Source organism: Ptychodera flava, chromosome 14 (assembly GCF_041260155.1).
Source record: "Ptychodera flava strain L36383 chromosome 14, AS_Pfla_20210202, whole genome shotgun sequence".
In the NCBI taxonomy this organism is placed as follows: Eukaryota; Metazoa; Hemichordata; class Enteropneusta; family Ptychoderidae; genus Ptychodera; species Ptychodera flava.
The window spans coordinates 2261157-2405335 of record NC_091941.1 but is presented as its reverse complement, the minus strand read 5'-3'; the positions used below and the strand labels follow the sequence as shown (position 1 = coordinate 2405335).

The 144179-nt window shown below is 37.2% G+C and overlaps 3 protein-coding genes and 1 long non-coding RNA gene across 7 annotated transcripts; 2 read left to right on the top strand and 2 right to left on the bottom strand.

Annotated features, from left to right (window-relative positions):
* Positions 1-2039: 2039 nt before the first annotated feature.
* LOC139148931 (uncharacterized) lies at positions 2040-5514 on the bottom strand. The gene is made up of 2 exons (XR_011556039.1): positions 5061-5514; positions 2040-3893 (listed from the first exon to the last, which is right to left on the bottom strand). It is a non-coding gene; the product is annotated as an uncharacterized lncRNA (long non-coding RNA).
* An 8351-nt stretch (positions 5515-13865) lies between these two features.
* On the bottom strand, positions 13866-33918 carry LOC139150559 (uncharacterized). Its single transcript, XM_070722995.1, has 17 exons — positions 33738-33918; positions 32441-32601; positions 31625-31801; positions 29397-29614; positions 28872-29052; positions 28553-28654; positions 25759-25983; positions 24931-25041; positions 24300-24506; positions 23023-23197; positions 22076-22340; positions 20906-21045; positions 18686-18912; positions 17309-17448; positions 16732-16915; positions 16106-16258; positions 13866-14045 (listed from the first exon to the last, which is right to left on the bottom strand). The coding sequence occupies exons 1-17, from the start codon at positions 33916-33918 to the stop codon at positions 13866-13868; spliced, it is 3027 nt and encodes a 1008-aa protein (XP_070579096.1).
* A 26504-nt stretch (positions 33919-60422) lies between these two features.
* On the top strand, positions 60423-64824 carry LOC139148928 (ATP synthase subunit s, mitochondrial-like). The gene is made up of 4 exons (XM_070720384.1): positions 60423-60874; positions 61939-62147; positions 62684-62846; positions 63549-64824. Exons 1-4 carry the CDS (start codon positions 60648-60650, stop codon positions 63733-63735), a joined length of 786 nt encoding a protein of 261 aa, XP_070576485.1. The 5' UTR covers positions 60423-60647; the 3' UTR covers positions 63736-64824.
* Positions 64825-66625: 1801 nt separating this feature from the next.
* LOC139148926 (ubiquitin carboxyl-terminal hydrolase 34-like) lies at positions 66626-142445 on the top strand. 4 transcript variants are annotated; one of them, XM_070720381.1, is made up of 78 exons: positions 66626-66857; positions 68079-68166; positions 69828-70158; positions 72338-72388; positions 73456-73605; positions 75149-75216; positions 75949-76141; positions 77272-77330; positions 77629-77707; positions 77995-78213; positions 78508-78649; positions 84608-84849; positions 85495-86126; positions 86724-86935; positions 87570-87697; positions 88547-88674; positions 94164-94253; positions 94920-95015; positions 95552-95634; positions 96238-96392; positions 97143-97253; positions 97817-97916; positions 98593-98755; positions 99566-99689; positions 99960-100247; positions 100675-100869; positions 101243-101353; positions 101744-101893; positions 102163-102225; positions 102663-102740; positions 103132-103218; positions 103691-103891; positions 104763-104883; positions 105837-105890; positions 106134-106258; positions 107017-107163; positions 108163-108344; positions 108806-108926; positions 109644-109827; positions 110154-110317; positions 113264-113479; positions 115692-115748; positions 115911-115988; positions 116405-116499; positions 117043-117206; positions 117661-117887; positions 118273-118326; positions 118617-118718; positions 119272-119412; positions 119803-119916; positions 120325-120405; positions 120554-120636; positions 121061-121142; positions 121558-121644; positions 122062-122136; positions 122713-122907; positions 123215-123319; positions 124162-124206; positions 124585-124689; positions 125945-126092; positions 126559-126656; positions 127182-127263; positions 127509-127594; positions 130378-130461; positions 130923-131029; positions 132055-132232; positions 132868-133025; positions 133522-133600; positions 134038-134164; positions 134442-134549; positions 134857-134961; positions 135318-135436; positions 135974-136097; positions 136637-136716; positions 137648-137785; positions 138349-138483; positions 138740-138896; positions 139377-142445. In XM_070720381.1, the coding sequence occupies exons 1-78, from the start codon at positions 66809-66811 to the stop codon at positions 139634-139636; spliced, it is 10443 nt and encodes a 3480-aa protein (XP_070576482.1). In that variant the 5' UTR covers positions 66626-66808; the 3' UTR covers positions 139637-142445. The 4 variants fall into 4 exon arrangements, with proteins under 4 accessions (XP_070576482.1, XP_070576481.1, XP_070576484.1 ...); XM_070720380.1 differs by having other exon boundaries at positions 134038-134179; XM_070720383.1 differs by lacking the exon at positions 102163-102225 and having other exon boundaries at positions 66630-66857; positions 134038-134179.
* Positions 142446-144179: the final 1734 nt, after the last annotated feature.

The window sequence follows — 144179 nt, the reverse complement described above, 5'->3', positions numbered from 1 at the left end:
TAATAAACACAAAACGTTAAACATCCCAATCAAATGTACTTGGAAGAGTATGCATGAGAATAGTTGCACCACTGTTTGACTGCTAGAAGAGACACACAGAACAGTGGACACATAGACAGTATTTCACATTAATCATCAGTAGCTTAGGTAATTGTAAAGTTGGCGATATGGTACATAGCTAGAGACCCCCATGCGTGATAACATTGCCAATTAAGTCAGTTTTATCCAAATGTTTTTGTCCACACTTATCTTCACTCTAGCACAAATTACAGAGTGGCAGTTGATTGTAACATTTTCACCACCATGGTTTGGCAAAATACCCATTGTTATCAATCGTAAGTGTGGACCTGTTTTACAAAGAATTAGGGGGGTTAGGTCGAGGCATTTTCATACAAAGAATTAGGGGTAATCTGTTTTAAGGTATTTTAGTGTCAAAGAAAATGAAAATTGGCAAAAGCAGAAGTCATGATTTGAAAGATTGAAAAATCCAATCTACTTGACACTTACTGAGCAGTGTCTCAACAATGTCGGCCGGTCTACCCGGCGATGACGTTCATTTCAGCAAGAACTACAGTTGTCTTTTTGTCGTTGTGTAATTAGTATCGTGGTATAAGATTACGGCAATAAACCAGTGGAAAGAGATAAGGCACTCATGTCGGCAGAGAAGCAGGCAAGCGACTGTTATGTTAAGGAATCATTTAGGTTTGGTATTTGTTATTCTTGTCTTTGAGAACTTGCCGCTCGCAAGCAATATTGTGAGGTACTAGTGTAGTTTTAGAAATAAAGTGTCTGATGTAAATTAGTAATTGAGTAAGGTATCATTTAATCTCATCGTCTACTTTCCGTTGAGCATAACTGCAAAGGTTAAAGGTTAACATTTAATGACCTATGGACTGCTTCGATTGCGCATGCCCTGCCAAAACTGCCCGTAATAAGATCGATATAAAACATAGGCCTTTGCTTTAAATGTGAGTTGTCCATAAAAATGAACACCATCGATAGTTCTTGCTTGAACCGTGCTAAACGATTCAATTTATCATATTACATTTTAAGTTTGCGAAATTTGTTTCATGTTGTATGTGAAATGGTTGGATGAAGTGGCCCTTACTTAGAGTCGTATGTAGAGGTATGCATGATGATGACGATATTGAAAGAGCGAACATGTTATTGAGGCAATTTAAATTTTGTTTATTTGCAACTCAATGTGGAAATCTATACTGTTGCAAATTGTGCAAACGTGCCATCATTACCGCTTCCCAGCAAGGTCAAAGGTCACAGTGCTGTGTAAATCGATTCTTGACACAACGATGGATTATTCCTGGTATTTTCTGTACCAGATACAGACAAATCAGCAGATTTACTCACTATAATACATTACTCTTCAGTGTTTCTCTACCATTCCCAAGTTGCTAACAAACATAAGATAAAATATACTGAACTACAAAGTTCTCCCGCGGGTAATTCTCGTTCTTCAACGCTGAGGACACTGGTAACGCACCAGGATGCACATAATAAAAGAAAAACCCCCGTTTCGCATCATTTGGTCAAAAAATAATATGTAGACAAATCGAAAAATTACCGACCCCAATGTTGAATCTTACGGGAATATTGATATATACAGACCTCATTGAACAAACCATTCCTAAGTTAAGGGAGGTTTCCATGAAAAGCTGTAGGACCGGGGAACCGGAAATGCGGGCTCTGGAAAGATGAGTACACTTTATTTCCTGACTCAAATGTAGAATTTTCAAAAAAAGCGATGATGCACAAATCTGTTGAATCGTAGACAACGATGTCGAGAAAATATTTCATTATAATTGTGCTTGCATTACTGTACTTTTAAAATAATATATGGTGACTTGTAAGTCACCATTGTTTGATTTTTACAGTTTGTGTCGGATCACTTGTAATCTTTGGTGTATATGGAAGTCTGTCGCTATTTTGATTTAGATTATTGCAAACTGTGTGCGATTGCTTTTAAACCAACTTCCGTGTTGTCAAACATAGCTATGGAGGCATGACTATACTGAAGTCCTTCACCGAGTTCGAAAATGGTACTTTGACCATCCTGTTTATTTATCTTACATAAAGTCAATTGCGTACTGTGAAACTAGCTAATCCTTTGAGACTTGAATGCAAATAAATACATTATTAATGCTCCAATTTTTCTGTCTTGGCCCTAGCAACCATTGAATGTGTATATGGGACAATGGTTTGGACTTTGTTGCGAGAAGTATATAGACTTATTACGATGGTATTACAAAATAATTGTCTTTTATTGTGTACACAGGAAATGAGTAACTACCAACTACTTGCATATCTATCTATCTATCTATCTATCTATCTATCTATCTATCTATCTACTCTCTATCTATGTCTGTCTGTCTGTCTGTCTGTCTGCCTGTCTTTTGATTTATCTATATACTGACCTAAGTCATACAATATACTTGTATTCAAACGGAGAGCTTAAAATAACTTTATATTTTCTTATAAAGGTTATAGTACATAAAGAACAAAGGTCAATTCCTGAATATTTATCTGGTACGTAGTCTCAAGGTAGAATGTGCCTCGGGGACAGATATTCGGACTCTCAAACTTTTCAATTCTTTCTTATATATCACTTGTGGGGCTCATTTTAAAGCTCTTTGCATAGGAAAATTTCTAGTATTTTAGATTTTCGAAAATCGAAACCTTATTTTTCTTCAAAGAGTTGATATAGGGATGGCGGCCATTTGAATTTCAAATATCCGTAAATCTTGGATAATTTGTTTCTCTGGTGCCAAAATTTGCGCGGTGACCCCAAGTTTGAGCAAAAGTTTAAGTCTTTCAATTTCGAGGAGAAAACTACTTTAAAAGCTGTATCCCTATTTGAGAGAGCAGTGTGTGCACTCACTCGATGTAGTATGCATTGACTTCGAAGAAACTTGAAACAATGGGCAGCGTATTGACGTGAAGAGGGTAAGATTATTACTATTGCACAACGAAAAGTGACAGAATTCACCGATACGATCATGTACACCCCTCTTACTATCCACAATATGCATAACTCAAAATTGCCACCCTCTTTTAGGGTTTTATGAACTGAACAGGCTATTAGGGCTAATCTTTTAGTACGTGACAAGGTTGTTAGGCCAGGATTGGGGGAAAAGGAAAATTAATAATCCCCATTGACCTTTATTTTTGATGAATTGATACCGCTTCATTGTATGAATAAAATTGACAGATATTACATGTAAAATAGTTTACATTTTAACATAAAACAGAACGAACAGTTTGCTATTGAAACGTCTCTGGCGTCGAAAGATGTTTGGTATGTTACACGGAAAGGTCGGACTTGTCTGCTTGCTGTAAATGCCATATTATCTATTCAATTATTTTCACCGATTTATTTATTTATCTATTGGTTGGAGGCAAAACTTGTTCTGTTTGGCCGTGAAAACGAAGATGAAATTCGCCATTAAAGTCACGGAGAGGTTTCTTGGGAATTAAAGTTGGACTACAAGTAACATGTAAAGAACGTTTGAAACAAGACTGCATCCTATGGTGATGGCAGTCGTCAACGTCACGTGATTATTCAACTTTCGTACAGTTGTGCGGCATCTCCTCTCACAGCAACTGCAAGGTGCCACGAGCGTTTCCTGTCCGTCCCCGTCGTCGATGTCGACACTGCCGACCAGGTACAGCAAGTACGCCAGAACAAAGTCCAGGAAGATGCAGAGGCCGCAAAAAGCGATGGCAGCTTCCCAAAGACCTTCCGACATAGAACTGCCGAGAAAAACGTGTTTGTTCACTGTGAGAGAAACCAACATGCAGACGTGTGACACTAGTAGTCCAAAATCCAAGATACTGATGGCGATCGTCTTTGTGGTAGCGTAGACATTGAAGGTACCATACTGTTGAAAAAAGAAACGTTTCATGCAATTAGGAAACCGATTTGGTGAAAAGCAATATCCAAAAATTATGAATTGGAATTCTGCATAAAATGTACACTGCATTTCATTGTTTCTATAATTACTGAGATTCTGTAAAACAATGTATGACACACTTCATTGAGAATTGACTTCTGGGAACGTTTCCACGATGCTGGTGATATTATCATATCTGTTCAAAATATTTTTTTTTATTTCGTTCCCTGTCCTGGTCCAAAACAGTCCGTGTAATGCCCTTCTGAGCGTAGTAGTGCATAGCTGCTTCCGGAAATTGGAGATAGAGTCATCCCTTTATGTCCATTAATTTCACAACGAAACAATTTATACCTTAAATTCAAAAATTCCAATACTCGAAGCTCCCTTAGTCTTACTTATACCCAGTTACTATAGTGAACTACAGTATCTGGGACCCTTTCCCTATATAATAGGTAAATTTTTAAGTCGCTAGTAGACGATAATATTCGCACCAATTTGAAGAGACCATCGCTTAACTAACATGAATTTAACCACTTACGTTCGATGTGATAAAATGCCGAATATGTACTGTGAGGGAAAACTGAGGTTTGAAACTACAAGCGATTGATCTGGACTTACAAGTTAGAAAAACGCTATACCTTGCAAACGTTACAACTTACATGAGGACAGTCGGAAAGTGGCCTTACTTTAATCGTCTGCAAATTTATAGCTATGTTTAATCTTAAGAAAATGGTGAACGCTTTCCATGCAACCCCGTACAAAAGAGTTAAGATCCCGCAATATACAGAATATAGACAACTACCCTCTTTATAATATAATCCGAGTTTTTGTATTCTTGGGATATCGACATAGGATAAAATCATCACGGTTATGCTGAGCGCTGTCTCAGAGAAAATCACGCATAGAAAAGTGGGAGACGGAATGCATTACACGTAACACTATAACCATGAAACCGATCAAAACTTCTACGCCGAAAATTGAAGTTCTGGTAAATTTGCCAAAATTTGATGGTCTATTTTCCGAATACTCTTCCCAAGCTCGTGGCATATCAGTTCCTATCTTAAGTTTGTACTTGTAAACTTTGCCTGAATAGTTTCCCAACCAGACGGTTGGTTGCATTGCAATCATCTTTTAATCTCACACAAAATTACACACCTTTCGCGCGGGTTCTCCCTCACATATCCATTCTCTTGACGGGTCGAGCCTTTCCAAAGAAAATTTCCCGCCACTCTCAGGTCCTACAAGAAAGTTATCAACACTCGACTTCAAGACGATAGTCTTCGGATCAAGGCAAAACAACTTGGCCAGAACGGAGCGTGTAAGACGACTTTCAGAAAGCCATATCTGTCCTTTTACTCTATAAGCACCGCTGCCCATCATCCCACTAACCGTTACACCACCGAGGTTCAAATGTTGATATTGCGATCTTGGCGCCACAGTCTCGATATCTTGTACTTGCAGTTCTGCCCGTGTAGGAGAAGTAGGTGACATTTCTGCTGTTGAGTGACGGCCATGTTCGGGCGAAACAGTTGCTGTTGCAGCCATCTGTTGTGAAAATACTAGGATATCAGTCGACAGCGTATATTTTTCAACGCAGACGGACACAGACAAACGTATTGTGTATTTCGAGTGTTGTTATAGTAACTGCACCGTCAAAACCTTTTGACCTTTGGACAGATGTATTGATCGGTGTTAATAAATATCTACCTGACGGCACTTCGATGATAACGTTGAAGGAATTGGAGAAAACGTCAGTAAGGCTGCGTTCAAAAAAATTCGTAGGGGGGTGGGCGGGCTGGAGGAATCGCGATTGAAATCTCATTTTTTTAGACCCCCCCTCAATACCATTAAAAATTGTCGAGTCCCCTGTCTATATGATAAAAAATATTCAAGCCCCCAAAATTATCATGTAGCCGCAAATTTATTAGGAATGCACGCAGAGTACAAATAAACATATATTGCGTAGGTCTGCACCCAGATGTTCGACACTATATCTCTTACCGGCAGGTTGTAGAGCCATATACCTACACATAGGGCAAATTCTTAGATTGATTCATTTTTAAATGCATCAGTTGACTTTTTGGATTTATCAGTTTAAGCCGACTTGAGTTTATCCAACTCTGGCCGGGTCAATGGCATCAGCTGAAAAGCACACAAAATGACAATCATGAGAGAATATGCAAATTATGAATTCCTGGCGACATTTTACCAATTGTGAAAACCTGAGCACAGTGACCTACCGAAAAAATATTTTTTTCAAAAGTACACGACATATACAACTTAGCTGGTACTTATAAATGTTTTACAAAATTGACAACATCGTAAGGTTGAAATACTTTTAATCTCAGAAATTTTGCATTATGGCAAATTTGGTAAAAAAAGTAATTCCATTTAGTCACACATTTTTTCATTTAAATTAGAGTCTTTACAAAGTTTAAAGGTTTACTTTTGTGTTATTTTACGGTGAGATGTGAAAATTTCATTCACTGCATCATAGACCCTGGAGCGAGACTGCTTGAACTGGCGATGAATGGTTTTATATATTAATGTTTAAGTGATTTGAGAAAAACTGACTTCATCTTAGATATAAGATCAAGCATGGTGACCCCATCTTTATTCTCTAATATTTTATTCTTCTCATATGTCAGAATTCAAAAATCCATGGTAGTTGTTCAGTCTCCTAGCCTTCTATGTGTTGCTCTGATCTTGTGTACATGTATGTTTCACTGTCAATTGAGTGTCCTATGATCCAAACTCTACTTGAACTACATCAGACATCAGAGCTATCACTGTCACTGCCGATATGCAGTGACAGTGACATTGCCCGTAGGCAGTAGCAGGGCAGTAGCTGTATTAACGTTCTATTTTGACGATATTCATGTTCAGTTTATACAACTGCGTTCAAGTTCTACTCCCTACAGCATATTGAACTGTCCAGTATTCAGCTTGCCAACACAGCCTACGTGTACCGTGTATTCGTATCATTGACAAATAACTTTCATTCTGAACTATAATTCAATTATCAGTTTAGACAGCAAGCGTTGTTGACAAACTGAATATTGTTTTTTCCCAGCATGCTGTAGAGAGACACCAAGAAACTGTATTTGATACATTGCATATAAATATTAAAGAAACTGTTGCAGTTCCTGTCCCATTACAAGGCCAACGTTTTTTTTACGAAAATTTAATGGCATTCATACATTTTTAGATTATTTTGAGATTAAAGACATAAAATGCGACAAAATGGTTTTAGATTTTGTTTAATTATTACTAACATTAGAGCCACTGGACGACATCAAAATGTTGGAAGCCAAAATATTTTCAAGTCCCCCCGTAGGCAGGGCAAAACTTTCAAGTCCCGATCGACTACCCCCAGGATTTTCGAATCTCCCCCTGAATTCATCCAGCCCCCCCCCCCCCACTTTTTGTGAACGCGGCCTAAACATCACAGGAGACAACCTGTGACATACTAGCGATTTCAAAGTTAAGGAATAATGCCATAGTTGGACCTTCTACCTGGTATAGAATGAATCTGGAACATGATATCATCGGCTATCATAGCTTTTAAGGATTCAAAGAATAAACTTTTAATTTGTGGTTAATAAAGAGTTGCCTATATCAGTGGAGGCTTGTCCGGTGTTATGTGTACTCGTCGAGGCAACGATTTATGGGCAAGGTCACAATCTGTGTCACCGTGCCATTAAAGACTGGAATTTCCCTTCTATCACCTGTATCTATAAATACTGTACACTGGCAACACTCGACAGCCATACATTTTGTCCATAAAACTAGAAAAAACCTGGTGTAATTACGTGTCTATTTTTTGTCGTTTGAATAGGAAAAATACAAAACTTATCAAGATTTAAAACATTTCTGAATCACACAGCATGTAAGCTATAGTAAAACAATCGGTAGCGCCAACTTTTGAAGGATAGAGCAAACGTTATGAAACAATAGGAATTACATAAATCATATATTGTTATGAACACAAAAATGGAATGACAAAGTTATAAAACAATAAAAATACTGTTGATGACGAAGTACTACCAGTTTGATCAAAACTGTTGTAGGCTATATGTGTCGTTTAGGTATGCTAACAATGTCTAGTCTCATACTTATCGATTTCCAACCAAGGGGTGTGGCGTTAGATTATTTGCACGTGACCAGTTCAACCATGTGTCACCCATAGAATGTTACTTCAAACACCTGGTACCAACACCACAGGTTCAAGATCAAAACCTACCACTAGAGGGCTCTCATCAGAAATCCTGTCCAAATTTAGTGATTTGTTTATTTATTTATTTATCCATATTTATACTGGTTGTCTCCCTCAGTCAATAGGACTGATTTCCAAGGAGGACCAGTGAAAGTTGAAAAAGTAAAAAGACAATAAAATAAAAATAAAAAATACACAAAAGCGAACAAGAATATTCAACACAACAAAACTGAAATTCAGCGAACTAATTCAAAACAACAAACGAAAGAATATGAATTGCAAACCCGAGTTACTCTCAAGGAATAAACAAAAGAAAACTAACAAAAGCGAATGATGTGCACGCTTGACATAATCAGACAAAGTGATGCTTTCTGAGTAAAGCCTTGAATTTGCTTGTAAACTGTTAAAATAGCGAATGGCAATGTATATATAAGATCACCGGATTTAGATTATTTCAATGGCGTCAAAATAAAATTGTGAGTATTTCTCGTTGAAAATTGATGGGGTTAGTTTGTAACCGTCAAATATGTTTTCTATATATATATCTTGAATATTATTCCCATGACGTGATTTCAAACACTGAAACATCATATCAATCACGACATCGACGCCGTGAGTCAATGGTACAGGGCAGGTAATAGTTGTGGTCCGGATTTATCGAAATGATAACAAGTTCGCTAAAAAAATCATTCAAATAATACGAGCAGCGTGCCCTGAAATGAAGCGATTGAAGTAAAGCTCTAAGAGTTTTATAGGCCCTGTCCAAAATAATATAACAACAGTAAATCAAAGGCAGAACTTAAGTGGTATATAACAGAATACTTGGGTTGGTATTGATCTTGGCACTAATACGGCATAACATTCCTAGGCGAGAAGGAACTTTATTGTGTAACCATGTTAGGTGATAATTCCCATTTAAAAAATCCATTTAAATAAACTCCATGGTATTTGAAGGAATTTACCCTCTCGATAACTTGGTCAAAAGTTTGATATCAGATGAGCCAGCTTGCTTAAATTTCTGATACGACCCAAGGCATTCACTGGGTTTTCTGTAAATTCAGTGTGAATTTTATTTCTGACCGCTTTTCTTTTATCAAAATACTTATTTCAAAAGCAAATACTTGCGTTTAACATCAAGTCAAGTTTCCAAATAGTAAGTTGATTGCAATTATAACCGGGCTGTATGAATTTCATTGCCATGGATAGTTCTACGTTTTAGAATAAAAGCTGTATTTAGTTCTGCAAGTAAGCTGAGTTTTAAGAGACCATCGATTCAAATATTTTTCTCCATTTACAAATAAGTAAAAGAAAATTAACAAAGTTATCATCATCTTGAGAAAAATTGAAAATTTTTTCACACAACAATGAAGTGCAATGTGTTTTTCTTTTATGTACTGGCGATTTCAAAAGTTTACTGACGATACATTCTGTAGCATGCCAGACAACTTTAGCACTTTGACAAAAATCTGTGTTCAAGGGCATCTATCTTCTTACAGACATTACAATCCATAGACGTTCTTTTGTTCCAGAAGTAGAGAAATTTATTACACGGAATTATCGGTGACAAAATGTCCAACTAAATTATACTAATTTCAACTTTTTTGTTCTGATAGAGATTTTGTTAGACTCCAACATAAATTGATTGAAATCCTCAAGAGAAACATGTATTCTGTGACACTATTTTTGGAAAGATTAACTTATAGGCCTACATTTGTTTACATGTATGTTTCTGTAACGGAACTTTGTCGCTCTTTCTGAACAATAAAAAAGTTATGATAAAAGTTATCACAAACTGATCCGTCGCTCGAGGGCGCTCTTTACTCTCCCCCTCTTCAGAAAGCGTCCTCGAGCGACGGATCTTTCAGTCTAAAGTTATCACCGCTTTTCTACTTTGCCGCGTCCGCAGGAAAGGATATCAATAATCTCACTAAAAGTATTCCCGAAGTAATTACAGCGGTAATGTTGGCATCAAGGACAATTTTACAATTGTCTATCGTGGACAGAAGATTGTTGATAAAATTATTAATTACACAGGTCCTCAAGCAGAACGTTGCGGGATACCTTAGAATATGTTTTCCTTTCCAGAAATAGATCCTTTACTTAAACTTACCGAGAGCGTTTGGAAAGATAATTCCCTAAACCACTCATAAGCAAAATCAGTTACACAAATGTGGTTTAACTTTTTGAACAGTAGTTGATGATTAACAGATTATCGGTGCGTTGTATTTGTAAAATTCCTATGTACAATATGTATTCTGTGTCTTTGATATCCTCCAAAATCTGATATTCAATTGTATTTTAAAATTTAACTCATAGGACATCCCAGGATGACAAATTTGTGTCTCCGGAATTCAACTCATTCTGGTCACATGTGCACTATGTTGTCTGAAGTCAATCAGTTCGGTTGTGTAAATTGTTTGCATCGCGTGAATCAAAAGAAGATCAATATAATTTAAAGCAAAGGTCTAAAACTCAAAGAACGTTTGCTGTTCAGTTTTCTTACATGTCTATTACCATTTGCGCAGTAAGTATAGCTGTCAAGACTGATACAAAATTGCAAATCACTTGACCACTGCTATTTAAATCGTCCTCTACGGTTTGGTCGGGAGTTAACTTCCCGTGTCGCGAAAAGAGCTGTAGTTGACGCAACCTCGACCACTGTAGTACTCATAGTATGCACGTTTAGAAAGGATTTTGATAATCCGAGATGGATTACGAAAATTTTGTAATTCAGTGGTAATTCATCGAAAAATCATGTTTCCGAATCCTCTAATTATTTATTCGCACACATTATACCATATAAACGGTTGGGTATTCATGGACGATATTCTTTTCAATATTGGTAAAATTACACCTGTCGTGTTCATGGTTACATATTCACACTTTTCATTATCTTCATGTACTTCGTTATATGTTCTTGTAGACTCTCATTATTGTTCTGTTTTGTACCCTGCTATTTACGTTTCTAAAACTACATTTGGTCTCGTCCATGATATATTTTCAGATAATAACAGCCAGGGCTCGAAATCAACTTTTTTCCCTGGTAGACCGATTGGGCTACCATTTTCTGAAGTTGGTAGCCCAGTGACAAGGTCTGGTAGCCCATGCATGAATGAAGAGGTTTTTTTGGTGAAGGATATTTTTATTTATATCTAGACAATGAACGATTTATTTTGCATGATTCTATCCAGTAAGTAAGTGAATGTTCTAGTGATTTGACATCAATACCTGCAGATCATAGCCTTAGGAGAACGATATATAGCATGAGCAGTGGACAACGGTGACGCCTCAAAGTTTGACGACCTATTCACACATTACGCATAGCTTATATGCAAATTTTGATGTTCGCAATGACAACTTTTCACTCAGCATTTGTAAACATAACATGGCTAAAAATAGATTGGCTATGAATTTCAGGATGACAAATTGGTACAGTCATGTTCCTAATACTTTCGTGGCCATTTTGACTATTTTCCCCACCATATCATGGGATGATCTCGTACACTTCGGAAAGCGAAATTTCCGGATGGCCAGACAGCTTTTTCTTAAAAAAATTTGCAGTTTGAATAATTTTGTGTTTAATTGTGATTGATAAATTGTGATTAAATAACTATGAAAATGAACTTTCATTGGCCATCATATCCCAAGCCTGTCATCCAAGTACTTCAATTCAGATAATGATATTTTATTGAAAGTTTGTCGCAACAAAGTCGACATGTCCTTTCTGTGTCCAGCTGGGTTGACTGTACTACCATGAGCGTTGGTCATCTCACAGCGATCAACATCATGTCACCCACTAAGTAATTTCATGCCCCAGGCTTTGGTAGTCCGTGTGGGCTACCATTTCATTCGTTTTGGTAGCCCCAGGGAAAAGTTGGTAGTCTGTGGACGCGGGACTACCGCTAATTTCAAGCCCTGACAGCAGTACATGTAAGAGTGGTGGACCGTCCACGTATGGAAGTGCGCCTCTCACGACAGTTGCCGAGCAAGAGTAAAAGTAGTGGTGTAATTTCAGCCGCTTGTGTATCGATACACGACGGTCGCTGTGTGATATGGATTAGAAAGAGTTGTTGCCACAAATCATTTACAAATATTGCAAAAAAGCAAAGGTGATAAAATGGCCCCATGCTGGACTCTAAAGATGCATTCAGGTGCTTGAGTAACCACAGGGAACTTAGTAATCTTGTTGTTGTTGTTGTTGTTGTTGTTGTTGTTGTTGTTGTTGTTGATGGTGGTGGTGATGATGATGATGACGATTATAAAAAATATTAAAAAACAATGTCTCATTCCTTGCTGTTGTTTGTCGATGTTGTAGATAATTGTAAAAGAAAACTGTAATCGTGATCAAAAAACGACGTAGGTCGCCCAACGTCACTCCCGTCCTATTATACAGGACGGGAGTGACGTTGGGCGACCTACGTCGTTTTTTGATCACGATTACAGTTTTCTTTTACAATTATCTACAATATCGACAAACGACAGCAAGGAATGAGACATTGTTTTTTAATATTTTTTATTATCGTCACCATCATCACCACCACCACCATCAACAACAACAACAACAACAACAACAACAACAACAACAACAACAACAAGAGTACTAAGTTCCCTGTGGAGTAACGCCACTTAATGCGCGAACTTGTGATCAGTTTGTGAACGGCCCTGCGTCAGTATCTGGAGTGTTGTTGACGACGACACGTCCATCAATTGTACACATTTGCTCCTACTTGAAAGTCACGCAATCTCAAGGCAAATTGAGTGAAATAAGTTGTTGTGTGCAACATTTTGGGCGCAACGGATAGTGATTGCAAAGTTTCCCATCACAGGATTACGGAACACGCCAACGTGTGTCGTAAAAACAAACTGAATTTTTTAACAAAAAGACTTATTTTGCCTACTGAATAATTTGTCTTATTCAGCCAAATGGAAATTGAAAGGATAATGTTAGCAAAAGTAAGGTTATGGTGTTTAGGAAAGTTGGTGGGATGAGAAATTATGAGTAAATATTTGACTAAGAAGACACTCGACAGCAATATTCCTCCGTACGCGTAGTTTTTAGGAGAGTCGGCTGAACCACTTACATAGAGGGATAACGCTTGCCGTAGAGAAATCTTTTGGAAAAATAATTGTGTCAAAAAGTATTATTAAACTGGATATTTAAGTATAGTACCAAACAGAAACTTCTAGATTTAAAAACTTTCTCTGAGAGCAAATCACGACCAGCTATTCTAAGCATGGGTGCCTTAATCTCAGGGCTCCTAATTCTGCAAATTCATCACGATAAAATCCAAATCATATCAACAAAAAGGCGGATCAAGCATATATTTTCTAGAGTCATTGTCTTTATTGCTCTTTCTTACATATTGACATTGATTCCGAAAGTTTGTCTCTGAACAAAACAAATCTTATTTTCGTTCTCATTAAAATAAGCAAAGCCGTTATGAAATAAATTGGCATTCTTCTGAAGATAAATATTCACAAATATTTTCATGGTGATGCATGACGATTCATATTGATCAAATGCAAATGTAGTATTCTTCAGTTCTGAAGATAATCGTCCATTTTTCACATCTGGAAAATGGGTTCACTTTTAGTTTCTACAATATTGCTACACATGCCATGAATATATGAAAATTGAGAGAAAATTTCTAAGAGTGCATATATTATCGATTGAGTTAGATCAATGATTAATTCTTATTCACTTTGGTGGTATGGCATCATGGAAGGTGTACTCTGAGACCGGGTTAAACTTCACCGAATGCTTGGGGACCAACATACTGCAGCGCCCTCGGTGTTCGCAGTAAGGGAGATGATGGCAATACGACCACAGCAACACGAAGGCCATATTTGACTTCATCAGTTGTTATAGGCTCTCCAGACTCTGAATCCATACAGGATATCAGGTCTGGTACACAGGCAGCCACCTTGAAATACAACATGGAGGGGAAAAACTTTCAGAATTTATGTTCGGTAAGTAGCTCTGTGTGCTCCTCAGCTAGGACATGCAGATATAAAAGGCTATTAAGCACCATTTTTCTTGCACATGCAACAAAAGGGAAAATCCTGGTTTTGGCTGCAATTGTATAATAAGTCTCCGCGGACAAAGTCCTGGGGGACTTGCTAGTGTGATTTTGGCTCCATCCGCCCATCCCTATTGTTTTTTGTGTGGCATACATAATTGTGCTAATTTGCATAATTAGTAAGTTTTAAAAAAGAACTATGATTCTTAAGAGCCTACCAAATTTGATGAAACTATGTACAGATGTTGGTCACACAGAGCTCTAATAGCACACTAAGACAGTAGTAAGTATTCTGTCAATTATTTGCCAATTTGCACATTTAATATATTTTCATAATTCCAGTAATATGTAAAGAAACACCGACTCAAATTTGATGAAACTTGGCACAGATGTTCATATACCAGGGCTGTAAATGTGTGCAGAGCCACTCAGTCGGATCATGTCAATTAATAGTAATTTGCATATTTGATGAAGTTTTGTAATTAGGGTGATATGTCAAAAAGTACTGACTCAAATTTAATGAAACTTGGTACAGATGTTGATATACCAAGCTGTAACAGTGTGCAAATGATCATGTCAATTAATTGCTAATTTGCATATTTGATGAATTTCTAAATTAAAGTTACATGTTTAGAAATTCTGCAGCAAATGTCATGAAACCTTCTACAGATGTTGATCTCTCAGTGCTCCAATAGCATGCAAAGATGTTCAGAAGTATCTTGTCAATTAATTGCTAATTGCATATTTAATGAATCTCAGTAATTAGGGGTCATATGCTAGATATATTGCAGCAAATTTGATGGAACTTGGTACAGATATTTAGCACACAGCACTCTAATAATGAACAAAGAGATTTAGCAATATCATGTCAATGAATTGCTAATTTGCATATTTAATGAACTTTCCTAATTAGTATGCTATGTCCAGAAATACTGGACCAAATTTGATGAAACATGGTACAGGTATTAATCTCCAAGTATTCTAATACTCTACTACTGCAGCAAATTTGATGGAATTTGGTACAGATATTTAGCACACAGCATTGTAATAATGAACAAAGACAGTATCATGTTCATTCATTGCTAATTTGCATATTTCATGAACTTTCATAATAAGTGTGATATGTGACGAAATACTGCTGCAAATTTGATGAAACTTGGTTCAGATGTTGATTTCAAAGTGTTGTTGTAGCATGCAAAGACATTAGCTGTATCATGGCAATTAATTGCTGATTTGCGTATTTAAAGAATTTTTGTAAGTTGGCTGATATATCAAGAAATACTTCTTCAAATTTGTTGAAACTTGGTATAGATGTTGAGCTCATGTTCCTTTAAATGTGTAGAAAGACCGTTATCAGTATCGTGTTCATTATTTTCTAATTTGCCTATTTAATGAATTTTCTAATTAGTGTGCCGAAATAGACTTTATCAGAATTGATGAAACATGGTTCAGATGTTGGATCTTCTAGTAGTCTCAGAGCATTTAGCAACATCCTGTTGATTAATTATTGATTAAATTATTTAATGACCTTTTGCAATTTGGGTGCCAGCTCAGATTGGCTTTACATTTTTACCATCATGGTATGGAACTCCATTCTTTTCTGTAGTAAAGTAATGCCTCTAAACAGGGAAACAATGTTTGTAATTAGTGGTCTATATCTTGCAGCTGAATGACTGCATTAAATCTGATGACACTTGCTGCAGATGTTGATCATCAAAGATTTAATGGTCAAGAAAGGCATTTAGCACTATCAATAGCTGATTATAGTAAGTCTCTTCTGGACTATAAGGTCTACTTATTTACAATCCAATCCAATATGGGCATCAGTCACAGACAGGGCTTTTCGTATCGACTTCAATTTAGTCACTTCCAGTGACAAATTCCCAATTACTGGACTATGTCATTGTCTATGACTTGTTCTGAATAAAAAATGCATAAAGTATATTATTTCACCAACTACTTACATTTGTAGTGTCATCATAGCTTTTAAACCATGCAACCAAAAATTCATTCTTGAATTCTACAGTGAGAGTGCTGCCCTGAAATTCTCCAAACCCTTCCACGGTTACTTTGCCTTTATCAAATCCTCCACTGGTTGTCCGGGCAATGTCTGATACCTGTCAATATATTTTGAAAAGAGTAACATAGATACGACAATATCAAACGTTTTATTCCCATCATGCTTAAGTGTGTGTATCTGATAAAAATTTTCCTTCCATTGGTTAAAACTAGTAACCAGCTAGAAAGACATACAGTGTTTTACAGGAAAAAATTGATGGTCAAATTCAGGACAGAGTCTGGGTCGTACTATGGTTCAGCATTCTGAAGATAAAGCAAATTGTCCAATAGAAATAAATACATCTCAACATCTCACTCACCAAATAGGATCTACAAACAGAATACATTTGCATTGTGTATTTGCTGAATAACTTTTCATAAACAGTGCATTGCTTGCTTATCAGAAGGGCAAAAGCAATTCTAGTTGACAACATGAATAAGATCAGGTTAAAATTTCAAACATACATATGGCAGGGGAATGGTAGATTCCAGGCTGTTGGCTCTAAGCGAAACACATTTTCTCATCTCCTACCTTTCCTTTGATAAGCAAATTTCCATTTTCCAATCTGAGAACAGCTTCAATTGGATCTTTCTTTTCTTTTCTTGCAGCCAATACAGCTCGTCCAAGTTTACAGGCTTGACTCAGGGAATACAGTACAGTGCTTGAAATCACATCTTCTTTGCTCAGAGGAGCACATGCCACGTAACCTTTGGAACTGTGTTGAAAAGTAAAAGCAGAAAGGTATAGTATGAAACAATTCTATCTGCAAGACAGCATCATAAAAATGTAACCTTTTTGATAATATAGATGAGATGGGATATAACATTTCCTCTTCCTGCTGGAAGTTGTCTTTGTACTTTTTATTACAGTGTCAGAAGATGACAAAATAGGCAAAAATCAGCCTGAAAAACTGCATTTTCAAATTTCATCTCATTATCATTATCATCATCCTCTATACAAATATAATTCTGGGACTTAATTGTTTAACCAAATATGAAAGCTTTCTAATGGGCAAATCATAATTAGAATTTATACAAAAAATTGAAATTTCCATTTGTATACTCATAGCAACTGCACATAAACTGTGGACATCCAAGCATGTACGTACCCCATTTCAATAGCAAAGTGGCGCAGTTGTTTTTCAATATGTTTCGGTGAATCAGCTTGTAAGACAACACATTTTCTTCCCTTCTCATCTGCGATGCAGCATGGAGTTGCTTCCCTGCCATAGATAAATGGTCCTGTCATCTTGTGTTTTCCAAGAGAAATACCGGTAAATCAATAAATGAACAACAACAACAAAAAAATAAAGCCACATATCGCAATTAAAAAAATTATTCTATGGAGGCATAGGGCATTTTTTCTTAACCATACATTTAATTGTTTTCTATCATTCTTTTCTTGGAACCAAATCATTCTTTTCTTGGAACCATAAATTGCATGTTTTCCTACGTCGCTTGCGTAAGGCTGTACACAATTGGTTTTTATTTGGGTGAAATGTATCAAAAATGCGTACATTGCCAACTGCATGTAAGTACCTATGAAATAGCTGTATACGCGATATCAAAAATCAGTTCGAAGTCGATGAATAAAGTGTTCAATAAATATCAGTAGTGACAATGTTTTTTCTTTGATGAGTTATTCTCTATCGACAGTATCCGATTCTTTACTTTTTCTGTCTGCAACTTCCGATGATGTCTTTGCTGCCTCAGCTCTATCATTTTTGCTCTGAAGTCAAATTCATCAAGTTTTTGGCCTTCCATGGTTATCACCATCAGAACATTTATGACATTCTCACTCAGACAACTACGTTTCAATGTTTTAATCCTGTTTTTTGATATTGAACCCACTTTCACATGGAATAGATGAGACTGGAATCAAAACTGCACTTATAGCCAACTGCAATATTCGGAAAAAGTTCACGATATTCAAAAAGAAGCATGCAGACCCCCATTATACTATTATTTCTAAGTTCGCGTAGCATTTGCTTAAATTGTTGATATTCGAAGTGGAGATCTTCAAGGTTTACAAGTACGAATCAGGAGCAATAGACAAAAGTACATTTTTGAAATAACGATGAACTCTATTGACCATGTTACATTGGTACAGCCTTGAAGGAAACAATTTACACGACGTGATTGACAAGATGTAGGACAAAATATTTCAAAATCATGAACATTTTTTGTCAGCAAATATTTTATTTTTAGTCCTGGATAAACTACGCATTGGAGGGAAACCACGTGTGCTCATGTCTTTTTTACCGAGGCTGTTTTTTTGTCAATGCTTATCGGATTACGCGGATGTCAATTTAGTTTGTGTACTTCAGAGAAATTGTGCGTGAAATACACAGGATTTTGTGTTAACAGAAGCTCTGCCTGGAATTCAAAATACTAAATATTTTAGAAGTATATAGATGAACATAGGCCATGAAGCTTTAATGAAGAGCCTTTTTAACTCTGTAAGAAGCAGACTCAAATGAACTTGCCTGAAACTCTGGAAAAGCTCTACCCATGCAATCGGCATCAATCACTGGCAAGTTTTGCAGAGCTCCGATGTACAGGGGCTCCATGCTGTTCATACCTCCAATCTCAGCACAGAGAATTCCTGTTATCTTCGTTTTGTGCTTTTCAACTTGCTCTGAACCTTCACTCTCTCTGGGAATGTAGCCATCAATGAATTTTACGCCATCACCTTCTTGTATTTCAAAACCATCTGAAGAAAAGTGGACCGGTGTCTAAGATGTACAGTTTTACTCGAATACAATGCCTATCACATCCAGAACATGCAGTGCAAGATGTGAGGTGCACGAATATTCCACAATGAAAAGGAATCATAACCCATACCCAAACAATACTCATAAATTATATATATTAAAGTCGACCTCACATCTTGCACTATTAATTAAAGATGCAGAACAATTATATCATCTGCAATGATATATTCTCCTTAGATCATGAGTTTTTGGGCACTCTTGATCCCTGTGTAGATTGTATAATACTTCTTAGTATCATCTCTGACTGGTGTGATATTGACAGCCTGTTTCTTTCAGCTTAGCCAATTTGTAGCTGGCTCTTACACAATCTTTACATGGAAGCACACTCTCATAAAAGTAATACCATATCTAAGATTAGAACTGACTAACTATAGCCCTCACAGTAGACTCACTGCTCCCCTCACAGTAGACTCACTGCTCCCCTCACAGATTCAACATTTCAATGTTTCTTGCCTGTACTTTTCATGTTATCAGAAGTGAGTAAAGTTTAAAGACAGGTGACTATTGTACTCTTAACACAGCTGACAAAAACTGCCAAACACGAGCCACAACATGAAGGGAGCAGTTCTGTCAGAATTTTAAGTCCATGACTTAGGTATATTGAGTATATTGATACTCCTAAATGTACACTCAGTACTTGCTAGATTTTAATGCTGCTGCATTTGCCTTTGAGATTTTTAAAGAACATGCACAACTTGTCAGTGATAATTTGGAGTATTATCCATATACCATATGTCAGAGTCATGCACATGCTGATATTATCTGTAGGATTAAAGGGACAAAGTCAGTCTTTTTCTACCTTTTCTGGATGACAAAAAACCATTAAATAAATACTTGGCGACCCAAACAGTGACCATAGATGGATTCAAGGATACCTAAAACTATCTTCTGTCTTTATGGTAACGTTCAAAGTTTGTCTGAGGGTCAGTGCGATTTGAACTAGCTGCCATGTTATACTCCGAAGAATGACACATGCTACTTTCCATTGTTGTATGTAATACAATACTAATGAAAGCTCTTACACCGGCAGTTCTGAAAAATATAATTTTTTGACAAAAATGACAAAACTAGGCCCAATATTTACTTAAAATTCTCCATCGTTTGGATATATGTTCATCAGGGTATCCCGAAACCTAAAATCCAATCCAAATCAAGACGTATTGGACATAAGTCATTCCTGATTTGCATACACAAATATGCAAATGTTATGCTGATTTGAACAGATATTGAATACATTGTACAATTGTCATATAAATAATTTTGTCATTAACGGAATTGTTTTTAAATTAATGAATAATCATAATCTTTCTGAGATGCCACCCATGCAGTTCTAGATAATCAAAACATTCCTCACACCAAAGTTGGTCCCATTTGGTGATTTATTTTTGAGTTATAAGCTTTACAATTTGGTCTACAGACAGACAGACAGACAGACACAGACAGACTGACAAAATGATGACATTGGCCCCCTTAGTGTGCCTCCAGAACACTTAGGGCAAAAAATGACGTAAAAAGTAAAATGCCAATATTTTGTGTAACACATCTCCATTGAGCTGCACTCAAAATACTGTACTTCACTCCTCAAACACCAAGATACTGAATAAATTAGTGACCATGCTTATATTGGACCTCGGTTTTAGATTAAATTTAATGAAACCATCCCGAAAATGAATTAATGGTCATGACCATTTATTCATTTTTGCGAAGGTTTCATGTATCGGGTCTAACCGGGGTCGAACATATGCATGGTCACCCATTCATTATCTTTAAACATGTCATACAATATAAGTAGTATCTCGTATCAAACAAAATTCATGAAAAATGGCCGACTTTGTCCCTTTAAGCCTTTCTATTTACATTTAATACTGCTGTGTAAAGTGCCTTTCATCATATTATAATATAACTGACAATTTACAATCTTGCAAACCTCACCATCACTCTCTAAATTGTACAGAAGATCTTGCAAACCGCAGATTGCCCCTAATGCTTCTGTATCATTGCATAACTTTTCAACCAAAACAAGCGGAGCTCCCATGCCTCCAATGATTACAATGAGTCCATCTTTGTTTATTCTATTAAAAATGAAAGTGAAAATTCACAGAAATGATTATCATGATGGTTAATCAAGAGCACAACTATTTATTATAAATGGAAAAATATAGTGCCAGTGTCCTTGTAGCTAGAGTAACTATAACCTTGGATGATATGGAAGATGTACATAGCGTACCAGCTACCGGTATAGCAAGTGCAGAGATCCTATGACAATATTCTTATGGTAGAAGAATTGTTTCAGATACCTCATACTTACAGACCTTCCCCCCATATATACACAGACATTCATCAATAGCCAGCATAGAAATTTACTGCCATCTAGCCCTATATGATTTCTTTGACTGTCTCTCAAACAACTCTGATACAGGCAGTAAGTACAAAATTTGAAATGTTAAAGACCTAATATTAGACAAGCAGTTCCTGAAATGATGCTTCGTTAATAATTTGATATTGCTATATGCATTTCTGTGTCAGTACATCTCTGTATGAACAACATGTATGGTAACGTATTATTAAGTGTCATCAATTTTGACATGTACTGGATGCGGAACAGTATTATGGAATATCAAAGCTGTCTGATTAGCGGTTCTGAAGAAAATTTTTAAAGATTTTTGAACAAAAATGATAACAATTGCATTCAAAATACAAACTCCCATACTTTTGCAGTTTGAACAAATCTGAGTAAAGTCATCCCCGGAAATCTGTATATATACAGGTATACCTAATATCGATGCTGCTGATCAGTGGTTATGGAGAAGATTTTTTCCCTAAAATGGCTGTTATGAGCTAATTTACATATTTTCAACAATATCACTAAGAAACGAAAAATATCATGGTGCATCTACACATCAAATATCAACTCTATAAGTACTGCAGTTCTTCAAAGATTTGATTGGACGTACATCCTCACAAACAGACATACATAATACATTCAGATATACATACAGACATACATGCATATGGACTGATGCCAGAGTTACCAATCTCAATAGCAGAGTTATATACTTCATCCCCTATTGAATAGGCTAACAAATATCATTCAGATGATACCTTTCTGGTGCAATTATTTTTATCTTCTTCCCAGCTTTTAAAAGCCGTTTATTTTTTAATTTTCCGATGTAGGGATTTCCTCTGCCGCCACAGCCTAGAATTCCAGCTCCAAAAGCGATACAATCCAGGTCCCATTCTGATAGAATCCATTCTCCTGTTTTTTCATCTATCAATGGTTCAGTACATTCAACTGTCTCCTCTCTGTCTCTTACAGTTGTTGTAATGGAGCAATCATCTGATCCAGAAGCAGTGTCTTCTTCTGCGGCTTATATAGTACACAAAGGAGGTTTACATCAAATATTACTACTGGTTACCATACATCAATCTCAGCCACATTCTTGCGTCATGCTAAGGGCAAAACTGCCCTCATTTTGTGCAATAAAAACTCTCGCCAGTTCAAAATTAATTTTGTTTTATTTTTATTCAAAACTGTTATTTTTAAGTATTATGTTAGGAGTCAGTTTGGTATCTGTTGAAATCAAATTAAACAGATACAATCTGATCCGTTATCAGCAGTTGTTTGTATATAATCTACAGTGGCTTATTTGCTATTGTATTTATATGTATTGGCACACATTTCTTTTCCAATGAAAGTTTCAAATTGAAGTAATGGTCTATCCAAATTTTTGGGTTTTTTTAGAGAATAGGAATTTTAGAAGATATCGGGGTAAGAGATGAGCTCACTGCTTAATTTCCAAAGAAAAGCAAAAGCTCCAGATCCTAGTTGCTTATGCATTAAAATTTGGCCCATGTAGACACAAATACATGCACATGCATTCAAGACTTTTATTTGTCCAAGGCAGTGATCATTGACAAGACACATCTAAACTCTTTAATAGCGCTAATCTAGAATATTTCCATGACTACAGTTGCCCAAAAACCACATAAACACAGTTTTGCTTTTTAAAAAACCAGGCAACAAAAATACTGATTCAGAAGTGACTTACTTGGCTGAAATTTTGTATCAAAGTTGTCCCTTGCTTGTTTCTCATCTTGAACAGATGGGAGTGGCAATTCTTCGGTAGGAATACCATGAGGCTTAACTGGACCAACGGCCTTGACTTTGTATCTGATAGCATTTCCAGTCTGGTAGGTACATAAAATCTCCTCTACAGCTTGTATCTGAAAATATTTGGTAGCCATATGAAACTTCAGTTTGATATATCCTCTTTTGTGCAGTAGTTAATTATTCTAAATCATTGAAAAGATATCTTGAAATGACCAATGACAAGGTTGCTGCAGTTGAATGAAGCTGGAAAAAATCCCAGGTTCTCAATTTTTGCCAGCACTTTGACTATGGTTTGCACTTTGATAATAGGAACTAGTGAATTGTCCACATGCTGTTCCAACTATATCGTGTTGAAATACGTTAGGGCTGCTGTTCAATAGTTGATAATGACTGGGGATGAACAAATCTTTGTTATGAATAATATGAACCTGCAGTACAGGGAATCTACAATATAAATAAATAGACAAACAAAAAATTGATAACCAAACAAACAAAATAACAAATAAATAAATAAATATGAGAGAAAACAATAAATTGAATGAGGTTTTAAATAATTGACTGAACAACACATGCAAGATATTCAAGATGTGATGTCAGTATCTCATTGGACAGTGGGCAGTGAAACGGACATCACATCTTGAATATGTTGCATGTGTCGTTCAGTTGATTATTTCAAATCTAATTCAATTTATTGTTTTCTATCATATTTATCTTTGTTTTTGTTTGCTTGTTTATTTGTTTGTTTTTTTATCCTGGCTCCCCCGTGCCTGCAGTATGCATATGTCCATCTATAATTCAAGAGCTAAAGGTCAACACTATGATGAGGGAAGTAACATTCATAGACTTTGAAATGGATCGAGGTCTGATAGGAAACATCTTAACAATCCCAGACTCTTTTGCATTAGATAATGAAATGCAATATGATTGGAAATTATAGGTTTTATGATTAATTAAATTTTGTGATCCACTCTACATATCTTAGAATGCTTATAAAAGAAAGCAGGGAAAGGATAAATGTCTACATGATTTGGAAACTGATTGCAGTAATTAAGTCATATAATGTAAGTGTGTCCATAGTGATATTACACCCTATAAACTGGTGTATTTGTGAATTTTTTAAAAATCAAATCCTTTTGGCCTCTGTACTATAAACATTAAAGAGCCAGACTGAGTCTGCAAAATTCTCTTTCTTGGATACAATTGTATTTTCTGTACCTCAAGTTTACTCTTGTCAACACCTGCCTTTTCAGCAGATTGTATTGCTTTCACTTTCACATCCCTGATCATTTTCTCTTTGGCCACTTTCAGTTCTTCTTCTGTTGCTTTCTGTCTGTGAATCTCACCAATAACTTCATCCATTCTGATAATGATGTCTGCCTCACCACTGACTTGACACAGTGCTGCACCAACTGCATTGGCAACCTATTCCAATATAATAAGTATACTGTGTAGAAATTTAATGCTCAGACTAAGATTCTGCTGGTGCATATTGTAAAGAAAACCACACAGCCAACTTCTAAATTTCATTTATGTACTTCAAAGGTGACAAGACTATAGCATTAATGTTGTGTGAAATCTGAGACACTTCTGCAATCATGCCAAGAAGGAAAATTGAAGGCCTGGAAAATTCTCAATCACTTTGTAATTTAAAACATAACAGATTTTATGGTAAGGAGATAGAACACTGGCCAATAAATTTGTGGGCTATTGGTAAATACCTTTCTTCCTCCAATCAATATTGCTTCTCATCCGATGCCGAAATTGAGCATACATATATAAGAAAAATATACATGGTTTGCAAATTGTTTATTAGGGGGAGCTAGCAAACGGCTCAGAATTGACTTACATCAAAGTGAGGTGGTTTTATCACTGTGGATGCACCCTTCAGCTGCTTTCCTTCTTGTATCAGAATACTGCCACCACCAACAAGAATCACAGGTTGATTTTCTGGGCTACCCTGTTCAAAAAAGGAATCACTTAAATAATAAGTACAAATAAAGGAATTAGAAAGGACAGTCCAGAAGAGTGATAGACACTCTGAGTTGCTCCATAAGCAACATTTACCATCTTTACACCCTATTTAGCAAATTTATATGGCATTTAGTGTAAGAAAGTGACAAAAGTGAGAATCCATCAACCTTTCAAACACGAGGTAATAATTAATGTAATGTGATGAAGGAGTTCAATCATTGCATTTCATGGCTATATTCATAGGACTGACAAGTCCAGCAGGAATTTCTTATAATTGTTTCAATCCATGAGTAAATTATTAATACAATAAACATGATAAGATATGAAAGCAGATTATTGTAAGTTATGTTTTAGTGAATTAGTAAATGAGTGTTACTTAATTAGCAAAAATGAACTCAGTTTGAACCGTAGTGTTTTATTTTGATCTTTGTTTGATTATGCTTTCCATCAATACCAGTGTTACTTTAGAACAAGGAGATAAAGATGTGCTTGTATCTTTGATTATCAAGTTAACTAGCTGAGACTAAAAACTTGGTCTTAAAATTTGCTTTTTAATTTCGCAAATGTTAGTGCACTCATCAAAGAAGGTCATCAAGTTATCCAGATGTGACTGTTATCTAAGTTTTGTGAAAATTTACTCCACATGAAACCAGTGTATAAATTTATAGAATATAACTCTCTCCTGATTGTCATTTGTACTCACTTTGATTTGGTCTACTGCTGATTCAACTATGCTATGTATTGTATCCACTGCTTGACTCACTAGTTTTTTGTCAAGGTCATGACCTCTGGTAGGGTCACCTAGATCTACCAACCCAGCTGCAACAGCAATATCTGTGGCTGTCAAGACTTTTTTACCGGTGGCTTCTCCAAAAACCATGCTCTGTGATGTGAGTTTGTAACCACAGCTCATTGGTCCAATGACAACCTGACATAAAATATTACAATGTAAGTATTGTTATGTTGGTAAGTAAGAATCTCCCTAATGACCAGTTAATTAGTCTGGAGCATTCTGAAGGTCATGTTTACTACAAGTGAAGATACAGTAATTAGCATATCAATAGAAAATCTTAGACTTTCTGGTGTTGCTGTGGATAACTTCTTTTCAGTTCGGGGCAGTACAGACTTTCACCAGACTATTTGGGATTTTTGTTGACTTCAAGACATTCACGCCAGATTTTTGCTCCGTGAAATTTCAGACCTACATCAAACCTGTAGTCAGAGAAGGACTTGCTTCCTCACTCATCACTCTCTGTCTTGATTCAACTCTCTGGAGACTGTAATTTAGGAGTTTTGTGCTATCCCAGCTCTTGACAATGTTTTCTAACTTTCCAGAGACTTAAGTAACTAGTTTTAATAGCTTTATTTTCAAGAAAATCGCTGGCTTCACCGCCTTTTGCTGTCGTTACAGTCTAAATTAGACTCAATATAATTAATCCAGAAACTGAGTTTTACAGAGATACACAGCTTAAGACTGACAGACCTGTAGCAGGATTTGACTGTAACAGGTCAGAATACTTGCAGCATATAATGACTGCATGAGCAGGTATGCTGCATGTTTGTCTCACCAGATCTGCAGCATATCTGGCAGAGCAGGTATGCCATAGGTCCGGCTTATCAGACATGCAGCATACCTGACGGAGCATTCATTAAAGTTCCATTAGCTGTATCTTCTGGCGATTTTCCCGTTAGTTTTGATTGAACATGGCTAATGTTGAATAGCCTGTAAAATAACAGAGAATCGCATATTATTTGGAAACATTACGTGCCCTACAACTACATAACATGTGATTTTACAACGAAAATTTCAATTTTTGTCCGGACAGAAATACAAACTCTGTTGACACGCGGATTGCAACGTAGGCATTCTTCTGCACCTGCGCGAGCCATTTACAGCAATTTCAAAATAAATATTCATTACTTATGCCCGGTACTTACGTCGTAGTCCATTGTCCGAGCACCTTGCGTAGCCAGATGTCTGGCAATCCACGATGCAATGTTGTTTTGATCCCGCAATAAACGTGAACTTGTACATTTCGCGTGATCGCGGCGTCACCATATCTGCGTTCTCCCCAGCACGCTGAGCATGCCAGACGTCAACAAACGAGCTCGGAAGGGCAGCACGTTTGAACAAAAATTAGCAGTTTTATGTGGCTATAACATCACTAATCATGTTTGTTTCTTCGTAAAACAACACTTTGCAACAAATATGAGCCTCAACATGGAATTTTCCGAGGTAAAATGGTCAAAAGTTACAAATAATGGCCTTTAATGATATGTTTTTTGCTGCGAAACACAATACAATTTAAATGCTGTGGATAAATAATGTGTATACACAATATGTATGTAAACTAATTCATAAACATAAGTTTCCACGTCATATAACTTCACTCATAGTTTATGCAACACATGAAGTTCAGTTTATTCAAAATAAGATGAAATTTGTCCTCTTTTTTAGAACTATCTGGTGTGGGAATCAGAAACCCATGCATATATATCCATGAAAATAGTATCAAATGACAAAAAAATGCAAATTCAACTGCAACAAAAATGAACAACCCTAGTCTGTTAGACCTTGTGCACTGCTAGTCGTCAGACCTGTTCCCAATTTGACAGATCAGAAATGCAGCAGGTCTAAGAGGTCAGTCATATGTTACAGGTCTGACACTGCAGGCCTCCTACAGGTACAACAGATCAGTCCTGTTGCAGGTACGACTGGTCAGACCTGAAGCTGGTCTGATCAAGCGGACTGCTGCAGGTGTGTGTCCATATCTGTGCAAATGACCTGTTAGCCAGACATGCACGGGCCATGCACCAGGTCTGGTGCAGACCTGGTGAACGTTAGTTGTGGATCTACTGAAATAATATGAGAAATTTACCAAAGTAATATATTTTATATTTCAATGAATTAATAATTTTCTTCTTTTGACTTTACACAATTACCGGTAAATATTGACAAAAATCAGTGAAGTCACCAATTGCAAGCATGAATGATGTGTGCAACAATTATCTTCACAAGATCTACATGTAGATGCAGTCTATCCAATATAACATATTTATTTTCAAAATTTTAAATATGATTTATAGCTCTATTCAGTGATTTTGGACACATGTATTTAAATAATTTCACTCTCTGGCACATAAATTGTTCAGTATAATCTCAATAGCTGTAAATTGTGAGCTAGCAAAGGAATACACAAATCTACATATTTATGAAGAAAGGTCATAGGTCAATAGTCCATTGCGGAAGAGAAATCACTGTAAACATGAGCAGCAGGGCCTCCGGGTGCTATTTTTCAGCTACATCCTCTGTACCTGAGTACTTGCAGTTGTATCATTATGTTTTGTGTACAAGAGTAGCAGTTCAATTATCTGAATGGTACTTTAGACTGTTGTTCGTACAACTGTGGAATTTACTTTGTGATTTTCCATATAAACCTATGAAGACAAAAAGAAGTGTTCCATTGACCTATTGCAATCATTTCAATTTAACACACCTGGTGCTCTGTTCCTGTATCCTCCCAGGTGACGTGTGATCCTCCTCCAAGCCAAAGTTTCAGAACATCTGGCATTGGAAAGTTTATTCGGACGTCTCCCACCTATAAAGTCAATAAACGAATGCAAAAATAAGTTTCATTGGTCTAAAAAATTTGCATTCATAAGTTTAAAAGTGGATACATACTGTAGATTTCTGCCGTGCAAACCAGCTGCTCCTTCCCATCCACTAGATAATGAGCTGCATATAGTTATTCCTCCCATCCTTCCAAATGTCAAAAATTCCTTGACTCAAAGTTTTCTTCACATCTTTGATATTACCTTAATTTTCGCTGAAGCCTGCCTAGGGAAACCACCCTTGATTAATCCAAACTCTGAACTGGTTCCACCAATATCAATAACAATGGCATCCCTAACTCCTGATAAAAATGCAGCTCCTCTCATACTATTGGTCGAACCAGATAGGAAGGTAGACAGAGGAAGCTTAACAACTTCATCAGTACTGAAAAATAAACATTGTATTCAAGAAAGAAAAAACATGAACCATGAGTTTCAAGGTTTTGGTGAATTTATGTGTTTGAGAGCTGATGACATGCAGTTCCCAAATATCATATCTGTTTCAAATTTAATTTCTGATGAAAACTGGAAAAAGGGTTTATGATACATGTTTGTATAGAATAAATATTATATAAAATACAAAGTAAAGCCAATTTTCCTTTTAATCATGAATTTTTATCCATACTCAATCCATATACTTACTACAAATTGTAAAAAAGCACAAAGCAAGAAATTTGGAACAAATCTATGTCTTAAGTTTCCTAATATAAAGCAAAAAGAAATTCCTACCTGATGGCCACACCATCATTTTGAGTCAAGAAAAATGGGCAGTTTAATTCAAGATTTCTTAAAGCTGCCTTAAATGCTGTTATAGTCTGCAGACAAAATGGTTTTAAGCTTTCATTCAAAATGGCTGCATTCTCTCTCTCCAATATGCCTAATTGACCCAATTTATGGGACAAGGTGAAGCTCAGCTCTGGATATTCTTTCTGAAGGATCTCTGCTGCCTGTCAGGGAAGACAAAACAAGAACATCATCAGCATTGCAAATATGTTCTGGTGATGATGATTTACGAGGCTGTAATCACCTGGGTTTTTTTTAATTTCATATCCATAAAAAGATAATCAGGATTTGCATTGTATTTGGAAAATTGTTAAGGAACAAGCAAAAACCAAAGAAACATGCCCTGATCCTCATGTAGCCTAGGGAGATAAGGATATTTGGCAAATATTCCGATAAGATCATTCAAAAAGTTCTATGGTAGGTATGGAGATTTTGTGGAGAAATACTTCAGTCACTCAAAAGATGAGTGATGTGACTTAATTCAATGATTCATTGAAGTGCAAAAAAATTTGACAATTTTGGACCCAGTATATCACTGTGGCAGGTGTGATATGCTTAGGCTATGCTAAATAAGGCCCATGCATGATTCTTACACTGTGTAGATTACTGCGATTATTTTTGGTTCAAAATGGTCCCAATTTCATATGTATAAAACAGTAGTAAATGTCTCACGGACCAGCTGGTAGTGCTTAAGCTTGCCTTGGATGGATGTAATTTCTGACCAGTTTTGAAGTTCTAATTACCTGTTGTGACAATATAGTATGAATTGGCTGCAAGAACTAGTTCCTAATTTGACATGCAATTAAAAATAACAAAAAGTAGTTCATGTTTAAGTAAAAACTTAAAAGAAAGAATAGTTCATCAAGAAACATGAAAAAAGCTCAAAAGATCTAATTTTAGAAGATATGCTAGTGTATATCCTATTTATATATTTTCTTGAAAAAGTTTTTTAATAAGTTCACTTTAAACAAAATTTCAAGTGCTTAATACAGAATTTCTTCTTCAGTTTGGTCATGACATAAAAATACTTTTTTAGCTACTATAGACTATAGTCTATAGAAGCTATTGGGATGGGTATCCATCCGGCGTCAGTCTGTATGTATGTATGTATGTATGTATGTATGTATGTATGTATGTATGTCCGTTTGTGAGGCGTCCATCCACTCAAATATCTTGAGAACCGCAGTACTTATTGATTTGATATTTGTTGTGTAGATGAAAAATATGATTTTGAGAAACTATTTTTTTTAATTTTTTGATATTGTTGAAAATAGGCAAATTAATGCCAAAAAAGGCGTTTTGGTAAAAAATCTTCTCATACTCTCATAACCACTGTTCAGACAGCTTTATTATTTGGTATACAGGTCCCTAGGATAACCCAACTTAGATTTGTTCAAATTGTGATGAAATATGCAAATCTGTATTTTTAAGGAATTTTTTTGTCATTTTTGGTCAAAACTTTATTTCATCAAAACGCTCGTCTGACAGCTTTGATGTTTCTACAGATGAACTAAATATGATATATTGAATACATGACAATCTGCAATTTTGTATTTTGGTGCAATTTTTGCCATTTTGATCAAAAATGTGTTTCTCAAAAACTACTTGTCTGATGTCTTTGATATTTGGTACACAGGTTTCTAGGGGTTGTCTTAGTGTGATACATTGAAATTTGATGAAATCTTTAATTTTTGTATTTTAAGGTCAATTTTTGCCATTTTTGGTCAAAATATATATTTCTCAAAAGTTGCTCATCAGATAGCTTTGATATTTGGTATATAGGTTCCTAGGCTTTATCTTAATGTAATATACTGAAATTATGATGAAATCGTCAATTTTTTATTTTTGCAGCTAATTTTGCCATTTTTGGTCATGCCATCCTAAAATGAGCTATCAAAGGTATCCACCTTTGTCACAAAAAGTTACTCTCTACATAACACAGCAGAGCTCTGTCAACTGTTGGGTCACTTGTTTTTTCAAAACCGCCGATCAGACAGCTTTAATATTTGGTTAACAGGTCACTAGGATGACCTTAGTGAGATAATTTCATACAGTCAGGAAATACTTAATTTTATATCCATGTCTATAGTAGCTTCAGGGACTTTGGCCCTATGTTTTTGGTCATGTGACCATGTGGGAACAGTACCATTTGGAGTGATACTGATTATTTATACCTTTAATTCTTGATTTGGATTGATTGGAGAAAAGACACCACAAACAACCAGCTGTGTGATGCCATCATCTTTGATTTGATTGACACATTGTCTCAGTTCATCTCCATCAAATGCTGTTATCTCTTTCCCATCATACTGGTATCCACCATTGAGGAAGTGATAAGAACCACAGATTGTCTGTCATGAAAAAATTGACCGTCATCAGCTCCTCTAATTTTCTGATCTTCAAGTTTTAATGTTTAGAATGCATTGTTTTATTACACCTTTTTCTGGTGATTTATTCCGTTGTACATTACATTCGTATTGGTTTTTACATTATCAAAATTGTACTTTGTTTGTTTTGTTATTATATGTTTACTACTCATGAATTTCTGGAAAAGGAGAAGCATCCCAAAATTATGACATAAATAAATAAATAAATAAATGAATAAATAAAAATAATGGACAAATAACTTAGCAATTCCCTTTAACCAATTTATTGATAAATTGTGTCATGTACGTAAAACAGAGCTATCAAATGTCTGTATATTGATGCTATTGTAATAACAGCTACCACAATGTGTTTTATGGTTTAAGATACCATTTTACCGTTTGAACTGTCATTTTGTCATTTGCATACAGAGAACAATATACCTATTGATATACTATAAAATGCTTCATCTTTCCTTGATGCCCTTTCTCGAAATCTGAGCAAGGTCATGTTCAAAGAATGTTTAAGTATCTATCGGGGAAACATTTTGTATTTCTTAAAACCAACAGAATACTTTTTGGAAGACATTGGAACATTTTTCTTTGATGAAAAGTTTTATTTATTACCTTGGTCAAATCTTCTGGAAAATCAGAAAATGGTGGTACGGCAGTAGAGGCAGGACCACAAAGTCTTATTACAGATACTTTAGTCAGGTTTTTCCTTTGGATCACAGCATCGATGAAATGTGTGGTACCAATGTTGACCTGTGACACTTGACCTTCAAGACCTGAAGGGGATGAAGTTGTGTGCAGTGAAAAAGGCAGTACGTTGATCAGCAATTTAATTCAATACGTTTCTGAAAAAGGAACTTTGAAGGTAATGGGTGAGATCACAGTCAAAAAAGAGTATTTGGTTTATATCGATTTATAATAATTACTGTCTGTTATCATTTTTTTGATATTTTATCATTATAGAATTCAGATATAGCTCTGTACTTTATTTTTGGGTCACTTTCCATTTATTTTATGATGGTTTTGTATTTATTTCAATAATAGTTATTCGTCATGATCTTGTAATTATACTTATTTTAGGATTTTTAAAAATTATTATTTCCTGATAATGTTCTGTTAATTTTATATATTTCTTCTCGTTTGTGGAGTATTTTTCATTATTTTTATTCTTTGAATTCTTCATGTTATAATGGTTTTGTAATGGTTTTATCCTGGAATAAAAGGACGAAATGTATTTTTCAGACTCAGTATACCCTAGACATCCCGTGATGCCAGTAGAAACAAACTCATGTGTTCAAGCATGTATGCAAATATTTCTATGTGTATTTTTGCACATGGTTTTGTTTGTACAGTGGTTCAATTGAATTCCTGGTTTAACATATTGTTCTATCATTATTTCTTTATTTCTCCAAGATCTTGTTATTATCAAATCATTATTTCTTCATTTTGTACGATTTAGGATATTTCATTATGAATTTCAAATTTTAAAATGACTTTGAGATTATTTTCTGATTACTTCCATATTTCACAGAGGTTTTGTAATTTGTCTAAACATAATTTCTTTATTCTCTAATGAGTTTTAATGATTTCAATATTATTTCTTATTTCTACCACTTGTTTAATTTACCGTAATTTCCATATTATATTATGATTTTGTGATTATTTTGTCAGTGGGTCCATATATCCCTATTTAACAATAATTTTCAACTTTCTTATCATTATTTGGTTTATGGATGATGGTTCCGCAAAAATTATTTTGTATGATTAGTTATTTCCAGATATGTATTTGCCTATTTATCTGGATCGATTTTTTAGTTGGCTGGGCATACTCAACTTCATTGATCATTTACAAAGTAAGACTTCACAGATTTCAGGTTGTAGGTTATAGTTTAATTAAACTTTCAACAGCTACCTGTTACATTGGCATCTTGTAAGGCACTGTGAATGGCACCGATAACACCACTGGTAATGTCTTCTGTTGTACATGTCTTGGAAAAACCAACAACAACATCACCTTGGACCACTGCTGCATCAGTATTGGTTCCTCCAACATCAACGCCGATGCAATATGATGTGACACCTTGTCTGATCATGATGTTACCTCTGTATTACTACAATGTGCAAAGCAGGTAACCAGTTGAGATGTACAGTTCATATGCACTTAATCTGTGATGAGATTACTGCAGTTGATATTCTGATGGTTTGACAATCACATGAAGTGTAATTCAATGGCAAAATCATAACTGCACGTATGATGTCTGCATTTGAACAGAGAATATCTACTGGTAATTTACATTTTCCAAGTCATGAATGTTAAAAGGCACAACTCTAAGACTTTTAGCATGTCAGATAAGTTAGTATGCAATTTTTAGGAAAGATCTTGTTCAAATGATGTGAAATTTCACCAAAGTAATTTGTATCAAAAAAAAAAAATTTCTACATCTCTTGAGATATGAGACAAGTCAAATGACCAGGTTTTTCCTGGCACAATCATATATTGAAAAAAAACTGCATATTCCAACCACTTAACAACTACAGTGGGAACTTAATATAAAATGGCGCACAAGCTTATGTGATGACCTCTCACTGTTACAAAATTACTTAATTCTGGCTTTTTGGTCCCAAAACACCCCCAAAAAGTCACTTTTTACATTCTGTTTTAGGCTTTAAATATTTGCAAGAAATCTCATATGATATTTTTAGGGTAAGGTATTTTTTAAGATAAATGATAGGTATTCTTGCCAAATATCCAGTAAAAACAACAAAAGTGTTATGACTAGCAGCTAAATATTGAGTTTTTATAAATTTATGAATGTTGGCAGGGAAATACTTTTTGGTCATGTGACACAAGATCTAAACATGTTTTGTACTTAATATGTTATAATTTAATAAAATCAATGACAATGCATGTTGAAAAGCTACCTCTTTCTTCAATTTGGGAATGGCTGGTACAGGGAAGTATGCCTTAACATACTTGAGAAACTATGATTGAGATGAGACACACAACAACTGGCATTTACAATCATGACGCGCTGGTATCCAGTATTAGATCAACATGACCTGCCCGTCGCATTTTGATTGGTCGAGCTGAACCGCGTGACTGACCACAAATACACAGTAATAGTTTGTTTACATGCCCGTGAATATGATAATAAGATTAACAACTCAAAGTATCGTAACTTTACAGCTCAAACGCAAATCATAATCAATCACAAAATAAAATGGAGCACTTGTAGGTCAAGTTGAGATACTTTTTTTCTGAAAATATCTACGGATTTGCCGATTTTTACAGCGCGCCTGACAGTGCGTCTCGTATTGCTCAGTTGTCCAGTTGTCGTTTGCTCCTGAAATTTTCGGAAATTTTCACGATTTTCTTGGGTTCGCTGATAATATAATGGAAATAACAGACTCCGCTCTGACCATTAACGTTTATTTGTGGGCGCGGGCTCGAGGAAAGCCAAATTAACGGGCTCGGCAAGCCTCGCCCGTTAATTTTTGGCTTTCCTCTTGCCCTTGCCCACAAATAAACGTTAACGGTCAGCGCGTCGCCCGTTATTTCTGTATTAGATCAAACATGAACTATTGCCTTTGAAATAGTAAAGACAACTACAGGGCTTTAAAGGCCTACAGTTCAGAATAATTTCATTCACACTTTAGAATCTTGATAATTGTATCAGTATATCATCTGATTTATTAGTCCCCCGGACAAAGTCAAAGAGACTTATGGTTTGGGCTCCGTCCATCCATCCGTCCACGCAGATATGTCAGACATGCCTGAGCCAATTCCTTTCAAACTTTGTACAAGAGAATACATTATGGCCTACATATGCACCCTTATTGTTTTGGTTGTGGAATGCATAATTAGTGCTAATTTGCATAATTTGTGCGTTGTAGCCTATACATGTGCGTTGCAAAGTATTGAATTTGCAACGCACATGTATAGTTAGGCTACAACGCACATGTATAGTTAGGCTGTATTGAATTTGCAACGCATAGTATAGTTAGGCTGCAACGCACATGTATAGTTAGGCTGTATTGAATTTTGCAGCATGTGTATAGTATTCTATAAAGGCTGTATTGAATTTTGCAGTGCATGTGTATAGTTTGGCTGTATTGAATTTGCAACCCATACTTTGTTCTTTTCATCAAATACTATCAACAACAACAATAACAACAACAACAACTTTACTGAGTCCAATTATATTTTATTTTCCTTCATTTTTAATGTTTAATCATCATCATCGTCACCATCTGATCATCATCATCGGAGACTGAATCCCTATGGTCCATGTGCGCGCGCGCTTCTTTTTGCATTTTCCCGCACAAAAATATTTAATCATTCGTTTAAACCGCAAAAGAGCTACATTTTATTCAGCGCACTGCAAAAAGTAACACTTGGATTCAGTTAACCCAGGGTACAATAAACCATAGGAACAATACAAATAATAGCGAAGAGTCTGATCAGTGTAAGTATTACGGCGCGTAATCAATGCCAATATTCGAACTCAACATTTTGGATTCGTACTCCTCATTTTGGATTCGTAAAATGGGGAGTACGAATCCAAAATGTTGAGTTCGAAAGTTGAAAATTGCGTTTACGAATCCAAAATGGGGAGTACGAATCCAAAATGGAGAGTTCGAATATTGGCCTTGATTACGCGCCATAGTAAGTACAGAGACGCTTGATATAGTAAACCATCAATTCAAAGCACGGGTGCTGGGAATCGCCCCGGAAATATTACCGATTTTATCAGCATTTGTGTGTATTCGGAAAATTTGCATTTTTCCCAAAAATTCCGCCGGGGGTGGGGGGGGGGCGGCAGCTGCCCCCCCCCCCCAGGCTACTGCTATGCCGTTGATGCAGTTCTGTAGCCAACAATCTTCCCAACCACCCAGGACCGCCGGGGGAAGTTTAGGGCTACAGAACTGCAGCAAGACAACATTGATGGATAAGCAGCAGCGCTTGAAGATTACAACATGAAACCAGAAGCGAGAGCGAGTATATCCTAATAATTTTGCACTTGAGGCCCATGAAGGTAACCTTCGCCCTCGACACATTGCTGGGATAAGGCGTTTAACATCACTATATGCACAAAGGCTTGGCCTCCGACTTCAATTCCTCCCCATTATCCCAGCACCGTGCTTCGAAAGATATAGGTGTAGTCTATACCGGCCGGGTTCATGTTCAACCCTGGTGTCGTAGAATCGGAGACAATTTCTATTACCATTTTGGAGCACACAGAGTGCAACCTCCTTGTTCGTAACATGATTGCCGTGCCGGGTTAGGTTACAGCATATAGCCCATAGTCAAAAGAAAGGATACGTACAATACTCGCAAATATACGATGGCTGAGAACTGATGAGCGAGTTTTACTGAATAATCTTGGTGTACAGTGAAACTTTTCTTACTTACGGGAATGCGGAAACTCAGAATGTTCTCACTTGCTGCACAAGCCGCTAAGCAAGGTTGTTCCGCGGTTGTTCAAAGTCGTTGGAAAGTGTTCTGTATTATATGCCCAGACTATCTCTTACGTAAGCAAAACCGCCTCAGGGGTGCACTTAAGCAAGGGGTATACAAAACGAAGACCGAAGATCGAAGACCGAACACCGAAGATCGAAGACCGAAGACCGAAGACCCCTGAATTTGGATTAAAGGCACGATGCACTCTAACCGGCAAGGACGGATCGAACGTTATATAGTATTTAGTACGCAGTAATTACGCTGTTTCAGACATGATACACACCAAATTACCATCACATCGGAGTCAAACCGAAACACTCGCCTGCGCGACTTGATAACGATGGCGGCTAACATTTCAAACACAATGCACGAAGTTCAACCGAAATTAAGCCAATACGGCGTAATATGGCCCTTAAATACCGGAGATATCACAGTTCTTGATTTGTACTTTTGACTTTGACAGATACGGCAAGCCGCTAGTATTGGTTTCGGATTGTAATTCTCAAATAGGCGCAACTATTTTAAGTTTTAATGTTTCACATAGCCATTTTGATATAATTGTGGATGAATAACTCTCACCTTGACCAATTGAAACAATCCCGACGAAATATGGACGATTATTACGAAAGATATGCCAGGGTCTTCGTTTTGTACATTTGCACTTGAAAACTGCCCAAAATTAGTAGGTTTTTCTTAAATTACTCCAAAAATATACGTCCAAATTTTGTTTCTGGCACGGAATTGACTTCCTCCCACTATTCGTCACAAAATAAACCAACCGACAATAAATGATCCGACAATAAATGATCCTTAAATACCGGAGATATCAAGGGTCTTCGTTTTGTACTGTTGACCTTACAGATACGGTAAGCCGATGGCATTCGTTTCGGATTCCGATTTTCAAATAAATGCAACTATTTTAGGTTTTAATGTTTCATATGGCCATTTTTGCTATAGTTGTGGATGAATAAATCTCTCCTTGACCAATTGAAACAATCCCGACGAAAATGGACGATTTTTACGAGAAATATGCTAGGGTCTTCGTTTTGTACATTTGGACTTGAAAAACGCCAAAAATTAGTAGGTTTTTCTTAAATTACTCCAAAAATATACGTCCAAATTTTGTTTTTGGTACGGAATTGACTTCCTCCCACTATTCTTCACAAAATAAACGAACACCGACAATGAATGGTCCTTAAATACCGGAGATATCAAGGGTCTTCGTTTTGTACTTTTGACTTTGACACTATACGGCTAATCGCTAGTATTCGTTTCGGATTCCGATTCTCAAATAAACGCAAATTATTGGATTTAATGTTCAATATTTCGATTTTGATATAGTTGTGGATGAATAACTCTCACCTTGACCAATTGAAACAATCCCGACGAAATATGGACGATTTTTACGAGAAATACGCTTCGTTTTGTACATTTGGACTTGAAAAACGCCAAAAATTAGTAGGTTTTTCTTAAATTACTCCAAAAATATACGTCCAAATTTTGTTTTTGGCAGGAATTGACTTCCTCCCACTATTCTTCACAAAATAAACCAATACCGACAATGAATGGTCCTTAAATACCGGAGATATCAAGGGTCTTCGTTTTGTACTTTTGACTTTGACAGCTACTGTAAGCCGCTAGTATTGGTTTCGGATTGTAATTCTCAAATAGGCGCAACTATTTTAAGTTTAAATGTTTCATATGGCCATTTTGCTATAGCTGTGAATGAATAACTCTCACCTTGACCAATTGAAACAATCCCGACGAAAAATAGACGATTATTACGAGAGATATGCCAGGGTCTTCGTTTTTGTACATTTGGACTTGAAAACCGCCCAAAATTAGTAGGTTTTTCTTAAAGTACTCCAAAAATATACGTCCAAATTTTGTTTTTGGCACGGAATTGACTTCCTCCCACTATTCTTCACAAAATAAACCAATACCGACAATGAAGGGTCCTTAAATACCGGAGATATCAAGGGTCTTCGTTTTGTACTTTTGACTTTGACAGATACGGTAAGCCGCTTGCGTTCGTTCGGATTCGATTCTTAAATAAACGCAACGATTTTAGGTTTTAATGTTTCATATGGCCATTTTTGATATAGTTGTGGATGAATAACTCTCTCCTTGACCAAATGAAATAATCCCGACGAAAAATGGACGATTTTTACGAGAAATACGCCAGGGTCTTCGTTTTGTACATTTGGACTTGAAAACCGCCCAAAATTAGTAGGTTTTTCTTAAATTACTCCAAAAATATACGTCCAAATTTTGTTTTTGGCACGGAATTGACTTCCTCCCACTATTCTTCACAAAATAAACCAATACCGACAATGAATGGTCCTTAAATACCGGAGATATCAAGGGTCTTCGTTTTGTACTTTTGACTTTGACAGATACGGTAAGCCGCTAGTATTGGTTTCGGATTGTAATTCTCAAATAGGCGCAACTATTTTAAGTTTAAATGTTTCATATGGCCATTTTTGCTATAGTTGTGGATGAATAACTCTCACCTTGACCAATTGAAACAATCCCGACGAAATATGGACGATTTTTACGAGAGATATGCCAGGGTCTTCGTTTTGTACATTTGGACTTGAAAAACGCCCAAAATTAGTAGGTTTTTCTTAAATTACTCCAAAAATATACGTCCAAATTTTGTTTTTGGTACGGAATTGACTTCCTTCCACTATTCTTCACAAAATAAACGAACACCGACAATGAAGGGTCCTTAAATACCGGAGATATCAAGGGTCTTCGTTTTGTACTTTTGACTTTGACAGATACGGCTAATCGCTAGTATTCGTTTCGGATTCCGATTCTCAAATAAACGCAAATTTTTTGGATTTAATGTTCAATATTTCGATTTTGATATAGTTGTGGATGAATAACTCTCACCTTGACCAATTGAAACAATCTCGACGAAATATGGACGATTTTTACGAGAAATACGCCAGGGTCTTCGTTTTGTACATTTGGACTTGAAAAACGCCAAAAATTAGTAGGTTTTTCTTAAATTACTCCAAAATATACGTCCAATTTTGTTTTTGGCATGGAATTGACTTCTTCCCACTATTCTTCACAAAATAAACCAATACCGACAATGAAGGGTCCTTAAATACCGGAGATATCAAGGGTCTTCGTTTTGTACTTTTGACTTTGACAGCTACTGTAAGCCGCTAGTATTGGTTTCGGATTGTAATTCTCAAATAGGCGCAACTATTTAAGTTTAAATGTTTCATATGGCCATTTTTGCTATAGTTGTGAATGAATAACTCTCACCTTGACCAATTGAAACAATCCCGACGAAAATGGACGATTATTACGAGAGATATGCCAGGGTCTTCGTTTTGTACATTTGGACTTGAAAACCGCCCAAAATTAGTAGGTTTTTCTTAAAGTACTCCAAAAATATACGTCCAAATTTTGTTTTTGGCACGGAATTGACTTCCTCCCACTATTCTTCACAAACTAAACAATACCGACAATGAATGGTCCTTAAATACCGGAGATATCAAGGGTCTTCGTTTTGTACTTTTGACGTTGACAGGTACGAAAGCATGACCTAGCGTTGATTACAGATTACGAATCTAAAATTCACTGAATTATATTTGTTTTATTTGTTGTGAGGCATTTTTACTACATTTATAATTATAAATGCATAAATGAATATCGAAGAGTTAAATAAATTATTTATTTATATTAATTAACATACATACATACATACATACATACATACATACGTACATACATACATACATACATACATACATACATACATACATACATACATACATACATACATACATACATACAGACATACAGACATGCAGACAGATAGATAGAGAGGTAGATAGATAGATAGATAGATAGATAGATAGATAGATTATATATATATATATATATATAGAGAGAGAGAGAGAGAGAGAGAGAGAGAGAGAGAGAGAGAGAGAGAGAGAGAGAGAGAGAGATAAAACAAGCTTAATGCACTTTGAAAGTTTTTTTTTATTAAAACAAAATGAACTGTCAATTTTACGCTGACCTTACATAGTCCTTTGTAATGGTAAAACATCAAATTTGTAGCAATTCGAACTTCAAGATACTACTGTATTGTGATCGGTATTATCTTACGAAGATAAACAATTGCTTAGAACAATTACAGCGAGGGTCATCGGTTTGTGATACTGTTGAAACATTTTTACACAAGGTACATGTGAACATGTGCTTAATAAGTAATAGCATGGGTAGTACGACAGACCCTAACTTGGTGATGTGCATTTTAATAGCCATCCTGACATCGCCGTATAAGTAACTGTGATTCTCCTTATCGCTAACAACAAATGCCAATTTGATGCGTGTTGAGACTGAGTAAAATAGTACGTTTTACATTGAAGTGCGAAACAATATACCTTTATCTGTGAGATGATTATCTATGTTCAATATTGAAGCTTACAAACACTTGCTTAGTCACTGAACTTCTCATTTGTAGCACTACAACCGTTATGAACGATCGTCCGGGTCTTGCACAGCGCCTGAAACATTTAGCACAAAAACAAGTGTCTGGATATCAAATTTTGGGTAACCAAACTGTCCCAAAAAAATCGTCAGCCCAAAACTTTGTCACTTTCAAATTTCAGAGCAAATTTTACTAAATTTTATGTAATTTCAGCGTTGTATATCTTGTATGGGGTTTTACACACAAAATAAAATCAAACACGATTGGTACTAATTTGTAATAATTGGATGGTGAAGTAATGTCTATTTGATCTGTAAATGTAAGCTCATCTACTTTTTAGCTACGCTGTCAGCGACGCGGAGTTTATCAAATTGGTTGATTTTCCGTCGTCGTCCGTCATCCGTCAACAATTGCCTTCTCCACGGAAACCGCAAGTCCGATTGCTTTGAAATTTTATATGCAACTCACTTGGGGTTACTTCACTTAAGTTTGTTCAAATCGTAGTGAAATTTGCGTATTTGTATTTTAGGGGCATTTTTTCCTGTTTTTGGTAAAACAATCTTCTTCTCTGAAACCACTTGTCCGATTGCTTTGCAATTTGATATGCAGTTTACTTAGGGTGACTTCAGTCAGATTTGTTCAAATCGTGGTGAAATTTGCATATTTGTATTTTAAGGCAATTTTTGTCGTTTTTGGTAAAAAAATATTTAAAAATCTTCTTCTTCAAAACTACCTGTCAGTTAGCTTTGCTATTTCCCTACGGATGATCTACTTCAGATTTGTTCAAATTGTGCAAAAATATTCAAATTTGCATTTTTTTAGGTAAAAAATTGTGTTTCTCAAAAAGTACTGGTTTGATAGCTTTGAAATTTGGTATAGAGGTTCCTACAGATCAACTAATTTCTGATGAAATCTGTAATTTTGTATTTTTCATGCCAATTTTGCCATTTTTGGTCCAAAGATTTGTTTCTCAAAAACTGCAAAGATTTGTTTCTCAAAAACTGCAAGTCGATATCTTTGATATTTGGTATACAGTTTCCAAGGGGCTATTGTAATATATGATATATTGAAATTATGGTGAAATCTGCAATGTTTATTTTTGGGGCAATCTTTACCATTTTTGGTCAGAAAATTTTATTCTCAAAAAACTACTCGTTAGATAGCTTTTGTTGACATGTTCTTAGGGATGATCTGATGAGATATATTCAAATTATGATGAAATTGTGTATTTTTGCAGCTATTTTAGCCACTTTTTCCGGCTCCTGAATTGAGCTATCAAAGATTTCCACCTTCTTCATCAACATGTGTCAAAAATAGTTTATTCTCTACATAAACACAGCGTAGCTATATCTTCCGTTAGGTTGCTTGTCTTTTTAAGTGACAAATGCATTTGTTTTTATGAGAAATTTGTAATATTGCATCATTCCGCTATAGGGCACGTACAATTTTTGAGAAATTTGAAAAATATGAAAATCCCATTATCTCAAATTAGTTCCAATCGTGTTATCACACAAAAACAATCGTCGTCCTACCTAACCAAATTTTCGGAGACATGTTACAAGAAACACATAGTTGTTTAGGTCACGTACTTGGCAATAACAATACAAAAAACGAATTTGTGTAACCACTCAAGCCATTTTAATATATCCACAATACCATGCTAAAGTAAACATTAGTCAATTTTGATGCATGAAACAAATTCCAGTACGACCATTCGATTTATCCACTATGTGCTACTTAAAGAGGCACTCCCACTTGGTAACATTTTTAAAACATATTTTTAATGCCAATGGTCGATATTTGACGTGGCGACTGCGCGCGGATCGCGAGATATCGATAAAAACATGTCCTCAAAAAAGTAAAAGTTTGAATTCCGGTGGCCCACCTAAATTCAGCTTCCGAACATCGAACGTTCGGCACTGGGGCCATTATCAACTAAGCTATGGAGTACGAGTCTACGCTGACGCTGCTGTATGCCACAGTACACTCGCGTCGGTGATCGGTCATGCCCCATGGGGAAAGCCGAGTCTTACTGACTCGGAGAAAAGACGGAAAACAAAAGTTTGCTGATTCCGCCAGAATTCGCATAGGTGACTAGCACATACGTGCGGTTGATACATAGCGGTCGCCGCGTGGTATGCACGCATACCACGCGCGGCGGCCGCTATGTATCGAACCACGCGTAACTGTGTGGCAGACGACAAAATGTAGTCATCAGAGGCGGCTAACTAATATTTTACAGGTAAAAACTGATATCTATGTGATATTGGGTAAAAATATAATAGAACTGACCGAGAATAATGAAAAAGACAAAAACTAAGGAGAAGTTTTAAAAAAACCTGGCATATCTCTCGTAAAAATCGTCCATATTTCGTAGGGATATTTCAGTTGGTCAAGGAGAGAGTTATTCATCCACAAACGATATATCAAAAATGGCCATATGAAACATTAAAACCTAAAATAGTTACGTTTATTTGAGAATCGGAATCAGAAACGAATGCCATCGGCTTACCGTATCTGTAAGGTCAAAAGTACACTGTAAAGTTAAGTGTTAAAGGATAGAACACCAATTAAACGCCTTTTTGTAACACTTTTTGAACGCTCCTAGACGTTCAGAAATTTAACACTACGTGTTCAACCAACGTTCAATTTTTTAACACACGTGTGCAGATTTTGAACGCTACGTGTTCATCAGACATTATATTGAACACCACAGTGTTCCATATCTGAACACACGTTGCACATAAAATGTGTTCAAAAAATTGAACGCATTAACGCGTTCAAGGGCTGTAACACTTTTTGAACGCATGGACGCCGTTCAACGATAAGTGTGTTAAAGGCTAGAACACATAATGCGCGCTTGTTGAACACCTTTAATTTTGGGCGTTCAGGGGGTGTTCAAGCCTTGAAATAACATTACAGACCACTGATATACAGTAAAATTATTTTATTCTAAAAATACACAAAACAATTCTAGAGTAAAATACAATAATTTACTGTAAAGTGGGCAAATAAACATTGCCAATTTGTATGTAAAGTTTGTCATAGGAAACTACCAACGGTGTTAACACCCTCCTATCAAAAGCAAAAGCAATAAAAATCCCCATGAACACTGTAGATCGTTTTAAAAAATATGAACAAAGTAATGACAAAACAGGTTTTACTTAAATATTGTGGATAACGTTTTTAGGTTCATACTTGTTTAAAATGTACAAAAAATCATCTGAAAAAGCTCAAAATTTGGCTTACTTATTGTGTTGAAAACACATATATGTATGGAATGCATACTTCATTGTTGTAAGATGGTTTCTTAAAGACATTTCCTCTTGTATAGACAATTGTAAATTTTGAAGAAAAAAAAGTTAGTCAAGGCTTCTCTAGTGCACATGGTATATAGTTGTTCACATTAAAGTAAACACAACATGTCAAGTTGTCAAAGTGTCACAGTAAGGCACAACATGCAGAAAGTGGGGAAAATTGGTCCTTGGCAGGGTAAAACCTTTTTCCTTGTCCAACAAAGTCCTTCATAAACAAAAAGGTTTGTTTGTTTGTAATATCTTTAAATAAACAATGAAATAAATCGGTGACATTTCAAAAATCTACTTCTCAGAAATTCAAAACATATTTGTAAACACCTTTCAAATTCTGGTGTACCTTGCTATTAATTTTTATACAATGTTTTTACCAAAAATGTAAAATTCACCCTTAAAATAAAAAAATGTAAATTTCATCATAACGTATATATATCACATCCTGGTAATCCCTCATATCTTAAAAATGTCTGAAATGTCTTTAAATTCTCAAAATACAAAGTTCCAAATTTCTGCATAATTTGAACAATCTGAAAAAGGCTATCAGTAGAGATCTATGTCTCAAATATCAAAGCTGTTCAATTAGTAGTTTTGAAGAAGATTTTTAAAAATTCTTAGACCAAAAATGACGAAAATTGCCATTAAATATACAAATTTGAATATTTTATTACAACTAGCAAAAATTTGACTACGGTCATTCTTAGGGACATGTTTACCAAATATTGAAGACGTTAGTAAAAGAGAAGAAGATTTTTGCCAAAAATAGCAAAATTAGCACAAAAATATAAATTTTCATAGTTCATCATAATTTGAACATATGTGATTAGGGTAATCCCTGGGGACCTGTAATCCAAATATTAAAGAATTCATACAGGCTGTTTGAAGAAAAACTTTGGGAATACAAATTTGAGGGCAATACTACACATCCACCTATTTAGCTGACGGCAAAGCTAAAAAACAGTTGCTAAGAACAAGAGACGTGTTGAGCTACAATACAAAATTCTCTTAGGTTTGGTAGCATGCTATGATCAACTAAATGTTAAAAGGGCATAAGCTTCCAAAGACGTGAAGTCTCCTTTATCAGATGCAAGGGGGATGAAAAATTGAAGCAGAAAGTGACAGAAAATTCAGAGTGAAAATTTCAGAAAATTCAGTAATTCTGTCAGAGTGGATATTTTATTACTCTGAATTTTCTGTCGCTTTCAGCTATTATTTTTCATTCCACCCTTGCATCTGATAAAGGAGACTACACGTCTGTGAAAGCTTATCCTCCGGCAACATTTAGTTGATCATAGCATGCTACCAAAGCTTAGATTAATTCAGAAAAAATTCAGAAACTTATCAAAATTCAGTTACTGACCCTCGGAAGTTTAAATCTACATTACAGATGAACTGAAGGTTCTCAAGCTTGTTTCCCGACAGCTACCTGTACACTTATCTTCTTCATTATCTGTACCGCCAGCTTCTGTAACAACTCTTCGATTTTCAGTTATATCCAACTTTTTACATCCTGAAAAAATGCAACAATAGGTAATATGGCGAGATGAGACTTTAAATGAAAGACAAGGAGCTGATTAGGTTAAGGAAAAGGGGAGACTTTCATACATAGTGCCTCTTTCAATACTGTTACAAAATATTGGCTTCTTCTTGTCATCAACTGATTAAAATAAAAAAGCCAATCTCTCCTATGCTGAAACAATACATTGTATACTCTACAATGTTTAATTGATTTTTTACATGCGATTGTCTCTACTAAAAGACATGTGTCAGCTGTGATTACGCAGCGGTACTATGCAAGGCGTATCGATCGCGCTCAGGTCAAGGGTTATCGCTACAGTTGTGTTGCAATGACCCTTGACCCGAGTGAGATCGATCGATACGCCATGGCCAAAGTACCACTGCGTATTCACAGCTTGTTGTTGGTATACCAGCCACTAAAAGAAAAAAGGTTTCTTCACGGTTAAGCCATCTCAAAGTACAATACGTTTAATTTCGAAGGATATTAATACAGATGCTTCAAAATCTAATACCTTTAACTATTTTGGAGAGAAAACTTACCCTTTCTTGTCTTGCTTCAGCACGATCCCGACTTCCGGGTGCGCTTACAAGAAAAATGTCGCAACTTCCGTTTTGATGCATCATGGGATAGGAAAAAGCACCAAACTTGAACACCAAGTGTTTAGAAATAGAACGCCTCTTGCACGCCGATGTTAAAATTAAACCGTTCATGATGGTTTTCTGATTTTCTTTTCAAATTTTCAAAATTCAACACGTAATAAACGTATAAAATTATTTTGTATACTTTCTTTTTTAGAAAAAACATGCTTTCAGCAATTTTAGACCGGAAATATTTTTTCATTTAGTGGAAATTCGTTACACACCAAAATCCGTGTACGTTTGCCGGACAGCGAGGCAGTATTAAATTTAATATAGCCATTGTAAAGTAAAAAAACCCAAAAGATTGGTAATTGTTTCACAGTATTGTAAAATTTCTGTGATGCTGAGTTTTTGAACACTTGAAGGAGATGGTTGTTAACACTACGTGTTCAGGTTTAGAACACCATTGTTAATAATATGAACACTAGTGTTAACAATATGAACACTAGCCGTTCAAATTTGAACACCGACACGTACGTTTTGAACAGGTAAAGACGCGTCTAGCGTCCGCTATTTTTACAGTGTACAAAACGAAGACCCTTGATATCTTCGGTATTTAAGGATCATTCATTGTCGGTATTGGTTTATTTTGTGACGAATAGTGGGAGGAAGTCAATTCCGTGCCAAAAACAAAATTTGGACGTATATTTTTGGAGTAATTTAAGAAAAACCTACTAATTTGGGCGGTTTTCAAGTGCAAATGTACAAAACGAAGACCCTGGCATATCTTTCGTAATATAAAATCGTCCATATTTCGTCGGGATTGTTTCAATTGGTCAAGGTGAGAGTTATTCATCCACAATTATATCAAAAATGGCTATATGAAACATTAAAACTTAAAATAGTTGCGCCTATTTGAGAATTACAATCCGAAACCAATACTAGCGGCTTGCCGTATCTGTCAAAGTCAAAAGTACAAATCAAAGAACTGTGATATCTCCGGTATTTAAGGGCCATATTTCGCCGTATTGGCTTAATTTCGGTTGAACTTCGTGTATTGTGTTTGAAATGTTAGCCGCCATCGTTATCAAGTCGCGCAGGCGAGTGTTTCAGTTTGACTCCGATGTGATGGTAATTTGGCGTGTATCATGTCTGAAACAGCGTTATTACTGCGTACTAAATACTATAACGTTCGATCCGTCCTTGCCGGTTAGAGTGCATCATGCCTTTAATCCAAATCAGGGGTCTTCGGTCTTCGGTCTTCGATCTTCGGTGTTCGGTCTTCGATCTTCGGTCTTCGTTTTGTATACCCCCCTTAAGCAATAACCCCCGCCGCAGGAGGGTATACACGAGATTTTGGTACAATGCGCGACATATAGCACGAGCCGATAGGCGAGTGCTATATGGAGCGAATTGTACCAAAATCGAGTGTATACCCGACTGCGAAGGGGGTTATTGCTATTATATTATATCAACTTGCGTGTATTTGTTGTCTTACTTGGGTATTTTCATCACTCTAAGCGCCAAATGCAGAAAACGGACGTCTGAGAGATCGAACGTCGGAAATTCTGCGCCCGAGACCGAGCATTTTTATAAGTTTGGATTCCGTACAGGCACACAGTATCCTACGATAAATACGCATTACGTCCATATCGACATTGCATTTTACAACACGAACGATACTTGTCAAAAAATACCTGCTGCACTCACACAGAAAATGGGTCAAGAGTTCAAATCAAAAGAAAAAAGTAACAATTTTTTCATAAATTTACATAAGAACAATAGTCCTGGCTTTTTTGGCATACTAAAAATAGATTTGTCTCATTCTGTACCGCATACCGTCGCGACATTCAGTGGTGGCACAGTGAAGTTACAGGATCTATTTTTGATGGATAATTTGGACGTTAATTGTACCAGAAAACAAGCAGTTTTAAAATAATCCAGACTTGCGATGACTGCAACTATGATGAACAGTATTTTAGCATCGGTGGGAATGAGCTCTCGTCCAATCAGAATGGCGCATGATAGCATGATATAATATAATATTTGATTTCGGGGGGGGGGGGAGGGAATGGGTATGGCGCAAACTTTTTCCACACCACTGTGGCAGCAATGTTTTCTATTGTCTGTCCTGCATCAATTTTTTGCACATGTGGAAGCAATGTCATTTTTTTTCGTGATTACCAGTTTTTTAATATGCGGTTCTTGAGTTGAAGACACATGTGGAAGCAATGTCACTGGTTATCAACTGCACTTCTAAAAATAACGAGTATTCTACGTGAGTACAGGACAGACGACATTAGATTAGAGGACAGAGATTGTGTAAAACAAAGGATTGTCTCTATCTTTATTGGAATTTAACTGGAAAAAGCTACCAGAACATCTTGTGCTAATGTTCCTTGTGATGTCTATAGAAACGAGTCATACTTTTCATATGAACATTGTCTTGTTTGTCTTTACTGTGTTTTCATTCTCAGGAAAAACTTGTTTATTTTTATTTACTAAATAGTAATGTATCCTGTTTAAAAGTAAATATATATCCTGAAAGTGTGGCATTTGTTTAGTTTGTTGTTACTTTATTTGCGTTCACAGTAGAGACTTGTTTATTTTCTTCAAATATTTACTAAATAATAATATATCCTGTTTAAAATTAGTGTAATGAATCCTATCATGTTGTTTTACATTTTCACTATACTGAGCAAGTCAATCGAAAATATCTCTATGTAACTTTTGATCCATGACAATGTTTATTTGCAAGATAAACCATGAAATATGTTTGCCAGGACATAGCATACAACAAAAGCCTTTTGTGGAACGAGTTTTGACCCAACTTTTCTTGTGTGTTTATACCACGAATACTGGCAAAAGACATTGGACTTCTTCATGTATTTTGAAAATGTTAGCGGCGCACCTCCAGAGAATGGGAGAATGAGGAATTCAGATTCCCTAAACCTTGCGACAATTTTTTTTTCCTTGGGTCTGCTATGATCAATTTTTTCTCGAGACATTGCTCGATCAATTATTTTTTATTGCTTCTTCACCTGCCGACAATGTTTCCCCCAACCCCCTAGAAATCAAATGATCCACCCCTCATCCAAAATGTAACGATATCCAAGGTTCCTATAGTACGCCCAGCATGATGTCGGAAACTTATAATACTTAAGTAAGCAGGTCAAACCATTTCATATTAGGATTTCTGAGTGTTCCTGCTCTTTGTTTTTTGGGTTGTTGTGATATTGCAGCTGGTTTTACTCCAATTAAAAAAAAATACAACTGCCTGCAAAGATCAACTCTCAATTCCCCCGGCCAGGCCATGCCAGCATTGATTTAGCCTAGAATCCTATTCGTCCGCTTTCCTCCGTACCTCCGACCCGGAGGTACGGAGGCAAGCGGGCGAATAGGATTCTAGGCTAGCATTGACTTAATGGATCATGGTTTTGACAAAGCACTCGCACTCAATAGATTCGAATGAAATATTTCGATGGACAGGTAAGGAACGAGCATGTGCACAATTAACGGCAGGGGGGCTGGAAGAGAAAATATGTGGTGCATATATTTTTTACAGGCCCCCCTAACACCAGCAAAAATTTTAGTGGCCCCCCATCACCGGCAACAAAATTTTTGTGCGCCCCCCTCCCCAAAAAGAAAGATTACATAGGTACAAAGTTGTACACATATATATAATCCTTATAACTTTTAATATATGCTTTAGTGAAAACAACATTCTTGCATTCTTGAAATAAATAATAAACAAATAAATATATAAATAATAAACAAACAAAATAACATATGTTCAAGCTTTACTACTTGTAACACCTACAGCTACTTTTCAGTATTGTGTTATGCTATTTTAATCTCAAAGAATGATGAAATTACCAAATACCTTATAAACAATCTACAAGTTCATTCAGTGCTGTTATAACCAGTTTCAATAATAACCAGTTTCAACCTAGCCTCTGTATCATTACCAACCATTATTATTGTTGACAAATGAAGTCAATTTTCAATAATAATATTGCTCATTTTACACATAACAACTGCATTGTGAGGTTTAAGACTTGGTATTTCATCATCTACAAGAAGTTTAACAAGGAACTCCAGCTTCAACAAGGAACAAAAATTCTGAAAAATATTCTCTGCCTGTCATGGTGTAAAATATTTTGGTGGCCCATCCCTTACCTTCCCTGGAATTTCCATTGCCCACCCCAAGAACACTCATTTTTTTTCGTGGCCCCCCCCCCCCTATTTTCTCTTCTGCGCCGCCAATTGTGCTCGGTCCCTAATCAAGTCACGTTACTTCAAATGAAGTATTTCGATGGACTGGTAATCAAGTCACGTTAACATAAAATGTTAATAGCAAAATGTCACAAAACACACAGACATTACAACACATCAGGTAAGATTTTATATAAATGTTTTGTCTCTTCACCCCTTCGTTCCCCGTTCACATAACCTAATATGCAATAGTTTGCCCCGGTGTATCAGCGTGTCAGTTCTCTCCATTCCACTCAAGTCTTCATATGTGTAATAATATATTATAGTATTACGTGTGCCGCATGTTAGAAATGGATCATTGCATAACATAATCGAAGTATCTCACCAGATCGGTATGTCATAAGGACAGTTAAGCATAAGTATTTCATTTATAGTTTGAATCATATCATTCCCGCTCTGCAGTATTGCATAGATGTACTGCAGTATTCCAAAGACGAAATTTTGTCAGGCATTCTACCTACAACACCATTCTACGACGAGACATTCGCTCGAAGTTTACACTATGGTATTAAAGGAAGTTTCCTTTGTAGGTTATCTTGGCATACCGCATGCAAGACACTTAGATATTTTCCTTGGTAAAACACTACATTTCCGAGTAGGTAACACCTACGCCAACTGTAAAACAAACTCCTACGAAGAACAGTAATGTCCAATGCTAGTCTTTGTGAATACCTCGGCACGATTGGGTGGTGTGAGTCAGTTGAAAAATCGCACAATGGGTCATGTCCATCGTGCTAAGCACAAACACATCCTAGTTAAGAGTGACCATTCCCAACATTTAAAAACATCAGTTAACAAAAAATAATATATAACAAGTACTCAGGCATGTACCGCTTGGTTACTCGCGCAATGATAGCTTGATCATGAGGTCCAATATATATATATATAACACGATTGGAACTAATTTGGGATATAATCTTTATATTTTTCATATTTCTCAAAAGTGTTAGGTGCCCTATAGATGAATGTTGCGATATTACAATTTACTCATAAGAACAAGTGTGTAGCAGATAATACATTTGCAGATTAAATCGACATGTCTTCACCATCCAATTATCCCAAATTAGGTCCAATCGTGTTACATATTTTGTAATTTTGTAATTTTATTACTTCAAGTCAATGCATCCATAAATGGATTTTCATGCATTGAATAAAATACATGGACATATACAGAATAAAAATAAATAAATAAATAACTCAATAAAAAACCAGTAGTTAAAAGTTATAAAACTACACATCAAAAGATAAGCATAAAAAGTTAGTGAGCACCGTGTATTCAATTAAAACAAGCAGGAAGTTGACATGCAAATCGGTCAAGAAATGGCTCAGAAAAGAATAGACAGGCACAGTAAAGTAGTTTAAATTATAGTATTGGCAATGATGGATGAACGATATTTGAATGAGCGACTGTGGGCTTTGGAAACATGATATTTACTTCTGGTGTTATACTGGTGAATTGTTGAATTTTTTGTGAGAAGGTCAGACAAGTAGACAGGAACTTTTTTGTTGATACATTTGTGAACTAGATTTTTTAAGTGTTGGTCGTGCCTTTCCTGGATAGTTGGCCAGTTGAGTGAATTTCTGTAAGATGTAACATGGTCTGACTTTTTGAGTCCACACTGAACGTACGCTAGTCGATGTTTGAAACCACAAATGATAATTCTTACTTTTCTTCAAATGTTACGAATGTTTCCCTCAAGAAGAACAAAGGTGAAACAAGAAGTCGGAAATCAGCAGATTTTTTGTTTTTGTATAAAGCAGTCAGTTCGATTCGTTTTTGTCATATCTACGATCATACATTATAACTCGTAATCGCATCATGTGTGTGGTGCCAACGGCAAAATCACAGGATAGCTATTGAAGATAACCTTTTCGCGCGATAAGTTCATACAATATCATTATCCCGTCGTATATAAACGGCAAATCTTACGAATCCATAGCAAATTCTGGCTAATTTCAGGTGTTTGAATTTCAATGTTCTACATGCGCTAGTGACTTTGTGTTGAACATGTTTTGACATGATTTATGAATCGAAACAGAATAGTGAAATTTGGACATGCAGCCTTGTTTCGATTATTTGATTTGATCCAACCTAGTTTTATTACTTTTAATCATCCCATCAGAAACTTAACCTTCTCAGAAGCATGGTACCACCATGATTTGGTCCAAACCCATTTTTACCAATGGTGATTGTGGACCTGTTTACATGGAATCGGGGTGAACAGGTTAATCAAATGTGTGCGCAAAGCGCCACTTTTGTCGGAGCTGTCTTCGTGGGTCATTAAAAACGTGTTGTTTCTGCGTGTACTTCTTAGTAAGCGGTCAACAGGCCAAGGATTAAGTACAGAAAAGGTCTGGCACGTGGACAGCCATGGATCTAGAACGGCTTTCATGGGTTATGATAATGCATCCAGGCTTATCTTGAATCAGGAATGGGTTACAGATATACCAGTCAGCCACATCCAAATTTTTCCTCAAACATAAGAGGCTGGTTACTAAGTGGTGGGAAGTAAAGCTTAAGTCTTTGCAGAATACGACACCATAACGAGCTCCGTTGTTCTTATGTTAATATACTGACCATAATTCAGGACGTCAAGCTGTCGGAAAATTTGCTTTATCAACCCTATTATTTTTTCTATTGAGAGACAATGTGTTACATTCGGATAACAATTTTTTCGATTGAAATCAGAGAATGGCCGTGGATTGATATGTGAGCAAATTTCATTAAATCATCAGACTCAGTTAACTTGATCATATTCGGGTCAGTCACAATCAGGGTGCTCTAGACAGATTTCGACACGCTCTAATATAAAAAAATGTTGAGCAAAATTTAATACAATATTGTCCTTAATATGAAACAACCAGTAGAACCAAACAGGCCCCATCGAAAAAGTGGAGTTTTTTAATGATTTTGAGCTGAGTAGTGAAAAAAGTACCCTAAAAATGGGTCAAAATGGGCGTTACGCTGTTTCATCTGAAAAAGCACATTTTTTAAACTCACTTTTTGAAACTGTTAGATTAATTTTTTGATTATTCAGAATATTTAAAGTATTACATAGCATTTCTTCTTTCTTTTGCAAGTTATTTCATCTTAATACATGGATTTGAATGGAAATGGCGTTATAACAAGTGAATTTGGTGTGTCGTTAAGCTTTTATATTTTGACAACAGCATTGATTTATCTCTCTATTATCACTTGGAAAACATTACCCTAGAATGTTTCCTAAAACATCTATTTGATTGGAAGACCAACTATGTTTAGTTGGTACTAAATGTCGATAGGGTCAATGTATTGATTATGAATGACAAATCATGAAAGTTGCCCACATTTTTTGTCCCAAAATTTTGTAGTGTCCGTGACACCCTCATAACTTTCAGCCATATTCAGATAGTAGAGATCTGATGTCATTAGCCAAAGTGGCCCTGTTTGCCTTCCTTATGTGTTATAAAAATATAACCCATTACCACTTGTATTGTTTCAGTATATCAAAAAGGGGCCAAATGTAGTGTCCGTGACACCAAATCCATACATTACTTGTTACTTTGATTTAAGCTGGTAATTCTATTGTTTACCAGTTGAAGTTACATTTTTATAAGAGAGTGACTTAGTTTTTGAGTAAGACATCAAATGATATATATTAAACCAGTGAAAGATGTTTTTTCTACCTTTTAAGATTGTAATGTTAAAAAACTGTCCTATGAAACAACGGTAAAGGGGGTTAAAAAAGGAACAGAAATAGTATTATCAGTTATTTCCCAATATAACTTTAAGATAGAAATGTTATTTATAGTGAAATTAAGGCATAACACTTAACAAACTAATTTACTTTCCTATTAAACCACTTACCATTTGCAACTGGCTTCATGTCACGGACACTACACCCAACAAGTGGTTAACCATTTTTACTGCATTTACATTTAAATTCACCTGACATCTGAAGTAAACTTCATAGACCATAATAAATCCTTTTAAAAACAAAAGAAAATGTGTTTTTGAATTATATAAGGGGGGAAAGTGGTTGCAAATCTGACTATTTATGATGCTGCTGCAGTAGTGTTGGCTCCAGTACAGATCTCTGTCAACAGTGATGCATATAAGGGGAGGGTTTATGTCTCTTCAAATTATTTTTCTGTTTTAACCCTTTGTTTGCATTATAAGGCTGTATTATTAGTGTTTGATGAAATTTCAATCGTGTGTTGTTTGTTAAGGGAAAGCTATGGCGATATATAAGGGGAGTAAGTGGTTGCACATTTGACTATTTATCATGGTGCTGCAGTAGAGTTGGCTCCGTTACGGATCTATGTCAACAGTGATGTATATAAGGGGAGGGTTTATATCCCTTAAAATTATTTTTCTGTTTAAGCCTTTGTTTGCATTATAAGGCTGTATTATAAGTGTTTGATGAAATTTCAATCGTGTGTTGGCTGTTAAGGGAAAGCTATGGTGAGACATAGTCGGATCTATCATGTGGTGTCTATTGAATGCTGTGATCCTGAAATCTGTTTCGAAACCCAAGTGTGTGGTTTCTCCTCAGTCGCAAAGTTCTGTCTTTCCTAAGTTGTTGTGTCAGATATTTTGATTTTTTTATGCTTGTTGATGTTAATGTTTTCACGTGTTATTGGCTTCAAATGATGACATCAATATTTCTATATTGTTATCTTTTGTTGAGATTATTGTTAACGTTTTGTCTCTTTTTGTGAACTTTGTTTTGACAAGTGTGTCTTTTCTATTCATGTTTCTTTTTGTGGGTTATTATTGGGTGGTTTGGGAAAAGGATTTTTCATGTTTCGTCCTTTTCAAGTTCCTGCCAGTATTTTGCAAGACTTTCTTTCAAGTCTTTGGGCTATTCAACAGTGAATTCTACCGCCAAACATGTGGCTGTTTAATGGGCTGAAATGCTGGAGATTGCCATGATTGCATTTCATAAACTGGAAATGGAAATCATCTCTGAATACCAAAATGTGATTCACTTTTGAAAAAGATTCAGAAATGACATTTTCATAATTTTTACTGGAACACAAAACCAACTGGCAGAGTTTACCCATAGAATAAACAAAATGTACCTAACATTTAAATTTACTGTGAAGAAATCACTAGAAAATAAATATAATTTCTCGACGTCAAAATTTTGAAGGGCCCAAGGCACAACCAAGAAAATATTTTGGATATTAAAACCCACACAAAACTAATTGGAACATTCCAATACCTGCACAGAGAACCATGTTACCCAAATCAAATTTTAAAGGACTAATTGAAGGTGAAATTCTGAGATACTTCATTACATGCAATGACCCAAACGATTTCAAGGAGATAGTTGATTTCTTTACAAGCAAAGTAATTTACAGAGAATACACGGAAAAAGAAATAACTAGAATTACCACAGAATCAAACACAGGAATTGAACTCAACAAAAAGTACAAGAAAAATAAAGAAGGTAACAACATATAGGCCATATATTAAAACAAAATACTTGAAAGAAAGTCTTGCAAAATATGAGAGGAACTTGAAAAGGACAAAACATTAAAAACCCTTTCCCTGAACCCCAAACAACAGCCTACAAAAGAAACAAAAACATAAAAGACACACTTGTAAAAAACAAAATTCACAAAAAAATCTCAACACAAGATAAAAATATGGAAATATTGGCTTTATTTTTTGAAGCCAATAACACATGAAAACGACAACAAGAACAAGCATATAAAAATCAAAATATCTGACACAACAACTTAGGAAAGACAGGACTTTGCGACTGAGGAGAAACCACACACTTGGGTTTTGAAACATTGATTTCAGGATCACAGCATTCAAAAGACACCACATGCTAGATCCGACTATGTCTTGCCATAGCTTTCCCTAAACAAACAACACACGACTGAAAGTTTATCAAACACAAATAATACAACCTTATAATGCAAACAAGGGGATAAAACAGAAAAATAACATTACAGGACATAAATCCTCCCCTTACATACATCACTATTGACAAAATCAATAATGGAGCACACACTACTGCAGTACCACCATAAACAGTCAGATGTGCAACCTCTTTCCCCCTTGTACACAATAGATGCTGACCAAATACTTAAAAAACTCCAGTCACCTACAAATATCACTATGAGTGGCAAGAGAGTATTATATTATACTCTTCATGACTTTAATTAGACTTCTGATATAGAGAATTTGTGTTTAATATTGTCTGTTAAAACTGATAAAGAAGTTGCCCCTTTAAGTATTCAAATGTGTAGTGTCCGTGACGCTACTGAAATACAGATCACAATAATATGTTGGAAACCAAATGTTCAGTAAATCATTTATTGTTCACTTTATAGTGTTACTAGGACAGTTTTGCATTGTATAGCATTTTCTACATACCAGTTATCATTGTCTACATACCAGTTATCTCAAGAATTTTCGCATTCAGTGTTGTATTTCTGATAAAATTTTCTGGTTATTGAAAAATACCAGTACTACAAATATTCTTTATGTCAAACTTCCTTAATAATATTTTTTTGATTTGTTTGTAATCAATTCTTGTCATAATTTTACTATTTTTACAGGTTTACTGGTTATAATAAACAATAGTTTGTTTCACACACATATTCCTGAATGTGTAGTGTCCGTGACGCTTTTACCATTCTACAAAAATGACTAGAAAACTAACAAAAAATAAGCAAAATTTTGCTGCAAATACTATTAATGTTTTCTAAAGACTTCAACAATTGCAGTAAAAAATAACTTAAATGTACCGAAGGGCAAATCTGTAAACTAGAGGAATCATAAGCTCACGGGGAGAAAAAAATGAAAAATTCTTATTTTTTCGTAACAAATCATTTTGCCGGAAAGCATGCAAAGCTGCATGGGTAAAATCCTGATACATTTACCTTATTTTCTACAACAGATGTATATATTTTCTGGTTAAACTTTTAAAAAGAATATTTGTACAAATGTTGTATAGTCTACTATGTTATTTCTCCATCTACTCATTAAATCTTTTGTAGTGTCCGTGACGGTGTGTTAACACAATAAAGAACTGGTTGCCATGGAGATATTGAGAAAGTTTGGTTCACAACTTTTCAAGCAAATATGTACCAAACCTTAAGCTTTGTGAATTTAGTAAATTTAGATATGTGTCTACAAGATGAAATTTTGACAAAAGTGAAACACTCTAGAGCACCCTGATTGTGACTGAGCCGATTACTTTTGACCAAACTTCATTATGGGACGGTGCATTTTTGCGCCAAATTCTTGAAATAACACTTTTTTGCGGTATCGTACCGATTAGGCCAACCTTATTTTTAATCAATGACTGGAAATGGAAATAACGAATTGGGTAAAATGCCATAGAATTTGCGAGGTATAGTGACGTTGACGACAAGTCAAGTCTAGTCAGTGTTTCGGAAACCAAACAGAGTGAAAATTATAATTAAGAGTGAAACTATTAACGAACATCTCTACTTTGGTCAACAGACATGATTGGATTAAGCGTTCATTAATGTAAAGCTAATTATGTTTTGCTTGAGCCCTCTATCATTTTCGTCAAACTACACCGCGATTCATATATTAATGAATGCTATATATTATTGAAAAAATAAAGAAAGAAATATAAAGAAATAAAGAAAGTCCATCGACTGTATGGAGGTAATAGAAGGTAGTACCTGATAATAGCAGATTCACACGCGATGACTGTACATGAAATACTCCATTGAACTAACGAAATTAAAGTAACAATTGGAGGCAGAAATAAAAGACCACGATTAAACACAAACAAACAGTAACACAACAACGTAAACTCATTAAGTCGTGACAAATGAATCATGGCATAAACTCTACACTGAGTCACTGTTAGAATCACTCTTGCACACAGTGCTGAGATGCTGATCTGAAACCAGGTGTTTGCTATCTTTCTATCGTACAAGAACTTATAATCTGTGACAATGTTAACCTCGCCACGCGTACGATGAATGAATCTTCTATCGATCTCATCGATACGATTTTAAAACCACACTCCTTCAACCTATTGGGTGACTAAATTCAAACTTTATTTGAATGATCTTAGGCGCCGTACAAAATCCCAACTTGTTTTGAATTTTCAGATTATTTCACCATTTGAAGTTTTCACTGACAATGCATTGTGATTTCCTCTGTGGTTCTTTATGTCCATTTGAGCCCCGATGAAAATTACTCTTCCCAGTAACTCGGCCGCTAGCATTGTTATAAAAGTGTGAATGCAGTTTCCCAATTTCATGAGATACCTTCTTCTGAGTGTTGCCTGCCCGATCCCCGGCCATATTATATTGCATAGTGGACCACTCATGCGTTATGCAACATCAGCCTATAATTCCGCTGAACAGCATGAAAATTCCTAGGAATTTTGTTATTTCCTGACACTTTCCTCTTCCTCGTCTTCATTTTAAGAGGGTGATCTGAATTACAAGCTTAAGTAATTTTAATTTACATCAGAGCCTTCTTTCACACAGGTTCGGTGCAAGCGTTTTTTCGAAAACTATTCTAAAGCTACTGTTCCGACCCTAGGTTTCGCGATAAAATGGCAAAATAATCTCTTTCTTGTCAACAGAACTGACGGAAAAATGCTGACTCAGCAGTTTTTCCTCATATTTTTGGGTAAATATATGAGAGTTTAGTTGTGCATCTTTATCGCTTGTCAGCAACTCATTGATGTCTTCAAATACCTAGAAGGCATTTGTCAAGAAATATTTAGAAATCTACGCCGAAAGAAACATCTCAAAAGATTTGATGAGAAAAACAATTTTCTTATCATACTTCTTCTCTACCCAAAGCTGCTAAAATATTTGCTATTTCAGAGAAAATTACAACATTTTCAATTTCTGTAGTCATCCATGTAACTTTCATTTGTTCAGAGAAAAAAGCTAATCATAAACAACATATAAATAGACCGAATGTGCGCCAAAGTGAGATTGCCGATGAGGCATACATTATATCGTGTCTTCTAGGGGGTCATCTGAAATCAAAGACTTGTAACTTAGAGGGCTCGAATCGTGTGAGGGCGCAGTAACCTGAGTGCGTTTGATGTTTTGCTCGACGAACTCGACTAACTCTTCCCTTGATCGCGATATCTGAACTGTTCATTTATATATTTAGCTACTGTAGCTCTCAAAGGTAAACAGTGTTTGCCACGGACTTCCGGTATCCTTCTCCATTTTGCATTTTGATGATGCTCAAAACCACTTCTTGACACGAGCATGATGTTTTGGACTTTGCTTCGAAAAGTCGGCTCCTTTAGCAGGGTGAAACCATTTGACCTTGTTCGTGGGGTCAGCATCATCAAACGGTCATACGGCACCGTTCACAGGACTGAGTGTGCCCTATTTGGTAATACCCGCGTGCTGAATGCATCAAAATTTTCTCCAAACCCCACAAAGTTTCATCGTAGGCATTTATTTGGTATTCTAAACGCTATATTCAACAGGTTAGTATATACGGTAGTGTTAGACTATTTTTGAGCAGATCTGTCAAGCTATACCCCTGCTGCATGCTGCGACTCTGTAGACCATGGTGGAGGTAGCCCACATTCTTATACATAGTATACCGGGCAATTTTGGGTGGTAGGGAAAGGCCCACCTTTCCAACCACCAATATTCAAATATAAGGGAAAATTGCTAAGCTACAACCAACTCTAACGATAAACTTAATGCTAAACCCGTGTCAAACCCTTGTCAAAATCTGAGTTGTTTTGATTTACTTTTCTGTGAGAGATTTTGCTATATTAGATCGATTTCACGAATGGTGCATTCAACGGTCACTACATCAACGATAGAATATATTAATTCATAAGAGAGTTTATCTGTATAACCGATGGAGTTAAACTGACTGTTGTGATTACTTTCACAGATATAAATGTATTGTGGCATTACAATTATCTACATAAACAATTTTCCTTTCATCTCTATTTTTGTAAAATCATGTTTAACATATGTGTGACAATATTTGATGATGCGAATAGCTGCAACAAATAGGCAGTCAATAGGTCTCAAGTTATTTTTTGTGACTGTACAGTTGTACTCATTATCATTGGCACAAGCTCAGTGCTCAACAGATTTTCCTTCAGGACGGTTGCTGAAATTGTGTTCTTTAGTCAGTGGCCTTCTTGGAAGTTGTGCATCAAATAATGCAAGGATGTTGCCCTCCTAAAATTCCGATCCCCTTGGCCTTTTCGAGCTGGGGTGTAAAGTGACGATGAAGCCATATACATGCTAATAGGCTGTATGAACTCTGTGAGGTCTGTGGACACCTACTGAACTCATTTCACTTCATTTCTTCTTTGTAGGAACCTTAGCTCCTACAATTGTCAAAGTTGTAATGGAGACAGGGATGTGCATATAATTATTCTTATCACTTTCAGATGCTTTTACCTGCATATAAAATTTTAGAAAAAGGAAAAACTATTGGAATCATGTCTATAGAAGGCAGTTCAAGCTGTGAGTCACACCTCCAGGTATTGTGGATTGCTCACAATTCCATGTTTCTTCACAGAGTTGATTATGGTCGTATCAGTGAGGTAGGACCTGACAGAGCTGCAGCAGAATGGCTTCTCAGATGTGGTGCCCATGTCAAATTCAAAGATTTTAACAAGTGGAATGTGGACTACAATGTATTGCCAACAGGACCACCAAGAAAATACAAGATAGAAGCAGTTGATGCTACTGATTCCAGCATTATGCACATTGGTTTCCCTCACTTTAGTAGGTATATAAGTCAGCTGTCTTCACTGACTGGTCAGTTATATGAAACTCCTAAATCAAAATTCTTTATGTACCATAAGTTATGTACTCTAACAGTTAGAGGCTAATACAGTATGTAAATGATTGTTCAGTACACGAAAATTGTATTTGTAAGGTAGTACGCATTTTGAAATTGAAAGACATAAAGTTTCGCCCAAACATTCCTCAATGAAACTTTCAACCATTCTCTTGGCAAGTCAAGAATAAAAATCAGTTGTTAGTCTGTTTGTTGGTTAATTCTTAGTATAGGTACGTTTGTATCTTGTTAAGGGTATCTCAGAACACTACAGGTGACAGATAAAAAACTTTGAATTTCTCATTTCATACAAATAATAATTTGATTGCATAAATGAACAACGTTTCCTCCAAAATTTTGAGAATACAACATTTTTACCATGACAAAATTATCAAGTCATCAGACAGAGCAAATTTAAACAGTTGCACATAATCTTCTCAGACATCTTGGATCACGTAAACAAACACTATTTTGTTTCCAGAGGATTTAGACTGCCTGCGTTCTTTGAAACTTCATCACTGCACATACCTGACAGATGAGTGTATGTCTGCTTTGCACTATCTTAAAGACACTCTGGAAGACCTTCAAGTGAGCAGTTGTGGTGATATCTCAGACAAAGGATTGATAGCTCTTCATCAGTTAAAGTAAGACTTCAACATACTGTATTACATTAAGGTAGTACATGCATCAAAATTGAAAAACCTAAATTTTGTCCAAACTTTTCGCAAGGGAACTTTAAATCATTCTTTAACAAAATCAAGAATAAAAGTGACGGTCAACATGCAAAATTTGGCACTAGAGAAACAAATTTTCCATAATTTATCAACTATTGAAATTCAAATGTGGCTGCCAACCCTGTGGTAAGTCTATGGGGTAAACAGTAAATGCTCGATTTTCAAAAAATGAGCTTGTGAAAACTTTATTTCAGGAGTGTTAAAAGAGCCCCCACTAATAGTAGACCAAAACAGTATTTTAAAAATTTGAGAGTCTGAAAATCTGCCACCAAGGTGGATTTTACCCTACTGCTTCTGTGATAGAAAAAGTTACAATAGTGGTCTGCTGAAGTTTAAACTATGTCTTCATGTTTTCCACCCAGTTAATGAAAAATGTTTGCCGGGAAACTTGGATAAAGCTGGCTATGGCCAAAGGATGGATGAAAACAGCACATAATGTATTACAAAATTAGGCATTCATTTTGAAATTGTGCTGTCATATTACCAAAAGTGATCTACATTAACTTAGTTTTACACTGAACTATTGTTAACAGGAATCATGTAGATATAAACAAATTTCAACTTACTAAGTTTGCTGATAATAAGTTTTTTCCATGTCATGTATTTCTGCAGGAAGCTGAAGACTTTATTTCTGTGTGATTTGCCTGCTGTCAAAGACATGGATGTCACAATAGATACATTAAGGATGGCCTTACCACAATGTGAAATCACATATCTCTCACTTGAGGGACTCAAAGATCTGAAGAAGTTAAAAGACTTGAAGGAGATCAATGTTGATGACTTCAAAGGCCTTAAGTAATGTGAAATGAGAGACATGCAAATGTAACGCTTTATCATCAGCATGTATGTTTGGTTAAACCATATTCTGTGGTGTTGTTTTGGCAAAGTTTCTCCAGCACAAATGATATTGAGAATATGGTGTCAGGGAATTCTGTTGTTTGCTGGAGCAGAGTGACTTCTTTGCACAGGCAGTAGCTTTTGTACTGAATTGAAGACAAGGTGACACCGAGTCCCTCCATGGAGGAACTGTGGGAGATGGTATATTTACTTATGTGATACTCCTTCAAATCATTGATATCACTTGAAGTCGTTGCATCTGTAGGGCCATATTTCTTTTGTTTTTGTCAGTTTATGATTCATTGAATAAAAGATAGCGTACAAAAAAGATAGAGAACAAAAAAATGCAGTCTTTAAATGTCTGTGGTCCCACAATAATTTGCTGTCAGTGTTATTTTGCATAGTGATTGTACAACATTGATGAGAGTATATTCAGTCACTGACCACCAGAGAAGAGGTTTTGTATGATTGGAAAAGAATCAACACAGCTGTTGAAGTCAGTGAAATACAGGAGATCATTACAAAATTAATCATAACAGCCGGTGTTGTAACAAGGGCAGTTAAACCCAGGAGCTCATACTTCAAATCTTTATTACGAAAAACAGGAATGTTTTGGCAACTCACAGGTTGCCTTCTTGAGGGTAGTAATGTATGACGGAGTTTACATTGCAAGTTTCAAAGCTTGCACAGCCTTTGTTGTCAGCATAGTGAATAAAGCTGAATATTCACTAAAGCTAATAATGCAAGCTTTGCTTTAAAGTTCTTAAGTTTTAACTTCTGTTTCCCAAAGAAGACAACCTGTAAGTTACCTAACGTTGGTGTTTTGTTAATGATGTTATCTTAGTTTGAGCTCCCAGTTGCAGCCACCATTTTTATTACACCTACTTTTAGTTATCATCAATTGTACTGAATGTATACAACTTGTTTTCAGATGTGGTTTGTGACCAGGTCACAAATTATAAACAATCATAGTCTACATCCATTGTTTGTGATGTGCTCACAATTACACTTTTCACGCAAGAAATAAAGTTTAAACCACAAATTATTTCAATTGTTAGTTGGTATTCTGCTTTGGTTGATAGAAATAATGCTTTTTGAAATGGCGAAAATAAAAAGGGTATGATACCTCCAAAGAAAGAAAACAGAATCTCTGCAGCCTCCAAAACCCCAATGCACATTTATTCTATGTAAAAATAATCAGTTTGCAAAATTTTTCTTTGAATTAATCACTTTCTTTCATATACCAGGGTATACAGTATGTACACACAATGGAGTTACAAATGATAGGAAATATGTTGATGCTCCATCACAGCATATCTCTCATTCAAAAATACAATTAGCCTACTAAATAAGTGGAACAGATTTACTGTTGGAATGGGTCATTTCTACAGCTACAGCTATTATGCCATGCCTGGTACAGGGTGACTGAAATCTATCATTGATGGAAGACCTGCATTTGCATATTCATCTTTGTGCTGTTGTACCTTTAGAAATAAGGGGGACTCTGTGTGCCGTCCAATAAATGAACCAGGGGCAGCCAACCAAGATTTTTCTAGAAATTGTATCCAAAGGTGTTTTCAGTGTTTTTAAGTGTAATTATAGCATTAACGGCCTGTGTCAGGAGTCCGGATTGTCTTGCCAGGAAATTGATTCACTAGATTGAAATTTCAACAGAAAACACCTCCATAATCTTACAGACTAGAACAAGCTTGATCCCTGGTATCTAGTCCCCTACCTTTAAAAAACTTTTTTTGGGGGGAAGTAAACACTTTACAACTGCCCTCCGACCATAATTTGAAAAAGCTTGCCCTTCTGCACACAATTTTTCCCATCCCCCTTCCCACTGACAAAATGCTCCAGCCCCTCCCCCCACCAAAACTCTCCAGTGCCATTGTCTTCACATAACAAAAATTCCCCACTCCCCTCACTTCACAGGCTCACAACATATGATTTATACCTTCCAACTGAAATGTGTCATAGAATATAAATCCCTGCTGAACCGATATGAAAAAGTTACCCTCTTCCTTGCCAACTGATAGGTTAAGATATTAAAATGCCCTCCTGCAACAGAACTGCTTTTGAACACCTTCGTACACAAACAGCATCATTGGATGCCCCTGATTAGCTTTCTGCCTTTATTAATATTTGTTTTCTTTAAAAAATGGCAAAAATAAGTACTGCAAATCATAATTATACAGTAATGACACTGTTCACACCAAAACTTTGTAGAATAAAGTGCACGGACTATACTGGACAACAAAACCAGACATTGCAACATTCAGTCTTGCTACACAACTTTGCCTAGAGGGGAACTGGAAAATGTGATGTTGCGGAGCATGCTGAAGGTAAGATAGGTGCCAGACGGTACCTTTTGACAGATATTTTCTTTCACGCTAGATAGCTTGCAACCGTTTCGTTTGTTGCAGTCAAGCTATTTGCAGGTGATTTTTCCATTGATTTTAATGTTTACTAGTCCCCCGGCCCCTCTCTTTTGGACCCCCCTCCAGGATATGAAATGGTCCGCCCTTAACTCTGCTCGACCATTCATTTGTTCGCTGCTTCAGTGATGTAAAGGAAGCGTCAGCTGATCGACCCTTGAATACCCTCAATCAATCTTAACTTTGCTGTATCATGTACCCTGCCTCTTCCTATCCTCCCCCCCCCGGGATCCCTTCCTATCCTCCCCCCCGGGATCCCTCCTCTTTCTTTCATAATGCCCTCTTGTGTTGTAGTGCCAGTGTTCGATCTGTACAGCGCCCTCAATCGAAGACTGCAGATTTTCCGAGAATTTCCTTTTATGGCACAAGCCAATCAGACTGCCCATTGCAGAAGATCGGAACAGCCGAATGCCTAAACGAAGTTATTTCCAAAATGGCGGGTGTTATACCTCCAAAACACTTCATCACTGAGAAACCTAGCATAAGCACTGTGCCGTGACAGATGGAATTGTGAAACAGTATACGCAAAACAGACAACGTTGAAGTGGAACCAGGAGACATTTTCTTTGTACAGGGTGCTGGAGGAGGGACTGTATCATGGATATTTGTGATGCATGCGTAGATTTTCATCAGCTGCTCCAATCATGTGAGTAGGAATCTTTCACACAAAAGTACAAACGTTTGCATGTCTCTTCCGTGCTATAAACCGGTGACTCCTGTCTCAGAAAGATGTCTCTTATTAAATTGGGAAACGTGCAAGCTTCCTTGTTTAGTTAAATCACATGTTTAACTTTGCGCTTTCTATGTTGATCGTGTTTGTGTTGACTATAGTGCGTTCGCAAAGTGATTGCACTTTGCAATGTGCTGTGCGACTCGACAGCATGGCACCGCAAATGCATCCCGAGTGAAGTCAGACAAGTTGTGGTAATGTGGGGCTTTGCAAATGTAATTCCTGTTTCTCTTCGATACAATGTAGGGTCAGTTTGCATGTTTGAGTCTCATAGTTATGAATTCAAAACTTTGAACACAAATGGTAATAGTGATATCGGTGTGTACTACTGTGCACAGTGTAAAAGTGGGTGTGCTCCTCATCTCAACACGTTCATCATGTGGTGAGCATGCAACCTGAGATGCACCATGGAGTTAGAACGGTCTCACTCTTGCCTCCATGTGTACACCGCTGCCTTCTCAGGGATATGGAACCTGGCATATGGGCCCTGGCGTGGCATGAGTGGCTCGTAGGCTATTTTACAATGTATTGATATCGTGTCCTGATAAACCAGCCTCAGGAACAAGGGGAAAAAACATAATGTAATTGCATCGATAAAATGTATTTCCAAGGAATTCGCATTTGAAAGATCTCCCATCCTGAAAATGATGTTTACAAGTTGAACTGCAAACCTTTGATTGTGTGCCAATGAAACATTGTTGTAGTTTACAATTACCATAATGAATTTACTGCGGGAAGTCTCAAGTTCAAATGAAGTAGCTGATCAAATTATTGCCCTCAGGTTCCACATGACATGATGAGTCAACAGAACAATACCCATCGGGTTGTCTGAAATAGACATTTTGAAACAAAAATTTCTCATACTATTGCTGTTTCTAACTTGAGTTTCTCATGCTTTTGTTGTGCATAAACTATAAAGAAATCTGCAAAATTCAACTTGAAAAAGAAGAAGAATATGTATGAAATAATTTCAGGTGTGGACTCTTCATAAAGGACTAATTTAAGTGTTTGGTTTAAGTCCTGCATTAAAGGGTAATGAAGTAGCCAGACTTTCTTACTCAAAATATTGCAACTTGTCATACTTTTTGACCTTGTGTTCACGTTTTCCTTCTCTTTGTCTGATTCCTTTTCACCCAGCTGATGATGAAAACAGGAAGGAGAATCATCAACTTAGCAAGAAGGAGATTATCATGCTCCTTCTGTTTATCCAAAGTTGGCCACAGAGGTAAGAGCGTGCTGTCAAGCGCCATTTGTGCTGAGTGCATTTTCACATTCTGTCCAGTCGACACAGTAATCTAAGTAACACATACAAGTGTGAGATGTGTGCCAAACACTGCCCTCCTTGATTTCCTGAACAGAGATCATGGTTTCCCACCAATCCATTTCCGGTAAATATTACCTTCAGCCCAATTCATTTATTTCATTATTTAACAATTATTTATTTATTACATTGAAGCATGAAAATATTAAGGAAGACAGCTTTCATTTTACCATAATTATAAGGTTATTCACAAAATGCTGGGATTTATGTCCACGAACATGGCACAACAGAGGTATTGCCTCAGCCATGTAGTGTCAAAGACATTACCAAATTGTACGATGTACTCAGACATAAATCCCAGCATTTTGTGAATAATCTTATTATTACACACCTTTTTCAGTTAAATTTACAAGAAAAGTTGAAGATGTTGCATTTTCAGAATACACTGCATCACGTAATTGCATGCAGACTGGGGATGCTCTCCACTTATTGGTTGTCAGTGCATTCAAACACTCAGTGCAGTGCACATTAAGAAATTATAGTTCAGTAAGATTAATTCACATAAATTCAAAGGTTTTTGGAAGCCTGTCTTGTTTTTCTAGTGCTTACTTATTAATTGTTGTGAGGTTGAAGGTCAAATAGCTTCCAATAACACCTAAAGTTATTTGTCTGCGTGTCAGTATTATTGTACTCCGTATGGATTGATACTGAAACTCGATGTGCGATTTGACCTCCTTAGGTTACAGAGTTAGGTGTATAATGATAAAAGTTATATGACTAGACTTGATATATCATGGAGATTCTAAAATGGGAGGATGTGAAAGTATGCAACTGCAAGTTTCTCCAAACATTAGCCAAGCCAAACACTTCCTGAAATACTACAGATTGAACCATTTTTTACAAACTATAGGTTTTGCCTTGAAGGTTTTATGTGATGTACAGTAATGAATAAAGATCTGAGTTGATGAGAAGGAAATACCTTTAATAAAGAGATAAAACAAGTTGTTATATCAAAATGTTGGTTATTTGAAAAGGATATCACCAAAAATTTAAGGATAATGGGCCTGACATAATCATTGGGAACAGTTTTAAGTCTTTTTCTCTCCAACGCATTAACACAAATTTCTCATGTTTTTGAATGAGAGTCCATTTCCACGAATGATATTGTTATTGAAAATTCAATTGCAAATTTTTGTGTTGAATTTGAAAATATGAAAATGGTGATATATTGTAAAACATTGGGAAGGATGCATGTAAAATTGAAAAGATGAAGAATGAACAAAACATCTGTCATTGTTTATTCAGTGGAATGAGTGATCAGTTAACTGACAATGAACATTCCAGTTACATTGTGTCAACCATTCAATTTATCTGCTTCCTTGCATAAGATGATTTCCTGAGCTATGCAAAGCATGTAAGAGTTTCCCAGTACACGTGTTTGATAGCTGTAATTTGAAAAGGAAGTTTTACATCTGATAATGTACCTATAGAACAAGCTTCATGATATTTTAAGTATATATGCACTAGCAAGATGTCTCACAGTTTTAGGATAAATCCTTCTTTTATTCCTTAAAGTGCAAAGGCAGACATTTTCATTTCTTTTTCACAACTTTTTCAATTTGCAGACAATGTAGCTGCTGTTTCAGAGATATAAGGAACTTTGACAGAGCAAATAATCTTGTGCAATTGATGCTAAGGTTCGCCATTGATGCTGTAGCTTCCATAACAGACAGTGAGGGTGACAAAGATGTCGCCGACAAAGATGGAGATAAGGGAGAAGAGAGTGAAAAAGAGAAGAAGGAGGAAAAAAGTTCAAAGAAAGAGCAAGTTGATGTAGAAACAGAGTCATGGACAATGGATGAAAAGGAAAAACTTTTACACTGTATATCCAAAGTGTTTCAGTTAAATTTCTTCTTGTACACAGCTCATAAACAGAATTTCCATGCAGGCATGGAGGTAAGTTCCAAATGCAAAACGTCAAATTCTGAGACACTCTCACTCAAATTATGGGCAACTGGTGCAAAGAATGTAAAGGCCATTGTGTCATATTGCAAAATTAACAGCTCTTATTGTTACTGTAGAGGTTCAGACATAAAACAGGCCGTCTTTGTTTAAGTGATATTTTTAGCCTTCAGTCTGTTGTTGTTAATGTAACAATATTCCATTCATTGCCTGAAACGTTTATTCAAAAATTAACAAAGCAAACAAAAAAACAACAATACCTTGAGGCAGCTTATAGCCATGTCTGTTTGAAGAGATACACCTCAGGCTCAGAACATTGCACTGGTAATGATCAAAGTGTACACGATGTGGTTTGTCTCATATGTCAAGACTTCAAGTAATGGGATCTACAAAATTACATTATAGCTATTTTGTTCACATTCGCAATCCAACTGAAATTTTGGCCGACGTAAAATGAATGCCCTTTTGGGAATAGATTTGGGCCGCTTCTGCACTTATCCACACTTACCCGTACCAGAATTTTGGCCAATGTAAATTGACTCTCCTTTGAGACCTCTGACCTGTCAAAGTTCAAATGGCGGATTTGAATAATGGAACACTGTTTCTAATGTTCATAATTTTTCTGCGTTTTTTACGCTCAAGAAGGGCAAATATGACCACCACTTGACATTTTAATCATCTGTGAGATCTCCACTATTTATTGGATGAGCGTGGGGTATATATACGACGGTGGTGGAGAAATAACCAGTGCAAGGCTTTTTTGACATTGTTTTTAACCAATGCGTCTCTTATGTGCACTGTGAATCGAATGACATGGTCTCACTTATGGAGCAAAATTGGTGGGAAGATATAGTCCTGCGTACATGGGATAATAAAGACTGGATTGAAAACTTGTTAGGTGTAAACTTTAGTTTCAGACACTTTTTGTTTGTGTAAATAGGATGACTAGATCAACTTTGATCCATGGCAGAGGCCTGGTCAACTGGGACCAGGGCTGATGTAACGTGTCCACACACGTGAATTTGTGATGCTCCCCCTTCTTGCGGGGACCAAACTACGTCGGCCCTAGGCTGATGCAGTGTGTCCACATTAGTTATTTACATTGTCTCAGGCCTAGCAGCGGTGCTACACTGATGCAAAGTGGTCAATCTGAACAACACAACTGTCTGTTTTACATTTAACCAGTGGTAAATTGAACCAATAGATATTTGTTGCAGACAAGCACAGCCATCCACTGATGGTTGCAAAGTCTGCTGAAAATGCTTTAGCTTTTTATGAATTTCAAAAAAAAGTTGAATCGTAGAAAGAACAGTCAAGTTCAGATAAAATATCTTTCATGACTTTACAGTTATTATTCTAGCGACAGTGTCATCTCAGCAAAAATGACATTGCTCAGATTATCCAGATAAGGCATTGTTGATAATAAAAACATGTTCATGGCAAACGATACATTCTGCAGGTGACCTCAAATCCCCCTTTCCCTCCAATAAATGAAGTTTGGAAGTGGAAAAAACAACCCAGATGATCATGTAGAAATTATAATTTGAACTCTCCTAGATATGATAACTTTTTGAAAAATGGTTTTTGGAAGGTTACACTGCAGACAGGCAATAAACCTTTCACAACAAAATCTAAAAGATATAGAATACAGCACACATACACTGTTTCTATCATGTGACTTTGGTTTATGGTAGTGCACATTTGGGCAAAACAATCAAAATAAGGCTAAACCCCCTTCCTCAGTTTCTTTTGTAATGCACATGTTTGAATTATCGACAGCTCTGAAGCAAAAGGGATGGGAAGAGCAAGCTGTATTGAATTATGAAAATGTTTTAGTTGTTAGGAAAACGCTCATATTTCTTTCAGTGATTTCATCCATAGCTCAACATCCAGATGTGAATATAACTGACTTTGCCAAACCTGATCCCATGTTCAGACAGTTTAGTTAAACACCTGATCTTTTCCTTTACTGTCTAGAGAAATCTTCGTAGAAAAGGAATTTATTGATTTGCAAAATAACAGTGGATGATTAGTGTTTTGCAGTTCAGTTCACTAGAGATTGTATAACTTTCCAAAAAAATAAAAAAATCGGCGTTTTGCCTTCCAACATGAAAAGTATTACTCTCAAAATGGAAATCAAGTATACCAGGTTTATGTGTGGTTTGCATTTCAGGATATTTCCACCCATGAAGCAGAGGCACTTGGCAATTACTGTGATATCAATGTAAGTAAAATAGTCTACTAATGGACCACAACCTACTGTGTCTGCATTTTTACTTGCATGTCTCCTAATAAGAGGTTATTTTACAGCTCAGAAACAACATGTGAGTTTGAATCCTCACATTTATCACTCGAGGCAATATGGAAAGGGGCTGTTAATTTTTGTGATATTTCTGAGTTATTCTTTTAATTAGTACAATATTTACCCATTAAAGTCTCTTTATATTTTATATGTAAGTGGATAAACAATGCAGAGGGTAGCAAGTATATTTGACTGTTGAAAAAAATCCTGTTTGCCATAACATGCAGGTATTGATAAGTCAAGGGACAGGATATGGATTTGCATACCAAAGTAGAATAGCTCATAAGTCCAAACTTTTTGGGAGCTTTTAAGTCACTTGACCAAAGATAATAACACACTCAATCAGTCCTGTAAAAATTCTGTGCCAGTGGTGAGGCAGAAGTAATTTTTGAGGATGTTGAACATTTTAATAACCAAAGGGAAACCATTTCCCAAAGTTTTATAACAAACAATATATTGCAATATGTTTTCAAATGAAAAATGGATTTTTGACCCTACAAACTCATGCATTGGTTTGTTGTTAATGATTCTGCAAACAAAACACTACTGAAACATGTAGAAATCTGTGGTGTTGTTGTGTAATTTCTTCTACTGTTTGTTTTTGGTGAACACTGGGTATGAGACGATGTTGGAATTTGCTGACGAAGAATGCTGGAGATACAAACATGCAGAGGAAGCAATGATAATAATGTATTAGAGTCTTACCACTGACCTTGTTTGGACAACAGGCAGTGGAGGCATGGAACTGAAATTATTACCTGTGTAGAAATTATGTCCGTGACATGATTCTTTGACCAGTGTTTCTGTTAAAATGCATTTTGCAGTCTCAAGAGACTTCATGAAATTACGGTGCCATTGCTACCTGTTTGTATAGCTGTTTCATTGTTTAAACGCAATAGAAGAAAATTCATTTATATAATCAGATATTTGCCAGCATTTGGGTTTGGAAGTACAACTCAGCAGGATTATTTGTATGATTTTGTTTTCAGGACATGGAAGTGCCGTTATATCTGCTGCGCAATGTGTGCTTCTTCTGTGATAGCAATGGTCTTGCTGCAATTCAGATGTGTTTTGATCAAGCTTCTCCAGAAACACTGCCGTTCAATGTTGCCCATGCACTCATCACTGTGGTGGCAAATGTGAGTCACTTGTGACATTTTCATGAAATTTACAGACCTATAATATAACCAAGGTATTTTGAAGTACCACATGGCAGTAAATTTATCCTTGTTTATCAGGGATGCCAAGAATGGCAAGCAGGAAGTAGGACAACAAACTATATCAGGTCTGACAGTAATCCAACTTTGATAACTTGTGTCCAGCATTATTTTGCGTAGCTTGACAATGATTGTTTTGACAGAAATTCAATTAAATGTTTCACATGCCTTATTTGCCCATAAGATTGCTGTCTGCTTACAAATACATGGTTGCTATATCCCGTTCAAGATGTTATTATGGTTGAAAGACTCTTAAAATTACTTTCATCTCAGTAACACACCATCGAAGTTTGACCACCACACTGCCAAAGAGTCTGGCTGGCTGCTACATAAGTATGTCAGTCTGTATGAGACTAAACTCATTCAGACAATATGACAGCATCTACCTGCAGCTCAGTTGAAAAATATATTTAATACTTCGATTTATAATACTGTACTCTGTTGGTCAAGTTCACTTGTGTTCAGTTATATTTTCCACATACCCTAAAACTATGAAAATTGAATCTTGATGATTTAAATTTTAATTTTGTAGTACAGAAGGACATAGCTACTACAACTGATGAACTCTGCCTAGATGGCATACTGATTTTAAATGAAACTTAACTTTGGGTAGATTAAGGTTCTTTTGTTCTTTGCTTCACTGTAGACTGAATTCAGATGTTTGAATGTAATTCCCTAGGTACAAATGAGATAAATATTGTATTACTCATCCATGGTCTAGTGTGACTCTCAAGGTGAAATCTGTCATCTACCAACAGCTCTGTCAGCTGCCATGGTGAAGTGAACAGATTTTGTCACCAGCTTTACCAGTCAACATGTTACCACAAAGATGTTGTATTTCTCATGTTACGTTTTTGTAACACATAATGTCATCATTTACCTTAAAACCAAGATTATGGTTTTGCCTTTGATAACAAAATATTGTGAGAAGGAAACCACAAACATCTCGTCTCCACTGTCTCAGACTCTCCACTGTCTCAGACTGAAATGTTCAAACCAAAAACTTTCACAGGAAATTCACCATATTTTATCAATGAGTAAACCTTATTACACAATGCAATATCACGGTGCATTGCTTTTCCTTGCAATCATCGTAATTTTTTCAAAGATTTACTTCATAAGAATACCACTTTAATAAATATTTGATATGACCGAGGCATTTTTGTCACGATATCACATGAAGTAGTCAAATTAGGCAGCTGTAATTGTATGAATAATAACCAAATATGTTTCAATGGTCATGCTTACAAAACTCATTTGGTCAAATTTCAAAATTGACCTCTCAGAATTGGCAGAGTGAGAAATATATCTGTTCAATTCATCTTCACTACAAGTGAATTTGATATGCATTCATAAAAACTAGAGATGCTGTCACACTTTACTGAACATCAAGTAGATTTAAATCGTTCTTGTCAGCATTTGTAGACCTGGAATCAATAAAAGTTGGTAATTTTTCCTCTTACAGCTCCGTATATGGCTTCATGTCCACGCAACAATGCAGTATGTGTCTCCATTACGTAGCAAAGTGATCCAGTAAGTGTAGAATTCTCTGTCAATTACAATTCCCATGTGAGCTTGTTAAACAGTCAATTATCATTAGGTGACTTTCAAAGCCTTTGATAATTAAGTCTTTTTTTCACTCTCATTATTTTTAACAACTGTGTATTTTGTCGGTTACTTACTTGTCTGTCCCACATCTTTTTGGCTTGCATGTAGACTAGAAAACAAGCTAGATATTGTTTTGTTGTGATAAATGATAAATATTAAGTAAATAGAGATACTGCAATGATATGTCTCTTATGAAATCTCCTGGTTGAAGTTTCTCATAAGGTAAACAGCATGCCATCCTAAGAGAAATGTTCAAGATAAATTATGTGATACATTCGCTGATCTTTGAACAGACTCTTTCACAGAATATTTTTGATACACTTCAAATTGTAATTTATAGTATTTGTAATACAGCACCATATGGTTGCTTTCAACTGGAACTAGATTCACATGTATTCATGTTCATTCATGTACAGTCATTGGCAAATGCCATAATTCTGAAGCAGAGTGCATTGTTACCGTACACAAATGTATGTCATCATATACATGCAATCTTCTAAAGCGGTAATATTGGACTAGATAAATATTGTTACAAAGAGGAGCTTTCGCTGGCTGTAACTGTGTCATAGCAAAAATACAGTAAGTAAGAAAGAAACCCATTTAGTTTGCTGATGAATGCATCAATGAATATCTTCTGATTCTGTTCCACCTATACAGGTACCTGTGCACTTTATCTGATAAAGACCTGCGTATGACCAATGCACGGAACATGGCAGACATGATGTGGAATGCCATCAAGGAGCCATTGGATACGCCACTGTGGTTTGATAGGGAGAGTTTAGAACTAGCTTTCAAGTACTTCATATCATCAACATTGACTATGAGACTGGCAGGACTCAGTCAGATTACTGTAAGTGTCAGTTGATATCATCTATCTACCTGAATCACACGGTGTCAAGAATCCTTTAGAAGTTCAATCTTCCACACTCATGTCAGTGCTTAACTTCTTCATTCAGATTTGACAGAAAACTGACAAACTGTTTTGCAAAACAAAGACTGTACCTCAGAGATAGCAATGCGGACTCTCAATGATACAATGTTATTTTGGCCTGCCACTTGTGAAGCTCATTTTGAAGCTTATGGGCTAAGTAAAATTTTACCAGCTTAGTTTTGTGAAAATCTGGAATATTATTTTCCCCGTAGAGATAACTTAGAAATGGCGGCCCTTTTGAATTTCAAATATCATTAAATATTTGGTAATCTGTTTCTCTAGTACCAAAATTTGTATAGTGACCTCCCTCTACCTTCTTTACTCTTGCTTTTGAAAGAGATCTTCTGAAAGTTTACTTGAGGAAATTTGAGCAATCATTTAAGCTTGTTAATTTCAAGTTGCAAATTATCTTAAAATAAGTTTTCTTCAAACCTAGATATTGCCAACTCTGTGATTTGTATCATGAAATCATTATTTACATGGTCATGTGACAGTCAATTTGAATAACCTCTCAAACATCTTTTTTTCTTGCCCTTGGAAAACACAAAGTGAGCAGGATTTTTCAACTGTTATTCATATGCTGTCTACAAACAGCAAAGCAATTGTACTCCAATTATTATTTTGCAATTGCCTAGTGCCCAACTTGTCAACACAGAATCATGTATTGTCAAGTGGTATCTACATGTCAATATCCCTGTCCAAATAAGGAATTATTGTCAGTGCACTGTTGTCAAGGCCAATTCTTTGTACTCCAATGTACTTCAGGGAGATGAAACACGTATGTTTCTTTGAACTAAAAAAAATGATAAGGCTATAAGCATTTATGACTGTCACTTAAAAGAAAACAATGATTTCATTTAGACAATTTTATGCATGTCTGTACATGTAGTTCTATGCTATGCTTGCAGTTATCTTATTTCACATTGCAAGTCTTTTAATGTAATAATCCACTGGTACAATTGTCTCTCTGTTATATCTCTCTTTGTTTGAACACGATGTAAACATTTAATGAAATACTGACATAGAAAATCTTTTCTGGATTGTTTCAGAACCAGCTACATATGTTTAATGAAGTGTGTAACAATGAATCCCTTGTTGATATTGACAAGTAAGTTATCGTCTTTGATCATTCTTTGTTTTATCATATCAACAGGGAAGATAAACGTTACTTTCACTATGTTGCTCGAAATAATCTATGAATAGAAGTGGAGATCCAGAGTTCTTTATTTAAATAAACAGGACTTTCTTTTGGTCTGAGTAGATATTGGTTGAATAGGAAAGTGATAAAAAAAAGGTACAAGCGCCTGAAAGGTCTTTGAACAGAGAATATGGAAATCAATTGCTAAAAAATTGTGCCAAACACCTTTTTTAAAAAGTTCAGCATTCAATTTTAATTTCCTTTTCAGTGTTGGTGCTCAGCTAGCTCAATGGCTGCTGGAGAAAAAAATAGTTGAACATATATTTGGACCCAACTTACACGTTGAGGTGAGTAGTGCTCTACAAAAATTATTTTTGTTTGGTATCAAGGCCACAAATTATTGTATTCCTGATGTTACACATATTTTCAGATCATATACATAAAGATTCCTGTTCAGACATCAATGACATATCATGTATAATGTTAGTAAATGTCTTTTTTATCCATGAAGCTATTGAAAAGGCACTGGTGCATCCTATTTAAAAGTATTAACGGGATTGAATGCAGAAATGTTGTCAGCCAGCTTTTCAATATACCAGTACAAACAGAATTGTTCTGTCATTTTACTTTACAGATTCTAAAGCAGTGTCAAGTGATTCTCAACTTTCTAGCTGCAGAGGGGTACTTAACAACTGAACACATAGACTGTATATGGGCTGCTGCTCAGCTCAAACATTCTAGTCGATATGTCCATGATTTACTGCCACAACTCATAAAGCATTTAGAGCCAATTCCGCTGAGATACATGTTGAAGTTGGTATCTACGCTCCATCCATCGACTCATACAGAGCAGGTAAGTTATTGTACAACATCTATAAAAGTTACATAATACATATGCTCACCAAGGATAGCCATCCATGTGCAAAACCATGCAGCCACATTTGTGATATACATAATACATATGTGGTATAGAAATACATAAATTACATGAAGATTCAACCCACAAAAGAATGATGTTAAAACTATAAGAAATGTCTGTTGCAGTGTGAATATGAAGTAGCAAAATATCACTTAAATTTTTTTAGTGTGTTGACAACCACAAAGTGGCATTTCCCTGATTTCAAACTCTTCATGTCATTTTATGTAGACATTATACATGGCATCTGTGCTGACTAAGTACCTGTGGACAAATGCCTTGTCAACTCAGGCTGTAAGTGCCACACAGCAAGTCAGCCATGAGAAACACTCCACACCATTGAAGTCATGTGCAGAATCTCCCCTGGAAAGAGGTAGGTAGCAAGATTTACTGTCACAAGAAGAATCACGAGATTTATTTTGCACAGTTATTGTCAGTACCTTTCTCAGTTGTTCTAAGTCATTAGGAAGAGAAGACTGTGAATAGGGACATTTGTTAAAGTCCAAATATTTGTCATCCAGCTGTTTATCTCTCTGATATATCAGTGTTCCTTAACCCTTTCCTGCCAAGTCGGTGAAAATCCGCTTGAAATTCGGTGTAGCTAGAATCTGAGCAGCCACGGCCGTTATCCTGCCAAGGCGGTGGAAATCGGGCTACTTTTTGGTACCCCCTTTCCTGCCTAGTCGACGGAACTACGTGTAGCAAACCCTTGCTCGCGCTAGGGGTCGTTCGAGGACAGGTTTTGGGCGAGGAACGGCGTTTGCTCTCGAAATGGGTTCACAGAGAGTCCAACGACAGGGAAAGGTGCGGAAGCTACCCAGCCAGTCCCCCACCCCGGTGGGGGACTGGTTTTTTTTTTTGGGGGACGAGTAGCGTACTTGGCAGGTTAGCACGTTGACGTATTCTAGCGGAGTTTGGGGTAACTTGGCTCTGAGGCACTACATAGATTGCGGCCGAAATTGACCGTCTCGGCAACGCTAATCTGTAAGGCAACCGCCTAAGACCGCCTCAGCTGGCGGTGCAATTTTTTGCCAATGGTGCGAGACGAAAATCACGGACTTGGTCCTGATTGATGGGAAGTGCGGACGGATTTGACGGACTCGGCTTTCTCTAAGGCAACCGCCTAAGACCGCCTCAGCTGGCGGTGCAATTTTTTGCCAATGGTGCGAGACGAAAATCACGGACTTGGTCCTGATTGACGGGAAGTGCGGACGGATTTGACGGACTCGGCTTGATTAGTCCCTGACATGGAACTGATCCGAACGGACTTGAGCGACATTTGTGAAGGGTAACCACCGCTTTTAACCGACTTGTTACCTTCTCGAAAAGACTACCCACTCAGATGTCGGACGTTGTCGGCTGCACTTGGCTCTAGACGTTCAAGCCGTGCAACGAAACACACCGCCTCAGCCTTGCCATTCAGGAACATGGCCTCAAAATTTGATACCATTGTTCACCGACTTGGCGGCTGCGGTTAGGTGCGTGAACCGTTGTTCACCGACTTGTTACGCCTATGTTGTCCCTGTGAAGTTCGGCTAACGGCCGAGTCTAACGGGAGTTGGCAGACCTGTGTTTGGTTTATACCGTAGTATGACCGACTCAGGTAGAGGTACCTGTCGGTATATTCCGAGTTTTACGCACTCGGGCGTCAATGACGGGTCGTCATCACCGCTGATGACGTAGACGTGCTGGCCACGTTATTTGAAGGAGCCATGTTTGCCCAACGGACGAGGCCGAGACAGCCGTTGACAATTTTGGCATCCTTCATCTTTGACCGCCTTAGTTGGGTAAGCCGCTCGGCAGGCGACGGTTATGACCTAAACAAGCCGCTGAAGCACTGTTCGTTGCCGTACAAGAACGAGACGGCCAGTCCATTACTGCTTAATGGGCGATCTGTCGGGTTGGCTTGTCACCGACTTGGATGACAATACGCCCTGCGCAGGCGTACTAAGAAGGGACATGAGGTTAAAGATACGGGTTTCCCACCCGTACTAAACATGGGCTTGGGCCAACGTCCTTGGGTGGCAGGTGCGCATGCCACGTACCTAGCTGGACGGAATGTCAAGTTGAGATGCTAATGACATTGACTATGTTATGCTAAGTGCTCGAGGGATTTGCATCGCAAATGAGTATTATTAGCATATCAAATGGTGCGGACAGGCAATTTACATGACGGGTAGGAATGTCAGCGCCGGTTGGTGGACTGATTGCCGTAGGTCCATTATAATAACAGGTGGTTGCATATATTAACACCCCTGCGTCCAATCATGTCCAGGGCTTTGTTTCCCTGTGGCTTTAAAAGGGAGGGACCTGCTAGTCTGTCGACACTGTTCCAGACATGAGCTTGACGGACCGCAAAAGTTTTCTGAAGGCGAGCAGACGACTGAAGCTCAAAGATGCAGAGTCTCCGGGCGGTAGTGGTAGCGATCGTTGTGATGTCCCTAGTAAACGTTCTAAGAAGTCGGGCAAGAAACGCTCCCGTAAGGCGAAGCCATCTCCGGCTGAAAAACCCAGTGGTAAGCGTAAACGTAAGACCGATCGTTCTGCCGATGAGGATGATGACGGGTCACCGGTCGCCAGTGGTTCTCACCCGGCTGCTCCGGGAGAGACTACTTCACCTGCAGAGACTACATCTGCTCTTGTGGGAGATACTTCACCTGCACAGACTACGTCTGCTGCTGCTAGTGAGACAGTGAGTAACGAGACGGCTGATGCCATTGATTCTCCCCCGGCTGCTCCGGGAGAGACACCACCTGTTGCTACTATGAGCCCTCATCCTGCGTCAGGAGAGGTTCCTGTGCCCAGTGCGAAAGAGCTTGAGTCCTCGTCATCAGCAGAGGCTGCCGAGCCCGCTCCTGCCATAGTTTCGTGTGCTGCGATGTCCCCGCCGAAAAAAAATAGTGCGGAGGGTCGTTATCAGGATAGCCCACCTGATTTTGAGCCAGATATGATCCTTGATGCCGCTACGGGCGAGTTCAGGCCCAGACGGCCAGACGACGGTGATATCACCGCTGAGTCCGACTCGGAGGTTGACGAGGATGCGGCAGAGGACGATGACTTTTATGACAGGCAGTATGTAGGTGAGGCAAGCTCTGACGACGATGATGACGTTGCTGCTGTGTTGGCGGAGGACGACACCCCTCCTGTCTGGCGTATGTCGGAGACTACCGATGCTAATATATTTGAGGAGACCGATTTTGACCATGAGAGAGGACCGACTTTCACCTTGCCCAGCCACGCCCGTGAGCTCGATTACTTTTTTAAGTTTATTCCAGCTACACTGATCAGATTGGCCAAGGACGAGACTAATAAATACGCCAAATTCCACCAGCGACATATCGCTAGGAAAATAGATAAATACTGGCGTAACGCTGACTACCGAGAGGTGCAGGCGTTCATTGGCGTCTTAGTCTGTATGGGTATCGACCGTAAATCATCAGTGGAGGATTATTGGTCTAGCGATCCCTTTCTGAGAAACCAGGGTATTTCTACTGTGATTACCCGCAGTCGCTTTCAGCAGCTTATGCGATACTTTCATCTGGCAGACCCAGAGAACGATCCACGTCGTGATCCTGATGAGGCACGCCGCCGACGTCGGTGTCAGGAGGATCCCCTGTATAAAATCAATCCATGGATGGAGCCCATAGTTGACCGGTGCGTAAATAATTATAAGATGGGTAGAGAGATCTCCATCGACGAGGGCATGGTGCGATTTAAGGGCCGTTCTAAATTTAAGCAGAGATTACCGCATAAGCCTGATCGAGACGGTTTCAAGATATGGCAGCTGTGCGACTCCACCACTGCATACATAGCTAACTTTGCACCGTACCTAGGTGTGAAATATCGGGATCGGACTGATGGGAGACGGCAGGAGCGAGGTGTGGTGAAAAGAATTACGATGGAGCTGGTCCAGCCATTCTGTGGATATAATCACAGCCTATTCTGTGATAGCCTGTTTAGCACGGTCGTTACTGCTAGAGAGCTGATGGAGACCGGGATCTACATGGTCGGGAGTTTTAACCGCCGTAATCGTCGCACCATGCCCCCTCAATTAATTCCGCCGGGTAAGAGGAAGCGCCTTCCTCTGTCTGTTGGGGATATGAAAGCCACGACCAGAACGGACTCTCGTCTTAACATCACTGCTTATCAGGATAGTAACGCTCAGGTGCTGATCTTGAATACGGTCTATCCACCCTTGGAGTGCGTGCCAGTGGGGGAGGGAGACGAGCGGCGACAAGTGCCTCTGTCGCTGTATAATTATCGCCGGTACATGGGAGGCGTCGACCGAGCCAACCAGAAGCGCAAGTACTTTCACACTGGGCGCAAGAACCACAGATGGTGGACATATCTGGCATGTTACCTGATTGATGTTGCCCTGGTAAATGCATATATATGCTTCAAGCATGTACACCCTGATAGTAAGCTGACCCATAAGATGTTTCATCTGCGTGTCGGGAAACAACTCATTGGCGGTTATTGTGGGCGATCGCAGCCCAGTGTGAGAGAGGTCGAGGCCACTGTTTCTCTTGCCTCGTACATCAATCCACAAAATCAGCCGATGCACGTTGTCAGCCGTTTGGAGGGGCGGCAGAAATGCTGTAAAGTATGTAGCAGAGAGGGTAAGACACTGCGAGCGGACGACTGTCTGAGACGTCCAAAGGATGTAGTCTGTGCGGGGTTCATCTTCACGAGGGCGAGTGTTTTGCGGCTTTTCATCATCGCATGATGCTACGAGGTAAGAGGAGCATTGGCGTGCAGACCTCTACTCACACAGCCCCGACGACACCCATCAGCAAGAGAACCCGACGTAAATAACGGACAGGGGACAGCTTCGCCTAACAGTGGCTTGACTGTATTCTTAACACGGACCATGATCACATTTTGAGCACGGTTGTGCCGTTTGTTTGTGCTTTACGATCCCGCTGATTGTAAATTGAAACACGGATTATTTTGTACAATCCCCCGATTGTAATCTTTGTAACACGGACCATGCACTCGGACGTCGAGACAGACTCTGAGATTTATTATTCGGCATAATGTAAATTATTCCCGAATAAAATACTATCTATGGATCGCATATTTTCGTTTGTTTTGTTTAGACGGATTATTTTGTACAATTCCCCCTATTATAATTTTTGAAACACGGATCTGCCACCCCGATTGTAATTTTGAAACACGGACCATGCACTCGGACGTCGAGACAGACTCCGAGATTTATTGTTCGGCATAATGTAAATTATTCCCGAATAAAATACTATCTATGGATCGCATATTTTCGTTTGTTTTGTTTTTACCCCCACTTTCGTTTTTGGCAGATCCGTAAGGACGCTATAGTAATGGATGAACGTGCGTTGTATCACGTGGGAGGGGCACAGCCCAACGGAGGCTGTGCTCGTGCGACGTAGACGTTGTACCAACCATCTGTCGTTGGGGTTAGTGCATAGAGCAGTTGCACTGTCCAGAGCTAAGGTGGTACAAAACTGCACCTTAGTAACAACTGCACAACTAACCTGTTAGGAAACGGTAACACTAACGAGCTAAGTGTTCACTGAACTGGCCAAACTACGTACACGCCTTCCTTCAATGGCGGAACTATGTCGTTGACACTACGTCAAAGCAGACTGCAATGTGCGACTCTTCCAAGTCGTTCAAAGTACGTGGCCAAGTGACACAACCCAGGGGAAACAGGACAGGTTTGAGGGTGCTGCCGCACCCATAGCACTAACCCCTGGGTCTTCTACTAACCCACGAGAGAGGTGACGTTTCCCCGGTGTGGCCGTGCGTGCCGGCGAACGAGCTTTACTTCCGCGAAAGTAAGCTAGAAAAGGGCATAAAAGTGCACGTCCCCCGGGGCAAACAACGCCCGTGACCTCGTCATTTTCTGGACACAACCTCATCAGCGGTTGCCCCTCTATACAGGCATGCAAAAATTTTTGAAGTCTAACACGTATATGGTCGGTAATCGTACCCCGAAAATGCGGTATTTTCCCGCCAAATGCCTGGCAGGAAAGCGTGCAGGAGAGCCTATCTTCTGTAGACACGGAAAAGGGGGCCGGTTTTGACCGACTTGGCAGGATAACGGACAGGGGCGCTCGGCAGGAAAAGTTAAACCATCATATGCATAAGTAGCTACACAATCTTGAGTTCTTTATGACAGAAATCGTTTAATTATACTGTATTTGGCTGGTTTGATAATAACAAGGAATTCAAGGAAGAACTACATCACAGAACGTTATCACTATTGCAAATCATAATGTGATGACATACTGATAATACTGAATACCATTTTTGTTTGGAATAGCAGTTGTGTGTTTTTCTACCATATCTGCAGGTGAAGTGATAGCTCCCGGTCGTCAGAGTTTAAGCAGCAGTGAGAACAGCATGAGTGCTGAAGTCAGTGACATTGAACATGAAGAAGTGGAACCCCATCAGTGTGGCCCCCATCAGCATCACCACCATCACCATCATCATCATATCCATCGGCACCATCATCAACGCCAGCGTCATGGACGCCATCACCGTGGGAAACGTGGCAGTGGCAGAAGGGGTAGAAATCAACCAGGTCACCAACAGGTAAGCATGACTTCCTTGTCTCAGTGGAATCTAATATGAATCTTGAAGACCATTCAGACTCAACCATGTATATTTCACAGGCTTTGTAAAGGTTAGTTGTTAGGCAATCAGTTCAAATCAGAAATGTCATTTATATCACAGCAGTAAATTGTTCCTAGTGCCATAGAAAATACTGTATCTCATCTATTCTCATAAAATTTAGAGTTGAAACTAAAAGACCAAACAAAGTGTTTGTTTCATTTAGTGGTGCCAGATTTCTCAGTTAAAAGTAAGAATTAACCCTTTGAGTGCCAAATTAACCCTTTTAGTACAAAGTCAACTTTTATTGCCTTGATGGAATATATCGCCAACAACTTTTTCAGATGTAGACAATTTTTTTCAGACTTTTCCCAAAATTTTGGTCAATAATTGTAGCAAAGGAAAAGTTGTGGCCATTTGGTCCATAACTACAAAAATAAAATACAGCAAGTTCATAAAAATTGGTCAAATGTTACACTGAAATTTTGGTATTAAAAATGACAGCACTCAAAGGGTTAAACAAATCTGTGTCCTGATATTCAAAAATTAGACCTTCCCGAGGTTCAAAAGTGTGATAGTAGTACTAGGTTGGGATTGAAACGTACAACATCAAAGAAAACATTTCAGGATTCGAGTGGGGAAAATGAAGATGACATTGAAGAGGAAAGCAGGGAGACAAGCGGGAGTGAGGAAGGAAGTGAAGTGAGTCAACGGAGCGAGAACAGCAGTGGAGGGGAAGAAGAAGAGGAGGAAGAATCAGAAACTGATTATGAACATCAAAGTGATATCAGTGATGCTGATGAATGTAGTGAAGGTAGTGTCCATAGTGATGAAGCCGAACAGGGAGAAATCTGTGACCCTGCATCACTGAGTTTTATCAGTGATGAAGAGAGTGAGTACACAGAGAAACATGACTCTGCGCATCAAACTACCACTTCAAGTCTGGAAGAACCTCATGTTTTGCAAGACAGCAGGACTTCTGATGTTGAGATGGAAATGAGTGACACTAAAAAGAGTGGGAGCAAGAAAGTTAAGTCGAGTGTGAGGACTTGTGATGATGAGGGTAGGACTAGTCAGAAAAGAGAGGAGGGTACAGGTGGCTGCCAGCTTTCACAGGACTCACAGCAGTCACATGAATCTATGCCGCCTCTGGAAGATTCCGGAGAGACACAGGAATTTTACGGAAGTAGTGTGGAAACAGAAGTGTATGACTGCAGGGGACTATTAACCCATCGTCACCACCGTCGTTCTATGAGAAGGTATAAATTTGGTCAAAATTTGTTAATGTTCTTTTTTAGCTATAGTGTGTCCATACCCTATTCACAAAATGCAGTGTTGTGTATGTTAATTTTTACCGTTGTAATAACATTGAAGGTCAAATCTTTTCACTTTCAAGCCTGCCCAGATTACACAGCATCTAAGGATTTGCTCGCTTTTAAAACTGTAGTTAGAATATTATACATGCACAGTGTCTTAGAAAAGGCAAGTAAACTGACACATGTTCTCAAAGTTTTGAAGTCAAAAAGCTGTGATCCTTTTCAGTATACTCTAATTTTAAACCATATTGTCAGGTGATTGCGGAAATATTAGCTTTGTTTCCAAACCAATTACCTACATGTAGATATCCTAGCCTTAGTAAAACAATTGTAGTGCATCTGCTGTTTGATTTCAAATACCAAACTGTTAAGAACATGAAACACTGGGACATCACCAGCTACATGAATCATGTGGCAAAAATGCATGTTACAACTTTCTGTATCACATTTTGGTGTGACCTTGATAACAATGGTACAGTGCTGAAGAGATTGATAGAACCTTGCTTTTAGTAAACAGACTTATCATCTGTATGTATGTAGCAATGTGATGGATGAAGTGCTAAGCACAGAAGACATCAGTTGCAGTAGTTCCCAAGCCAGCGCCAAGTCTGAGAAAAACATGGCTGACTTTGATGGTGAGGAATCCCTCTGTGAAGAAGAGCTTGCTCAGTTGAGTGCACGACAGAGGGCACAGTTGACTTCGCAAGTACAACATCAGTTAGCCAAGGTGGCTATGTATAGAAGGTCACAAGGTAAAGACTGGGCACTTTCAAAAATCCCAGAAACTGAATTAACTCTTATCCTGCCAGTTCTGTCACTACCCCTTTTGCCAAGTCAGTAAAAAGTGGTTATTGAGCCATAACCATAAAGCATATTCATCTACTTGGCATGTGTGTTACAGCAGATGATGTCAGTAAAATTCATATTTCCTTTGGTATCTTTGTTTTCAGAGGCCTTTAAATATTCAAATCCTTGTCAAAATTCTACATATGGGACATGCCACACTTCACTTATTTTAACCAACTGCACCTGATGGTTACATGTGAACTTGGCAGGATAAGAATAAATCAAATACATTTTACCATCAAAAAAGAGAAGTTACAAATGTTTTAACCGCCAGTGGTCTGGTATTGTGCAGACAATCTTGTTATAAAGTTGCACCTGTATGCTGTTGAATATATTTTCAAAGTGTTCTTGCAGTAACATTTGCAGAAGTGTAAATGATAAAGTGAAAGTCATTTTGATACCTGTGTCAATTTTCTCATTTTCCACATGAATGATTACTGAATCAGTACACAGTTTTTGTCACAAAATGCCAGTGTACATCTCGGGCATTCATCATGAATGTGTGTAATCTAATAGACTGTTTGATTCCCTGTCTTGTAGGCGTGGGTGTAGCAGAACATAAAGTTCCACAAGAACATCAATCATTACAGCATTATGACTTTGATTTTGAAGATGTTTGTAAGAAAGGCAACACACTCCTTTGGGATCTGGTACAGGATGAAAATGCCGTGAGTGTTATCTGTTACTATGCTATACACCATGTTACCATGATAATTTCCACTGTGATATCAACAATCCATGACGACAGCTGTTGTTACTCTCATTCAATTTAACCACCACTGGATCATTCCAGTGTGGTGTCAACAAGACTTTCTCACACCCTCTGCTTTGCTACATAATCCTTCCATTCCCTATCTTCCTCTTATAATTGTGTCCATTATTTTGTGTCCAAAACAGTCTGGCTAAGCCAGCCACAAACCAAATGGGAGAGATACCTCTCCTCACTGTCAACACCAGCTTGCTGAATGTGGCTGTTTTAAAATCAGGGCTGGAGAGGGCCTCATTGTGTAGCTACGCAGGGGCTGTGTAGCTTAGAGAGTCCTAGTATCTACATCCCGGAGTCATAATGTCAACCACCATTATGTGAAAAGTACTATTATATCAACAACACTGACATCAACCTTTGCAGAGGTCAACAACTATTAATGACTCCAATATCAATTACAGACATATCAGTACGCTATAGTATCAAAAAGACAATGATAACGGCAATGGTGTCAACCAACCTCTCTGTGTTATCAACATGTCATCATAATGTAGTATCAACCGTTTTATGTAACAGGATCAGTTAAGTGAAAGTTTTAATGAGATAATGTATCTGCCGAACCTTCTTGATTCATAACTCAGAAAACTGTATCATAGAATTAAATTGATTTATAGCTCGGAAAACCTTGTCTTAGAATCAAGAAAATCTTTTAATATGTTCCTTCCTGTTGCAAGCACCCAAGTAATATGCTGAAACCCTAAACCAAATAGTAGTAGTATTGTCTGATCATATTTCTTCCCTTTCCCTCCAGTCACTTCTTGGTGAAGGCCTGGCGTCAGAAGCTGAGAAATTACTCTGCCAATTGGTGTGCTGGTTTACAGATAGACAGATTAGAATGAAATTCATAGAAGGCTGTCTACACAACGTTGAAAACAATAGGTGAGATGGACATGCTTCATTTGCTAATTTTGTCATGTTTTCTTCTTAGTCAGGTCCTGTCAAGGTCAAATGACATCACCGCTGTCCAGTACGTTGTTCATGATGATTACATAGGGCATATTGCAGTGTTCTCCCCAGAAATTTCTGAAACAGGGTCGGCTAATTTGCATAACAATGACTATGTAAATTTTATGTTAATTGTGCAATACACATGTCACTCCATAGCATCAGAAAAAATCCCACAATAAAAGGATAAAGTAAAATCTTATATGCACTTTAATTAAGCACTCTATATATTAGGCCTAAATCCATATTTCATTCAAAGTCTTCCAGTTCTCTCTAGAATAACATTCAAAATCAGACGTTTTATGTGATCCTCTGTTACTACATGTTTGTCTGTAGCCAGATTGCTAAAACCATGGACGTCTTTTTTAAACGTCCATGGCAAAACAGCGGGCAAAACAGTTACACGGACAAGTTCATACGGGACTGAATATTGAACTTACAATTCAGCGTCAGCAGAGCATGCCTGCAGAGAAATACATGTATGTTGACTTTAAAACTCAATTCATAATAAAGAGAAGCCCGAAAATATTGATACCGGGTATTTTCAAGAACAAGATTTGAAATTGCATCGACTTCTACTTCGACAAACGTACGAAACTTCGACAACTGCGCGGCGTCGGCCGCCATGCATTGTGTGGAGCACGCTTGAACACACGCGACCTTTGAACCTATACTGTATACCCTAACCATAGCTTCTGTATTCAGATGATCACACGAATGATTATTTTAGCTCATGCAGTTCCTTTTTATTTCATTTCATGGTGCCTTGAATATTGTAAAACGGGTCATGGGTTTTGAAACTGGATCAAGTGCAATTGTTTCTCAAAGTCAATCGAACGAATCCATGCAAGTTACGAATGCGTGACACGAGGTGACACACATGGCTTCAATGTCATGTTGACGTACACAGATCTCGAAATGGCTAACTCGGACACGCAACGATCTGACTACGCGGCAGTACCATACATTTTTGCATCTGATGTTTGTCTCAACCAATCGTACGATTTCAGCCACTTCTGATCGAAATCACTTTCCTGACCTTCGGATCCTTACCAGTGCGAGACATTGGTGGCAACGACAGTTCAACCAGTTGCCTATGCTTTAGCTTTGATTTAAAATTTAAGTGCCCGCTGGCAAAGATGCAACACCGAGCCTTTCGTTGAGTATAATCCATGTCCGTTGTATGAAGTGGCCGTTGTCTGTACGATCGGCTGCGTAACACATTTCATGCTTTTTGAATTTAAGTTTCATCCGTCTTAGCCGATGTTTATTTGCAATACGGCCGGCCCATTTATTAGTACTTTGTGCCCTGTGGGCACAAGGTACTAATGTGATGGCACGGCCCAATACGGCCAACATAGTGGGCCGTATGCTGTGGACGCAGGTATCTCAGAAACGCTTCAGTAACTTTTTCTGAAATTTGGTCTGGTGGTCACTTGGGCATGTATCTCAAACGGTCTTTTTTCTTTTTTTGATTGAATCATTTTAAAGTCACTTTTTTAGCTTTTTTCTGAAAACCACTATTTTCACTTTTTCCTCAAAACCACTGATTTGATTATTGTGATGTTTGGCATGGGTGTTCGTATAGTTGAAATACCGTCAGAAATGTTCAAAATTTGGTGATACATGCCTTACATTATTTTTAAACAATATTTTTATCCATTTTATTTTATATTTACTTGATTTTGCCTCACTTTCGCTAAAGCTACCGTCTGCGCATGCGCACAACTGTAGGACAAAATCTGAGTTGAAGAATCGAAACGGACGCCATCTTGTTTCTCGATATGGGCACATTTTTTACATTGTGAACGTTTCACTGTGTATTTCAACATGTTCTATAGTTATGAAGTTGACAGTGATGCACTTTTGCAGCTGTCGTGTATTTTTTGGTACGAAAGGCGCCTTTGATCGACTGAAGAATGATGGCCTCCGTAGGTGATAAACACCGGTACTGGCAGGCATATCAGTTCTACTGAGGAAGTAATCCACTGGCCCGTATAGGTCAGGGGCTCACTTAGGGGAGAACCACTTGATTTCTGGGGGGGGGGGGTATGGAGGATTTCGAGGAAAAAAAATTGTCACCAGGTGAAATAAAAGAAAAAAATTAAGCCTGTAATGGCTTGAGAAAAAAATATTCTCATAACAGACAGAAATAAAAAAGGAATTGTCACAATGCTGTTGAAATGAGCAAAATTTTGGAAACTTCATTCTCATGTATTCTTTGCTGGCATGCTGCCAAAGGCACGCAAATGTTTTTACCACAAGTAATTCTTATGTGTTTTTTTTCCAGCACTTATGATATAAGCATTCACTACTGTACACCTCGGTGCACTTGATGTTTTCCTTCCCTTTTCTGACCCAAGAAATCATGTTTCAGGATTTCTGTTGCAATATCTCAATGGTATAGGCAATATCTAGATGGGACTATTTGACTTCTCTAAATCGTGAAAATTTAAAACACAAGATAGGAGTCAATAAACTAGTGTTAAAACCAATAAATTATTCTCTCAATATAAATATGTTAGAAAGATTACAAGTTGACAATGAAAATTGAGGAACAACAAATATAATGAAATACAATGTGTGAGCCTTGTTTCTCTGACCACAAAAGATAACATCTCCCCTGAGAACTTAAAAGGAATTGACTGTTTTAAAGAAAAGCAGGTATAGTGCTGATCACAGTTGATTTGCCAAAAAGTGTTCTATAATTTAAAGTTATATATATAATAGACTTTCCATTTGTTTGTCATATGTTGGAATGTAAAATGAATAAATAAAAACATCCTGTGATATGTGAAACACTGGCTTAAATTTGAAAATTGCACTGCTACTCCATTTGATAAAAAAATTGATGTAGGTCTGACTGTAGAAATAAAAAAATGCTGTCTCTCTAACAAAAAAAGTTCCCATACCCACTTCCTGCATACCCCCCCGAAATCAAATGGGTCTCCCCTTAATATGCGCATGCGCACATAACAAGTTAGCGTTGTTTTTCAAGGACTGCCATCATGTTTGTCGGTCAGTTGCGGATTTTGACGTTTTAAAGGTTTTAGCGTATATTTGATTGCTGTCATGTATTTTTTGGCACGAACCTCTCCTTCGATAGACTGAAGAATGATGGCCTCCGTACTCCCCAGTACCGGCGAATCCATGCTTTTAATAGCGAGGCAATCCCACCGGCGGCCCGTACTAATAGCTGGGTGAGAGCTAGGGAATGCTCTGTCCTTCTACCTCCGGCCTCCATGTCATAAAACTAGCGTCTTTTTATGTTGATATACTGTCCTTTCGACACAGCGATAACTTTTAGTTTTCTGTTGCTTATTTTGGGTAATTTCGACAGTTGTGCATTGATTTTGACATCATCTTTTACTTAATAACCGTCGATGTCGGCAACTCTCTCGCTAGCCCTGCGTACGATGCTGTGTGTTAGGAACGCACACAGGGAATGCACTGCGTACACTGCGTACGTACGCAGGGCTAGCGAGAGAGTTGCCGACATCGACGGTTATTTACGAAAAGTGAATAAAAGACTGGCATTTTTGGAAGCGATCGAGTAGCTGAGGTGGGCAGGGATACGACTTGGGCCCAAGAACGCTGAATTTCGGCAGTAATTTGGCTTTTTACGTCAAGTCCCAAAGTGGATTTGAAGTCACCGACCCTACGTACGGGTCTTTGCAGGGCTGTGGTGAGCGGGGCGAATAGCTGTAGCGGAACACAAAGCATCGTACGCAGGGCTATTCCAACATGGTAATTTGGCATGATCATCAGATCATACATGATCCGAGATTGCACTTTAGCAAGGTCACGATAACTAATGTTGTTTGTTTCACTGTCGTTTAATACCTATATTTCCACTAAAAGACCATTAGAATTTCCTCCTGGCTACTTTGAAATCGTGCACTGGCATGCATGTAGTTGTCAACATCACTATGCTTTAATGTACAGTAGACTCTCATACTATGAATATATCGACTGTCACTGCATGTGTGCAAATCACTCCATATCATATCAAAAAATGTAGTATTGCGACGTTTGAGCTGCCAGAAGCCAGAATTTACAGTTTACGAGAAAGATATCTTACATGTAAACTCAGTTCTACTATGAACAAAATGCAAGCTATGTTGTATAACTATCGTGAATCGCATAATATTTTGTACCTATCACCGTGTCAGAAAATCAGAAGGAAACAACCAGTCAGACAAACTGTGGTCAGGATGATACTGTCCAATTTTAATATTTGTCTCTCGGCACACACCAGATACTCATGACTGTAAAACAACATTTCCATATAATTGTATATTCAGTTTTTATATTTAGTTTGCTTTTCACCATATTGTATGTCCTTCCCTGCACCACATAATTCAAAATTAAATATTGTTTTTGGCCTATACATACTTGAGGGGTAAGCTTATTTAGTCTCATACATTAAAGATGCACTGTTGACCTACAGAGTCCAAACTTTTTATCATTGTATTGTAGATAGGTGTACACTCCAAATACTAAGTACAAGTGTGGTGAGTGTAACAAGCAAATGTTTTTTAGTCAATGGTTCATATCAAGGTTGTTGATACTTAGAATCCACACTTGAACTTATGCTGGACCGGTAACCAACCAGTTCAAATGACTTTCATTTATGTCAAAACAATTTGACTTTTTGCCAAATTTCACATTTATGGCAATTAATAAACAGTAAGGAGGTACAAAGGACGTCGGTGCCCCCGGGCCCCATGTTCTCCTCACAGACAAGCGCGACTTTGGGTGCTTTGCACCCGATAACGCTGCCTCATTGTGTATCACCTAAAGCACATGAAAGGAGGACAGTCTAACCATTTCACTCAATTTGGCGATGGAATAAACCTTTTAATCATCTGGCATGTCGTGTTATCGCCACATTAGAACCGTTTCACACTTGATACGCTCGCTGAATAAAAGTGACAAAATCGCCGCCGAGAAACAATAGGTCTTCTGCCACATTCAAAGAGTATCAGCGGACATGAAACAGGATCGGCATGAAAAATAAAGGGTCGGGCGAAAAAATAAAGGATCGGGCGAAAAAAATAAAGGATCGGGGCCGATCCTGTTAAATGGCCTGGGGAGAACACTGTATTGTGTAAAGACATGCTCAGATATCTTGTGTAGTGCTGATTGTTTTCAAGAAGGCATTTCTTAAGTTCTGCTTTTCTTTCAACATTCAATTTTACCATTTTAGTATTCTTGTTGTTTAAGGGGATATAGATTCCTGTTTTTTAGCTTTTTCCATGAATTTTGTTCCGATATTAAAAGTAGTTTGTGTCGTTTGACTTCTTGAAACATGCTCAAGTACTGGTGAGCTGTGCACAACTTCAACTCTGCTTGTAGCCAGATAAGATTAAACATCAAGTTGTCATATGCTTCATCAAGATAATGTCCTTTTTCAACTGCAGATCAGTAGTGGTTTGTCTACGTCTGCTACCCAAACTGTTTGGATCCTTTCAACAGTACAGGAATACCTATGATACTCATTGGATTACCATGTAAGTAGATCTGTAAAATTTGACTCTTCAAATAAGGAACTTGAACATGTGAAAAAAAACAAATGACAAGTATGGTTGGGCAGATCTATTCACTTGTGTATTGGTCATTGAAAAATTAGAGAAGTAGAAAGGTGTTTTGCCATCAACATTTCCTCTATTAACTATAGTGTGTCTACTTCAACTTAATGAATATACCATTAAAACTTTTATTTTAGTTTTAAAAACATATTTCAAAATTGTACCAAGTTAAGTAGATGGTTTTCTAGTGATTGTTGTCACTGTGCTTAAATTAGGTCCTGACTTTCGTTTTGTCAAATTATTCTGTGTTTATGATGAAAACTTATTTTGTTGAATCAGTACTTAGAAATTGATTTACATCTCTTTTATGAAAAGAAGAGACAAGTTTATTTGCTTGGCTTTGTTAGTATGTATTTAAGAAAATACAACCCTCTTGCATTGTTTTGATCACCAAAATGTTTAAAAACTTATTGTAAAGCATTGATAAATCATGGTAAAGTTGCAAATTTTGTGAGTTAACCACCACAACTTGTTATCCTTGCTGTATCACAGCTTTTCTTCTCTCAGTGTATCTCTTTGATGAGTTTCTTTGCCCTTTTACGACTAAGTTTACATCACATTTGAAATTTTGGTCATTTTATCTTGCAGCTGGGCTGACAAGGAACTTCGTATGATGGAGCATTTCTTCAATAATCTGATGTTTTACACTGACACCAGGAAGAGACTTAATTATGATACAGAATTGTAAGTAAAGAATGGAAATTTTACTCTATAATTATCACTGGAAAAAATTGTGTATTTCCAAAAAAATCTCTATAAAAAGACCTATTCACTCTTTATATGCATAATTTTATCATGTCAATGAACTTCATTTGTCAAAAAATGCAGCATATATTGATTCTTCACTAAGTATTTGCAAAGATTGCAGTACTGAATTAAAGACAGTATGAAGGTGACAGTATTTACATCAGCATTTGATTCTGTGTTGTCTGTTTTGTAGTACGCGGAGTGAAAAAAACCAGCTCTGACATTTGAGGTTGTTTCCCCATTGTTGTTAGAGTGTCCACACTCTATGAATTCCAAGTATGTCTCATGCTAACTCCAGGAATCATCTTGCCTTCAGAATGAATAGGCCTTCATTGTTATCTGATAATACACAGTATACTGTGCCAGGGAAATTGTGACAGTAGACAGTATGTTGCATTCGTTGGTAACATACATGTAGACCAACCTTGTAAAAATATTTCAACATTTCTCTCATTTCTCTCATTTCTTATCAGGTACACCCACACAATAGAAGTGCAAGCAAGATTACAATTTCTGACGTGTGTATTTTCAACCCTTGGTTCACCAGATGATTTTAGTAAGTAATGTTTGCTAAATGATGTGTACATCAAAATACTCCCCATGCTTACTTTTGTCTTCAGATTCACCACAATGTCTTTTTCTTTGCACTTCCACAATAATAATCTGGTCAGTGATGTACAATATTGGTTTAAAGTCACATTGTATGTCAGATGTGTAAGTGAGAAAAGTCTTGATCATATCAAGTGATATTAGGAATTGGCAGAACTGTTAAAAATCTGATTACCGTCAGGCAGGTGTAACAGATAAAAAAATGGTAATGTAATCAAGCTCATTGATCTTTTCAAGTTGCATTAAGGATGAGCAAAACCATCAAAATCTAATTACCCACAGGCAGGTATAACACAAAGAGAATGGTAACGTAATCAAGTTCATTAATCTGTGGTCAGTCATAATCACAGGTTACTCTGTTGGTCAACTAGGCTACTGTTATGGAAAGTACACTGGTCAAGTCTGAAACTTATTATTACCCTTGACCTTGACAAAGTTGATTTATTCGCTCCTGTAAAACAAATGATTATACCAAGGTCATAACATGAGAATGTTGTCCATTGTATTCACGTCATAGATGTACATGTAATGAATACCGTATCTTTGCCAGGGTTGACAATGGAGCAGGTTGACACACTGTGGTCCTGTCTGGTCACAGACTCGGAATGCAGTGATGAAGCACTCAACTGGTTTCTGAATCAAGCTAGGAACAAGGACCAACATGCTATGGGTCTTGAAACATTCAAACATATCTTCTATGAAAAGGTAAGAATACCAAAGTATTATTCCGTGGAGAAAATCAGATTTTGATTAAATCTCTTGCAATATCAATTAATTGACGGAATTCAAAGTATGTGATTGAATGTTTTAATATAAACTTAATGGTTGAATAGCTCAACTCACAAAAAATTAATGATGATATCAGCATCTCGGAAGCCTATATCTGATTTGTGGGCTGAATGTCATTACATTAATGATTCATTTCAACACAACCAATCAGCTGCACAATACCGGAAGCTTAAGACTCCTTAGGTTGCTGTGAATAATTACAATCTACCAATAAGCTTTAAGCTTCCATGCTACTGCACATTAGCCCCAAATTAGTGTACAACGTTCTTGTTCTGTTGAGATTTAACAACAATATTTTAGCTGAGAAAGTCAAATGGTGATTAATGAAGACAATTAAAGTTCTGAGAAAGCGTAATTAGGAGGTGGTAGCTACTACTTGAATGATGGAGATGTCATAGAAGTCCATACTGGAATAGTCTCAGATGGGACGGAAGAAAGAGGGAATGGCTGAAGTGCATTTGTCACATGCAGATATATTGCATTTGCAATGACAGAACAAATCGTTCAACACTGGTGATCTCACTCTCTCAGAATACCAGGAACATGTGAATATTGATTCCAGTACTTGTCAGAGGACGTTGTCTGTTTCACAATTTGGTAAGAATGGAAAGGAAATTGACAACAATATCAATATATATGAAATGGATTTTGTCTTGTCTCCAATAGATGCCCAAGTTGAATCCAGAGACCATCAGTATGACTGGACTTAATCTTTTCCATCAGTTGTGTAGTCTTGCAAGAATCGCCAACTCATCCTATGATGGTACAAGTACAGATGTAAGTAACATTCTAGTTGTCATAAGCATTGTCCTTCCCATTGTAATTTTCCCCAAAGACTGCAAGTGAATTCCTTTCAATATGTCAACCCTTGAGACTGCATCAACTGTGGTTACACACAGCAGTTGCTCTGTCTTGAGACTGCATCAACTGTGGTTACACACAGCAGTTGCTCTGTCTTGAGACTGCATCAACTGTGGTTACACACAGCAGTTGCTCTGTCTTGAGACTGCATCAACTGTGGTAACACACAGCAGTTGCTCTGTCTTGAGACTGCATCAACTGTGGTTACACACAGCAGTTGCTCTGTCTTGAGACTGCATCAACTGTGGTTACACACAGCAGTTGCTCTGTCTTGAGACTGCATCAACTGTGGTAACACACAGCAGTTGCTCTGTCTTGAGACTGCATCAACTGTGGTTACACACAGCAGTTGCTCTGTCTTGAGCATTATTCTTGTACTGCAAATGAAGTTATGGTGCTAAAGTTCACTAATCTAATTCTGTTTACTGTGAAGAAGGTAGTAAGAAACTTATGAATTTCCTGTGTTTTACCACTTCTAGATGTCTGGCATGGATCAGCTGTGGAGCATTGCTTTGAGAGCTCAAGATACTGATGTTAGCATGTCAGCAATTCAGTACATTAATTCATTCTACATAGAAGGTGAGCAGTGCGTTCCATCCTTTGTGGTTCACGTGTCAATAACTTAAAACTTTTAGTACATTGAATGCAATGACCCATCTGTAATTGAATGATATAAATGTAGTTGTATAATTAGTTTTCTCATCAAGCATAGCATATCAATCGATGAAAACCTGCAGTGTTTATATACATAGTCAAGAAATGTTCAACTGTGAAAAAAGCTGGTATGGATAAATGGTTGAAATACTGTCAATGTGGTGAAAATATTTAGTCAGACTATGGCATTGCATGTAATTGCCAGTGTGCAATGTTCTTTCATAGTGCTGTAGCATGTCGTAAATACCTAATGTCAAAGGTTTTATATAGTAGTGTTTGGAAGTGGTGGAAAGCTACCATAGAGCCTGACAGGTAATTTTCACAAGTTTCCAGCCAGAGCGAAATATTCCCTACCCTAATATAATGTCTTGCATTTGATATACCTGGTATACATCACTTTTAAGGCTTCAGTAAACCGAAAATCACAAATTATTTCCACCTGTCAATCAGGTAGAAAACTCTACAACTTCACCCCCCTTGGTATTTATTTTCTGTTCTTGATATTGATGTAAACCATGCTTGAAATACATTGGAATTGTTACTGATATGAAGTTGCATTGATTGATTGATTGATTGATTGATTGATTGATTGATGTTTCAGCTGGCAATGGAAGTCTTGAGAAGGAAGAAGAGTTTGTACACAACTGTATGAATAATTTGGTTGGTGCATCTCAGGATCTTGAAAATGCTGAGGATTCCTGTCTGCTCATCATTCAAAGAGGTTTACTCTTACTGAAAACACACCTTGAAACATTCAGGAAAAGGTGGGTCATCTCTATCTCTCTGTCAACTTGTCTTTCTAGCCGTTTACTTTTCTGTTTGTCTGCATGGTTCTGAATCTGTCAGTCCAGCTTTTTGTCTTTAAGTAAGCGTGTCTTGAGTTCCTGGACAGCTGACTACATCAAACTACACACTGTTTCTATTTCTTTCTGCTCCCGATATTTTGATGCAATTGAACTTGACCACTTACGTCTTTAAGCAGAATTACTTAAAACGTGAAGTGTTAAGGAAATTGTAGTATAGAGGTTTGTTATATAATTTTTTGCTGGAAAGATTAATATAGTCATTACAAAGATTAATATGAGTTGTTACATGACAGTGTTAACCCTTTTCCTGCCAGACAGTATCACTTCCCCATCAGCCAAGTCAGTAAAAAGCAGTATTGAGCCAAAACATGACGTATTTTCACTCACTTGGCTTGGTATGTTATAGCATCTTTAGTCCAAAAAAATCAAGTTTACAGTATTTATGTTTTCAACAGCCTTCAAATGTACAGTATTATGTTAAAATACACCATATGGAATATGTTGTGTTTTATTAATTTTAACCATCTTGACCTGATGGTGAAATATGGACTTGTCATGACAGTGTTAACCAGAAGGAGTCCACTCTTGCTTTTTCCATAACCATTGAGACTCACTGCGACCTGAATCACTGTGAACAGTGCCCTCTATGGCCATTACAAGACATTCTTGGTCACCAACTGCAAAGAGACACATGAAAATGAGAATGAGAAAAGTTTCTCTGATAATTTGTCAAATTCGAAGTAAGTTTATGTGATTTGTTTTGTACAGGTATGCATATCACCTTCGTTTGTGGCAGTTACAAGATAGAGGTATAGCTAGCCACCAACAAAATTTGACTGGCAATGTGGCTACAATGAGAGTAGTGTGTCAGATGGCGGGCATGTCAGATAAGGTGAGTTGTGAGAAAGAACAACGAAATGCCATTTGTAACTTGCCAATCCATATGCAGCCCATTGGAGCATGAGCATGAGATGTAAAATTTTGAAGAAAAGTCAAGTTGAAGAACAATCATTGAAAGTTGTAGTATTTTATAAAAGATCCTTAGAAATCATCTCAGACAATTATTATCATAGGGAAAGCTCTTGTTGGCAGTATTGTTATGGATTAAAATATTTGAAAATTTTCTTGAATTTTATGTTGGTAAATTTTTCCTTCTTCACAGCTTACTATTGAAATGAGCTGTAATGACCTGGTTGCTGACCTTAGGGCAGAGGTCACACACTGGTGTGAGGTAACCCATCAACAGCATGGAGACAAGAAAAGTGACAAAGAACAAGAGAGTAGTAGACGGATAAGCACTTCCCTTGGTGGGGTGGTACCCCAGTTGTTGGCACAGCCAGTTGGCGGTGTGCCAGGTCAGGGTCCTGTTAGAATGATATCACTAGGTCATGAGCTGACAGCTGACATTGATGAGAGGTCATTGACAGAGATGGGATTCAAAGATATGCAGGTGAGAGTTGTCTTACTCTAAGAATGTCACCGGAAATAATTCATCTGTAGGACAAATATTTCAGACATTTTTATCTTTCCAACAGCTGGTGATGTTTTGAAGTACATGTCAGTAATTTTCAAATGTGTACTTTCATTGATGAATTCCATATGTATCAAATGAAGGCAGATATCTTGATATGGATTGCCATCGTATACTTCTGCCATCTTTTTAAGACTTTACTGAACTAAATTGTTCATGATGTGAGAATTTGATTATTGTGCATTTGCACAAGACAACCTTTGTGCTTTAAGATGTTCATGTTAACCTGTGAACCTGGCTTGGAAAAAATGTCTGTGATGTCATAGGTCACCAGGGGGTCAGGGTGCAAAGGGTTAAAGATTCAGCAGTGTAGCTGTTGTACTCAAAATGTTTCTTATTCTTCCAGCTGGTGTTTGTGTCTTTCGGCAACATGCGAAGAGATCGTAAACGTGAGGGCGTTCAGCTTCCTGCGTCATGCATGTCACCACCGCCTCGTGAAAAGTTACCAATGATGATTTTGTTGCATGAACCTAACTTCAGCAGTATCTTCAGTTTGTTACAACAACTGAATAGCCATGGCAGTAATTCCAATATATCACAGGTAGGTGTTGGACATCAGCAAACCAAAGTACCTATGCAGTCACTGTTTTTCCTGTCACACTCACTTCAATAGCTGACTACTAAAGAGTCATGCATATATTATACCAAGCACTGATATTTGCTCCACTACATGCATAGACACTCTGTTTATGAATTATAGAATACAAATGTAGTTACCCTTCCAATTTCTTCAAAATAAACGAACAGTCAAGAAATTACTATCGGTTTTCAAGAATTGTAAATTAACACCCCATGTACATTTACATGTAGTTGCCTTCATAAAGCCTAGCAGTTGGTACCTTTGCATTCACAGTGTGATTTTGCAACTCTTTGGATACTAACTACCAATTACCTCATCAATATCTTTCATACAGATGAACAGGAAGGAGGCCAGACTTATGTCAAGGAGAGTGTGGGAACTGCTGATGTTGTTGCCGACTAGTCCCGACAAGCTCGGCAAATTTCAGTCTTTAATGGCAAATCAGGTAGGCAGATGGAAGTTTGCATGTCTGCAGGTTGTATTTACTGAACCAGTTAACATTCTCTGAGAGACCACGGCTTAAAGTTTGATTCTCTCATCTTTTAGATGGCAGAATAACTAATCTTCCGTAAAGAATTGTATTTATGCCATGGTATAATTTGTTATAGAAAAAAAAGACTATGTTTCAATGGTAATTGAAATATTACAAAGTGTGCACTTTGAAAGTGGCATTTTCAAATGGGACATTCTGAAAGTGACATTTTCAAGCATTACAGATTGAAAGTTAGCTTTCAGAAATCAAGGCTACGAGCTGCAACATTAAATAATAGAAATATGGTTTGAAAAAGGCATTGTGACTTCCAAATAAAAGTATTTACCTGTTGATTGTCCACAGAATGATAAAAATGAAGGTGATGAGAAAACTGAGAGATTATCAGCAGACTGGAGTGAATTGCTAAATGAAGAAAATCCACAACAGTTACTCTACTCTCTTCAAATCCTGGAAGCATTAACGAATCCGCATCGCAAGAGGACAAAGTCTCTGGTAAGTCTCAAAAATCTTCAGTAAGTTGCAAGTAGTGATCCACAAACCAGTAAAGTAGGTGGCTTGTTCAGTGTCAAATTGTCAATGAAAATTATAGCTTTGCATTCTTTTCTGCTGTCGTGACTGCTCTTCATCACTTTCCAAGCTTTCATGAACACTCCTGCATCACCTGTCTTTCACGCTTTGCTTGGTTCACAAAGTATCATATCATATCAGCTGTGTCCAGTTGTATACCACCTTTCACATCCACGTGTTCATCTGATCTCCAGGCGAGTGTTGGAGGTGGAGATGCCGGGCTTGTCAGCAGACCAGAGTTTGGACTTCTAGATAAAGTAAGCATATCATATCATTTACTGTGTGTGTGTGTTAACTCTGTACAGCCTGCATGAACATGGTATCAACATTGTGTAAGCTGTACACAGTTACAGTCACTTCTGATAATTGCAGTGTATGCTACACACAGATATGCTATGTTACATGTGGCAACATTATCACTGATGTTTTAATGTTCATTGATTTTGACACATTCTTTATGGAATCAATTCAGATCTCATGTTCCCAGCTCAAACCTACCCAAACATAGAATGCAATGCTTCTTTTGCTCTGACAACATATTTTTTTTCTGCATATAATTTGCCTTGCTCCACCATCAAAAAAATGGAATGTGCGCAAACTTGTTAACAGAAGAGAGATATTTCCATCAGTTCAATAAAAACTTCTTGTATCCCAGGAAAATCACAATAACTAGACTGTGTTGGTTCATTTACAGGGTCCGTATGGAGAGGCATATTCCAGCCGCATAGACACAGAAGCTGGATATGAAGATGCTACTGCATGGATGGAAACTGTAAGATATGTCACCAATTATTAGATTCATGTACATTCAGTTCTCATATGCAGATGAAATTGTGAATGTGCCTTTTGAGAATGTCATACATTATATTCCAATCCCCACATAGCCTTTTTGAGAGTGTGGCTCTTGAGGGTTCTCACACCCAATCCAGTATTGTAGCATAATCAGTTCATTTCCATTAAAGTCATTAATGTAAAATTTGTAGATAGATTATTCAAATCGAAAAAAGAAGTAATCAAGGAATGATAATCTAAATTTTTTTCTCAAAAAATTTCTCATATATTGATATAATTTTATATTGATAATAATGCACAGTTTGTTAAAATCGGAACGTTAGTTCCTAGCATTGTTTATGAAAAATAACATCATTGTTCATTCATTTCAGTTTATCAGTCATGGTGCAATGAAACACTTGTTCAGTATCTTCATGTCTGGAAAACTTCAAGTATCGGCAGACCAGGAATGGGATGAGGTAAGTTGCATGGAAGCCTGTGTGACTGTAGACTTTGAAATGGGAGAGGTTGCGTAGAAGCCAGTGTGGCTGTAGACTTGGGGATGATGTAGGTTGGTAGGGTGTGTAATGTGTCAGATTGGGCTGAGGATTGACTGGTGAGTTTTACATTTTGTTGGTCAGACTTTGAAGTACTTAAGGAGGAGGAAGGAGCAAATATAACTATTGGCATGTTTCTTTTATCAAGAAAGTTGAATGATACAGTTATGTTTTGAATTTGTTATGATGATGTCCCAAACACCAGCTATCTGTCTCTTGTCTGAGAGAAAGTAGATTGTATTGCGAATTTTCAGGCCAGTTTTGTTACTGCAACATTTTATATCTCAGTTTTTGAAATGTGTAACATTTTGCAGTGTCTTTCAATGCAGATAGTCAAAGTGTAGGCGTAACAGTCTGTAATTTACATAACTAATTTTTATTTTGTCCATTTCAGTGGCAGCAGGACTGTTTGGCGTGCTTGTTAAAGCTGATGTATCAATTTGGTGTGGATGTGACCAGCGGTGACTCTGACAATCAAGATGATGTCTTTGAGTCACCACCGGGAACTGACTTTGAATCACCGAGTAAGAAACCCCGGAAAGAGAAGTACAGAAGTGCGGATCCTTATCTTAGAGTTGCCTTGAGAGTCCGGAAGGTAGGCTGCTCAATCTGCCCAGTGATTCCCTGGTGTGACATGTGCGATATCCAGTCATATTTCCTGTGCTAAGACTGTGCTCATAACTGCAAGTTTTCAGTTTAAAAATGTATATTGATTTTTAATTAAATAGAAGACTTTATCTTGAGCAGAGTAAATGATCTGTCCAAAACAGATTTTCAAGCAAAATTTTGTAGAAAAATGATGCCAAAGACTTGTGCAATCTTCAAAGATTTCAGTAAACTGAAATACTTATTTTTGGCTGAGTGGTTCTGCCTGCTGCTTCTTTGCTACGTGACTGGATACCTTATGTGTTGAATGCAAACACTGTATTATCCAAACAGAAGAAAGCTTTTTAATTAAATCATTTTGCCATGATGAAATTGATGAAATTTGAAAGTCATTGCAGTAGTGAAGTGATTGAGGCTGTGCCCAATTACTGCACCTTTTGTGACCAGAACAAAGCAGTTATACCTTCCTTGCACAGTGCTCTGTATACCTATGTGTAACCTGTCACACCTCAAACAATGCTTGTGATATGGTATATCTAACCTTTACTTGGCAAATTGATATTCAGTGGGTACATTAACAAGTACAAACTATGTTCTGTGTATCACATACATCCCCTGAGAAAGAAGTTAGATCCTGAAAAGTACTTAGTAGCTTAAAAATACATTCATTTTAGAACCTGAAAAGTGCATAGTAGCTGTAAAAATACATTCATTTCTGCGACAAGAGTGTGTGTTGCAGAAGTGGATGTATTTTACAGCTACGATGCTCTTTTCAGGCTCTACTACTTTCATTCATTTCTGTAACGAGTGTGTGACAGGATAAACTTTGTATAGCTCATGGGGACTTTTCACTCTTACAGAATATGCTTGAGTTGTTGAATGAGGATGGTTCTCTGACCAGACTCATGAGTGTCATTTACGATGCTTCAGGACCCAGACAGCTACAGCACTACCATGTTGGGTGTCGAAGCAGGGCAGATGGTAAGTTTGGACAATCCATGGCAACATGCTATGGTAACCTGACTGTATCAAAATCAGAAAAAAGACTCAAATCATTTACGTCATCACCAAGATTTTCATCCACATGTAACACACCAGTAACTCAGTTCACACAAAAGTTTCCTAACATGTCATAGCAATGCTTTCGGGAGATTAATTTTAAACAGTTACTTAATAGGTGGTGATGGGTGCTAATACATTCTTAAAGTCAGAATGGTGTATTGTTTACAGTCAGTTTACGATAGTTTGTAAGTTCCGTTCGACATACAGATGTGGGAGGTACAGTTATAACAAACACAGAAAGCTTTTACTGTTTTCAATGGCGGTGTGTAAAATCCATAGAGTTTGTCACTGCTTGCAGTGTAGCCTTGCTGTACATCAGATATATTGGATCAGAAATATATGTTAAAGGGAAGGGGGTCATCAGAACTGCGCATGTGCAACTTACTTGTTTATAAACAATGTATTTCATGCATGATATCTTGACGCATCAGGTCAATATAGCTACAACATTTAAATTTTGTGGTACACATTTATGACAAACATGCTATAACTTTCATCAGTTGCCAGTGTACCTTGGATACAGTGTTTACTTTTGTCATATGGGTCCCACATGACCTTTGAGCACAGTTCTGACAACCCTCTCTTTAACCTTTAATGGGAGTTTTTCATTGCTAGATTTGTGTACAACTCAATCATTTGCTTGCCATCATGTACAGTGCCCTTTTTTGTCCACAATCTGCCAAGACGTTGACATCTTTTCAGCCAGCAAGGGTGAAAGCCAACATCACAAGTTGGTTTTCGTGAGTTATTAAACCTTGCTGGGTGCTTCAAACATGAGAGCAGCAACATTGCAGCAATCACCAGCAACGATGCTTTACTCACGTTTCATAGATTAGATCTGACATTTTCATCTGACCATTTTGTCATTTTAGCTCTGTATCATCTGCCGTTTCAAGACATACATGTAGATTTATTCGCTGTAGAAGGTGAGCAGGATTTTGTTTCCAAGAGACTTGAGAATAGGGCATATTAGGAGCATGCTAATCTCGTAATGTTTCATTCTAGTTGGCTAGGTGATGGTGTTTCTGTCATCAAAAATTCAAATTGCAAACAAGTTTCTTTTTCCCATACCATGGAGAATGGTATCATATTTGTGTCCAGGTAAATAAACCATGGTATCCCTGCTTCATGGTCTAACAGTGTTTGGTTTTTTCGTTATCTCTGTCCAGTTGTCAGATACTCACTTTTACTGCTTGTGTCTTGGGCAAATACCCAGCCTGAGGTGAAACTTGAACTGTGCAATACTGACAACTTTGATGTTTGGTTGAGAAGACTTGTGCTTGATTCACCAGAGGTAGGTAAACAAAACAACACTGTACTACTTATTGAAAGATATCCAATAATGTAGACAAAACAACACTGTACTACTTATTGAAAGATATCCAATAATGTAGACAAAACAACACTGTACTGCTTATTGAAAGATATCCAATAATGTAGACAAAACAACACTTTACTACTTATTGAAAGATGTCCAATAATGTAGACAAAAGAACACTGTACTACTTATTGAAAGATATCCAATAATGTAGACAAAACAACACTGTACTACTTATTGAAAGATATCCAATAATGTAGACAAAACAACACTTTACTACTTATTGAAAGATGTCCAATAATGTAGACAAAAGAACACTGTACTACTTATTGAAAGATATCCAATAATGTAGACAAAACAACACTGTGCTACTTATTGAAAGATATCCAATAATCGACATGTATGATGTCATTGATGTGAGAATGTAATTTCATCAGATTGATATCGTCTAGGAAATCTTTGAGAAGATAAGTTGATTACAACTGGATTGTCACAGCAGAAAGGAGAAACATACGCTTCTTGGGGCCTTGTCGACTTCTGCTGTCGATTTCACTTTTCAAGATGAGTTAAGTTTGTAGTAGGTTTTCTACAGCTGACCAAAAAGCAGTGTTGTCCAAAATTGTTGTAAAATTTCAAAAGTTCTGTATGTCATCTGAGTTGATTGTGAAGTGTTCGAGACTTTATTCCATCAATACCTTCACTTTCCATCCTTTTTGCCATATTGTATTGTTCAGGTTTTAGTACGCCGTGAAGCCTGCGATGGACTGTATCGTTTGTGTATGGGAAGCAGTCAAACCAGTCGACAATTCTCACATTCCTTACTTTCAAGTTTACTTAGTTTTCTGTCAGCTGCCCAAAGTTTCAAACCACCAGTCAAACAGGTAATGTTTTCATTTAAACATTTAGAAATTGTGAAAATGTGTATATTACTCTAACGAGATATCCAAAACATTCTGACTTTATCTAGTCTTGGATAATGTAACATGACTTTATCTAGTCTTGGATAATGTAACATGACTTTATCTAGTCTTGGATAATGTAACATGACTTTATCTAGTCTTGGATAATGTAACATGACTTTATCTAGTCTTGGATAATGTAACATGACTTTATCTAGTCTTGGATAATGTAACATGACTTTATCTAGTCTTGGATAATGTAACATGACTTTATCTAGTCTTGGATAATGTAACATGACTTTATCTAGTCTTGGATAATGTAACATGACTTTATCTAGTCTTGGATAATGTAACATGACTTTATCTAGTCTTGGATAATGTAACATGACTTTATCTAATCTTGGATAATGTAACATAAATAGCAATGATGTTCATTGTTACTCTGACATGTTTTGTCATGTGTATGGATGAAACCACTGAAAGTAATTCTACTGAACTCTGTGATGACAAATTTTCTATTTGTTTTGGTAATATTGGTTTGAGTTTTCACGTCCATTTGCTAAAAGAAAGTTGTCAAGTTCAGTTGTCTACTTCAAATTTACCTGCACAAAATCATACTTATATGACCTTAATCTCTGTGAGACAATAGAATTTATGTATTTTTGTATGCTACATTCAAGCTGTGTGATTGTATAGCTCAACTGAACATCTTTCAGTCAGCACAATGAAACCCAATGACTTCTGAAATGAACATTGATAACTGAAATGTCACTTGATGATAGGTGTGAATCGGAGACCAGATATTATGAAAAGTACCGTATGCAAAACAATTGTGAAAATAAAGTACAAGAAACATCTTGTGAATATTTTATTTTTGCTGTAATGTGCGCATATTGAACTATTTTGTGAGGTGTCTTTATGGATGACCAATCAGATGTGTTGTCTGAAAATTTATGATACTGTATTATCTTGCATTGATAGACGGGTGATCATGACGAGGTTGAGGAGTACAACCCTGGATGTAAAAATTACTTCAGGCTTCTATGTTTGTTGGTGGACAACATTGCCACATTGGATGAAATCAATGCCGATGAAAAACAACAGGAGCAGAGGATGGAGGAACTTGACAACATGGCTAAGCATCTAGCCGAGTGTATTAGAAGGTCAGAAACATTTTCAAATCTGAAGTTGTGTGACTTAGGAACAGTGGGCCCAGTTGTTTTCGTGTTTACTCTTGGATGCCCTTCACACATACAGAATAGGAGACATAAGTCCTAGAATAGAGAGACATTGTACACTGCATTATGCAAGCCCAGTATTCTTTTAAAATGGTGTCCAGGCAAAGTCTTTGTAAATGAGTGTTGAAAAGTCCTAGAAAATTGATAAGCCAGCCGCAATTTTTAAAAAGTGCAAGATGATCAGTAATAATATCATAAAAATGATATGTAAACTCATATTTAATTTTGATATCATATAAACAATACCTGGAAATTGGTATTTTGGACCTCAAAAGTCCTTGATAACTGCTGAAAAATTCCTTGCATTGTAAGTGAGATTGAGTGTATATAGTGCATATCACAGTCTGGTTTTTAACTTTCTGTAGCTTTCTGTTGTTCATTGTCAGTCGTGAAATCTTGGAACAACGTCACAATACCATGGAAGATGTAGCATTGACAGGTCTACTGAAGTTGTGCTCGGCTGTGGTGACCCATGACCCTCCACTGAAATTCAGCAAAGAAGGACAGGTAAGGGATTAACACTTTCTGATTAACTGTTGTAAGCCATGACCCTCCACTGAAATTCAGCAAAGAAGGACAGGTAAGGGATTAACACTTTCTGATTAACTGTTGTAACCCATGACCCTCCACTGAAATTCAGCAAAGAAGGACAGGTAAGGGATTAACACTTTCTGATTAACTGTTGTAAGCCATGACCCTCCACTGAAATTCAGCAAAGGACAGGTACAGTAACACGTAGCTGAGAAGGAAAGTAATAAATTCATACATTGCTTTGTCAGTAAGAATTCAGTAAGAATCACAGTCATACAACAATAATGTGCATTCCAGTTTTGCTATCTTTGTGAAATTTCCAGGCTCTTCCTGATTTGCATTCACTTATGGCTTCAGACAAACACACACTGACAACTAAAACATCTTCAATATAAATGAAACCATTAAAAAACATCTTTATTCTCAGCACTCTTCTTGTGATATTAATTTCACACTTTTTCAATTTTGTCAAAATTGAACATGTACTGTTCTTACTTAGCTTTGATTCTCCAAATTTGGTGTTTTGTTGAAGTTTAATAATATCACGTAGAAATGAATTCACAAGAAAGATCTTTACAACAAAACTTGTTGTATGATTACTTACACCACCCACATTTATAAGGATATATGACAATTTACTTACTGTTACCAGGTTATTTCTAATGTCGTTTTGTTCTTTCCACTCATTTGTAGGACTTTTTGGAAGAAATCTTCAACATTCTGTTTGCGCTGCCGACCATGGAAACCAGGTATTTACCAAAATGCAAATCAAGGGCCAGTCGAGCTGCTGCTTACGATCTCATGGCTGAGCTAGTTAAAGGGAGCAATGAAAACTACAAACTGCTGCACAGTAAAATGTATCGTCAGCACACACCGGGTAAGATTTCAAGAAAATTACTTTGCATGACAGTTGCAAACTGTGGCTTAAATGAAATATATATTTGCTGCATTGCTGGAACAAAACAACATTGCATTCTTTCTAGAATGTTTAATTCATTCAAGATTGTAGAAATATCCCAACTCGTATCACTTGAAATTTTCAAGTGCCCAGAATATTCTCTTTGGTACAGTTTTATAATATTTTGAAACTTGACTCATAGAATCAAAGTTTATAAAGAATCATCGAAATAGTAAACAATCATTGAACTTGGTACACTCTACAAAGATGTGTTACATTATGATGTATCACTGTTTTATTTGCAGGCAAACACCCTCAGTATCCATGGAATTACTGGCCATCTGATGATGGTAGGGCAGGATGTGGTTTTGTAGGACTCACAAATCTTGGTGCTACCTGCTATATGGCATCGTGTGTTCAACAACTCTACATGATGCCTGAAGCCAGAGCAGCTATCCTCAACTCCAGGGTTTGTGAAAAATCATTTCTGTTGTATTTACAGCCATGTATATCAAGTCAGGGCTTGACAATTTTTTTTCCAATTCACTTGTCCGTTGGACAAGTGGATTTTCAATTTCACTTGTCCTCACAAAAATTTTACTTGTCCTTCATTTGTAATAATCAGGACCAAAGTACTTGCGACGAATTCCGTAGGTAGCGGCTTTCAGGGCTTTCTTATTTTGGTAATTTGCGCCGATGTTGACGTCGATTTTTCTCAAAAGTTCACATTGAAGTAGCCCTGCGTACGGTCTGTGTGTTCCCGGCGTTATACGGCCTCAACCACAAGAGGCCGTATAACGCCGGGAACACACAGACCTGTACGCAGGGCTAACATTGAAGGTACATATCATACATTGGCTTTCTGTGTTTGGCAAGCATAAATGCTGTCGTAAAAAGATTGGTCAGTTTCCGTCGCTGGTCGTCGTCGTTCAGTTTACGCATTGCGAGTGCATGCGATCGGGATGTTGGCAAGTGAAACCGTATCGGGCTCAGCGGGACCCACAAAATTTCCACAGTCATTGTCCCTGTCAGGATCTCATCTGTGATGTGCCAAACAGTCCAAATGCGGTTGCCAAACTCGTGAGACCTTATCGATTCAACGCGAAACATGTCGCATCCGTCAAGAAAAGCATTTCGCTTTCCCAGTGGTTTGGCAGTGCTGGGGTATTTGAGACACGCCGTACAGAACATTTTGGAACCGTCATATTTCTACCAAGGCCACTGTGCTTTACATTTCAGGAGATAACATCTACGGCGTTTTTCCTCATCATAACGCTTGTTTAGATCTTTTGTCAGAAACATCGTTCTCATCATCACATCAAGTCATCGATTCTCAGACAATCCCACTCAGGCTGGCCCTCGTGGCGCCGTCGTAAATCATCACAACGTCGTTTCTCAGAGTTACACAATGCCCATCGTCGTAAAGCACACGCCTCTTTACGGCAACAACTTTGCTTGATTTTTGCGTAGGTCTGCGGAGTGGAAATTACGCTCTGGCTCGCAAAAATGCACAATGCCTTGTTTGCGTTAGTGGAAATATTACCGTAAAATACATGTTCGTCTACCTCGCGTGGCCGCATAAATGATTTTGAAGTACTGCGCGGTCGATCCCCGATAAGCAATATGATTGGGTTTTGCAATTTTTTACCTAATTTGTTAGGGAGGAGTAGTCAGCATACAACAAAGAAATGCTGTTTACGCCAAATTTTTAGCGACTTTTTTCATTGGACGATAAAACACTTTCATGTCGATCATCGAAGAATTGCAACATTGTGTGAGTCGGCAAGTGAATCTCAGAAGAACGTCACAATTGTATCTAAACAAAGTCAGTGATTGACATTTATTTTGTGTGAAAGACAACGCAAATTGGGCGACACGTGCACAAACCGCAACTTAGGTTCGCAGTTGATTGCGCCAGAAGTTGTATAAACAACTTGTCCGGCGGGCGAGCAGATTTTATTTTTGACTTGCCCGAACGTAAATTTCACTTGTCCCAGCGTCGGGCGGTAGGAATTGTCAAGCCCTGCAAGTGAATTTATCAGTTTTACAGTGTTTACCATTCATTTTACCAGACATTGGGTATAAATATAAAATCGACAGATCTTGAAAATAACAGGGTTACTGTTACCAAAGTTTCTAGATACAGTTCAGTTCAGACCATGGCAGAATCCTTCCAACCTTCAAAGCGCTGTCCGCATCATTGATAGCCAAAGAATTAATCAAACTGTCGCATGCAACAACAATTGTACGATATTGGTACTGGAGATTTTCTTTTGACTAAGCTCCGTCCTATGACAATCACGCGTTCAAAAGGATATTTGAATTGGAAAACATAACAGCATCGATTGAACAGAAAAAAACATTAGCTGTTGGAGCAGAGATACTTAAAGCTCTTCTACAACACTATTGTTACAGCTTTGCTCCTGCAGTACTGTAACAGCACTGTAGGAGCAGGAATGCTACAGGTGTGCTGTACATCACTAGTGTTACATGGCTTATGCTGCAGTACTGTAACAGCACTGCTGGAGCAGGAATGCTACAGCTACAGCTGTGCAGCATCATTAGTGTAACATGGCTTATGCTGCAGAACTGTAACAGCACTGTTGGAGCAGGAATGCTACAGCTGTGCTGCATCACTAGTGTTCCATGGCTGATGCTGCAGTACTGTAACAGCACTGTTGGAGCAGGAATGCTACAGCTGTGCTTCATTACTAGTATTACATGGCTGATGCTGCAGTACTGTAACAGCACTGTTGGAGCAGGAGTGCTACAGCTGTGCTTCATTACTAGTGTTACATGGCTGATGCTGCAGTACTGTAGCAGCACTGTTGGAGCAGGAATGCTACAGCTGTGCTTCATTACTAGTGTTACATGGCAGCTTATGCTGCAGTACTTTAACAGCGCTGCTGGAGCAGTACATCACTAGTGTTCCATGGGTGATGCTGCTTTACTTTAACAGCGCTGCTGGAGCAGGAATGCTACAGCTGTGCTGCATCACTAGTTACATGACTGATGCTGCAGTACTGTAACAGCACTGTTGGTGCAGGAATGCTACAGCTGTGCTGCATCACTAGTGTTACATGACTGATGCTGCAGTAGTGTATCAGCACTGTTGGAGCAGGAATTATACAGCAATGCAGCTGCATGAGTGTTACATGTCTGATGCTACCACCCATGTTTCTTTGATGTGGTTAATGTCCTGTCATAACAATGAATATTATTTATTTACAGTCATGATACAGCACTTTTACATACCTGTCCAACTTTTTGGCAGTGTGAATTATTAATTGAAATTATTTGCATTTCATTTCCTGTGGACATAAGTATTTACTTCATTTTGCCAGGTGTAATGTGAAGTGAAATATCCATACACAGTGTACTGTCTTTAAATTACATCATATCTTTGCTTTAACAGATTTCTGGTCCAGAAATGAAACACCACGGCATTCTTCGAGAGCTTCAGAAAATGTTTGCATATTTACAAGAGAGTGAACACAAAGCTTACAATCCAAGGAGTTTTTGTAAAGTTTACATCATGGACAAACAACCTCTGAACACTGGTGAACAGAAAGATATGACAGAGTTCTTCACCGATCTGATCAGCAAAATGGAAGAGATGTCACCAGCTTTGGTAAGCCATGCATGTTTTCAAGATTTGGTCTGTATCATATTACAGTTATCAGTGTTTTGACCTATTGTTTTATGTGGTTCAGCAAAGTTTGGAGATGGAGATGAAATGTTTATGAATGACAAGATATTGTTTGAGTTGATATACAGTAACTGTTATTGCGAAGGTCAAAATGAACCAGAGACCAACTTTGATAAGCCCCTATCAATTTCCCTCGCAATCTTCAAATATCCCTTGGAAAACACCGAGGTACTTTGGTTAGTGTTGCCGATAAACAGGCCAATAAACATACAAGGCGCCTGCTGTATAATCGCCATTTGATCTCCCTTCTATTTCTGGCTCCCTTTCCCGAAAGAAAGCATTTTGAAGCCCAAAGTGGTTGACAAGAAATGAAATAAAACATGCGATTTTAAGACTTGTAATTGTAATAATAATTTCGAACTCGATTTTTCACAGAACTCGTTTTGCACTGTAACTTGCGTCGATCCTGTTATCGTGAAGTATTTCCCGCATGCAGTCATGTCACATGACATACTTTACCCAAACGTTGAATAGCAAATTCCATGAGCTTGCAAAGTAAACAAATGTCAGAGTGAGAGCACATGGATGGGCAATGGCAATGTTTCAAGTACAAGTTGAGTTCCACGGTAAAATTAGAAACATTCACAGGGAACAACTGAGATACAGCCAGTCAGTATATCTAGTGAAAGACAATGTCGTTGTACTGAGCGAGGCCCTGATTTGACTCTCGGCCGGCCGGTGAACTTCTACTCGTGGAAATGCCCCGTTCTCCAGCATTTCATTATGACATTGTTCACAGTGCTGAGCATGCGATGCATTCAACCATTTTCTATGATGCTCTTTCTTGCCTAAAAATCCATTGTAAGGCAAATCGACGTTGACAGAGAAAAAAATATTCTCACGATTTTATGAACTGGCATACCTTGATTACATCAGGGTCTCTCTATACAGACCCTAATGCAGTGCACATACTGATTGACAACCATAGATAAAAGACAGCAAAACTCAGCCGAAATTTCCGAGATTAACTGACAATCTGACACAGTGTTTTATATCGCTGGTTTAAATCAAACTGATTACACAATCTCTGGATACAGAAATGGCATTTTGGTGAAATTTCAGCATCAAAAAAATCCCAAAACTTGACATGAGGACGTCATGTGCCGATCAACAGCATAGTGCACGTGTGAACTAGCATTTTATTGACTCATAGACTGTAGAGTGTAGAGAAACTGTCTATGATTGACTGAACGGAAAAGCAGTCTGCACCTTGTGAAAACAACAACATAGCAGTGAAAAGTGTAATAGTCACCAGTAAAAACTCTTCACAGATGAAAGGATAATTGCTTCAAACTAAGAAACTTCATGTTCAGAGGATGAAAACTAACATTGTGGTCCATGAATGACAATAAACAATAGCGGACGTAACTGTGTAATGGACTATACTATCTAGGTGATGGGGTGGGCAGGGTCAAAGTATCAAGAAAGTACTGGGGAAACATGTAACGATACTGTCTCGGGAACTCCAGCATCCCATTATTTTGTAATATATAACAAGTATGCCATGAGCTTCGTTGCATACACTGATATCAAACAGCCATAGCTGTAGTTTCGGTAGTAAACTGGCGCAAAATGGTTTGATCCATGCAGAAGCTTGCATGCACAGGGAGATCGAATGGAGATATCACAGCAGGGGCAGTGTATGTTTACTGACTGAAGTACTTAGGTGTTTTTCTAGGGATATTGGAAGATTGCGAGGGAAATTGATAGGGGCTTATCAAAGTTGGTCTCCGGTTCATTTTGACGTTCGCAATAAGTTCTCAGGTGGTCAGCTCACAGTCCAGTCTGTACTGTTTATGCACATCTGCTGTCAAATGAAAAGACTGGTGTCAAAATGAACTACATGTAGTAGAACCTGCGTTACAAATGATTGTTATGAGAAATGTTGATATAAAAGTACCAGGACAATGTGATTGATGAATTTTTGCCAATAATTGTTGCTGTTTAGCCTGTTAGACCAGTTTACTGTTATTGGAAAAAACTTCTTGTGTTATTTCAGTCCCCTGCATACTTCCCGCCTGGTTTGGTGTTCATCCATCATTGATGACACATTATCACTGAATCCACATAGTCATTCCTCCCAGTTGTCACAGGGAATATTCATTAATATGTTGTTATGTGTTTCTAATCACAGAAAGATGTTGTCAGGAGCCTCTTCCATGGAGTTATAACCAACAATGTAGTGTCCTTGGTAAGTGAATTCTCTATTGCAGAAAACGAGTATTTTTAAATAAAATGTGAAATATGAATACCAAAGTTAAACTCAGAAAAAAATGACAATAACATGTCTAAGACTTACTGTTTCTCATATACAAATGATGACTTCTATAAATATGATTGCATTTGTTTTTAGGACTGTCCACATGTTAGCAGAACCTTAGAAGAATTCTACACAGTCAGATGTCAAGTTGCTGATATGAAAAATCTCCATGTAAGTTATTTCACCACTTCACAGTAGAAAAGAAGACAGCGCAGGAGCAGTTTTGGGACACTCAATTTTTTACAATAATTATCTCGTCTGTTGCCCTTGTGGATATACTTTTACACCCAAGGAGTAAATTATGTTTACAACCATCTTTGTTTTGTAAAAAATCAAAATTTTGATTTTTTTCCCAGTGTGAACAAAGGGTATCCCCATTGAATTTCAAATATTAGTTAAGTTTAGGGAATTTTTTTCTTTCATCCCAAACTTTCCTTTTTGACCCAGATTTTTATTCACAATTATAAAAGATAATTATTTAGAATTTCCTTGAGGAAAGCTTGAGCAAACTTGAAACTCAATACCACATATTTGACATCTTTTCTACTATCCCTCTTTTCCATCCCTCCTTCCACCTCTTCTCTCAGGAATCTTTGGATGAAGTCACAGTAAAGGACACCTTGGAAGGTGATAACATGTACACTTGTTCACAGTGCGGCAAGAAAGTCAGGGCTGAGAAAAGGTATTTCCTACATCTAGAAAATGTCAGGCATGTTTTGTGATTTGGAAATAACATGAGAATTTCAATGCACCTGAGCACTGAAAATCTAAGAACTTCTGGACATTTTGAATATGTACAAGTAAAGAATATATGTACATGTACATAAATGCATACTAAGTGCCTGGGCAAAATCAGAAACTGTATAAGCCAATGCATTTGGTTGAAGGTACATGTAGTCTCCAGATTGGTACTAAAGACCTTCTAACAGTGTAGTTTTTGCCAGGTGTGCATAATGTACAAGTCCATTAGTGTTCACTGGTCTGCAGGACTAGTTTAATGGTAAACCCATTTCTCTCCGTAAAACACTTTGATTGCTCTGGACCATGGACCATAGATTGGATGTTTTCACACCTGTCAGTCCCCCTATGTTGAATACGATATTTCTGATACTTAAACAAAGATGAGTCTTTCTCTTTACTGGATATCATGTACAGAACTATCATAGTTCTTGGCTGTAGCAATACTAATCTTTTTCTGTGTATTTTCATATCTCACAAACTCTAGGGCCTGCTTCAAGACGTTACCTCGTATTCTGTCCTTTAACACCATGAGGTATACCTTCAACATGATTACAATGATGAAAGAGAAAGTCAACACTCATTTCTCATTTCCCTTTAAACTGGATATGTATGGTTACACAGAGGAAGCCCTTATGTCTGATAGTACAGGTATGTCTCATTGTTTGATAGTTCAGGTACGTCTCATTGTTTGATGGTACAGGTATGTCTCATTGTTTGATAGTTTGGGTGAGTCCTATTGTGTCTTGTAGTACAGGTACATCCCATCTTCTAACAGTATAGGTGAGTTCCAATGTTTGATCATAGGATTGCGCAAAGTTGTACTGAGGTATCTACAGTCTGAAAGTAGTGCGCAGTAGTATGTTGGTTAGAATCTGTGCTACAGAATAAAGTGAGTCTGTTGTACAGAAAGTAATGTCGACAGTATTGTTGCTTTAGTGAAGGAGGCATGGTAAAAATTATCTGTGTTGTATAATAATTTTGATATTACTATAAAGGCCTGCATGAACTACTGTAACAGTCATAGATGTTGTTGCCCATAAAAACTCAAACTATCTCCCATTCAGTAATGCATATTTCCAACCATTTCCCTTTGTTGTCACAGGTAACGAGGAGAGATTGACAGAAGATTGTAACAAGTACATGTATGATTTGATTGGTGTCACAGTCCACACAGGAACTGCCGATGGCGGTCACTACTACAGCTTTATACGAGATCGAATTCATCGCAAAGAAGGCAAAGCAGACAAGTGGTACATGTTTAATGACGCTGAAGTCAAACCATTCGACCATACACAGATTGCATCAGAATGCTTTGGAGGAGAAATGACAGTAAGGGTTTGTCACAAACTTTTGTTACAAGGACGAGATCGAAATTGTGCCAGTCGAAATCCTATATAGGAGTAAATACAGTGATATATGTTGGAGAAGTTCTGAGATTTGAAATGTCAAGTTCCTAATATTTCCCAAGTTTGGTCACCTGTAGATGTGCAGAGAACAGCATAGGGTTTTTCTGCCCTTGTACAATGTGTCATTTCATATCCATAGACACATTGCAATTTACTATTACTCAACATTTCTAGTTTAGATTACTTTTGGCACATCATAGGAATTCTGATTGCTCAAAAATGTTTTATGGGTATGTTAAATTTCCGTCAGTGAGCAAGAGTTTCTGTAGAAATTTATTGATAGTGCTGCAATGCTCTGTCTTTTTCAGACCAAGACATATGATTCTGTTACTGACAAGTTCATGGATTTCTCCTTTGAGAAAGTAAGTAAAGTTACAACAACATGTATACGGCTATCGTACACTAGCTATCATTGTCATCAAACCTAGACTTATTCTTAGTTTTGTATGTGTGATGATATTATCACAATACCATGATTCTTTGAAACTCTCATAGTATGTGCATAAAACGCAAACTATGCTGGACCTTTACCCCTTGTATTTGTCAAAATTGTTCTTCTGTAGCATTTGTTTAGTTATTTGCTATGGTAGATGAGCTTCTTTTTGAAACTGAGTGGCATTCTATATTTTACACTCATCTGATTTACTTCCAGACTCACAGTGCATACATGTTATTCTATGAGCGATGTGAAGTGGATGAAAGCTCCAAGAACAAGCCAGTACCAAAGTTTGAACTGTCCAAAGATCTAGCAGAGGTGGGTGTGATACAAGTCTTGGCATAACAGGTTAATCACTGCAACCTGGCTTCGAGAACAAATGTTCAAATTTCATAGGCATCATTTTTAAGTATTCAAAGAAATTATTAAAAATGTTTTAATTCAAGCCGTTTTCATGCTACTCTCCTAAATCTATGTCGTCACCTTTTGCCAGAGTGATGACCCTTACATGACCCATATCCTGGTATTTCATGTCGCTGGAATGAGTTGATTGCAAACTCTGAGAAAGTAAAAATGTTACGTTTACTTTATTGAATTGATATCAGAAGTCTTTTTAGAATGAAATTTGCATATTCTGAGCTACCAAAGGCAGGAAATTTACCAATGCACTACAATGTACAGTTATTCTATATTCATTGAAATTGCCACAGTGAGGAACGAACGGTGGACCAAACTTCTTCACTGTTGAGTTTGATGTGTCAGTCCTTGACCAAAAGAAATACAGCAATTACATGAGGAATGAAATGACTGAATGACAAGTTGTTATGATATCATTTCAACCTTTAATTTGATTGTATTCTTACTCTTTCAGTGGATATGGAAAGATAACATGCAATTCCAGCAAGACAAGAATATATTTGACCATGCCTATGTGAATTTTATGTGGAGTATGTGTAGTTTTATTCCAACCACCTTGCCTGAACCAAACCTTGTACAGTTGATGGCAGCACAGGTCAGTTTAGCTGAAGTATAACCCTTTTCCTGCCAGACAGTATCACTTCCCCATCAGCCCAGTCAGTAAAAAGCAGTGTTGAGCCAAAACATGACGTATTTTCACCCACTTGGCTTGGTCTGTTATAGCATCTTTTGTCCAAAAAAATCAAGTTTACAGTATTTATGTTTCAACAGCTTTCAAATGTACAGTATTATGTTAAAATACACCATATGGAATATGTTGTGTTTCATTTATTTTAACCACCTTGACCTGATGGTGAAATATTGACTTGGCAGGAAAAGGGCTAAAACAACGCAATGTCTGACGAATCATAGGTGTGTTTCAAACATTACATTTTATCTTTGTTATTTGATATATCGACGTTTATGTATTTATTTGCATTTTCAGTTGAACACTACTTTTGTGTTAGAAACATTGATCCATGCCAAGGAGAAACCCACCATGCTACAATGGATAGAGCTGATGACAAAACACTTCAATACATGTGCTCTTGCTTGTGAGGTAGGTTCTGCAGTATACATGGTACCAAATTGCTGCATAAACTATCATATGTATTTCAGAAAACTAAATATCTACAAATTCTAGATGTAGTATCCATTTGATATAAGTTTACTGATATTGATGAGAACAGATTTTGTCTGATGATGGCGGTTGTTGGCAGTGAAAAGTCAAACCACTGAACTGTCCTGTCAAGTTTACAAAATTCATTACTGATTGGGAGTTCCTAGTGTCAATTTTAAATCCAGGAATCACTCAATCAAGTTTACTTATATTTCATTCGGGTGTATGGAATCACTAATCATGAGGACTACTAGATCTTCATGGTGGTCCTAGACCTCACACTCTTGGATTTCATCTCCTCATTTCCATGGACACTGTTTATTTATTCTTGGTGTATGTTTTTTTCAGTGGTTTTTAGATTTCATGGCAAATGATGATTGCTGGCCAATGCAGATACTTATCAAATGTCCCAATCAGATTGTAAGACAGGTAAGATAAATGTTTTCACTTCTTACATTGTCTTATCAAACTGAAGTCAGTGTTAGTTAATGAAGTGAATTCCATCTGTCCAGTAATTCTCAATATTACCTTTGCAGCATAAATGCAGATGAATTCTTACAAATTATATCTTCCACAGATGTTCCAGAGACTGTGTGTGCATGTTATGCAACAACTGAGAGAAAGACATGCTCCTTTATATTTACATCCAATGCTTGATGAGTAAGTCTTCAATCTCTGTATTGTTTATATTTGTGCACTACAAACTGTCATTTATCTGTCTTCAGTTCAAAGGTTTTAGAAGTGCACACTTTTTATGTAATGAGTAGAGTGATAATTTGGATACAATGACGCGGAATGACATTCCTCAGACACTCTTTGGTCTGATATCTATGACATCAGTCCTGACGTTTGTCTCAAATGTAAAGCATATACTTTTGATTTTCCCGCTGTCAAGTTGATTCTTTGAAGGAAAGATTGTCACAAAGTCATACAAAGTAAACATACGCAACACCAAAGGCAAGGTTGAAGTGCTGACCCATGACAGGTAAACCTGATCCGTTATAATTGCTATGCTAACTATGTAGAGATCAACTTAAATTGTACATTTTTCAATAATCTGAACATTTTGTTTTGTTTCCTGCAGAGAAGAAGAAATGGAAATTCCTCCCGAGGAAATTGGGAATTTTTCCTGTGTAACAAGATTTATCAAGAGATTATTGTCAATAGTAAGCCTCTGATCAGTATTTTCTGACATTTTACAAACTGTTGAAGATGAATGTGGAGAACAGATTCTTCAATTGTAACAGTGACAGTTTCCAATACTTGGAAGATCATTGAACTACTGGCATACATACACATGTATAGAATGGATGACATTCATGAAGTGCAACCACCATGCTAGAAAGGAGTATAGAGTTGTACCAAAGGTTTTAGGGTGTATTTGCTTGAAACAGGAGCCGCTATTATGAGTTGACAATTTGTTCAGTCAGTAGTTTGGTTAATGAAGTTTGAACTCTGGTTTTGACAGCTTTTGAGTTTGCTGAAATTGCATTTTATATGCTTTTACTTCAGGACTAGAAAATATACTTCAGCGCAACAGGATTTTTCCTTTCTTGACACTAATTCTTTCTCTTATTCCAGATTGAACATGGTGCTAAGCCCCACATCAAACATCTTACAGAGTATTTCTCTTTGCTCTATGACTTTGCCAGGATGGGGGAACCAGAGGTGAGATTGTGTCCACAAAAATTCCCTGACACATGACCCAGTTTCATTGTTTGGCATTCTCCAGATAAAGTTAGATAGTGTGATGAATATGTTGAAGTTTAACAACACCAAGCTGTGTATTTCAGTGATTGAATGTTGGAGTTTAAATGCACTGGAGAAAATTATCAAATTGCTATAGACAACCACTTTCCGACTTTAAAAATCAAATGAAATGTTATCAATTTGTTTTTAGGCAATTCTCTGACAGAAAAGCCTCAATTTAAAAGAGCAAACTCATGAACAATAAATGTAACAGACATACGTCCAAGGAAGCAAGGCTGAATGTTGGACATATGAATTGTTTCTGTGTTTTGTAATCCTCAAAATTGTAACAAATATGGAACACACCTGTATAACACCCTTCCATTCCTTTCACAGTGCAATTTCTTACTGTCCATTGAAGCAATTACCATAATGGCTAATTTTTACCTTGGATCCAAGGCTCCTGACTATGTAAGTGGTTTACTCTCTGTGAGTCTCACTGTATGGTGTTTTTAGACATGTACTTGCAATGAGATTTAATTCAGTATTCTGTAATCTGCTTGTCATCATTGATTGAAATCATGAATGAACGACATTATGCAAACTGCTTTCCTCACCTGTCAGTAAACTTGTGTATTTGTGAACATAAACTAGTGAAACTATTGAAATGTTCCATTCAACGCAATTTAGAAGCTTTGATCATTGTTACTATGGAAATCTTGATATTGGCTTTAATTGTTAAACCCTATCACCACCATTGTTTTGCCCAAACAAATGTTATCACTGATGATTGTGGATCTGCTCATAGGAAAAGTGGGTAAAAGTAGTGACTAAATTACTCAAGTCATGTGAGATGACTATCAATCACATCAGCTTTCAAATCCACTGTGATATGTTGTTGTCGGGAAGGATTACTCCAACAAGGATTACTCACTCATTTTAACATTTTATGCTTTAAATAGTCACATCACATTCAGACTGTATTGAATGATGATATTCGTCATTCATTCATAACATTTGACCTTTGACCTTTTCCTTGTTCACCAGGTTGAGGTAGTATCTGATGATGATCAGGATGATGATGAAGAGGAGGAGGATGTTGTGGCGCTGTCAGAAGAGAAGTACAGACCAGCATCACTGGAAAAGATGATTGCTTTGATTGCAACACTGGTTGAAGCATCAAGAGAAGAGAAGAGACTTATGCTAGCACAAAGTGACTACGCATTGCTCACTGGGGGCAAGGTATTGCTCCTCAAAAAGATTTTGGATAATCACATCATTTTGCCCTCATGCTGTATCTGAAATTTGTTGCTGAATGGTGTAAAAATTAATCCGGTAGTTTTGGTAGGCTCATAGACAATAAAGGAAGAGATAAGTGCAAATCTGCAACTTTAGTTTGTATTTCAAGTCTATGTTGCATGGTAACTTTCAATATGCTGGTTTTCTGAAGCATCTCTTTCAGCCTTAAGTCTTTACAACTCTGTGAAGTACTGTAGCTTTTTATCAAGCCTGAGATAAATATTATTTTGTACTTTTGTCATTGCAACAGGGTTTCCCGTTTCTGAACCAACAAATTCGAGACGGCATCAACATTAGGCAGACCTGCAACTTGATTTTCAGTTTGTGTAGGTACAATCAAAGATTGGCCGAACAGGTAAGACATTGAAATGTAAAGGGTTAAATTTTTCCCCCAAGAAGTTTAAAATCATAATGTTTTTCATGTATATTTAGCATTTTAGGATATGTCCTTCTTTGTAGCCGATGTCAAACCTTAAACTTCAGTCAACAGTTCAGAAATTTAGCTTCAGTGGATTAGTTGGGGTGCTGTGCATGTTTCTGAAAAGTCCATGAATATTGAATGTAGTCTTGGAAAGTCCTAGAAAAGTGATCATCCACCCAGTTTTTCAAAAATGACTCGACAAGATGTCGTGATATCATAAAAATGATGTGTAAAATGATGTTTAAAAATGATACATTGTAAAACTGTTACCTAGAAAATGTTATTTTGGACTTCAAATGGTCTTTGAAAATTGATGGAAAAATCATTGAAAGTGCGTGAATTTTCAGCGATTTTGAGTCAATGGACTTTGATCAGTACAAAGTATTGAAAAGTAGGTGCTGCATCTTCCATTTACACTCAAAATTTCATCTTGCAGAAAACATTCATTGCAGCATCTCATCTGGAGAGAGTTCTTGAGATTTCTCCTAAGGCTCCTTATTCTTTTGTAAATTTTCATGGTCACATCATTGGTTTTGGTCAAATGTTTTCAAATTTTATCAGCTACAATTACAAACAGTAATGTTTTCACTTGATGACTTTCGTGAAGTGATGAAAGTCTTAATATAATGACATTGAATGCTTTCAGAGATTACCTCAGACAGTGTTCATGGGTACTGTAGACTTCTCTGAAGGTATTTAAGTATAACAACTGACATCAATCTTCTGATATTTAAACATCGGTTGGTTGACTGCCGGGGTTGATTGTTTCTTTGCAGGTTATTGCTATGATATTTACAGCCATCGGCAAAATGAATGCTGAGGTGAGTAAACTCATCCCTACCATCAACAAACCGGCAAAAAAATATGTTCATTGCTTATAGTGTGTATTCTGTAAAGAGGTGTACATTCATTCAGTAAATGTCACTTGTTTAATTTGATGCACATCATGAGTCAGTTACTTAGCGTTTCTCTACATTTTACCCATGAAACTTTTTCCTCCAACTCTGTCAAATCTTAAACAGCAAAATATATGGTTTCACAGAGTGGAAATAGGTATATATCAAAACTTACTAACCAGATGCCTGCTTGCTCCATGAGGACAGTTCTTGTTAATAATCCTCAGCATTTAAAACAAATGGTTTGTGAAATCTGCAAATTCAGTGTCAAATAAGATGTTCCATGCTGTCTGTCTTTTTCAGGCAGCACAACCATTCTTCAAGTTACTGTCCATGCTTGTAGAGATTGTTGGTGGTCCACCTGGCATGCCGCCATTTACACACCTTGTACTACAAAGAATATGGGAGGTATGTTGATACTCTCATGTTGAATTGGTATGGTCAGTGTTTTTTACCAGTTATGTACAAGGACTGTTTTATTGTATTGTTCAATAAATTTTGAAGAATAAAACGAAAGTAAAACAGTCACTGTACCTTCAATTATTAAGTTGCCAAGATATTTCTATGCTTTTGTCAAAGTGTTTGCGTAGGCTTCTGTATATATTTATTACATGCCTCGTATATCGAACATCGCGCGCTCCATAGTATTCAATGACAAATCGTCGATGACGTTGCAGGCGGCATAGTCATCATTTGACTGAAAGTGAACCGGAACTATTTTCAACTTGACAACTTTTTGATGTAAAAATGTCAAAATTTCATGTTTTGCAAAGGAAATCCGGTATTTGAAAAATTTGCAGAAAAAAATTGATAAACCGCATAACAGTAGTTTGAATATATCATTGCACCATTCGATGATGAAAATCGTTCCATTTTTAACGGATTTTTGTCTAAGATTGAAATATAACATTTGATTATCATTTGCCAATGAACCTTAATATTTTGAGTGAAAACTGTGTAAGAGAGGCATGTAATAAAAACATTATAGCCCAAACAAGGGACTATGTGCCCTTGGGGCAGGAGACAATTTGCCCTCCTTACGTCGGGCAGATGGTCACCTACCCTCGGGCACATAGTCCTATGTTTAGGCTATAATATATAATGTTCATAAGTGTTTAGATGGTTTTGGTGTGTTCAAATGTATATGTGTATGTAATAAGATCTAAAATAATGCAAACAGGTAATGCCTCCATAAGAGTATGCCTTTATTGTACCCAGCTTTCAAGTCATAATATTTGTCAACCTCTGAGAGTTTCATGTCTTTGAACACAATGTGTGAATTTTTGCAATATGTTTATACCTGCTGAATACTTAACAATTGAACTGCGCAAAATTGTGTTATGTTTCTGAGGAGACCCCTTTTGAATGAGGACATTGGCACATTGCTTGTAAACTGTAATGATATGTGGTTGGTTGACAGTATGCCCTCACAAAGTTGTGCACACTCTGAGTTCATTAACATTGTCCTTAAATTTCTTTCATATCAGTATAGATTAATACATGTACACTTAAAATGTGAAATATTCTTAAGTCACAACGCAAGTACATCATTGGTATGTTGTACTGGACAGAATGCTGAACTGTGTCCACTGTCAAAACAGCCAAGTGGTCACTATTGTATAGCCTCTTACAGATTGTCATGTCTTTCTGTTTGTATTGGTAGGTTGCAGAATGTAGTCCACAGCAGTGTCTGGATTGGCTAGCTGCACAGACACCTCGTAACAGGATAGCTCACACCTATGTCTTACAGAACATTGAAACCTGGGTTGAACACTTCCTTATAGCACACAACAATCCCAGAGTTAGAAATTGTAAGTTGATATGTGTGGTGATTCAAAGTGTGTATTTGAGTTCATGCTGATGAACGTAACTAAAATTCTATCTGAAAATCAAACAAGTTGTCTACTCACTGTCCATGCAACCCAGTTTTATACCTAAATATCAAGCCATTAAATGTACTAGATTTCGTTGAAGTGAAACATTTCAAGGGTGTGTTTGACAATAAAGATATCTAGACAACTCATCACCAACTGCCAACACTCAACCTGTGTGTATACTGTTGAGAGTTTCACCCAACACATTGAATGTTCACCCAACAAATTCAATCTTCAACGTTCACCCGAAACATTCGATGGATGACACCTATGTAGATGGTAAAGTGCACAAATCACCGCATGGAATCCCTTTGTAAATGTTGATATAGCAAAGTCAGTAACTCCACTTGAGTTCCCATTCAGAATACATGGATGACAAACGCTGGTGTGTTTTTCATTTCAGCTGCTGCGTTCCTGCTAGTATCCCTAGTTCCTGACAACCATTTCAGACAAGCATTCCGATCAGCCAGGAGTATTCACAGTCCACAGAAAGAACTCAGAGTGAGTCTTCATGTCAACCAATGTCAACTCCTTCAAATATTATCAACATGCCCAGTATGTATTTTCTGACTGAAACTGTTTATAGAGGATGAAATGAATTCTGTAAACAAAAATTGTATCAAATGTAGAATTGAACATTTGTCACATGAAGTGACACAGTCATTTAGGTTAGCAGCTATGTACTGTCTCATCAACTGTGTTTTCTGCATTTCTTAGATGTCTTACCATTTAGTTATGCAGTTCCTTTGTTTTTGGTTATAGAACATCATTACAATACTTTTGACGTAAAAAAAAGAAATGAAATGAAAAAAAAGGTTAACTATGCTAATCAGCAGAGCTTTTAGCAAGGAATTTCAGAAATCTTCTAACAATATGAATGGCTGTTATGTATCAATGATTAACAATGCCCACCCCCCCCCCCTCTCTCTCTCTCTCTCTCTCTCTCTCTCTCTCTCTCTCTCTCTCTCTCTCTCTCTCTCTCCCCCCCCTCCCATCTATGTACATTTGCATCTTTTTTAATCTCAGATGAGTGCTGATGCCCTGAGTGTACTTCATCAAATTTACGGTTTACTTCTACGGCTGCTCTGCAGGGCTAGACAGTATGTTGGTAAGTTAGCCTTTTACTTAGATTCATCAGATCTCTTCTCACGTGCATGTTGATGAATTCCTTTTGTCTAGTCGTAAAACTTTAATCGGTATCAGCAGAAATTTCAGATGAGTCTGTCAGATGACATGTAGTCCTTCAAAACTTGAGTTTCCATGGCATACTTCATGTAGCTGAGTTCATCATCACCTATGCTAGATAAATAACCTTGATACTGTACCCATTACATCTTTATTTTGTTTCCACAGATTCAAATGTCCACGGTGTTGGGAAATTGGTGTCTTACTTTGCACTGATGAGCTACTGCCTAGTTTCTAGAACAGAGAAGTTGATGGTGAGTGAAAGTGTTTATGTAACGTGTCAAATCTGAAAGCGGAAGTCAAAGAGTTAAAGAAATGTTTGTAGTTGGAGTTCATAAAAGATCGGTGGCTTTTTTTTGACATTTTGCAATAAGTTCATTTTACTTATGAGGAAGTGCTGAGATAATTACAATACAGAGTCTCATACACGGCATTTGTTTTGGTGTTGTTAATGTCATTCAGTCTTTACAAAACATACCCTAAACTTTGCTACTGTTTTTTTAGCTCCCATAGCCTATGTATATATGGCAATGGAAAGCTATTCTTATAGGCTAGGGAAATGTCTGTATGTATGTATGTCTGTATGTCTGTATGTCTGTGTGTCTGTATGTCTGTATGTCTGTATGTCTGTATGTCTGTCCGTCAACATCAAAAACTCCAAAACCGCTGTACATTTCATCTTGATATTTGGTGTGTACATGGATGATGGGCTGTAGATGAGATTTTGTTCAAATGAAGTTGTCATTGCCAAAAATATGCAAATTAAGTGAAAAAATGTAAAAACAGTCAAAATTGAAAAAACTCAATAACCACTGAGCAGATTACATGAAAAATTAGCATGTAAGTACTTTGGGCTGACATGAAATGATTGTGCACATCTTGGGTCAGTATCTTGGACTTGCTATTTTTCATGAATTTTTTTTGTAATTTTCTCCCATTTTTGGTCAAAAAATCTCCTGCTCTGAAACCACAAGTCCGATTGATTTGAAACTTGGTATGGAAGTGCATAGGAGTGACCTTTCCCAAATTTGGGCAAATCGTGGTGAAATTTGCATATTTTTAGTTTACACGTCCATAGACTCCCATGTATAAGGCAGATCTCCATAGAGTCCCATGTGTAAGGCCACAAAAATAAAAATTTAGTTTCTCATCGTATTCATATTGCAAAAAGGATGCAGTGACACAATTTTTAGTCCCCACGGATGAAGTCCAGTGAGCTTATAGATTGGGTCATGTCCGTCTGTTCGCCATCCGTGAGTCCATCCGTTCACGCAGATATCTCGGATATTTTGACAAAATGTCATGTGACCTTGATGACCTTTGATCTCAAATATACATATTTGTCCATAACTCAGTAACCACAAGTGCTACCACCCTTCATATATGGTATGATGGGACACCTTATGATGCCACATATTGTACCTCATTAATTATGCACATATCTAATTTTGAGCGAGCCAATAGAGCTAGAGGTCTGATTTTTGGTATATAGGGATAACTTAGCAATACAATTTTTTTGACAAAATGTCACGTGACCTCGGTGACCTTTGACCTCAAATATACATATTTGTCCATAACTCAGTAACCACAAGTGCTACAGCCTTCATGTATGGTATGATGGGACACCTTATGACGCCACATATTGTACTCATTAATTATGCGCATATCTAATTTTGAGCGAGCCAATAGAGCTAGAGGTCTGATTTTTGGTATATAGGGATAACTTAGCAATACAATTTTTTTGACAAAATGTCACGTGACCTCGGTGACCTTTGACCTCAAATATACATATTTGTCCATAACTCAGTAACCACAAGTGCTACAGCCTTCATGTATGGTATGATGGGACACCTTATGACGCCACATATTGTACCTCATTAATTATGCGCATATCTAATTTTGAGCGAGCCAATAGAGCTAGAGGTCTGATTTTTGGTATATAGGGATACTTAGCAATACCATTTTTTTTGACAAAATGTCACGTGACCTCGGTGACCTTTGACCTCAAATATACATATTTTTCCATAACTCGGTAACCACAAGTGCTACACCCTTCATGTTTGGTATGATTGGACACCTTATGACGCCACATACTGTACCTCAATAATTATGCGCATATCTCATTCTGAGCGAGCCAATAGAGCTGGATGTCTGATTTTGGTATATAGGGATAACTATAGGAGAGAAATTTTTTGACCAAATGTCATGTGACCTCGATGACCTTTTACCTAAAATATATGTTTATGTCAATAAATAAGTAACCACATGTGCTATGTCCTTTGTATTTAGTAGGATGGGAGACCTTATGACAACACACGCTCTACCTCATTAATTATGTACACATCTAATTCTGGGCAAGCGAATAGAGCTAGAGATCTGATTTTTGGCATATAGGGATTAATTAGCAATATAATTTTTTTTTTCAAAATGTCATGTGACCTCGATGACCTTTGACCTTGATTATACATATATATGCATATTTCAGTAACCACAAGTTCTATACCCTCCAATTTTGATAGGATATTAGACCTTAAGATGTCACATCTTGTACCTCATTATAATGCGCATATGTATTCTTGGCTGGCCAATACTGCTAGAGGTCTGATCTTTTTCCCTATTTAGAACCATAACTTAGACATGCCTCATGTGTTTCAAATTGGGAACAACGACATAGACCTATGTGCCCATAGATCTCAACATATACACTCCAGTGATACTTCTTAATGACCACATTTTCCTGCCCCATCAAGACTAATACTCCTATTACAAGTGGGGACTACCGGTATGTCATTGTAAATGACTTGTTGAGTTAATGGTTGTATCACAGTATTCGATATATCTAATTCTGTATTTTTTCCATTTTATATTCTGAATAATTACATTAAACATATTTCACTGTCTCCAGTACATTTCATTTAAGTATTTTCACTTCATGCACTTTATCCCTTTCACACATGTTCAAATATCTGACCAGAGAACAAACACTAAATAGTCCAGGATGGGAGCTACAGTGTCATTGACGCTATTTTTATTTCAGTTTTCATCGTATTTCACTGATCTTTGGAGTCTATTTCAACCCAAGTTATCAGAGCCAGCAATCTCTACAAATCATAACAAACAGGTAAGTCACTACAGAAATGAAAGGCTGAGTTTATTCAGGAGATGTTATTGCTACAGGGTTATGTCTAAGTTTTAGTTCAGGTGGTTGAAAGAAAATATCAAGATGGCGAGGGAGCGGAGCGACCGAGCAGGGGATGGGTTTGGGAGGGGGGTTTCCTCACTCCCAACCACTGGTGATGAAGGGTAAAAGTCATTTAACCAGCTATGGAAGCTCTATGTGTAATAGCTTACCGATGAAACTGACAGAATTCACCATATACAATGCATACATGATAGATTTTCCCATAAATCTAATATACTTTTGCCACTAGTATTTCTGATACGTTGTATAATTTATGGAGCTGGTATCATGTTTGAACATTTGTCTACTTATTTCTTTATCCAGTTATTTGTTCATTCATTCATTCATTCATTCATTCATTTATCCATTCATCCGTTCATTCAATTATTTTGTTCTTACAGGCATTACTACTGTTTTGGTACAATGTCTGCTGTGATTGTCCAGAGAATGTCAAACTCATCGTAGATAACCAAACAGTCACTAGAAATATTGCCTTCAACTATATACTGTAAGTGTTGTAATAAATTTTGCGTTACTTAGTTTGAAATATGTGTCTGAATGCTTAACCATGTATCTAATTTTATCAGATTTCACCCCATATTATTATTTTAGAGAGCAATAAAGAATATGGAAATCCATCAGATACATTATGTTATCATATCATAACTTTCTGATCAGACTTGACAGGTGAAGATTTTACATTAACTATAGTCTTTAGAAGCAAAAGAAAGTTAAAAATGGTTTCTGTAGTCACAGCTAGTCAGTATATGTGAATTTTGCCGTCTTTGTCAACATTTTTTCTAAAAAATGAAAATAAATGTTACAAGACTTTTCTTCAAATCTTCGATAAGTCCTTTATATTCTCTGTCAAATCTTGGAATCCTCCACCAGTGTAATAGCAATACATAACACGGTATAAACGGACTGCTTTTAACAAATTGTCATTAGCTTTCTGCAGTCCAATAAAAGACTTGATCACTCATATGTTGTATTTTGTGAAGTTCTGTTCCACATACTACACATATTGTATACCAGAAAATATTCCTGAGTTTTCAGTCTTATGACTGGGCAACTTCCATTTAAATCAATGCATAGACATACTCAGATACAAAGCTTGACAAAATTTGTACCCGAAGTGCTCTTTTGTGTCCTCTGATAATTCAAGTAGAGGCATAGAATAGACAAGTAGATGAAACACTACCTCCTTCAAGAAATCAGAGCTGTGCATTAACTCTGAATTGTTGTCCTTCATTTTGTCATGAAATCAAGTTATGTCAGTTCCCCTTACGTACTTTTCCTGTGAATTATCCTGCAACAAAGTGATCAATTCTTGTTGACATAGTGCCTCTGTCATTAAACACTGCTATCCCTCAGAAATAGGGTTCAGTTTCCATAAATTACACATCTACATGACTGTATGTTGCATAAGACATACCACAGGGTGGTGTGCAACCTTTGTGCACAGATAAATCAGACCCAACTGTAACAATCAATATGTGTGTAACATATCCTAATTTGTGTATTCCATTTCAGAGCTGATCATGATGACCAGGAAGTGATCATGTTCAATAGGGTGATGTTACCTGCGTACTATGGTTTATTGAGACTGTGTTGTCAGCAGTCACCGACATTTACAAGACAGTTGGCGGGTCATCAGAATTTACAGTGGGCTTTCAAGAACTTAACTCCATATGCCAGCCAGTATCCAACAGTGAGTGCCCAGTTTAATGAAATATTGTCTTTCTTCAAATGAAATTGTCAATTCCAGTTAGCTTGAGATTATAATATTATGTTAATTTTGACGCCTGTTCTTAAGGCTGCCAACAATGAACTTTGTGGAATAAATCACTCTCTGCAAGAACATCATTAAAATGAATCGAGGCATGTGGATTAATACGAAATGTAAGAAGGATTTAAATTTAACAGAACTCAAGCTTTAACCCCTTGAACTCTTGATTTCCTGGTGATCTGTTTCATCATCAGGGAATTTTACCTGCCAGCACTGTTCAAAAGGGATAGAAACATCTAGCCATGCAAACATGATATATATTTTTACTGCAAGTGAATTTCAGATCTTGAGTCATACCATGTACCCAAGACAATGTAACATCTAATACTTGACCTTGATAAATCAGCCATATCCACCTGGCATTGTGTCAAGTACTCATAATGCTTTGAAACGTCACAGCAACCCAGACAGACTGACCATGTTTTAACACATTGTCTCAAATACCCAGAATGTTTGAACATATCTTGGTCAGCCCAGACATGCTGCCCCACCTTAAAGTCATATACTTTATCCCAACTAGTGCAGACTCATTGACACATATACAATTCTGTTCACAGGCTGTTGATGAACTATTCCGCTTGATGAAGCTGTTTGTCACCAAACGAGCTGGAATGAGTGAACAAGAAATTCAAGAGATTAGTAACTTCAAGAGAGCAACTTTATTGTGTTATTTAGAATGCCTTGAGAGAAATTCATGCTGGACTACTTTGATCAGGTACCTTTGTAATGTACCCTAATCTACACATTCTACCCTAATCCTTTGTAATGTACCCTAATCTACACATTCTACACATTCACACAAGTTTTTACTCTTCAGCATAGAAACACCCAGCATACAATATTTTGACAACAAATATTGTAACCATCCAGTGGCATAGCTCTGACATTTTTTTGTCCATGACCTTTCTGCATTAACAATAAATATTGTCTGTGTCTATCACAAAAAGTATTTATTGAAAACTGTACAGAAAGTCCTGCAAAGGTCAGGGATACTATGTGCTCCAGATGTTTGTACAACTTAGAAACCAACATTCCTTTGTAAAGATAATACTTCCATGAACATTAGTTGCAAGATGTTGAACAGTGAATTTTAATGCTCTTCAAGCCACAACATTTCACCGTTATATAGCTTGAGTTGAAAGATTTGTCAAAGTTACGACAAAGTTATTGCTTTCAAATATCTGATGTTAATCTCTCATTTTCATTTTCAGTGCTTTCAGAATTCTTATAGACGACAACCGAGACCGTTTTGTCGTCATTTGCAACCATGGACTCAGTCGTCTTACAGATGTAAGTACAGAAGTGTGATAATGTTGTTTTCTTCTGTAATTAAACCTCCTACACACTATTATGGGAAAGCTGATTTACACGCCATACAAATGATCCAGTGTAGGACAGGCCTTTAACCCTTTCACCACCATGGTTTGTCCCAAATCCATTGTTTTCTATGGTAAAGTTGGACCTGTATACAGGGAACTGGGGGTGAAAGGGTTAATACAGAACTTGTGTACCTTCTTGCTATTGCACCTTGAGTCCCATTTTTGAAGAAGTCTTTTTGTTCTTGACTACCGCTCTAAAGTCAGGATTTCTTAAATTTCACTGCCTTCAACCTACTAGATCACTGTGGCCATTTTCCTGCTCTTCATGTAATGTGTGTTTCTTGTCGAGGAAACAACATTTCTATGTGTCACTCGTATAATTAAACAAAGCTATGATTTGACTTGCAGGCGGTGAATACATTACACATGATGTACCATGAGGCTACAGCTTGTCATGTACTTGGAGATCTCATAGAATTGCTTGCCATCACAAGATCAGTGTTCAAGTGTGCCAGGGTTTATTCTGAACTCAAAGGTGACGTAGCCTCAGGTGCTAATAGTTTTATATTCATTGTATAGACTATCATCTAAACTTACTTTTGTTTTAGCTCAATGATTTTTACGATACAACGGTCGCGTTTTCAATCAGAGAAATTTAACTACTGTGTAAAGAAACAGAACTGATTGGAAGAGGAAGTAATGGTAACAATTAGCGATGTTTATCAGTGATTTTTGGTGACATAATGGGAAGTTGAAGGTCTCAGTCTTGATTTAGGCTGGACTTTTTTTAATATACAATTTTTGCATTTCAGAAATCAAACAAGCATTATTTGCATGGAAAGAGAGAATGGACTTTGCACGGAAATTGTTAACTTTGTTGAATGCATACAATCCAGATGAACTAAGGCATGAGTGTCTAGGTGAGAGATTTCAGCTACTTTTACTCTGTAGAAATCACCAATAGCACTGGATGCAAAGTTAATGCTACATCTGGTGTGGTAACTCACCATTGTTGTGACAACAGAGTGTTCACAGTAATATGTGCATCATTATTCAAGCTGCTGATTTCACTGAAAATTTATATAATGAATTTGAAAAGATGTGTCAGTATTAAACAGCAGTCATAAGATGTGTTGTAAATAATTTGTAGGTACATTTCAGTTGTTTTATAGCCAATGGTTTGTCAAGTGTTTGAAATGAGTAAACTTGTTTGTTGATAAATTTCAGAAATGCTGAAGGACATGCTGTTAGTGTACAGCAAAGAGTGTGTTCAGACCCTTGTACCTATCATACACCATGCCCATCTCTCATTCAAGAAGTCACCAGTAGCTGGTAAGTAGTGCAGAGTTTTGGTGTCACTGATTGAGGGAACAAAACCTTTGCCTTAATTTACTTGACATTTTTCTGCAAACGTCGTGATTGTGACTCTCAAAAGTGTTTGACATTGATGAAATCAACCCTAAAGCTATGAAATATAAGCTTTGTTTGGCAATCTTTCTCTGTGGAAAACATTTCTACTCTGCCCTTGTACTGTGGTATTGATAGATTTGCGCACTTGCACCTTTTTTATCCAGAAAATTGTACAAAGAAATCACCAATCTTATCAGTGGTGTATAATTTAGAAGGCAGGGCACCAACAGTAATGCATCTTGTGAAAGTCATAACGTGTCTGTGTTTGCATATTTCAGCATCGGGACCATATTTTCCACGCCGAGTACAACATCCAATGTTGAACAAAGCCAACATCAGACCACCTTGTCCTGAACTACAGATGTGTCTGCATCACAACCAAGTTGAAGTGCACAAGGTAAGAACAGTGTCATTGATTGGACATGTCATTCTAGAGAATATGAAACAAACTGGCTGATATGATCTAGATAACTCTTGTTGTGAGATGTTTAACATTTAACAAAGTATTTAATATTTGTGCTTTATAAAGCAAGTTTGGCAGAAGACAAACAGTAATGGCAGCTGACACTGATCAGTGTTTAATAAATTAATGATCAGATTGAAGAACAGTAATTCAACAAACACTGTTATGATATATCCAGTTTTTGTAGGCCTTGCACTTTTGTAGTGGATGGGAGTGGTCAAGTTTAGAAATTGGTGATCAACTGAAATTACTTAGATTAATCTCAAATCAGATTCAGAAGTGCTTTTAACATTAATCATTGGACTAAATATTTCATGATTTTGACAACAACTGATATGGGATAAGTGCAACTATAAAATCAGTCAGACTTTTAAAATTTTGAAAGTCATATGATGAGGAAAAATTCATCTGACATCACCATTTCTGTAGTCATCACCTAACCAGTGACATCACTTTTTGTATCTTCCATAGAACAATGATGATGCCTATGACGCGGCTTTGTTGCTGTTTTTCCAACCATATCATGTATGCATTGACATGCTATGCCGTACAGCTGTCAATGTCAATGCCATGACAGAACAAGTTATACACCTCAGTAAGTTACTGCCATATCTCATACCACTATAATGTATATTATCAGTTTACAAGGCCATGTTCACATTCATGAGTGAGATTTCATTTCTCAATTTATGATACCGTATTGTTATGAATGTTTTGGTGAAGATACTTTCATGTTCTAAAGATAATTACCATGTAAACTTGAAAGTGAAAGTATCCAGATTATATGGTGAAAGTCAGCGATCTGCACCGAGATGGGCCAACCGTAGCCTTCAAAGCAATAATTTGGGAAAAAATAAACACACAATGATGTTAGGTGTCAATTTTCAGCGAATGATGTAATAATATGTTACAGATTTTGAAAGTACTATAGCCGTAGTGTATTTTTGTTTTCACATCAATCAGGTGTTTTTACATGAGGCCCATGAAACTGTGAGTTTTTCTCTCACGATTATTCCAGTGCTGTCCAAATGTTTGTCTCATCATGTACTAAATGACAAAGTCAGCTTTGAAAAGTCTAGATGGTGATAAGGAATTCCACTGATGCCTGGGTTACTGGTTTTGTCTCATTTTCAGGTGTGTTGGTTGCCTTTGAAGCTATACCATTACATCTGTCATGGTTTCCAAAGTTATGGAAGGATATCTACCATTCTGAAGTAAGTACAGAACATTTTAAAGATGTGAATAAAACTTTAGCATGTGAAGTTTTTCACAGACATCCCTCAAGGAAACTTCAAACTATTCTCTTTCACAATCAAGAAATATCAGGGGGTCACCCAAGCAAATATGATACAAGAAAAAATATTACCTAAAATTTGCCTAAATATCAAATTCAAAATGAGCTATCTCTATGTCAAAGAGAAACAGTCATCTGAACTGTGCTTGTGTGAGTTTCTTGTTTACAAACAATGTATTTAGTGCTCGATATCTTGATGCACCTCATCATCATAGCTGCAGCATTTAAATTATACGATTGATTGTTACAGACATGTTTTAACTTTCATCAATCACCATCACGCCTTGGATACAGTGTTATCATTGGCCGTATGGATCCCATACGACCTTCGAGCACAGTTCCAATGCCTGTATCCCTTTAAGTATGATTTTGACTTTCAATAAGACAGTGAAAACTTCATGTTACTCTGCAAGCTGCAAAATGAGTTCACACAGGCTGCACACCAGAAAAATACTGTTAAAATTTGAAACTCAGAATGATCCTCCCTGGGTAACCAAGGTGCATTCTGTCCTGAAAACAAGTTAAACTTGCTGAATATACCAGAAGCTGGTATCTGGGCTTCTTTTCAAGTCGTATGATCAATGAAACTTATTTGGTACATTGATTGCACAGTGCATGCAGTCAATGATGTGAGAACATTAACACACCAAATGCTCACCAGATACCAGTTGTACTGAAGGCTGTTTTCTGCTTTCCTGTATAGTGGCCTGAAGTTTCTTTATTCAAACCCTCTTGATTGAAATCATTGACATTATGTGGCGTTCACTTCATGTCACACTAGCTAACTCTAAATCTGTATTTGTGTCTGTAATTTTGTTATATATTCATTATGCTGTTTGTTGTTTTTCCAGGCTGTAGACAAGGGTTGCATTAAAGTACTGTGTAACATGCCTACATTCCATGAGTTTGTAGAGGCCATATTCTTGGATGAGAGAGCATGTCTGAACAATCCCTCCATCAATGCATTCTTCTGTATCTTTCTACCAAAGGTGAGTGTTGTCGAGTGCTGACTTTGAACCAGGTTGTCATTTAGTCAGAGATATAATCTTCTGCTTCTGATGACCATTACAAACTATGGCCATGTTGCATCTTTGTCTGCCTTCACTGTTGAATCAAATCCTCATAAATATGTAAACTTGTTTCCCCAATGCAATATCTTGAAAGGATACCTCTTAACCATATGTCAAGGATATGGGTAAAGTATTATGGGCTACCTTTATCTTCAACCTTAGTTTTAAGGTGATCATGTGATCTTACCATATCCCACATGTCTTTTTGCTGAAAACCCAAATGTTGTGAACAATGTCGAAAATCTCTTGAATATTCTACACACAGATAATGTGTAGATCATTGGGTCTGGTATATGGTAAAAATATATGGTATCTGAGTATAGCCAGGTTTGTTCAAGGATAGACAATATTTAGACACAGGAAGAGTGAAGTCACATGACTTGATTCATACAAATTTAGTAATTATCAGAGTTTCTATGAAAATAGTATAACATGTGACAAGATAACTGTGCATCATTAATTCTCCATATTTTTCATTTTAGGTGTACAACAGAATACTTGGGAATAATTGGAATGGTTTGGTTAATACAATTGTAACATCATTGATTGCGGATAGGGAACAAGTTGATAATTGCAACACAGCACAGCTCCATAACATTGCCTATAGGATGATTGGGGTAAGCAAATAACTCCATAAGATTTCTGTGAGAGTGCTATTTTATTGGATGATGTGATGAAATATGTAATATGTTTGTATGCAAGGGCATTAATAGTCACCGCGTAAACAGGTTTATTTTCCATTGTTTAGGTCAGTGAATATTCTTACATCCTATATATTGAATGAGTCTGATATGATGTATTTTCACTCACTACATTGCCACTTGTGCAACGCATTATGAAGGGTAAACACTGACAGTAGTTCATTCCTTGCAGGATCTAAGAGTACTTGTATTGATGTGTTCTGTTGTACCTCCTAAGCAAATCAGTCCACTCCTAGTACCAGCATTGAAACATATCTTGAAAGTTTGTAAAGATTATCAGAAGAGACGAGATAAGAGTGAGAAGGAATCAGAAGACCAAGATGTTGAAGGTGAGTCAAATCTTTATTTATTCCTGTCTTTTCCTTACTATTGATCCATCACTTCATAAGGTTCATAAGTTTTCTTAATCGTTTTTTTTCAGTTCAGTAAATAATGTGAATGTAAAGTTGTGTTTCACAGATTTGCACTGGACATTCATAAGACCTCAACTCATTTGCTTTGTGTTTCTCAAATCTTGCACAATCATGCAACAAAGTTGGTTTTTTATACCATTAAGTGAGTGAATGCTGTTTTTTGTTTTCCATGAAAACTGAAGTGAAAAAATTTCATGACAGAAAAATCTGATTCAAAGTAAATACCTGTGTTTAATAAATAATTGCAAATGATGACACTTTTTGCAGTCAATACAGCTTTGCCTCCTTGACGTGTAAAATAATTAGTATACTTAGTGTAAGCTACAGTACAATAAAGGAGATGATATTTTAATTTGGTATCAAAGAAAAATCCAGTCTTTATGTCTGTTGTTGAAGGTGGTGATGAAATTGATGAATTGCCTGCCAAGAAGGCAAAAATCAAAGATGAAGATGAAGAGAAGGATGAAAAAGACAGCGATGATAGCGAAGGAAAAGAAGAAGATAAAACGCCACGTTCACCTCAGCCATCAACTTCCAAATCCGGTGATGGGGACAGGTCGACTGTAGATGGCACCAAACAAGCTACAAGACAGACAGATTACGTAGATGTTTTGGTTAAGACCATGGAATCAGCCTTGTCAAAATTTGAATCTTGATTCTTGAAGCCACAATGAAATATGTTGTTTGACTTTACATTATGATGCAGGTGATTTTACACACATTACTGCCAAGGAAGTCTCCATACTAATATGCAGCTAAACTGCCAGTGTGGTTGACCTTTAACCCTTTCATCCCATCTCCCTGTACAGAGGTCAAATTTTTGCCGCATGAAAGTGGAGCAGTAACAAAATTTGATGATGATGGGGTTGAAAGAGAGTAAACAGCTAGGTCAGTGGAAGTGTTATTTTGTGTATCTGAAATCGTATATCATTTTGATCACCCATTTGCCTCTAATGTTTAACCCCAAAAGACGTTTTTCTCATACCAGAGAGCCATGCCTGTTAACTAAGTATTCTTTTGTGAATGGACTCACTATTTGAGGAAGGCAATACACACATTGCTTTTCAGTCATGTGGGTATCATATGACACGGAGTTGTCATGTGAGTATCATGTGACAGTGATGCTGGTGTCATCAATGATGCACAGGAAATGACATAATTGTCCGTATTGATTGTCATGTATATTAAGGTTATAACTTTGAGGCTTATGTCGATCAGAAGATTATTTTACTGACTCCTGAATTTTATCAGGAAATTTCTAAAATTTGTGATCATGCCCTACAAGATTTGTAAACTGGCAGATGATGGAACGTTGTGAAGATTTTGCTGCAAAAAAAACACCCAGCACAGCACATTCCCTGTTTGATGTCAACAGTCTCTCAATTATGACAGGCAATGGACAACTGAATGATAGGCAATGAACAACTGAAACATACACACAGCTTACAAACATGTAAAGGTCAGAGTAACATTTGAACTGACTTACAAGTACTGTTGTCCACGTTTTGATTTCTGACTCTCACTGAACTGTTTCCTCTGGCATATTTCTGGCAGATAGGACAGGAGGATGTGGTTCGATTGTCCACACTATTTCTCACAATGCTTTTCTTGGAAGGGAGACAGTACTGTTCTTGAGTGCGTTGGATACACCAAGTGAATTTCCAACGTGCCAGTGGAAATGACTTTGAAGAAAGACTGCATTGTTGTCAAATTGATAATTCTGTCAGTTTCTCTGTAATATTTGTATTTATTCCCACAAAATTTTTATCAAGTTGGACTGCTCATAAATGAAGTGTTGAAGGGGCTCTGTGCTGTGCCAATATAGCAGCTTGATAGAGAAAGAATTCTTAACATAACTTTTTTATAATTGTTGATTTCCAATGCTTGATTTTCTTAAATGTTTTTTATGTCATTGAAATATCTTATTTGTACACGGATATCTCTTGACTGGCCAGTGTGCCAAGATGTAAAAATGAAATGAAAAAATGCATACCTGTTAAAAAGAAACAAAAAAATGGTGCTACGTCTCATGCTGTGGTGCTTCATAGCTTCTGACAATTTTTGCATATATTCAGTATTCATGCTCATATTTGTCATGTCTGTGTTACACTTCCTGACATAAGATCCATTCCTATGACATTGTTCACATTTGATACACCAAGCATCTTAACCCTTTATCGACCATTTTCATGATTTCATCATGTTAAAATCTTTGCAGCTGTACCGGCTCATATAGTTGTGATTTCAATGATTTCAAGTAATGTACAACTCTGTTCCATCCCTACCATGTCAATTTTTCCAGTACATCCTGTATTAGCATTAACTGTCTTCATAAGTTTTCCTCATAAAAAAACTGAAGATTCAGAAAAGCTTGTAGATTCTCCAATTGCAGTCTGGTCTTTTCTGCATTTCATTTCCTTCAAAGCTTAGTAAATATGTGGCAGGATTTTGAGAAGGCCCCTGACATTGGAGGATTTCAAGAGCGAAAGTTATAAAATACACTGTGCATGTGATTGTAAATCAGGAATGGTTTAAACTGGCCACCCATTTGAAATAATTTAAGATGCTCTTTTTTGTGTATGTGGCTTGAGATGCGCTGTTCAGTTTTTAAGGTGACATGACCTTGATCTTGTAGAATTGAAAATGTCAAGGTCAGGCATTAGAAGGTGTATCAAAGGCAGCGTAGGATTCATATGGTCATTCTTATCAATATTTGAACCTTAAATTCATATTGAATTTCTTTCTTTATCATAAACGTCAGTCATAATGATTTGTACAGTTAGATGGTGTTGGGTTGGGTACGAAGCACACACACACTGGTGAACGGTGTCACACAATTCTTCTTTCAAATGCTGTTTACAAATAATATTTACATGAAATTTGAATGAAAATTGAAAGCACTCTATTATTAAAATGAATTGTCTTGATATGCGGGAGCAAACAAAAAACCTGTTAAAACACAACACAAAATGAGAATTCTGTTTTCTGTTTGTTTGTTGAAGTATTCTCTGCAAGATGAGTTTTAATTTTTTGAATAGAGTGCAAGAGAAGAATGTTCTGTTCAGTATTTTTTTTTTCAATGGTTGGGTTTTGACAGGTTTCATCATAAGATTTCAAATCCATGTAAGGCAGGTGCATTTATGCAGCGTGTTGAGTCTCATCAACTACTCACATCAAAGATGTGTTTCATTTTGATTGTTGTAGTACACATTACCTTCTTGTGCTCCACTTTTTGTTTTTACAAGTGTGTGTGTGTTTGTGAGTGTTACGTGATTGTGTGATCACTGTTTGTATGGAAGGAGAACAAAGTATTCGGATGTTTTGTGGAAATGAATAATGCTTTGTAATTTTATAGTTTTGTACAAAGTTGTGTCTTTTCTTTTTTCAATTTAGAACCCCCTGCTTTCATAATGATGATCACAAAAACAAGAGAGAAATAAATTTGAGATCTATGTATAAATTGAATGTGCGTCTATGTGTAATGGTCATTTTTCACTGCTGGGCTACAGAAGTTTATTTGGTCACCTGTAAATTCTGTGTTGGCTTTAAATTGCACAAATACGCAGACCATATTCACCAAAATCTAATTTGGCCTTGACTTTGTCTCATGGGCCAAAGTTCAAATAAAACAGAAACACAGAGAGCAATTCATTTTACACGCATACTCAATGAATGGTTTACTATGCATGGAAAACAGTGAAACATCCCTGCCAAGCACACTCATGGGCATTGTTGAAGTGTCCATGAAAGAGATGTATTAGTACACTCTGTCATAGCCCTAACTTGCTTACGCACAAACTTGGTGTATTGGGCTGTCAACAACTGGGCCAAGCAAAGTGGGGCCGTGAGCTGGCTTAATACAGCTTCGCTCAGCCCAGTTGCTTGTGGACAAATTGAAGAATCGTCTAAGCATAAGGACAGTGAGTCTACATTTAGAGCCCCATTATCTGTCACTTTTTTATTTTCCATTATTCATGTTATTTGTAAAATGCAGTTTCAATTTCTTTTGTCAAGACAGCTAGCAATGCATGTCATGTCAGATGTTATTGCTATGTTTCGGCCCAGAATTCATTTGGCAAAAGTAACTGCGTATTGTACACATTTCATTCTATGCGAGCTTAATACTTAATATTTCAACATAATTTACGACAGAATGAGGAAAATGTCTGCTTAATACAACAAAATACTGAAAATATTATCAAAAGTTACTGCTACTGATGTAGTTACTGCGACTGGTATGGTCCCTGTACGAAATAGGAAAATTTCAACTTTCAAACTCTAAAAATCTGTTCTCAATGGAGAGATTTCTGTAAAAGACAGGTTTTCCATCTGAATGCAGAAATTTGCAATTCTATTCAATACCTCTTTTACCAGGATGCTGTTATGCTACTTAGCTGTAAGGCATGTAATTTAGTATCAAACAGACAATCTTGATCTAACCAGTCCCACTGACAGACCAACGTTCACAACTCACATGTAACATGCTGGATGAACACAGCGATCTTAAAGTGGCACTCCCATTTGGTAACATTTTTAAAACACATTTTTTTAGTGCCAACGGTCGATATTTGACGGGGCGACTGCGCGCGGATCGCGAGATATCGATAAAAACATGTCTTCAAAAAAGTAAAAGTTTGAATTCCGGTGGCCCACCTAAATTCAGCTTCCGAACATCGAACGTTCGGCACTGGGGCCATTGTCAACTAAGCTATGGAGTACGAGTCTACACTGACACTGCTGTACGCCACAGTACCACTTGCCTCGGTTATCGGTCATGCCCGTGGGAGAAAGCTGGGTCTTACTGACTTTGTGATAAAACGAAAAACAATTTTTGCTGATTCCACCAGCATTCGCATAGGTGACTAGCCCAGTTACGTGCGAATGATACATAGCGGGCACGGCGTGGTATGCATAGACGCATACGCGCGCGGCGAACACACGTACTGTATGGCAGACGACAAAAATGTAGTCATCGGAGGCGGCTAATATTTACACGTAAAAACTTATGTTTATGTGGTATTGGTTAAAAATATAATACAACTGATTTAGAATAATGACAACGACAAAGCTAAGAAGAAGTTTTCAAAAACTGACCTGTGGTAAAGGCATAATGCTGTATATAAAGTCTTCACAGTGGGAGGTAAAATTGCGTCGTTCGAACTTATTATGGACTCCCTAGAATATCGTCAATCAGCACAA

Bases quoted from the DNA above. Each gene is read 5' to 3' on its own strand.
- LOC139150559 (XM_070722995.1), bottom strand. From the start codon at position 33,918: ATGATCAGACAAGGTGTCACATCATATTGCATCGGCGTTGATGTTGGA. The intron at 25,042-25,758 runs GTGAGTACAAAT...TTTTTTGAACAG, and splicing joins CAGCAGTAGACCAAATCAAA to GGTAGCCCAGAAAATCAACC. The intron at 14,046-16,105 runs GTAAGTAGTTGG...TTGTATTTCAAG, and splicing joins GCTATGATGACACTACAAAT to GTGGCTGCCTGTGTACCAGA.
- LOC139148928 (XM_070720384.1), top strand. From the start codon at position 60,648: ATGATGTTTTGGACTTTGCTTCGAAAAGTCGGCTCCTTTAGCAGGGTG. The intron at 62,148-62,683 runs GTAGGTATATAA...TTTTGTTTCCAG, and splicing joins CATTGGTTTCCCTCACTTTA to AGGATTTAGACTGCCTGCGT. The intron at 62,847-63,548 runs GTAAGACTTCAA...GTATTTCTGCAG, and splicing joins ATAGCTCTTCATCAGTTAAA to GAAGCTGAAGACTTTATTTC.
- LOC139148926 (XM_070720380.1), top strand. From the start codon at position 66,809: ATGGATATTTGTGATGCATGCGTAGATTTTCATCAGCTGCTCCAATCA. The intron at 115,749-115,910 runs GTAAGTGAATTC...ATTTGTTTTTAG, and splicing joins CCAACAATGTAGTGTCCTTG to GACTGTCCACATGTTAGCAG. The intron at 134,550-134,856 runs GTGAGAGATTTC...GATAAATTTCAG, and splicing joins ACTAAGGCATGAGTGTCTAG to AAATGCTGAAGGACATGCTG.